A 119,728-nucleotide genomic window follows, 5' to 3' on the forward strand; every position below is an offset into this window, starting at 1 on the left:
CAAAGCATTAAAAAACACTCCCTGTATGGGACCCTTTCAACACCCCCAAGAAGTGCTGGCTGGACCCTGAACAGGTGTAAGGATACACTGTAGTTCATAGAATCATTAGGCACGCCATTGTATTCCCACTGGCCTTTGGATAGTGTTCTTGAAGCTACCAGCATGGGTTTGACCAAACTGTGGGAGGCAGTGGAAGACAGGAGTGCCTGGCGTGCTCTGGTCCAGGGGGTCACGAAGAGTCGGACACAGTGGCGTAGCGTGGGGGGTGCAGGGGAGGGCCGGCCGCACCGGGCGCAACATCTGGGGGTTAGGGGGCGCAAATCCACGGGTTTGGGGGCGCAAATTACTTGCCTTGCCCCGGGTGCTGACAACCCATGCTACGCCACTGGTCGGACACGACTAAACGACCAACAACAACGTGTGAGGCTATAAAATGCCTGCAGCAGGGATGGGGAACCTCTGGGCCCCCAAACATTCATGGGAGTCTCAACAACCCTCAGCCTCATCCAGCATGGCCAGTGATGAGGGCTGGAAGCCAACAACATCTTGAGGATCACAGATTCCCCACCCCTGCTTTATTAGTGCAGTTAGAAGTCATATAATAAATGGAAAGCAACAACAATTATTTGTTGTTTATTATTAATGATAATCATAATAGAATGGATTTGGTCACACAGAGCATATAGCTGTCTATTGTTTTACATGGCTGCAAAGAGATCTCGTTAGACAATTTTTCAGCAACCTGGTGCCTTCCAGACAGTCTGTGAGCGCTAACTGGGACTGGTGGAAGCTGTAATTGAAAATGTCTGGAAGTGGAAGGCACCAGGGCTGCTGAAGGAGAAGCATGGACGGCTGCTGCTAGTGCTGGTGTTGTTCATTGCTCCATGCAGATTTAAAGTGAAGAGGTAATTAGAATCATAGAATCATAGAGTTGGAAGAGACCACAAGGGCCATCGAGTCCAACCCCCTGCCAAGCAGGAAACACCATCAGAGCACTCCTGACATATGGTTGTCAAGCCTCTGCTTAAAGACCTCCAAAGAAGGAGACTCCACCACACTCCTTGGCAGCAAATTCCACTGTCGAACAGCTCTTACTGTCAGGAAGTTCCAGTTTGTCAGTGTCCTTCTTGAACTGTGGTGCCCAGAACTGGACACAGTACTCCAGGTGAGGTCTGACCAGAGCAGAATACAGTGGCACTATTACTTCCCTTGATCTAGATGCTATACTCCTATTGATGAGGCCCAGAATTGCATTGGCTATTTTAGCTGCCGCGTCACACTGTTGGCTTATGTCAAGTTTGTGGTCAACCAAGACTCCTAGATCCTTTTCACATGTACTGCTCTCAAGCCAGGTGTCACCCATCTTGTATTTGTGCCTCTCATTTTTTTTGCCCAAGTGCAATACTTTACATTTCTCCCTGTTAAAATTCATCTTGTTTGTTTTTGCCCAGTTCTCTAATCTGTCAAGGTCATTTTGAAGTGTGATCCTGTCCTCTGGGGTGTTAGCCACCCCTCCCAGTTTGGTGTCATCTGCAAATTTGGTCAGGATGCCCTTGAGTCCATCATCCAAGTCGTTGATAAAGATGTTGAATAAGACCGGGCCCAAGACAGAACCCTGTGGCACCCCACTAGTCACTCTTCTCCAGGATGAAGAGGAACCATTGATGAGCACCCTTTGGGTTCGGTCAGTCAGCCAGTTACAAATCCACTGAGTGATAGCATAGTCAAGACCGCATTTTACCAGCTTCTTTACAAGAATATCATGGGGCACCTTGTCAAATGCCTTGCTGAAATCAAGGTAGGCTACATCCACTGCGTTCCCTTCATCTACCAGGCTTGTAATTCTGTCAAAAAACGAGATCAGGTTAGTCTGACATGACTTATTTTTCAGAAATCCATGCTGACTATTGGTGATCACAGCATTCCTTTCTAGGTGCTCACAGACTGTTTGCTTAATGATCTGCTCCAGAATCTTCCCTGGTATTGATGTCAGACTGACTGGGCGATAATTATTTGGGTCCTCTCTTTTCCCCTTTTTGAAAATAGGGACAACATTTGCCCTCCTCCAGTCTGCCGGGACTTCGCCTGTTCTCCAGGAATTCTCAAAGATGACTGCCAGTGGTTCTGAGATCACATCTGCCAGTTCTTTTAATACTCTTGGATGCAGTTCATCTGGCCCTGGAGACTTGAATACATCTAAACTAGCCAAGTATTCTTGTACTATCTCCTTAGTTATTCTGGGCCGTGTTTCCTTTGCTGAATCATTTGCTCCAACTTTTTCAGGTCGGGCATTGTTTTCTTTATCGGAGAAGACTGAGGCAAAGAAGGCATTGAGGAGTTCAGCCCTTTCTGTGTCCCCTGTTTGCATTTCACCATCTCCTCTGAGTGACCCCACTGTTTCTTTGTTCTTCCTTTTGCTACGAACATACCCATAAAAGCCTTTTTTGTTGCTTTTAACCTCTCTAGCAAGCCTGAGTTCATTCTGTGCTTTAGCTTTTCTGACTTTGTGTCTACTTGTGCTGGCTATTTGTTTGAATTCCTCTTTGGTGGTTTCCCCCCTTTTCCATTTTTTGTACACATCCTTTTTAATCTTAACTCAGTTAAAAGTTCTTTAGATAGCCACCCTGGCTTCTTTAGGCACCTTCCATGTTTCCGTCTCATTGGTATTGCCTGACGTTGTGCTTTTACTATCTCCCTCTTAACAAACTCCCAGCCATCATGAACTCCCTTTCCTTTTAGTATTACTGTCCATGGGATCTCACCCCGCACTTCCCTAAGTTTTATGAAGTCGGCTTTCTTAAAGTCAAGAAATTGAGTCCTAGTATGCTTGGCTGCTCCTTTCCTCTGTATAGTAAACTTCAGAAGAGCATGATCACTCGCGCCTAATGATCCTTCCACTTCTACCCCACTAACCAGGTCATCAACATTGGTTAGGACCAGATCTAAAATGGCTGTTCCTCTTGTTGCTTCTCCCATAATTAATAAATATGGTGAAGGTTACACACACACACTATAGCTTTCAAGCTATTCTTTCCCTCAAAGAATTAAGCCTGGTTCCTCTCGACCCATATCTCAGCTCAGCACACTAGAGGCAAAACCACCCCAAGGAACAGCAGGCAGCATCTGTCATGGGCCTCAGAATTGCCTTGTTTTACGCTTTTCACCTGCCTTTTTTACTAGGTCAGACTGTTTGGATGTTTACATCATACTTATTCCCTCAAAGACTTACGGGCTCCTATAGTTTTCCCACTCATAGAGATACAGTTCCCAGCAACTCTTAATAAACTGCAGTGCCAGGAGTCTTTGAGGGAAAGAATATGCTCCGAATCTGCTCTAAAGGTGCAGCGTGTGCTCACCTAAAGAAATAAGGGTAGTGGGGAGGAATTGGGCCCACAGATTTGCTTATCCCTCCTTCAACAAAGAAAAAAAGTGGTTGGGGAGGGAAGGCCTCCCTTATATTGCTCAGATTTGGTGGGGGATCCAGTCCTGAGGGGGTCTCATCTATCCCTGCCTCAAGTTCAGGGCTGCTGGTAAAGTCCAGAGAGGGGAGGTTTCTTGTTGGTTTGTGCAGCCGCAGGGAGGGCCACTTAGCCAGACTTCCTTTTGTTCCCACTGCTTTCCCCTGGCAAAAACTGCTCTTTAGCACTCAATTGGAGGAAACGGCAATTCGGGATTGCCATTTGTTCCGATCTATTGCTAAAGAATGGGCTTTCCCTTGGAAATACGGTACCTCTGGGTCCTGTGCTTTCTAGGCACGGCACACGCAGAAGTGTGGACAAGCCCTCAGGCTTCAAAGAGATGTGTACATCTGAAACCCAGAGGCTGGAACAAATGCTTGCTTCCTGCTCTGCTGCCTCATTGCTGTTGGAAGAGGAAGATGCCAGCAAGACATTGTGATGGCTGAGGCAAAGGAAAAGGAGAACACTTTGAAAAGGGCTTCTGAAGACTGACAGCAAGTGGCTTGCCAGGTGCTTTCCTGCCCAGCATATTGCAGAAGGCTTTGCAGGCACCATGGATCAGGTGGCTGGCAGGGCCTGCAAATCCCTTTTTTGGCTGAGCCAAGGCTTTTGCTCCACATCTGATGAAATGGGCATAGCCTGGGGGGAGGAGCTGCCCACCCTAAATCAAAATAAAAATCAATACAAAAGTGAGGTTCTGCTCTCCCTAACAAAAGCCTGCCCCTCCCCTAACAAAAATCCTGGCTATGCCCATGTCTGATGACATTTATAATTGTTGATGATGATTTAATTTATACCCCACCTTTCCTCCCAAAGAGCCCAGGGTGACAAACACATCCATAACAAAACTTTTTTATTATGATTTAAACACTCTAGAAACAGTTAAAATAGTCTAAAACAAGCTACAGTTCAAACATTCAAACTTTCCCTCATCCAGGGTTGCCAGGAAGCAGCCATCAAATGCCTGGGTACACAGGAATGTTTTCAAATTCTTCCTGAAAGTCAGTAGGCAGGGACACCAGGCATAGACCTTAGTCAAAATGGACTTGTAGGGCAAAATGGGGCCTAATTTTGCTGTAAAGAGAAGTTAACAGGACTGTCATTCATAGAATCATAGAATCATAGAATCATAGAGTTGGAAGAGACCACAAGGGCCATCGAGTCCAACCCCCTGCTAAGCAGGAAATACCACCAGAGCACTCCTGACATATGGTTGTCAAGCCTCTGCTTAAAGACCTCCAAAGTAGGAGACTCCACCACACTCCTTGGCAGCAAATTCCACTGTCGAACAGCTCTTACTGTCAGGAAGTTCTTCCTAATGTTTAGGTGGAATCTTCTTTCTTGTAGTTTGGATCCATTGCTCCGTGTCCGCTTCTCTGGAGCAGCAGAAAACAACCTTTCTCCCTCCTCTATGTGACATCCTTTTATATATTTGAACATGGCTATCATATCACCCCTTAACCTCCTCTTCTCCAGGCTAAACATGCCCAACTTCTGCACTAGCAAAGGGGCAGTGTCTTCCACCACAACTGGTGACCACAGGCTCACTAATGAGGCACATCACAGCCTGATTTCTGCCCACTAAGGTAGACTGCTGCCACGCAGCCCTGTCTTCTAACGCCTTGGCACTGTTCTCCACCTTCCCCCTGAGGTAGCTTCCTCACCCTGCCTTCTGGTAGGGCTGGCTTCACATGCTCAACAAGATGGATATGTTCCAGCAAGGCTCTTCTTACATGCCCACCTCTTCTCTAGATATAATCCTACTAATGCCTGCACTGTTTGCCTGCAATTCACAACTTATTTCCTGGCCCTGATTCTGTGAGCACCCCGCTTCCTGGTCCTTTTCTTAAGGCTGTCCTCTGAGCACATATGATGGCAGAGAATCCAGATCCCACCACTGATTACAGCAGCCATTTTCCAAATGCTGCCCCTGTGCTTTCCATGCAGGTGTTTAGCAAGTGAAGCCGTTGCTCATATTTTGCCTCCTTGTCTGGGAAAGCTGCACTGGCTCAATGCCTGTGGGCTAGCAAAATGCCTCCCCTTTGGGCTGCCATTGGGCACAGGCAGAAGGGCAGAGGGCAGAAAGTGGGCAAATGTGCCTCTGTGCATTTGGCCAAAGTGAAGCCATTGACCTGCTGGGAACGGAAGTCCCCCATCCCAGCACCCCTCCCTCATCCCCAGAGCTATCAAGCTGGCCAAACAGATTGTGAGTGCATTAGCCTGCGGCTGGCTGGCTAAGTGGCTCTGAGCAGTGGGCTTGCCATTGCTTAGACACACTTTGCCAGGCAGTGCCTGGGGAGGATGGATGAATTATTCAGACTGCATCCTTCCCGCTCCCCCCCCCCCCAGCACCACTTCTGCTCTGGGTCTGAGATACTCCCCATATTTTGAGATCCTCTAACCTCCCTCAGGGCATCCCTGGGCACATGTCCAGCCTCTTAGGGAAGGAGAAGTGGTTGGGTGTGTCGGAGTGTGCGTATGGGTGGGGTGAACGGGGGGATGGGGAGCGTTGGGGTGGGCAGAGGGGGGTGAGGTGGCTCCTTCTCTGTCCCCTTGCCTTTCACAAGCCAGTGACTCTAGAGCGGTGAAATCAGTCGTGAATGTGCAAAATCACACCCACTCTCAGCGTGTGGTGGGGACAGAAGAGAATTAATGCCTGTAGCTGTCAAGGATGCAGAGCCAGGAAGGTGGCGGGTGGCGAAGGCAAGGGTGTGTGGTCTGGAGGAAAAGATGGCAACAGATGGCAACAGAGAAAAGGCCACCAGAAGAGGTAGGCAAAGGGGTCTCCGAAGAAGGGGGCACCTTTTTATACAGCTCATATTTCTATGGCTGCTTCTCATAGGGAAATGTATCATACTCTGGAACATTTCTTCGATGAAAATAGGGACATTCTATTCCATAATAGGGACGCGGGTGGCACTGTGGGTTAAACCACAGAGCCAAGGACTTGCTGATCAGAAGGTCGGTGGTTCAAATCCCCGTGATGGGGTGAGCTCCCATTGCTCGGTCCCTGCTCCTGCCCACCTAGCAGTTCGAAAGCACGTCAAAGTGCAAGTAGATAAATAGGTACCGTTCCAGCGGGAAGGTAAACAGCGTTTCTGTGTGCTGCTCTGGTTCGCCATAAGCGGCTTAGTCATGCTGGCCACAGGACCCGGAAGCTGTATGCCAGCTCCCTCAGCCAATAAAGCGAGATGAGCACCGCAACCACAGAGTTGGCCACGACTGGACCTGATGGTCAGGGGTCCCTTTACCTTTATTCCATAACAACAACAACAACAACAACAACAATGATACCCCACCCTTCTGTCTGGGTGGCCCCAGCTACTCTGGGTGGCTTCCAACATATATGAAAACATAATGAAATATTAAACGTTTAAAAACTTCCCTAAACAGGACTGCCTTGTAGCAGGTGGAGAGTTTTTGCCCAAATCTGCATCATGCTGGGGCAACCTTCCCCTGCATGACTGGCTTGAAGCTAGAGGCACAGGAGCAAGTACTGTATGAGAACAAGGGAACCCCAGGATGGTAGACAAAACCTAAAAGAGAGTTGGGTGGAATGGTCTTATGTCTCCCCCTTTACCCACAATAAACAGATTCCACTGATTCTCAAGGAGATCGTTGTTCATCCAGTCACACTCTCAGCATATTCTTTCTCCGTATTTCTTCAAACTCTTCCCATCTCCCTGCTCTTCTGCTGGGCCCTGCCCAGGACAGGCAACAAAGTACAACAAATGGGCATCTGCAGCAGATGGTAGGTGGGGGTGGGGGTGGGTGGCTGTGCCTCTGTGGAACTTCCTTCCCCACTCAATGCAAGTGTTAAGGACATCCTGTGTGTGTCCTCCTTCGCCATTTGGTCAGTCGTTCCAGGTAAGGTAGAGAAGTTCTAATGGAGGGGGAGAGGCTGGCGGAGAGGCTCTGGGGATGGAATGATTCTTCACATCAATGGGAGCAGCCAAGGGAAGTGGCAGATTCTCTCTACTTTGGAGGTGACTTGGAACAACTCCCAGACCCATGCTTATAAAGGTACAGGCAACAGCAGGTCTCTAGAGAAATCCTTGGACTGGAGGCAACATCTCACGGAGGACACTTTTCCTGGAGGGTGTGTGGGTGTTATCATTGATGTTGGCCCAGAGCTTCACACCCTCCCAGTCCCTTATTTGTAATTGTTGTCTGGGGTCTGCAAACACGAGGGTTATGCAAGACCAAGAGCCTTGGTTGGAGAAAATGATTGTAGTTCTCAAAGGAGACAGTCCTCCCATCGTGGAATATTGTGATATGTGGGGAAAAGGAACAGGTGAGATGCCACAGATTCTGTCCTGGGCCTGTTGCTGTTCATAATCTTTATAAATGACTTGGATGAAGAATCTATTGAGGGCATGCTCATCTAATTAGCAGATGGCACCAAACTGGGAGGGGTAGCTAAGGCTGCAGAAGACAGAATCAGGTTTCAAGAGGACCTTAACAGATTGGAGAAATAGGCCCAAACTAACAAAATGCATCTCAGCAGAGACAAATGTAAAGTTCTACACATAGGTGGCAAGAACCAGCTGCACAAATATACGATAGGAATCAAAGGCTGTCACAATGCAAATATCTGAAAAGCACACCGGCCTTTTAAAAACACACCAGTCATGCAGGCAGTTTTATTTTCAGTTCCTTTCCTAATTATCCCTAGCATGGAATTTGCCTCTTTCAAAGCTAGTTCACTTTGGGTTAATTATCTTGGTCAAGCGATCTACTATGATTCCAAGGTATCTTTCCTGGTCAGTCACTGCTCTATGAGCATATATGTAAATTAAGTTTTTTTGCCCCATCATGCATCACTTTACAGTGGCAAGTAATTTCTGGAGTGTCTCACCTTCAGCACAGGTGTGACTGAGGATATTCAGTGTCTGGGCATCTTTACCAGATGTTGCTCATAAATTCTGGCACAAAAACTTCTGGTCACAGTTGCAACTCTCTCACCACACTCAAGGCACACTGCATCATCTTATAGTGAACACACAAACAAGAATGACAAGACGGACAGGTAGCACATAGCTAAATATAGTTCTGAATGGGACAGATTCAGCCCATTATGGTCTCTGACTTGTTATTGTCCTATTTCTTTCAACCAAAGACAGAAGACAACGTCAGCCTGTTTCAGAGATTTATGCTGAGTGGGATATTTTTACAAAAATATTTTGGAATTCTGGACATTTTCCATTTAAGGTTCAATGCCAAGTTTCTTTAAATTCCAATTATTTGCTATTAAAATGCCTGTTTCATGATTTTTCTTCTTTAGAAATAAATGTGTCCTAAAATGAAGATTTAAAAAACCCCTTTCTCATTATTTTTAAGTGCTCTTTTGCATTCCTTCTCCATCAGTGAAAATCCCCTTTTTTATATAGAAAAGTTCTGCTTCCAGCCTCAGGGACCTGGGATCAGCACAGGGCTGGGAGTGAAGGAGGAAGGAGGTTGGGTCTCTCTGTCTTTCCTTTTCTACCTACAGCTGAGATCTGTTCTTCACCTGCCCTTCACCAGGCAGGCAGCCGAAGGGGGTGGGGAGCACTATGCAGGCTGCTCATGGAGCTGTCAGCTGCTCCCATTCCCTGATGAAGATGCTCAGAGACGAGCAAGTGGCACCAGCTGCATCATGTGTCCTCGTCTCACAGTGTGAAGCACCCCCTCTTCCCCTCCAGCTACTCCCAGCCATCTCTCTCCTGGCACATGCTATCACTTCAGTGCCTCATCCTTGTGCCACTACAACTGGGCAGCTATGATTGCCCCCTACTGAGTACCCAGGAGCGGGGGCAGACTTTGGTGATATGGTGCCCAGAGCAGGGACAAAATTTAGCACATGCCCAAATACATGGGAGTAGCCAAGGTGGGGCAGGGGGGGTTCTGGACCCCTAACAAAAGCCTGCCCCCCTAGCAAAAATCTTGACTATGCCCATGCCTAAATATTTCCACAATAATTCTTTTTGGCACAAGTGTTGTTCTTGTGGATCTTCTCAATATGATGATGATGATTTATTTCTAGTGGGGAGGGTGGTCAGCGTTTTATACTGCCTTCCTTGCCTTTAACTGCTTTTAGCTCAGTATAAGGTAAGCTGCTTAGAAGCCTGTTTTGGCACTAAGGGGTACAGGCAGCCCCTGCTTTGTGTTCCGGGTCATCGTGCGCGATGGCGAAGCACGCCTAAGCCTGTTTGACCCTGTTCTGCCTCCCCCCCCGCGTTCTGCCCCTTTTCCCTGCCACTTTGTTGCGATCCACACGGTCGCATGTCAATTGGATGCATGTAAATCAGTTGTTGCCTGTATTTCTGTTCATAAATAACAATGACAACATGATGAGGGAAGGGCCAGAGCTCACTGGGAACACCATCGGCCTTGCATGCCAAAAGCCACAGTTTCAGTCTCTACGGGGTGGTGAATGCTTCCCGCAATCTGTTAGCCGCCATCCATCCTCCAACTGCCTCCAGACACTCACACAGGACCTTCACTGCCTTCACTCGTTCTGATTTGAAAGAGGTAGAGCTGGGTATCATCCGCATATTGATGGACACCCAGTCCAAACCCCCTGATGATCTCTCCCAGTGGCTACATGTAGATGTTAAAAAGCATGGGGGAGAGGACAGAACCCTGTGGCACCCCACAAGTGAGGGCCCAGGGGTCTGAACACTCATCCCCCAACACCACTTTCTGGACACGGCCCAGGAGGAAGGAGCGGAACCACTGTATAACACTGCCCCCAGCTCCTCTAGACAGTCCAGAAGGATGTTATGGTCAATTGTATCAAAAGCCGCTGAGAGATCCAGCAGAACTAGGAAACAGCTCTCACCTTTGTCCCTAGCCCACCGGAGATCATCATCCAGCGCGACCAAGGCAGTTTCAGTCCCATGATGAAGCCTGAATCCCGATTGGAAGGGATCCAAATGGTCCACATCCTCCAGGCGTGCCTGGAGTTGTTCAGCAACCACTCGCTCAATCACCTTGCCCAAGAATGGAAGATTTTAGACTGGGTGATAGTTGGCCGTACTGGCCGGGTCTAAATATTTTTTTAAAGAAGCAGTTTAATGACCGCCTCTTTCAGCGGTTCTGGGAATGCTCCATCGCAGAGAGAAGCATTCACCACCCCGCAGAGCCCATTGCCCAGACCTTCCCGGCTTGCTTTTATTAGCCAAAGGATGGGCAAGGATCAAGGAGACAGGTGGTTGGTTTCACGCGTCCAAGCAGCCTGTCCACATCCACTTCAGCAAGCCCTTCACATATAGCCAAATACAACATCAATCTGTCAAAAGAGCTTGTTGGTAAGTCAGTACGTAGAGTGGAAATTTAACAGTGGAATTTTGCAACAAATCAACGAATAAGTTCAAAGTATTAAACAACATTTCAATAACAGTAACAGCATGTCACAGTAACACAGAGCTTTCCAAACTCTGTGTTGCGACGTGTTAGTATGTCAGTTGCAGTGTGTAGATGTGTCGCACAAACGCTCCCTGTGCTCCTCCCAGGGCCGGAAAGGGGTTATTTTAACTTCTGGTTTGCTAGTAAAACTGAATTACTATGTTGCGAAATGATGCATGTCCAAATGTGTGTCATCAACATGAAAAGTTTGGAAAGCTCTGCAATAGCATCTCATAAAAGACAAGGAGGTTGTTTTTAAAGAGAGTTGCGCTTCTGCGGGAGGCAGGAGACATAGATCTGCACTCACTCTGGACAACTGAAGCCATACCTTTGGTGGCAGATGTGGGTTGGGGAACCTAGATCATTGCAGTGTGGCAGCGGAGAAGCAACAGGGTCCAGAGCAGTACTTAACTCGCTCCCCTCCCACTCTTTCTCCCTGAAGCTCCCTCTCAGCTGCTTTTACCTAGACAGGGTTTCAAACACATGCTAGCCTCACAAACATAGGCCTGGAACCCTATCATCATCACCATCACCATCATCATTATCAGCATCATCTTATATGCCTAAGTTCAGCATTTTCTTGTATCAGAAACCAGGTTTTTAGTAGAAAGGATATTTTACAGGACTGAGCGGGATGGGGAGTTCCTAGCTCTTAGGACATTCTAGGAATCAGAAGGAGCTGGTTAAAAACCACATGTCCAGGAGAACAAGAAGATATAGAAAATGGATTGTCTCATCTTGCTCCACACAAGGTGCCTTTAATGCTATTATTGCTTTACCAAATCTGGCTGCAGTGCTGGCTCCCCATAAAATCCAGCAATGCCTGTCCCTGTGGGCAATTTTTTTCTATACTTTATGAGAATAAATAATGTTTGGTTTCCTTCTGCACCTGGCCTTTTACACAGTGGCTGCATATCTGCCTCTTCCTCTAAAAGCAACCGTACACCTTTAATCAAGTGTTTCCTGTTCACATATAGAATTTCTGAATTGTCCCTTAAGCTGTAGTGCTGTACACACTTACCTGGGAGTACTATTTTTCTAAAATAAAGAGGTGCCAGAACTCACCATGAGTGCCTCCCTTGTTCTCTTATCATGGCAATGTCACCCACCTGAGAGGTGCCAGAACTGAGTTCCTGTGAGTTCCCCCTGCCTGGGAGTAAGACCCATGGAAGTCAGGGAAGGATAGTTCTAGGTGGAAATGCATAGGGGGGGGGTCAGTTTTCATTTCCTGCTTTTTCCATAGAATAAACGAAGTTATACATTAGAGAGCCAGTTCAGAGGCAACCTTCTTGGGCTGAAATGATAAGTCATGGTTTGCTGGTCTGGGAGTACTCTGAGTGTGCTTGTACACCCCCTTCCCAAACCTCCCCTCACATTATTAGTTTCAGTACCAATATTGTGACTTTAAATCTTCTTCTTCTTCTTCTTCTTCTTCTTCTTCTTCTTCTTCTTCTTCTTCTTCTTCTTCTTCTTCTTCTTCTTCTTCTTCTTCTCTTGGTTCTTGTTCTTGGTTCCAGTAAGTCAAAATTAAACACAAGTTCCCTTTTCCGGATGCAAAAGGAAGCTTTGGTTTAAAGGAGCCTTGAAATCAGCACAGAAGCTGGGCATGCAATGGAACAAGGGGGGAAATAAGTAAAAAAATTTTTTTATAATTCTCGGTTGGCTATGACATCAATGACTCACATTGAATCTACTGACATGTAGAAAGGACTCTATGAACTGAAAACCCCATCCATTTTAGAATTCCTGTGGAGAAATTGTACAGTAGTTTATATGAGCCTTCTTTTCTTTAGTTTCAATAAAGGAAGGTTTCCTGTTCAAATCCTGATTTGCATGTGTTTCACTGACTGCACCCACATGCAGGCACACCTAGACAACTGGCTGCTGTTTTTCAGCAAAATATTTTACTCCTTTCTGTCAGAAGGGTAAGGGTGCCACTTCCAGTGCTGAGGCTATGCCTGCTTTTAGACCCAGGCCAGGACTTTCAGTTGCAACCCAGAGATTCACACTGCTTTCTTTAAAACTACTAATTAAGAGTCTGTTACAAGGTCCTCTTCAACATGGGTTGCTTCTCCCATTCATTTCTTCCTTGATCCTCTTTTCTGTCCCCTTCCCACATTTGCTGGCTGGCAACTGCAGGTCTCTTTACTACAGAAGATCATAGAATTGTAGAATTATAGAGTTGGAAGAGATCCCAAGAGTCATCATCCAACCCCCTGCAATGCAGGAATCTCATCTGAAGCATCCATGAGAGATCGTACAAGTATGGGAGGGGTTGGTTTTCCCTTCACAGAGACACAATTCCCGGCACACCCCACAAACTTCAGGATTCTTTGGAAGAGAACTATGTATGTTGACTGTGCTTAAATGTATAGTCTATGTGGATCTGCCCCCAAAGGACCAGGGAGGGGAGGAAACTCTGGCAGAGGCCCAGATCCCACTTAATGGTTTGTTTCAGGGGCCACTCCATTTGAGTCAGAAGACCAAGATTGCATTTCAAATTCCCCTCGTCAGTATGTCTCAGTCCACTAGCGAGGGTTTGTTAGTTTCAGTGGAACTCAGGCAAGAAAAACTGCCTTGGGGATTGTGCCCCTTGGATCTCTGCCTTCCACCCCTCTGCCACACTTAATAGCACCCAATATCCGAAAGCTGTCTTTGAGCATTCTGACTCACTGGGGACTTTCTTACGATGTTAAAGCTGAGGAAGTGACAAACCAAAACCAGCCAGTTTCTGGAGAAGAAGTCACTGGTCTATCAGGGCCTCTTCCTTTTCTTTTACTCAGTAATTTTGATTTCTTTATTGATTAGGCACTATGAAAGACAGTTTAAATAAAATAAAAAAAATCCTTCCGGTAGCACCTTAAAGACCAACTAAGTTAGTTCTTGGTATGAGCTTTCGTGTGCATGCACACTTCTTCAGAACACTTCTTGTTCTGAAGAAGCGTGCATGCACACGAAAGCTCATACCAAGAACTAACTTAGTTGGTCTTTAAGGTGCTACCGGAAGGATTTTTTTTAATTTGGCTATGGCAGACCAACACGGCTACCTATCTGTAGTTTAAATAAAGATTAGAGTGGAATGGAAATATCACTATATGAAGATGTATGTTTTGCCTTTTAGGGTTGTCAAACTGGTCTCACTCTGATGCCTTTAATGATGTGTTCTGATATGCAGGGAAAGCTTCCTCCATCACTTCATAATCCTACCCCAAAAAGCTTAACTAGCTGTATTTTTGTGTGCCTGATGGCTGCTGTTAAAAGCAGAGGAGCAGGAACAGAGGGAGGGAAGGGAACACAGTGGTCACGCTGTTCAACAGGGCTGGTGCAGGAAGGTGCCCCAGTGAATTTTTGCCCCTTAGCCCTGTAGATCACATCCACACCATACATTTAAAGCACATTTATATCACTTCAACCATCAGGGCTTCCTGCAAAAGGCTCCAGGGAATTGTAGTTTACCCTCACAGAGCTACAGTTCCCAGCACCCTTAACAAAGTTCAGTTCCCGGGATTCTTGTGGTGAAGCTATGTGATCTAAATGGGCATTCAATGTATGGTGCAGACGTCTGTGCCTCCTGTGAAATCGCAGCGTCGCAAACTGCTCCCATGCAAACGGTTGCTGATCTGAGTTGTTTCCAAAACTTCTTTATTACAATAAGCCCTTTGAAACTGAGTGGTGAACCGAAGCCATGTGACCATCTCCTTCGTGTCAGCTATAGAGACGCCTTGGAGAAAACAGGCAGATTCCCAGGGCATTAGGAAACCAAGAAGTCTGTCAAAGGAGTCCCAGTCCAGAATCTGCAATGGTCCTGCAGAGTACGCAAATTACATGCTGGGATTTTTAAAAATATAAACCAGCAGCACCCCAGATTTTGCCTCCATTTCAGTTCCTACCATTTGTGGGGATGAAGCCAGGTCCCGTACTATTTTGCAAGATTTTTTTTTAAAAAATAGTTGCAGATTTAACAAGAAAAAAGAGGGAGGAAAGTAAAGGCATTTTAAAATTTAAAAAATAGTATATAAATAATACTAAAGAGTAACAAAAAAAGCTGACAGGTCACAATCTGAATACAATAACCACACAGTACATGCATCTTAAATTAAATATATATGTAAGCCCCTCAAATGTCCAGATAGGTATCCACACAAAACTAACTTGAAATATGTTCACAAGGTCCTCAGACCATTGTGTAATAGACTGTGGGTATTTTTGCAAAATTATATGATAGTAGCATCAAAGTGTTCATGCTGCATCATGTGACAAAACATAAAAATTCTGCCCACTTTTGAATATTACAAGCCATTTACATGTCAGCTGTTGAATATGGAGATCCAATACAATTAGATGTCAAAATGCGAAGTCAAATAAACAAAGACTTATATCAGCTGGTTACTCAACAACATTCACAGAGGAGAAATCTTAGGATAATTTTTTTTTTTTAGCAAATTAAATTTCAGTTCTGTTTTCAGGGATAAGACTTAGGAAGTGTGTGTTTCTTTGAAGCCAACTTTGATGGATTTAGGAGGACAAACAGACAAACAGTTTATACTTGGGGTAGGACTAGAATTAGATTAAAGAATACGGTTGCAGTCTTGTCCACATTTGGGGCACCTAACCTAAACCAGATGGTCTGGTTTATCTGCAAAATGTCTGGACTTTGTTGAACATCCATTCTGATTTGTTTGTGGGGCAGCTACATGAGAAGCATTCATCCTGGTTTCTTTCTGGGATGTTTATTCATCTTTCCCATTCGCCATTTGTTCATCCCACACTTTTCAGTGGATATCCCAGCTGCTTTCCTCACCACAAAAAGCTCACTTATTTATTTTTTTAAGTGGATTTGTTATATTAATAGAACTTTAAAGGTAAAGATAAAGGGACCCCTGACCATTAGGTCCAGTCATGGCCGACTCGGGTTGCGGCACTCATCTCGCTTTATTGGCCAAGGGAGCCGGCATACAGCTTCTGGGTCATGTGGCCAGCATGACTAAGCTGCTTCTGGTGAACCAGAGCAGCGCACGGAAACATCGTTTACCTTCCCGCCAGAGCAGTACCTATTTATCTACTTGCACTTTTTGTGCTTTCGAACTGCTAGGTGGGCAGGAGCAGGGACTGAGCAACGGGAGCTCACCCCGTCGCGAGGATTCAAACTACCAACCTTCTGATCCTAGGCTCTGTGGTTTAACCCACAGCACCCCTATGTCCCTTTAGAACTTTAATCCACATTAATTGCACAAACCTACATTTTTAATATGTGTTTGAATCCCTCCCACAAAATAATGATGGTCAGCAGGTACTCTTACTTGAGAGTAAGCCACACTGAGAACTTATTTTTGAATAACCACCAATGGGATTGGGCTGTATAATGCCGAGCGGCTTGTGCACTTTCCACTATGGTATTTTATTACCATAAATCGCTTTGGGACTTATTGTTGTGGGGAGCGGGACATACATCTGATCTGATTAACCCAACCCTAACCTAAACCTACATGCCACCTGCCCTCTTGGTGGCATGTTATGAAGCTGGGGGGTTGGGGAATAGGGGGGGTCCCAGGTTTGGCAAAGCCAGTCTGACTTTGCAAGCAGGCAAGAAGTATGTCTGGGGAGGAGGTTGTGAAACATCCCTGTGTTTCCCCACAAAGCCTTGTGAGGTTCAAGAGGATGCTGGCTGAGGGGCGGCATGTCTGTGTCTGTGGAGAACCTTTGGCTCAGCTTGGCACTTCCTGTCAAAAGGAACTCAGAGCGAAGGGCTGAGAAAGTGAATGTTGCTACAGAAGGTCCCAGAGAACCTCTGCCAGTTATGGAAAGCCCTTTTGGTCTAGATCTGAGCCTTGGCTGTGAGTCCCAGAAGACCTGCTCTCTGCCCTGCAGGCCTTTCCCCACCTGGCCTGGGAGGGCGGGGCCTGGACTGACTCCTGCTACAAAAGCAGAGGCCAGAGACCATCTTGGCTGCCTCTCAGGTCATCAAGCCTGAGCTTCCACTTAAACATTGAAGATAATTTGTTTTGTTAACTTGGCTGCCTTAAATGTGGATTCTGCAGTTGACATCCTCTGCAAAGTTTTATTTTGAAATATTTAAGATAATATTTAGTTTCCTGTTAATTATGTTGCTTTGAATGTATACTTTATATTCGACTTTCTTCCATAATTTATTCTTCTGGATTGTTTTATTTTATGGTTTTATGTAGGTTGTAAATTGCTTTGAGATTCTCTCCCCCCTCTAAAAATACAAATCAGTATAGAAATGAAATGAATAAAAACAAATAAAAGTGAATAAATTCCCTTCTGAAGAAACTTCCAAGGGTCCCTTTCCATTGTGGGCGTGGCCAGAACCAAAAATGGGTGGAGCAACACATGCAAATGTTTCCTTTGTAGAATGTGCTGGAACACGTTCCTCACCCCAGCTTTAGCTGTGGACCAATTGTCTGTGAAAGGAAGCCCTAAGAAAAGGGGTTGGACTAGATGGCTTCTAAGGCTCCTTCGAGCTCTGAAATGCTCTGATTCTATATTTGGCCCAGGGTTTTGGCTCGTGCTGTGCATGTAGCCACTTGTGGGAGGAAAAGGGTCTTGAGCCACTCCTAGAACTGAAACAGCTGCCTGGAATTTGATTGAAGAACCAACCAACCAACCAGCGGGGATGTGTGTGTGCTGAGGACCCGGCGCCCTTCCAGATGTTGCCAGGCTGCCACTCCCATCCCTCGCTGACTATTGGCCATGCGGGCTGGGTGCTGTAGCCCAACACCACCTGGAGGGCCAGAGCTTTCCCCGCCCCTGTTTTGGTCAATGATTCCTCAGGTGTGGACAGAACAAAGATGCCGCCACATTCCTCTGGGGTGAGCCATCCTGCGCCCACCTGCCCTGCAAGCCTCCTGCGGTGCTGTGGATCTTCACAGTTCATTTGCTTGCCCTGCGAAAGCTCCTGTCCTGGGGAGGAGCCCTTCGGCCCCGCTGCTCAGGTCGCCTCACCCAAACCCTGTGGCCAGCCCCAGAGTCTCCTGTTCATCTCTCTTCGTTTCCGATCCCAGGTGTAGCAGGTGCTGGAGTGGCCTGGCGCCACCTGTAGCTGCTGCTCCTCATCCTGGGCTTTCCTCATCTCTGTTGCTGGCGAGCTCCAGGCGCTTGCTTTTTCTGCTTCGTCTTCATCCTCCTCTCATGCCTCCTCCATCCTTCACCACGCTGCTTTGCACATCGAAAGCCTACAGGCGCCAGGATCCATTTCTCTGCCTGCTCCCTGGCCTATCAGATACAGAGGAGCCAAGCTGGCATGAGGGAGGGCAGGAAGGTGGCGCGGCTCCGTCCTTTGGCTGCGTTCCGCCACAGCCATTCGGCCCGCCGGCCACTTTGGCAGCCAGAGAAAGGCCAGACCCTTTTGGGCTTTGAAATCACAGCACCCGGCACCCCTCGAATCTGGGTCGGTTGTGGTCCCTCCAGGGAAGCCAGGGCTGCTTTATGCTAACTTGTACCCCCTTAACCACATCTCCCTTGGCACCTTCTTAATCAAGACACCCCGCTCTTAAGATTTGCCGAAAGCTCTCCCTTCGAAACTCCTCATTTCTGAGTCTTTTGGACGTTTATTAAGAAACGTTTTGCTTTTGTCAACTCTCGCACGTACACAAAGGTGGAAGCAAAAGGGTACCCTCTAAAAGTGTGTGTATGAGGGCGGATGGGGGGGGGGGAGACTGGAAGATGTGGGGCTTGTGACCTTCAAATAGCTCTTCCAAATCCCGTTTTGAGGCTCCTAAATTCCTTCCCTCTCCCAAGAGCCCAGCTAAGAAGAAGGTCTTGGCTACATTTATCTATATATCAATTAAAAACATGTCTCTGTGCGTATCCCACACTACTACTTCGTTGCTGCACCGTCTCCTCCTCCAAGATGCGAGCAGAAAGCCAAAGATTTTTGGATGCCGTTGCTGGCATCCCTGCTGCGGCTCGTTTTCCTTCCCCCCAGGCTCGGGGGTGGGGTGGGGAGGGACCCAGGCGTCCGGCGGCAGACCCTTGAGGTGCAACCCACCCGCTGGGGCACCCCCTCCCCCCGTCCAAGCGGAGGAAGAAAAGTGGCGAAGGAGAGGCTGCGCTCATTCTCCCCCCCCCCCAGTCCGCCCCACCCCAACTCTCCTTAGCGCAGGGCCGGGGAGTGGAGGGGGGCACTCCCTTCTCCCCCCCCGCCCCAGCCGATGCCTACCTTATCCCCCCCCCTCCCCGTCCAGCTTTGGGGCCCAACCAGAGCCCGGGAAGGAGGGGAGGAGGGCGGAGGGAGGGGGCAGGGCGGGGCGGGGAGGGAGGGGACTCCCGCCGCCGCCGCCGCCGCCGATTATGTCACATCGATCGGGCTCTGCAGCAGGAGCAGCAGGAGTCGGCGAGGCGGCGGCTGCGGGGCGAGCGGAGGGACGGGCGCGGCTCAGGTAGGAGGCAGGAGGGGCTGCCGCGGGGACCCCCTCCCCGGCCTCGGCAGGAGCCTCGGGGTTAGGGGAGAGGATGGGTCCCCTCGCTGGGAGGGCTGTCCCTCCTCCCGCCTTTGTCAGGATCTGGAGTGGGGGGGTGCTCTTCTAAATTTGGGGTATAAAGGAGACCTGAGGGGTTCCTTAGTGGAACACGCACAACCCGCTTAGAAGAAATAGGCTGGTGCAAACCGCCCGCCCCCTCCCCGCCCTCGATCCGCATCTGTCTCTAGGAGAAGTTGCGGGGCGTGTGGTGGCGGCTGTGGGTCAGGGCTCAGGGCTGGCTGAGTGTGTGTCCGTGGGGCTAGGATCCAGGGGAGGGAATCGGGGAAGAAGGGGCCGAGAAGGGGAGACCCTCCGGGTGCAGGGAAAGGGACCCCTCTTGCGGGGAGGGTGCATGGGAATGTAAGGGCCAAGAGATGTGCTGGAGAAGATGGCGGGGGCCGGGGGGGGGCAAAATCTCTAGGTGCAAGCCATCTTTAGCTCTTTCCTCTCAGAGGAAGATATATGGGGGTCTTTTGGGGGGCAGTAATAAGGGGTGTGTGAGAGAAGAGGCGGGAGGGAGGGAGGCAGCCAGCAGGGCCCCTTGAGTGTGAGAATGTGCCAAGGATGGGGAATGTGTCAGGGAAACAGATGTGTGCACCATTGTATGCCAGGATGAGGGCTTTGCTTGAGGAAGGGGAGTATTCCAGGAGTGGAAGCCGAGGCAAGATTGTCTTCAGAATGAGTTGTGTGCGCTAGAAGGGTTGTGCCAAGACGGTGTGTGTGTGTGTGTGAGAGAGAGGGAGGGAGCTGGGTGTGTGGGTAGGGAGGAAGGATAGCAGAATGGTGTGTGATGATGAGTCTCTCCTGTGTACATCTGCGCTAAGGAGGCTGGAGCATGTGCCTGGATGTGGGGGAAAGAGCACGCTGTGGACCTCGGTGTGTGAGAAGGGGAAGCATTGTGTGCTGGCAAGGATGCTGTGGGAATCGCGGGCAGCTTGTGGGCGAAGATGTTGAATTATGGTTGGAGAGGGAGAGGGAGGGAGAGCAGCGAAAGGGTGTGGCAGCTGGATCTGGGCCTAAAACAGAAGCCTCTACCATTCCTGTCCTCGGTGGAGGATGACCATTACGCAGTGTGAGAGGGTCTGCCTCAGGCAGCAGCTTTTGGGCAGCGGCCATTAAAGAGCAGCAAGTAGTTAATTATTTAATGTATCATATATATATTTAAATTGTTGGTGGGAGGCAGGGTACCATTTGGACTGCTGCTTCAGGCAACACATCTTTTTCAATTGTTTCTGCATCCATGGAAGGCAAGATGGGAGCTCTTTAAAACTACAGTTTGCATGTGTCTGAGAGGAGGTATCAGACTGTTGTGTGTGGGAAGTAGTTACTCGGAGCATCACTCTGTTTTGGAGGTGTTGTGCAAGGTTGTGCTATTCTGGAAGAATTTGTAAATAGCACTGGGAGGCAGGAATGAAATCATTGTGAGTGAGGACTGGAAGATGGTACTGGTTGTGTGTGTGTACAGGTTGTGGGTTGCACATGCAGAGCTTGAAATGCGTGTGTGAGTTGGCTATATGTGAATAACAGAATTTTGCAGGTGAGAAGGAATGTTGATCGCATGGGGTATGTGTGTGTGAGGGGGGGGCTGTGTTGTGTTGTGCAGAATAGGGAGGGGCACTGGGGAGAGCTTGGGGTTTTGTGTATATGGTGTTGCTGCTGTGTCTCTCTCTGGGGGGGGGGGAGTGCTGGCGATGGACATGATCCTGAGGTCCACAATCTTTTGACAGTTTATATGTCTGTGAAAATCTGCTTTGCAGGCATGTGCAACAGAGTAATGTAACAACGTGTGTGTGTGTGTGAATGTGAATGATTGGTGGGTTTCTAGGTCTTCTCAAAGGGTTTGGTGTAAGTCCGTTGATGGATTCATGGCTACTGAAACATAATACTGGTGTGCATGTGATGAGTGCATTATGCAGACCTAAGTGTGCAGTCAGTTGTGTGTGGAGGAGAGACAGGTTGTGTGTAAAGGAGAAAAGGGTTGTATGTGCCTCTCATATTATGCTGTGCAGATATGTGGGTGGTGGCATGTGCACAGCCCAGGCCTGCAGTGCTTACATGGTGCCTTTGTGGAGGTGTTTCCTAGAAGTAAAGAATTTCCAGGATGTGTTCTTGTGCCAACCTGGCACCTACTAGATGTTTTGAACTGCAACTCCCATCAGCCCCAAAACATCGGTGTGTGTGTGTGTGTGTGTGTGTGTGTGTGTGTGTTTGTGTGTGTGTGTGTGTGTGTGTGTGTGTGTGAGAGAGAGAGAGAGAGAGAGAGAGAGAGAGAGAGAATCTGCTGTGCTTTGCATGCATGGAGTGTTTGAGTGGGATCAACCGCTCTCCCAGGCTCAGCCCTAAAAGCTGAAGGGTGAGGCTGGCATCCTTCAGATGTGAGGACACCTGGAGCAATATCAAATGAAGAGAACACCTCACTGCCTGCATCTGCCTTACCCCCCCCCCCCCCGGCTGCCAGGTCAGAGGCTTCAAATGAGCCCAGACCCCTCTCTATTTAAAAGTGAAATGCTGCACACAAGAGAGAGTCGGGTGCTGGTGGTTTGCACAGGTCTGTGCCTGTGTGTGATGATTTGCTGCTAACTTCAGGCCGTATTTCCTGGGCTGGGTGGGGCTTGTTTTCCTATGCTTAGATCATAGCGGTTTTGCACACACACACACGCCACAGGTTTGCTGAGATTGATGAAGTGCCTGTGGACCTGATGGCAGGTGTGCATGGGCAAACGCAAAGGCTCCGCTTGTATCTGGCTCCTTCTTCTGCCCACCCCCAACCATACGAGCCAACTCCTTGGGGCCAAGGTCCTTTCCCCTCCCCAATAAAATATTTGAGGGGGGCAGCCTCCCCCCAAGTTGATGGGCATTGCTATTCAAATGGTGTGCTCATGCCTTGCCTTGTGGTCTGTTATGTGAGGCAGGGCTTACCTCCCCCCCCCCAATACTTTATTCAAGGAGGCACCCCTGCACCCAGTGTGGTATTGGAATCAAAGCAGAGCTATCAGCCCCAGAATCTGTTTTCAGAACCCATTAATTTGATGACAAACCAACAATTTAAAAACTGAGTGTTTTGAACATGTGCACCGAATCATTTACATTTATTTACAGAGGTAAATAAAAAAATTGCATTTAGGAGGTGCAACTGTCTAAGCAAGCTGTTGTTTAGGGAAGCAAGCACTGCTCACTCATTCAGAGAACAGGGTATTGCCAGTTCACCATCACCATCATCGTGGGGGGCGGGGGCGGCAAAACTACACCTGACCAATCCAAGCACACATCCTCTTCCTCTTGCCCCATCTAGGGGAGCAAAATCCCAGGAAGCCTTCACCAAGCTGAAGTCTTCCAGTTGCTTTGGACTACAAGTCCCACCCACCTGGGGGGCATCAGGTTGGCAAAGGCTGCTTCTGAGAGAGGAAGGCACTAAAGTTTCTCCCCTCTCAATTTGATCAACTTTTATATATAGCAAAAAAGCAGAGATCAGGAAGACTCCCCTCTCCCTCTCAAATCACCTTGAATTCTTCTTCGATTCCAATAAGGGGGAAATAATTTCTGAGCTTAAATGGGGATATGCCCTTGCCAGGGAGAAATCTCTTACTGGGAAATGCAACCCAGAATATTCACAGCAGAAGTCTAATATTTTGGGCTGAACACCTGCTGACCAAGAAATCCTCTGAGCTGGAAAACAGCATTTGTGAACACTCCAATCCTTGGATTTCTACCAGACACAGCACAACTACAGCCAATTAAACACACACACACACACACACACACACACACACACACACACACCGGACATAAATCCCTCCTGCAATCAAGTGAGTAGTTAGGAAAATGAATGAAAATCAATGGCATTTTCTGTCCTGAAAGATGAGGGCCCTGAGAACCCCCAAATGCTGGGCAGATCAGCATGAATAGGCATTGTATCATGGGAAGTTAAATAACCCCAAATCTCAGCTGGAACAAATCTGATTTTGATTTTATGGCAGTCAGAAGATGGGGAGGGAAAACATTTTGCCATCCAACCCCCCCCCCCCGTCCCTTTTTGGCAGCTTGCAATATTGTTTTGCTGTCTGGCTGGCTCCTTATTAGGGAGAGAGGCTATTTAATTATCACTTTCACCAGCCTAATAACAAGAGGGAGTATTAACATTGAAGCACATAATTCCGGTATCTGGGTAATTGGTCTTGAATTTCTGTTAAGGAAAAAACACCCTTATTTACAATATCCTGGGCATCTATGCAGGTTAAGGCCCCAAACTTCATCTAACTCCCCAGTTTCCTTTCCTTTTCCTGGCTCCAAAGCCTGATGCTAAAGCAGCCCACCCAAGGAAAGCCCAGGAGTTCCTCACATCAAGGATCAACCCCTCTCCCATGAACATAGTCCAGTTTAATAAATAACGCTGTCCTCCTCACAGCATGGCTGCGGTTTTCCACAGCACCCTCCATTCACTTCCATGGGACTTCTGCCAGAGAATATCCTCTGGGGGTGTGCACCCTACCTAGGTCAGGAGCTTGATTCCCAAGCTTTCCTTAATGATTAAAAAATCCCCCTTCCCAGAGCTATGGAAGATAACCCTGGATGCCCCCAGCCTGCCTCCCCCCCCCCCCGCCCTGACAAGGAGGTGATGGGTGGGTGGGGAGGGGGGAGAGGGGCAGCAGGTGGCAATTGATTTACGGGAGGAATCTGTCTGAGGCAGGACCTGCGTGGTGGGGAGAGAGACGGATAGCGGCATGTTGCCCAGGCAACGAGGAATTATGGTCTGGCATGTTCCTCATCAATCCACCTTGTCAATAGAGCTGGTGGCAGGATAGAGAGGAATCCCAAGGCCGGCTCTGCCCAACTGCACGGATGCCCTCGGCCCTGACCCAAAACCCTCCCTGCTGTCTGATCTGCCCCCTCCTCCCCACAGGCCTGACAAATGCCCCACACTCTTCTCCTTCTTCTTTTTCTTCTTCTCCTTCTTGCCACCCAGCTCTCTCACCTCTTCCATCCACACTAGAGCCCAACGGTCTCTCTTGCCTGCCTTTTTCATGAAAAGCTCTTTGTTCCTGGGATTCTCTCTCTGTCTCTCTCCTGCTTTGTCCCCAGCCTTCTGCTTCTCAGTGCAGCAAGAGTGGAGACCGAGAGTGGAGGCTTTAGGGCTTTGTTTGGGGTAGGGAGAGGGAAGGAGGAGGCTGGGGATCTTGGCACCTGCAGCTACCTCAGGGCCTGGGGGTTTCATCCACAACTGCTGCTGCTGCCTGGCACAGCCGCTGTACCCCCAGTTCCCTTGCCCCACCCAGGGCTGCACCTGCACGTCCATCTCTGTAACCAGACCCATAGTGACTCATCTCCCTGCATCTCTTTTTCATCTTGCTGTATTTGCCTGCCTAGAGTCTCTCTCTGTGTGTCCTGCTGCCCCCACTCAGCACCTGCAGGAATAAACTCAGAGGATGGGATGGGGAAAGAGCTGGATTCTCAGTCTCTTCCCCCTCTGCTGTTCCTCAAAGTCCTTCACTCATATTGTATATAAAAGAGATGTTTCCAAACAAGCCAATTTCTTCTGACTTACCACCACAAGGCCTTGCTAGAGGAGTGTGGACTTTTGTTCCAGCTTCCAGAGGATGGAGGACCCCAGGTGTCTGGGTGCCCAGTCCTCTCTGTAGTGTCATGATGTGGGAAGGGCCCTTTCTCCTCAAAGGCTGGACCACTGACTTGCCAGCAAACCACAAGCAGACCGAAGGGGCTTCAGAGAAGATAGCTGGAAACACAGAGCTGAAAACCCTGCCACCGTGGTAAATAGCCAGTTGCTTGGTCACCTCTGGCAATTAAGTGCTGCAATAAAGGTGATGAAGTAAGGAAGCTTAGATCATTGAAAGAGAGCTGGCTAGGCTACTCACCAGCTGCAGGTGACTCATATAGTAGGGGCAAGGGGCTAGTAAAAATGTATGTGAGGCTCTTGTCTAATTTGTAAGGCCTTGAGAAAAAGCGAGGTTTCCACATCATACAGGACAAATCCAACCCATAGGTTACAATGCACTGGGAAGGTAACACTGAAATATAGAAGATCCACAGTCTTAGCAGCTTCCATTCATGCCAGTGAACTTTACACCCCATATTAATTAGCAGAGGTGTCTAGTGTTGGTGCCATCTGGAATTAATAACTGTTGAGACACCAACATGTTTTCGACTTGCTTCTAACCCTGAGCGAAAGCCATTCAACCAAATTATCCTGAGATTTCTTACTGAATGCAACATTTGCACACCACCCTCCACATCCTGCCTCTCCTTGTGGCAATCCCCAGTCCTCCAGAGGAGGTAGGGCAGAGACTCAGGGTTAGCTCAGGTTACTTGCTGTCCTACTCAAATATCAAATTTGCCCTCAGTAAAGCTGTTAAGTGCAGACTTTGGGGCCACAATCTGGGGCCTCACAGCCAAGTGCTAGCAAGCCTCACTGGGCATTGCCCACCATCTAAAATTTCTCCAGAAATGTCTCTGAACCTTGGTGGGGCTCCAAGGTTTCTGGGCAAATAAAAATGGCCAGTGGTTGGAGCCTGGCTTTGCTTTCCAGCATGTACCACCCAAAGGGTTACAAAAAGTAAGCGGGCAGGGGCAGAGACCCAGCCCTCTAACGGGGGTTTTATAGGACAGCAATGGCAGCAGCAGGGAGGGAGTATTCAGGGCTGGGGAGGGGGAAGCTGAGCATGGGACTCTGGGTCCAGTGTTGGAAACTCAGATATATAATCTAATCGTCAAAGGGCACCTTAAGCGTAGAATACAGTCACCAGAATGGAATGTTTAGGTGCCTTTTTTGCAGTGGAATTTATTTTTATTATTAATTTCGTTTCTATACCGCTTTATATTTTAAAGGGAAAAAATCTCAAAGTGGTTCACAACACATTAAAATGTCAAATAAAACAATCCATAATAAAACAAATTCAAGCTTCAAGGAAAGTATTTCAGATCCTTCCCTAAGTGACATTTTGCTTTCCCCCGTCATCAGCCTGGCATCCCGAGATCTCCAGGTGGCCTCAGTTGGACCTGCGCCAATCACAAAATGCGCCTGGCGCCTGGCTGATTTCTAACACTGCACAGGAGGGCTGCCTCCAACCTCTTAGCACCTCTGTCACCTTCTCCCGCCTCCACAACTAGGAGTGTCAGTTGTGTTGCCTTTTGAAGCATCTTCCTGACTCGTAAGTTCCACCAAAATGAACGAAGGCAGTGCAATTGCATATGTGTGTGATGACGATGACAACACACCTTCCCTTGCTCTGAGGAGTGACAGGGTCTGGGTTTGGCAGAGACATCACACTCCCACTTTCTTTCTCTTGCTTGTTCATGGCAAATGGAGACTTTCTGAGCCATGCAAAAGGAGCGAAGGAAGGAGGCTGCAGTCTGAGAAGCTATTGCCTGCTTTTTGCTTTTGTTTCCTCTCTTGGCTTGGTTGGGCAAAAGTTCGTTGTTTTCAGCTTGCAATGGGTAACAGGGCTGCTGGTATTCCACGCACTATGTCACACTTGCTTCTTTGGGGTGGGTGTGGGTGTTGTTACATTGAAGGAGACAGGCTATTTCGGAGTCTCGGGGAGAGGGCACCTTGCAGGAGGTCTCCTTTGCTTGTCTACTGGATGTTAATTCACCTGGGGGAAGATCACCTGTCACAACCATTTAGGGTTGTTAATGAGTGTAATGAGTGAGATTGAATGCAAGTAGGCTGAGAGGAGCAAGTGTTTAACCTGAAAGGTTTTCTGGCTGGGTACATACCAAACATGTTAAAACACACGGCTCCCCCTCTCCCAAGCAGAATCCTGTGAACTGTCGTTTGCCCGTCACAGAACTGCAATTCCCAGCACCCTTAAACTACACTTAGACTCATAGAATTGTAGAATTGTAGAGCTGGAAGGGATCCCGAGCATAGCTGTCAACGTTTTCCTTTTTTAAAGGGAAATTCCCTTATTCCGAATAGGATTCCTCGCAGGAAAAGTGAAAAGTTGACAGCTATGATCCCGAGGGTCATCTAGTCCAATCCTTGCCATGCAGGAATCTCAACCAGATCAGACATGACAGATGGCCACCCAACCTCTGCATTAAAACCTCCAAGGAAGAAGAGTCCAACTCTTGTCATTGGAGTCCATTTCACTGTCAAATAGCTCTTCCTGATGTTTAGTCAGAATCTATTTTCTTGTAACTTGAAGCCATTGATTTGGGTCCTACCCTCCACGGCAGGAGAAATAACAACAGCAACAACAACAAGCTTGCTCCATCCTTCATGTGACAACCCTTTTGATATCTGAAGATGGCTATCATATTTCCGCTCATTCTCCTCTTTTACAGGCTAAATATACCCAGCTCCTTCAGCTGTTCTTCATAAGACTTGGTTTACTTTATCATTTCGGTCTCTCTCCTCTGCAAATGTTCCAGCTTGTCAATATCCTTCTTAAATTGTGATGCCCAGAACTGGACACAGTACCCCAAGTGTGGTCTTACGAGGGCAGAATAGAGCAGGGCTGTTATTTCCTTTGATCTGGATACTAGACTTGGGTTGATGCAGCCTAGAATAGCATTAGCTTTTTTTATTGCTGCATCACACTGTTGACTCATGTTCAGCTTGTGGTCTACTAAGACCCCTAGGTCTTTTTCACATTTACTACTGGCAAGCCAGGTGTCCCCCATCTTATATTTGTGCAGCTGGTTCTTGCCTAAGGATTCTTTGTGGGGAAATTGTATGCTTGAAACATGCTTTAAAAAGTAAAGTGTGTACACAGCCTCTACCGTGTCACATGTTTCTTCCTTGCCACTCTGAGCAGCCCCTCCTACCTCGGTGGGCCCAGAGCCAAGATGCGGCTGGACTGGCAAGAGAGGAAGGCCTTTGCAGTTCCCTCTCTTTGGCTTTATGCTCTGTGAAACAGACTTGTTCTGGGGGCTCTTGCAGTCACCCTGCAGCCTGAGCTGCCATCACTCCTCTGGAATCTGGGTCCCAAACAATCAGCGCCTTGTTGTGCACTTGCTGTGTGTTGTCAACAGGACGGCTCGGCCGCCCCCAAGTTTCCGCTGCCTCGCCCTCAGCCTGACCCATCCGCAGGGCATCATGGCTACAATCGGGGACTTGATTGAGGCCCCAAGCAGAGCTAGTGGGACCCATAGCATTGATGGATCATTGGGGGTGTGGTGAGCTGGGCAGGGGCAGCAGGAATGGTGGGGCACCAGCAAAGCAGGGCAACGGGGAGGTGGCGCAGGGAAGAACTCTGCCTCTGCCTCTCCAGTTCTTCCAGCTGCATGAATCAGCCTGTTCCAAGAAGGAGGAGGCCCACATGAAATCCTTTTCCCAGCAATGGGAATGACCCAGTCCAAGACTCCTGCTGGGCTGCAGCCCAATGACACCAAGCCAGAATGTTTTGCAAATGAGTTGCAAAAGCACAGGCTGGATTTCTAGAAAAGTCTCATGTCTCTCTTTGGTCTTCAGGGTCAGAGTAATGTGTGATCATTTGGACACGTGAATCTGCCCTCAGCAATCCAAGCCAAACTGTTGCTCTTGTGCGTGTAACTGGTGTGTACATGTTCACCCATGTTCACCCATGTACGCAGACCACACTTAAAAGTTTTAGTTTATTCCCACCCTGTATGTGACCCAGTTCCCTACCTGTCAATGTGCCTTTGGACCAAGAGCATCCTAACGGCTCATGAATACACTGGCTGGCATCATGAACAGGGCATAAAGGAGGAGGGCCATTTAACAGAGAGCTGCAATAATATTATTAATCATTTATATACCATACTTAACATACAAGTGCAAGAAAGCAAACCTTGAGGCTGCCTGAGGGGGCTTTAGGAAGAAGTGGAGGAGGAGGTGCCTTCATCAGAGAAGGACTCTCAGCAGGGCCATACGTGGGTGGAAAACTCTGCCATTGTACATGTTCTGGTGATTTTCCAGCAATGGAGAAAGGGGGAAACAGCGTGTGTCAGGGACGGGTGTGGATATACCCATCTCCTCAATACACCCTTTGGAATTATGCCATTCTATGGGTGGCTCTGTAGATAATTCCCTCCCATTGGAGCAAAGAAGGAATAGATGACCCCTTTGCCTCTCCTCTGGCTGCAGGGACCTCTCCCTCCTTCCTCCATTAGTGACCTTTAGGACTGTGCTGTTGTTTAATTTTAAACTTGGAACATTTTGTGGCTTCATTTTGCAGATGGAGAAGTGATGCTGGTAGATCCCTCTTGGTTTGTGGCGCCCCCTGCCCTGCCTATGCCCACCAGGTACTCTCAGTACAGGACAGCACCATCTCGACATAAGGCTGCCTTGGGTCGATTTTCCATTCTGTGGGTTTTGGTATTATTTCAGCATTTGGGGGTCATAGAGAATCCATCCTATCCACATGACATGCATTGTGGGATCCTGGGAGGCACAGATCCAGTGATGATAGATAGATAGTCTTCTTTACATCTGGTTATGGTTTGGAACTTATCCACAGACACATTTAACAATTGTGATGCGGCTGTATGAGAGCAGAAGATGCTGAAAGGGTTTCATAGGGTTCCTAAGCTGCTTTGAATACTCAAGGCCATTCAGAGTAGCTTTCAGGGCACCTGGAGTCTATTCTTAGCCCCAGAAAGAGAATGGAGTGAAGGGAGCTGGAGAGAGGCTGGAAGGCCAAACGCTCATAATTTCTGAGAAGGGTCTTGACAGGAATCCAGTAATTCCGGGGATGGTGGGAAGGGAAGTGGCCTTTGCGGGGGAAAGGGTGGCTTCCCCCCTTTTGTTTATAAAATGAGATTGCAAGATTCTAAATTAGCATTCGGTCTGGACTTAGGGGTGGAGCATTTGCACTTGCTGCCTTGTTTTGCAGTCTCTGTGCTGCTTGGAGGCTCTGAGAACCTGCCTGCGCTTATTATCCCAACAGGTTCCTTGGACCCCTCCAAGCTGCAGGCACATTATTTTAAAGAAACACAGCAAACTGCAAAAAATATCTTCTCCAGATCTTTATGCAAAGTATAGATGTTCCAGCATTTTGTAATCTCCCCCCCCCCCAACAACAAATGGCTAGAATCAGTGTATTTATGCGCAGTGACCCAAAAGAGCCGGCTGCCATGGGGGTTCCTGCTCAGTCATGGATAAGAGGGTGGGTGAGCAGACGCAAAGAATGGTGGCAGGACTAAATCTCTTGCCTTAATAGTTGTGCAGAAGAGTTCTGTGAGTCTTTCCCCGCTCAGCTCTGAGTGTGAAACTGCAGCTGCCAAAATCCCTTCTTCTACATAAGGATTAAAGGTACATGATCCCTACCTGCCGCTTTGCATCTCACCATCCTAAAGGAAAGGTGGGGAACCTCAGGCTCAGGGGTCCCAGGGGCCCCTCCAGGTGCTTTTGACCCAGCCTGGATGGAGACTGTGGGGTATGCGTGTGTGCACATGCGTGTGCACACTAACCTCTGACTTTTGCAGGGCTGCAGTGTAGTCTACTGTGCAAAGGTAAGAGTCACATTTGTTGCTCTGATCACATTTTCGCCAATGGCCGTGCCCACCACTTCATGCTGGCCTCTGGAAGGCTGCCTGCCAGGGAATGTGGCCCTTGAGCTTAAAGGTGCTTCCCTACCCCTGTCCTTCAGATTACTTGGAGGTGGTGTCAAGATACACAGGGGTGGTGGAGCCCCCCCATACCCCCCCAGCCCCTGAGAGGCAGGATGAGATTATTTTATTTATTTATTTTTTAAGTTCTACACCGCTTTGTATTTTTAATAAAAATCTCAAAGTGGTTTATAGCATATTAAATCAATAAATCAATAAAACATTAGCCGGGCGATGTTCCTCTAGCCTCATGAGGAGCCTCTTCAGTGGGGCTGGTGAGTGTGGGTCCAGCCCCCTAGGACAGGTGGAAAGGGCCTTGCAGGGAGCGGCCTCCACGCCTCAGAGCCGGGCCATGTTCCTCTGGCCTCAAATGTAATTATGTAATTATGCAAATGTAATCATCACCATCATAATCTGTGGGTTTCAGGGGTGGGCTTTTAATTTTTTTAGGCTTCCTGATGAGCCTGGAGGGTTGCTGATAGAACCTGAAGAAGGGCAGTTCTCAGGGTGGAAATATAAGGAGAGAGAGAGAGAGAGGATTTAAGGGGCTTCCTCCCCCCCCCCCCAAATCTTGGAACTGCTCCTTTCCCCGATAAATATGTTTCCCCTCATCCCTCTCCCTTGTTGGGATTTGCATGTTTTCTTTTGCAAATGAGGACAATGGAGGAGCAGAAATGGAGGTTGTTCACCCCTCAGCCGACCAGACCTTTCTTATCTCCCTGCACAGGAACCCCTGCCATGGCCAGAGAAGAGAAATGAAACTGGGACTCTGATTTCTGATTCTGGGAAAGGATCGGGGCTTAGTGGTTAGAGCAGAAGCCAATTCCCCTGGGTTGAATTCCCTGTGGACAGTTATGGATCCTGCCTCCTCCCCCTTCCCTGCCTCCCCCTCCTTTGTGTGTGTTTAGTAGGCAGAGTCCTTAAGGCTCATTAGCTTATCTTTGCCCATGGTTGCTATGGAGACCACAGAGTGGCACTGTCCTGTAGGGCAGCAGCGAGGAAGTGGAAGAGGCTGCTCTTTGCGCACAGGATGCCTGGCATGCGCCTCACCTGGGTAGTGCCTGCAAATCAACACCTGCCAAAAAATAAAGAGCAGGTGCTCGTGAGACAAACTACACCAACTGTCACCCCAAACTCCAAGGCTTCATGGTGACTGAACTGCGCACAATATGCAAACCACAGAGGGCGTGATTTGACAAGAGACCCAGGTCAGCACTAAGTACACCCACAATGCCCGTTTCTATTTTTTTTTAATGATATTTATTAAGGTTTCAAAGAAAAAAATTACATAGATAAAAAGAAAAGAAAAAAGACAGAAATAAGAATAAAAGAAAAATACAAAATACAAAAAAGATAAAAAACACTTAAAAAAATACATCAATCTTTCCACCTTGCATTCATTTCCTTGTTTCCCTGACCTCCTCACACCTCCCTTTTTTGTATTCCAATTCAGTTAGTTAATTCAGCAATTTCTTTCCCTCTTTGTTTTTATCTTAATCCTTTAACTTAATATATTATAACTTTGGATTCTCACCTGTTAATAATCCATTTTTACATACACCTTTATAACATTGCTGCTTAAACCACTTAACTTCATTCTGACATCATTCTAACATTCATTAATTTTGCAATATTTCTGTAAATAATCTTTAAATTTCTTCCAATCTTCTTCCACCGACTCTTCTCCCTGGTCTCGGATTCTGCCAGTCATTTCGGCCAATTCCATATAGTCCATCACCTTCATCTGCCATTCTTCCAGAGTGGGTAGATCTTGTGTCTTCCAATACTTTGCAATAAGTATTCTTGCTGCTGTTGTGGCATACATAAAGTTAGTTCTGTCCTTCTTTGGCCGCAATGCCCATTTCTAAGTCTGAGCACGGCCGTGCACTGAAAGCACCCAAGTGCTGTAGCTTACCCACCACAGGGCTGCCATTCCTTGGCACCCTTAACAAACTACAGTTTCTAGAATTCTTTTTCAGGGGGTGGGGGCGGGCGGAGAAATATGTCTTAAATGTTTGGTATGTATGTAGCCTAAGAGCAGTACAGGTGATGGCTGTGGCATGAAGCAAGATAAGGTGGTCCCCTCTGGCAGCAGGTGTTGGTTACGTAAATGCAGGTCCAGCCTGCCGAAATTTTTCGCCTGTGCAAGAACATTGTGCGGCTGCTATTGGGATATATATTAGACAGATCCCTTTTTTTGTGGTTGCTTCCTCTGCCACCAGGCCTTTTAAATTGAGATCTTTTCCAGGCAGCACTGCAGAGGTTTGGCCTAGATGTCTCCCTTCCAACTGTACAATTCTGTGATTCTATTCACTCCCCCAACAGTTACAGTTTATTACTTGGACCCCTTAAATCTGTAACTGCCCCACAGGCATGAAGTTCCACCAGCCCCTTTAAAACAGATTAAGGTGCCGCAAGACCCTATTGTTGCCAGTGTAGATCAGTGTCATTCAATGGCAGTGCTCCCTGCCCCCCAAATCAGAATAATAAAAAGGGAAGATCTGTTCTTTCCTGTCGCTATCTTTTTTTTTTAATGATGCTTATTGAAAAAAGAATTTTTTTAAAAAATTACAAAGAAAAAAGACAAAAACAGAAAAAGAAAAAAGAAAACCATCATTTTCAAATTCTCCACTTTCTTTACCTTCTTTCCATGACCTCCTCCTCCTCCCATCTCTTGTATCTTAATTAATAATTATCACAGCAAATCCTTTCCATAATTCATAATATTCTGTCATTACATTACCTTACTCTATTTTCATCTTATCTTATAAAAAACCTTAAAACTTAAGACTTAAATCTTATTTTTACCAACTTCTCATAACCATTACCTTTTTACCTAATTCTTTAAACATTTTTACAAGAGCCAAGTAATTTCATTTCAACATTTTTCCAACGTTCATCAATTTTATAAAACATTCCTAATGATAGAAAAAAGAAATAAAAACAATCCAATCTTCTTCCAGCGTCCCCTCCCCCCCCCCGGTCCCGGGATTGTCTGTCCTTTTTATCCCATTAGTCTGGCACATTAACCTGGTGATCTTATATCCGAGGCCTTCGAATCTCTTCTTCATATTTTCCCTTCCGCAGCTCTTCTTCATATTTTCCTTTCACTCGTGGGAACTCCAGCTTGGTAGTGTTTTTGACCCTTTTCAACAAATCAGCCCCTTTCCCATAGTCCAGACTAGACTCCATGTGGTATTTTTTCAAATTCCCTCCAAAATTGGAAGCCCCAACAACTCCAAACCTCTGACGGCCCATTGCCAGACTCGGAAAGTCCAAACATCCCTGCATAGGGGGGTCAGTCCAACCCCCCATTTCCAAATCAATCCAAACTTTGTCTTTCCAAATCTGGTTTTTTCCAAGTTCATTTGTCAAATCCAAAGGCTCATTTTCCTGCTGGGCCAAAAGTCCCTCCATCTCTGGCGCCCAAGATTCTGCAACATCCTCTTCTCTCATCTGCTCTGTCAGGACACACTCCTGTTTAAGTTCCTGGGTGGGCTCCATATAGTTTCCCACTACCTGTTCAAATGTTCTGGCCGCATTAGTCATCAAATCCGTCTTCTGACTTAACTGATCCAATAGGGCATTTATTTTACAGAAAGCACCCAACAGTGCTTCTGAAAACATTGTCCTGCAAGGTCACAAGTCCTTTCCCACGGTTGTAATCTGTGGCAGCTGCAAGCTCCCTAGAACTTGTTACAGTTTCACAGTCCCCCTCTAGAGGGAAAACTTCTGGTTGTTCTTTCTTTTAAGGACAATAGCAACACAGTTTCTTTTTAGATATTTTGTCAATATTTGTTCCTTTAAAATGTGAAAGGAAACAGTGGAATCACAATGTTACTCTTCTTTTAACTATCTGTCAAAAACATTTGTCTCTGGTCAATGAGCTTCAAAACGTCAATTCTGACACCCCGCTCCAGGGTCAGGACGGTGGAAAGTTACTTTACTTTAAACTCACTTCTGCAGGTTTAAACAGTCCAAAAAAGATCCCCCTTCTTCTCCTGCTACCGAAGGGGGGTTCAACGATTTTAAATGGTGAAAACCGATCCTTTAAAAGTAATTTTATAAGCTCTAGTGTACGTTATCTTTGCTTTCTTCTGACTACAAGAAAACGAAAGGCTGACTTCCTGTTTAGACCTTCCCGTTTCAGTACCAAATTAAGGTGAATTTTTAAGTCCAATTCCTTTCTAATCGCCAGTTCTTATTTGAAGTCCAATTGTTCAATGTTTAAGTACTCACGGGTGATTATTTTAGATGCCAAATTGTCCCAGGAAAAAGGCAGCGCTCTCCGGCAACGGCTATGCGGCTTCGCTCCACGGAAAAAGCAGTTGACTCACAGCACCGCGCCACTTCCCCCTCTTCGCTTCGGAGCCCGTTAGTGGGTTCCTTTGCGGGTTGGGGGGGTGCTAAGGGTGCCCGCCGAGTCCCACGGTCACAGGCTTCATCCGCCTGTGATTTCTAAAAGGGTCCCTGCTTCGCTGCAGCGGAAAGGACCCGTTTCTTGCGGAGCTTGTCCCTCCGGTTCAGAGGGAGTCCACCATTTCCGATGGCGCCACCCCGGAAGTCCCTGTTGCTATCTTTTAACTACATCAGGCATGTCCAAAATCTGTTTCGGGGGCCTAATCCGGTCGATTTAATCCGGCCCTCGACAACTTTGGTTTAAAATTGTAAAAAAAAGCTCAAAAACTTTGGTTGGCCCTCACGCATGATCACTTCATCAAATCTGGCCCTCTTTGAAAAAAGTTTGGGTACCCCTGAACTGCATGGAGGAGAGGTAGTGAGAATGGTGACCTCCATTAACAAGTATATTTCAATTCATTAGCTATGGAGTGCCAAGGAGCAATTTCTAGCAGAAAGTGTCAATCCACAGTATGTTCAGTGTTGGTGTTTCTAGTGCATATATCCCTAGCATATACGTAAATAGCTTGTCATTTATTCATGCAGGAAGAGATACAAATTTGCTGTTGTGGTTGTTATTACTTTATCATAGGTTGTATTCAGTGTATCACTGTCAGGTGTGGGGAACCTTTGGCCCATCTGAAGTTGCTGAACTACGACTCCCATTGTCCCTGGCCACTGCCCATCCATGCCGGGGCTGATGGGAGTTACAGTTCAGCAACATCTGGAGGACCAAAGGACCTATAGAATGGAGATAATTCTCTTGGGCAAGCAGAAATGCTGTTGCACACTCTTCTGGGAATAATAGTAACATGCTTCATGGGGCTGTTGGGAGGGCAAATGTGATATATATATATATATATATATATATATATATATATATTTAAGTCGAGTGAAAAGGGCTATTTAGACGTTTCATAATACCAGATTAGGGTTGTGTGTTTGTGTTTGTATGTGTCTGTGTATGTTTCCGGGCACATGGGGCCTGCTCAGTGGCATCACTATTATATGGACTCGGTTTTCCCTGCCAGAACAACGGGAATAACTGTGTGTGACTGCCTCTGAAGGTTGGAATGAGATAGGCAAGAAAAGGTTGAGGACCAGTAAGGTTTAGAAGCAGGGGTCCTTTTCATGGGTGAGATGTCTCCCAGCCCTGAAGCTCAGTGGAGAAGGATTTGAGGCTAGTTCTGTTTCTCAGGGTGCCTTCTTATGCAGATGTATTTGTTGTAGCAAAGTAGTGAAGACTGCAGACCTAGACACACTTTCAATGGGATAAGCCTCACTGAATGCAATAAGAATTAGAAAACCAGCTTAGGGTTGTGCTGAGCCGCAAATCAAGAAACAGCCCCCCCACCTGGTCTTGATTCTTGCCTTTGCCTCCTCACCCAAGGTGGCCTCAGGCAAGCTTCTCTCTCTCAGCCTCAGCCCCATCCAGCTGCTTCCGCAATATAAGCTAAAGGTAAAGGGACCCCTGACCATTAGGTCTAGTCGTGGCCAACTCTGGGGTTGTGGCACTCATCTCGCTTTATTGGCTGAGGGAGCCGGCGTAGAGCTTCCGGGTCATGTGGCCAGCATGACTAAGCCGCTTCTGGCGAACCAGAGCAGCGCACGGAAACGCCGTTTACCTTCCCGCCTATTTATCTACTTGCACTTTGACGTGCTTTCGAACTGCTAGGTTGGCAGGAGCAGGGACTGAGCAATGGGAGCTCACCCCGTCTCGGGGATTTGAACCGCCGACCTTCTGATCGGCAAGTCCTAGGCTCTGTGGTTTAACCCACAGCACCAAGATGTAATAATAATGGCAACTTACCTTACAGAGTTGTTGTAAGGAACACAACATGCTAGTGCCCATGAAACACTTCATTATAGCAGTAAATGTAGGATCTTTGAACACTCAAAGTACTATATCAACCTTCTCCAACCTGGTGCTCTCCACGTGTGGGTTTTCTTTGCTGCTGCATCGCACTGTTGACTTATCTTCAGCTTGTGGTCCACTAAGATCCCTAGATCCCTTTCACATGTGCTACTGGTAATCCAGGTGAGCCCCCCCATATTTATGCAGCTGGTTCTTCCTGCCTAAGTGTAGAATGTGACATTTGGCCATATTGAAATTCATTTTGTTAGTTATGACCCAGTTCCCCAATCTGTTAAGGCCGTCTTGAACCCCAATTCTGTCTTCTGTTTGCTGTCCTTGTTTGCTGAGATGGAAGTTGGCTTCTGAGCAACACCCAGGCCTTACAGGCACAGCTCCACAGGGTGCTAATGCAAGCCCAGGGTGGGGTTGTAGAGGCACACACCATCCTCTTTTGTGTGCTGACTTTGCCTAATACACTAGGCTCAATGCAGCTCACAGCTGCCAAAAGTTATGATTCTATGATTCTATGATTCTATGAAAAGTTAGAAGGCAGAGCAGCTTTTAAGCCATGAGAGATGCAGCTCCCCAGGACCCCCTTCTCCACCCAACACCCACATCTGCGAGAGGAAGAGGCCAGGCATGTGCTTCATGATGCTCTCCATCAGCAGAGGGTAGTGGTCAGCCCTTGCGTCTCAGAGGCAATGAGATCTGTGGAAAAACAGAATATTAGCTGCAAACAAGCATTTTTAAAAACAACAACAACAACAACAACTGAGGGATCCTAGTGGAGCAGGACATGATCTCTGTGAGCTGGGCAGCTTCTAATCCCTCCTAGCCTTTCACTTTCTCATTAAAGACTGAAGCCTCAGATAAATCTCCAAATGAAAGTGCAAGAGATCCAGTTAATTCCAGAGGATTGGAGGGGCTCTGTTGCAATGCTCAGTTTGTCCTGTAGAGGGCGTCAGGTCAGATGGCGGACAGGCTGCTTCTTTATTTTTAATGCTGCTTAATGCCGCGCCACAAAACTCTGCAGCCCCTTTGCTTTGTGCTGCAGCTGGTGGCAGCTCTGAGATCCCTTTCAACCGGAGATGTTGGGGCTGAACCTCAGAAGTTCCCCATCCAAATCACATGCTCAAGCAGTGAGCTATGGGCTTTCCTCCCCTGATTTGATTTTATACATTGTTCAGTCTGAGGTCTTGGCAATATTCTGGAAAATGAATTTTAGTTGCTCCATTAATTCATGCACAGCTTAAAAAAAAGACGGCTAATCAATACATTTAAAATTCTTTAATCGGTTCAATAGTCCTAGTTAAAAGGATTCTAACCCCCCCACCCCACCATGGGACATTTTAGCTCTAGTACTATCTTGAGGAAATAAAAAATCTCCTGCCCTTATATGGGGAGAGGCTGTTGCGCATGGCACACCAGTGGTGGAGGAGATGGGGAGCTGCCTTTTCTCATGCAAACATTTCCAGTTCCTTTTGATTAGGGCCTGTCATCAGATTCTCCTCTCCAGTCATTCCCCCCCATCTCCCTCCCCCCCACAAACTCTACTCCCAGCCCCTGTTAAGAGGGCTTTTGACAAGGCCTGTCACCTACTTCATTAATTCTCCTGCTTCTGTGGATGTTTGTTTTACCAAGGCAGATGAAATATGAAAAGGTTAAAAGAGGTGGGGGGGGGGTCGGGTAGCAAGCAGGGGGACAGGGCTGGGTCAAGCAGAACCAGCAAGGGGAGAGATGAGCGAGAAGGTCACCAAGGGCTTTTTGGATCGGAGACCTAGCCTGGGTAGATGGGAGGATTAAGACTGAAAGGCATTCGTGTGTGTGTGTGTGTGTGTGTGTGTGTGTGTGTGTGTGTGTTGCATTGTGTGTCTGTGTGCCAGCCCGAGACAATTTGGCTTCTGAGGCAGAAAAGCCAATTGGAGCCCCTTCTGATTAAGGCTGTGTACACACCACCCCCTTGACACACATTTAAAGCACAAGGCCAGGCCTCCTCCACAAAGAATTCTGCAAACTTTAGTTTGCTCAGGGATGTCTGGAATTGTAGCCATGTGAGGGGTAAACTACAGCAACAAGGATTCCTTGGTGAAAGTCATGTTTTTAATTTATGGTGTGAACACAGTCTAACTGACACAGGACCAATGCTACTGGAAGTTCTCCTCCATAAGCCCCACTGCAATGAGTGGGCGATGATAATGTGTATAGTAACAGCCCTTGCACAGCTCCCATTCATTTCAGCAAGAGCTGTGCAGGAGAACTTCCCAATGGGCTGTGCTTTGTGAGTCAGATTTGAATATTGTCTACTCTGCTGCCCGTCAACAGCACCCAAAACCTGCCACTCCAAGTTGCCCATCTCACTATGATAGCGCTCTATCTGTCTGTTATAGTCCCCTATGTTTTGAGCAGACTTCACATTGCAATCCAAATACCCAGAGGGTAGGAGTGTTAATGAATCTGCAGCAATTTAGGTTGAGGTGCTCAGCCCAGGTTGCTCTGTGCATGAGCATGCGTTTGTGTATATTAGCAGTCCTTTGTGTGAAGGGAGCTCTTCCTTGCTCTCTGGAACCATCTGCCACAGAACATTGTGATGGGCTCAGAGGGCAGTGACCACTGTTGATGTCCAGAATTGTGCCAAGCACAGTTTCCTGTTTGCTTTGGCAGGATTCCTGCCACCAAAGTGTCTGTCTATAGCCGGCTGCTTCCCCATGATCCTGCTGTGAATGGCTGTGGGGGTGGGGGCGAGAGTTCAGGCCACAGATCTCCCCACCCACCTCCAAGTTTTGACCCACTAGGCATAGATTGTTTCTTGTCTTAGCAATTATGAGTGCTAGAAACATCGTTGGTTCAAACCAGCTAACACTGAGGTCGGGCAGCATATTTATGGCTCCCTAGATTCCCTGGCTGTTGATCTGGTTTTTTTAGTTGTGGAAAGTTGGTGTTAAAAGTTAGTTGGCTATTATATGCTGGGCAGACGACGAAGACCACAGGGGATACTGGCCTGTTTCAGAGGGCTTGTTGCAATAATTATGGAGACAATGTACACTCTCCAAGTATTAGGTAGGATGGGGCTGCAGTTTTACATTAATGGACTTCTAAAGACCTCGTCCCCCGCCCCCCAAAAAAGTCTGAAGGATATAAAGTTACAGTAATTGAAAGTTGGGTTATACTGCTCACCCTAAGGACTCCCAGTCCCAGTGCCATTTGAACAGCATTTCTTGTAACAACTTGAATATACACCGTTGGGTGAAGACTGATACTGGGTAAATTGGAGTGGCATCATAGAGACAAATTCTTATTGACACGAAACAGAAGCTTTCAAATTTAGTGACAAAAGTTCAGAGTGGCATGCTATTCTATACTGTTTTAGCTCTATGGTCCAACCCCTTTCCCTAAGTGGAAGTGGCTTGTTCTTTCTAAAAGCTGGCTCTGATATGAGCCCCATTTCCCAACCCCACTGCAGAAGTGTGGGGGAGGGGGCTTCACTTACGTCTCACAGCTTATGTCTCTTAGGTCTTATGACTTATGTCTCTTATTCCGGATAAAGATTATTCTCTCTCTCTTATTCCCATAATACTACAATTTAGGGTCACCTAATTAAATTAAGTGGCAAAAGGTTCAGGACTGACTGTGGGAAGTTCTTCTTCACCTGACACATAGCCTGCTAATAGACAATACACTGATGGATACTAGTTTAAATGGATTTTTATATATATAAGAAAGATTAAATACAGTAATGGCCAGGTCTATCAAATGGCGATTAGCACGACAAATCAACATTTTAAAAATAGAAACTCCAGGATCAGAGGCAGTCTACCCCCATGCTTCCTAGATACAGTGGTACCTCGGGTTAAGAACTTAATTCATTCTGGAGGTCTGTTCTTAACCTGAAACTGTTCTTAACCTGAAGCACCACTTTAGCTAATGGGGCCTCCTCCTGCTGCTGCTGCGCTGCCGGAGCACGGTTTCTGTTCTCATCCTGAAGCAAAGTTCTTAACCCGAGGTACTATTTCTGGGTTCTCAGAGTCTGTAACCTGAAGCGTCTGTAACCTGAAGCGTATGTAACCTGAGGTACAACTGTTCTGGGCATAAACAATGGGTGTAGCCACACCCTGCTTGGGGTCTCCCCTGAAGCCTTGTGCTGGCTGATGTTGCAGACAGAAGGCTTGTCTATGATGCCTCTTGGCCTGATCCAATAAGGGAATCCTTGCTTCCTTAGCCATCATGTCTTATTTTTCCCCCTGTCTGACATTTTCAGAAAAAAGCCTTTGAGACTCTGTAGCTCTGTCTCCCCCGGTGCCTAATAATCTCCACTTCTTTAGGCTAAGCAAGCATACGCCATGCATTCTGCCTATTCTCCTATGATTTAAAAGGACGGATGATCAGAAACATCTCTCTTTTTCACACCCGGTGATTCCTCCTCTTTCGTCCCCTCCTTTATTTGCATTGCCTTGACCTTCCTGGGTAGCATAATCAGAATCATGGCCTGTCCCCTGTGAGCTCACCCCCCCCCCGCAGCCACAGCTGACAGGTTGCCCCCTCCCCCTTAAATTATTCAGCTCCCCATAGCTGCCCCCTTGGCTCCATCTGCATCCCGGCTGCTGTTCACTGAGCCCCCGCCGTGCTAACAATATAAGCCCCTCGCTTGGTAATTGCCAGATGAATAGAGGAAGGCAGGAGACATGGGAGGGAAATGGGGAGTTGCAGTCAGGGAATGTGGGGCCCATAAACATGCAGGCTTCCCATCACATACCCACCCACATTCTTCAGATGAAAATAGGGACATTTCTCTCTCCTGCCCAACTGACCCTCCTCAACCCCACATTTTTTGTTGTCCCTCCTCCCTGCAGAGCATTTCCACCAATGGAACATAGCACACATACAGTGGTACCTTGTGTTACATACGCTTCAGGTTACAGACTCTGCTAACCCGGAAATAGTACCTCGGGTTAAGAACTTTGCTTCAGGATGAGAACAGAAATCGCACGGCGGCAGCGGGAGGCCCCATTAGCTAAAGTAGTGCTTCAGGTTAAGAACAGTTTCAGGTTAAGAATGGACCTCCGGAACAAATTAAGTATTTAACCTGAGGTACTACTGTACCCTATACCATCCTGAGAAAACCCCTTCATCCAGATTTTATTTGGCAGATTTGCAAAAAGAAAAACACACACCATTAAATAAATTTTAGAAAGGGGCAAGAGTAGATGCAGGCTCACAAAGCATTTTTAAAAACAACAACAAGAAGAACAAGACTCCTGGTGCCCTGCTCCTCTCCACTGCCCCTTTCTTCCTGCGCAGGGTGGCCCAGCCCTCGGCCTGCCCCTCAAAGCTGGTGCATCACGGGGTGACAGCCTCTCCTCCTCCTCACCCCCTCTCCAGCAGTCACTATGAGCTGCCCAAGGGGGGAGGCTGGCAGCAATGGCCATGGAGATGCCATGGAGGGGCAACAAGATACTCTTTCACAGTTGCCCCTGCTGCTCAGGACAAGTACCAGCTCCCTGAACTTGGCACTTGCAGGGGAAATAGGGATATTCCGGGATCAAATCAGAAGCCAGGATGGCTTTCGAAATTCTGGCACTGTCCCCGGAGAATTACTTGGAGCACATGCCACCAGGCATCTAGGTGGTCACTGCAATGGGAGGACGGTGGGCCTGATGGGCCTTTGACCTGATCTAGCAGGAATCTCTTACATTCTTAAGAAATGCCAGCACCCATTTACAAACATGTGCATGTGTCTTTGCTTTGTTGTCTGCATTGTTCTGCTGGTCAGGAGGGCACTCCTACTGTCCTCTTGCACTTGATATCCATTCAGAGAGAAGCCAAGGAAGGGTACCAGGTCACATCACTCATCAGAATGTTGCAGATAAGTCAGCATAAGTTTCCTGCTTGGCAGGGGGTTGGACTCGATGGCCCTTGTGGTCTCTTCCAACTCTATGATTCTATGATTCTATGATTCTAATGGTCATTTGTCTTGGTTTCACCTTGGGTAGTTTTAGCAGTGCCTGGAACGGAAAAACTGTGCACCGCTCAAGCAGTGGATTGGATTGTAGAATCTGGAATGGGTCCCACAGTGCACTCCAGGCATATACAGGGAAGCTAAACGTGCCCAGTTGATGTCGCCAGACCATACTGTGACAATCTGCACGTTCTGAGGTCACCCCTGGAACAGGAAGAAGTTGATGTTTCATTTCTAGCTTGCTGTGCTGGAGGTCTCTGAGCGTTCAACACCCACATCTCATGTGATCTGAGGCTTCTGGCACGGCATAGTGCAAGACAGATGATAACATTGTCCTGCCCGCCATGTTGGAGGGCTCTGGACACACAATGCAGCATCTAACACAATTTTGTTTTTTCTCCTAAATTTATTTCATTTAGAAGTAAAATAAAACCAAGCACAATCTAGGGATGTCCCTGAAGCCCAATTAGGCCATTCTGCAAACTGGTTCCAGGGCTGGTTCAGATGTCATCCTACCCTAGCCAGTGCTCTAGCTTTTGGCCCAAATTCCATTTGCCAGGAAATTTGTCTCCATCCTCATATTCTGTAATCTAGATTTGCAGAAATTCAGTGCTAGATCACATATTTATGCATGCCTAAAGTCCCAGGTTCTGTCCTCGTCATCACCAACTAAAGGGTTGGAGATGCTCTGGGCTGGAAAAAGCTACTGCATCAAATCTTGAAGAGCTTCTGTGAGTACACAAGACTTGGGCCTATGCTCTGACTCATTGTGAAGCAGCTCTTTATGGCCAACAGAGAAATGAACAGCTATTCTCCTCATGTGTTATGGCAGTGTGGAAATACCACCCCAAAAACGTATTTGTGAGTCAGTGGGGTACATGCTGGAATGTATGCATTAGATTCACTGTGGCTGATCCTCTGGTTTTTGGGGTGTGGCTGTTGGTGCTGGCCTCGAAGCACCCTCCTGTATGGAGGGCTGGTTGTAAGGGTGCTGGCAGCCCACAGAGTGCTTCTGTTGTATAGATTTTATCTTCAGTGGAACCATGCCTTGTGTACATGGGCAAAGTCTGGCCTTCATGGGGGGGGGGGTTAAAATTGGGGGAAGTGGTGAAAAAAAAAGCCACAAGCACACGTCTTCTGAAAAATGTCAAGAAGTTCTGAGCTTTCTGTCACACTGGCAGCACCTATCATCCATGACCACTAGGCATGCTAAACTGGGGCTGGTGGTAGGGCCATAGTCTCCTCATCCATGCTTTAAAGTGACCAGGAAGGCTAGCTCTGGATAGCGCTAAATAGAGAGGCATAAGCCTAATATTTATTACCTGGGCAGGGAGCAAATTTAGACGCGATCTCAGTGGTGTCTCTAAATGAACCCTTTTACTTCCTTCCATATACTGTACACAAGTGGCTGCCATTCATTCATCTGGGTCATGGGGACGCAGCTGTGAAGAAGGCAAAGCCTGCCCTTCACCCCTTGATTGGCAGAACCTGCTTTCACATATATCACCTGTCAGAATTACAGGATTTTAGCTAGTAATATCAGAACAATCAGATGTGGACCTGACACATAGGACTGTTCAGTCAGTCAGTGATGTGAAGGAGCATTACAAAATGAGACGGAAGTACTAGCATTATAATTAGGAAAACTGATTGAATATTCTCCACATCTGAATGCACTCCTGGCGTCATGCTGATTAAGAGCATGAGCTGGGAAGTCTCTGTCTCAAATGTTTGCATCTCCTGTGAATCCATTAGATAACGTTAGGCTGGGCCTGCACAACTTACGTCCGACCAAACCAGATGCAAGCCATGTCTTTTGGCCTGGCGGGCTGTTTAGAAAATGTTAATGTTTATGCAACTCCAGGCAGGCAGCAAAGCCAGGTTTGTTCAGCCTACCAGTGGGGGACCATGTGTGGCTGATAAGCTCTGTGTTTGACTCAGAAGATCAGAAGTTCTACAGGCTTCTCTTAGGCAAACTCCTTCATCTGGAAGATTTTAATAGGCTTGTTATAAAAAAACAGATTCTGTAAGGTACACCCACCTGCACACCCACCATGCTCCATGGAGAGTTCAGTTTCTTGGGATTCCTTTGGTTCTCCTGGTGGTATTTGTCTGGACTTTGCCCAATGTACAATGCAAGTGATGCAGCTAAAAACCAGGAAAATCTCTATCTCTGGCACATCCATATCTTGACATCAGTAGAACCTCTGGAGCTACTGAACATGAGGTTGTAATGCATTGCACAGTTTGCTTGCTTAAAAAAAATTCTTCCATTCATCAGAAATATCTGTTAGGGGAGAAGGGCAGGAGATGTATGGAAATTGACAATCAGTGGATAAAGAGCACAGCATCAGTGTGAACTATTAGAATTCTGCCTTTCCATGTATCTATTTATCTTTCCATTTATAATAATATATTCTTATCTCTCTGCTTTCTTTCCATCCTCTGCACTCTCTCTCTCTCTCTCTCTCTCTCCCTCTGTCTCTCCCACCCTCCCTACTTTGCTATCTCCATCCATCAACCCACTATTCTTCCCCATCCACCATCGCCTCTCTCTTTCTCTTTCAGCCGCCAACCCCCATAAACCTTTCCTCACTCACCCGCCCCCCACCCGCTCTGCCTTCTCGTGACCCACCCTCCCTTCCTGAACAAAAGGGCCCCTCCCCTTTCCTTTCTGCCTCGAAAATACACGGCACCCTAGGCCAAGACCTGCTACATCTTGCCTTGACTTCGATTTCGGGATCGCCCTTCTTTCCTTCTCTCTTTAGTAATCCTGCTTTGTTGGTGGGGGCGGTCTGGGACTGGGGATGCTGGGCTGGTGGTTCACCCACTTGTACACACAGCATGCTCCTCCAACAAGTTGGAGTGAAGGCTGATGGAAATAAATAAACGCAGAAGGCATCATTAACTCCCTCTCCTCTCCAGCTCCTTTTTGCTGCGTGTGCTGTTGTCCTTGGGGGAAAGGATGTTTTGTGGGGGAGGGGGACAATGATGATTACACAGGGTTTCTTCCCTTTTTTCTTTACACTAACGGTCTCTTTCTCTCTCCCTCCCTCTTTCCTCCCACAGCCACAAGCCACAGTGGGGGGTGCATGCTGCTTGCTCCCCTTTTGCTGCGCCACTGCCCAGAGTTGGAGAGAGGCCCTGGCCAGGGGTGCCAGGTGAAATGGCTTCAATGCTGACTGGTTTGCTGATGCTCTGGCCGTTGGTTCTGCTCCTCTGTGATCCAGCAGCGTCCATCGAGTTCCCCAAAGGATGTGAGTAGTGATGGCATCAGTATCTTTCCCCCTGCGTGTGGCTTTGGAAAGTGGTAGGGTGGGGTTTACTACTGCTGCTTGTGGCATGTTTCCCGAATGTGAGAGCTTGTGATGATGGTGATGCATTCTGGCCATGTTTTGTTGTGTCAGAACATGTGGTTGGTTCTTTTCAGACAGTTTGCATTTGTATTTCTTTTACAATTCTTGTTGGTTTCTCAGAGCCCTGTTCCAGGCATTTATCTCTGATTTTATATTATCACATAAACTTGGGTAATAGTGCCTCCCAGCGCTCAGTCTGCCTGCCATCCTTTCCCTAAACCTTTGGTGCAGCAGAGAGCAATTCCATCTGGAAACTGGGAGGGAGGGGTAGGTAGGTAAGAGAGATGGGGGACCTGCATCGTGTTGCTGGTTGGAGCTCCCTAAATGCCCCGCCCCCTAGAAACTGCATAGAGAAATAGTACTACTCCTGCCTGCTTGAGGAAAGTACTAGTGCCTTGCGACACCAGCAGTCATTAATCCAATCCTCACCCTCATCTCAGACCTATTTGGATGGTTAGCACCCAACATGCTTCACACTAATGAAAGGGGCAAGTTTTGCCAATTGTAACAGGTTTGAGAATGAATGTAAGTCTATAGAGATGTGCATCACTTAAGGTGTGGATGTGCAGAGCTTGCAGAAATGGAGACAGAAAGGGAAGGAAGCATGAGCCAACGAAAAGAAAGGTGGAGCTATACCCAGCTGATGATTCTGGCACTCACCTACACCTTGCCTTTATGACCACATTTCTGTACATATTATACATTTTGTGAGTCATTAAATATATCATCTAATTTCTATAGTGCTTTCAGTGTGCAAACAACTTCACAGCGCTTCCTTCTGCCAGCCTCAGAACCTCCCTGTTGAGATGGACTGCACATACAATTCCATGATTTGGACAGAAATGTGGGCCTAAGATAGCAACTTTAGCGCAACCATCCAGGTGTCTATGGCTGTGATGGAAGTTGACCCCTGGCCTTCTAGATCCAAATCCACAAATCCTTTTACTTGATCACATTGCCATTACTGACACAGTTTCTTCAGGCATCTTTGTGCGTTGACTACAGTTTGATGAGTTTAGGAGTTATCAGCCCCTCCTCCTTGTCCCTTCCCTGCTGAGGCCAATGCTTCTTTTGACACTGGCTTGCTTGCTTGTTGCAAAACGGATTGCATGGAACTCTGCTTACCGGCAATTTCAGCACCAAGGACATCTCCTGAGGCCTGGGAGGCAGGCATAGAAGAGCTGTCCTTTCAGCACTGTTGTGCAAAGGAAGCAGGCATTAGATCAGTGATTCCCAAAGTGGGCAATACCCCCCCCCCCCGTGTGTGTGTGCTGGAACGATCCAGGGGGGCAGTAGTAGCCTCAGATGCAATTGGGGGGCATTGAATAAAAAATGGGTGGTGGTGGTGGAAGCATAAAGAAAGAAGAGAGGACAAGAAAATTTTGAAAAACCGTTCGTACATGTTTCATCTGTTGTGTAATGACGCTTACTGCCAGGTCAGTCACTGTTGTGGGACGGCAACAATGCCTCCCCTGGGTCCGGAGGTCATGCTGGAGATGAGGGGTTTTCCCAGTCATGGGTGAACCCTTTTTGGCTTCACCCAGGCTCAGGAAGTCGATTGCAGCTTGTCTGCCTATTTGGCCACTGGCAGGCAAGCTGTGGTGCTGGTCTTGCCCCTAAGCCGTCGGGGGGGGGCACTGAGTAATATTTTTTTCCTGAAAAGGGGGCAGTAGGCCAAATATGTTTGGGAGCCTCTGGGTTAGATTATCAAGAAGAGGGCAGAAGAAAGAGGACCTGTGTTTCCAATCCAGCGTCCCAGCCCCTTCCCCATCCCTAAGAGGTGGACGTCAGTAGGTCTGCAGAATTTATTTTATTTATTTCATGAAATTTATACACCACGTGATTGTAAAAGAAACCTCAAACACATAAAACAAATCAAGAAAAAATTACAATACTTTAAAACATCCTCCCCCTCCCAACCGCCCCCCCAAGTGTAGAATGGAAGCAGCGCCTTCCATCTGGCCAGGTGCATGGTGGAAGCTCTTCATATTCTTGGAGCCAAACTAGACCTGATGGTGGCAGCCCCATTTGTTCGGGTTGGGGTCTGTTCCAATCATATACATATATGCTATGAGGGCTGGGCTGGGGAGCTTTTCTTTTAGTGCAAAAGGGGGGTGCCGGTAAGAGGATGGGCAAACCTTCTCAGTGCCCCTTACTTATCTCCCTGCAGCCCACAGGTGGGGAGCTACTGGCCTGCAGGCCGAGTGTGGCCCATGGTGGTCTCCCCATTCAGCCCACAGCCTCCCTCCCCACTGCACAGTGATTAATAATAAAACCAGCTTCCAATTGGGGACAATGGAAACCTGATTTCAAGCCTGATTTCCATGCGTTTTGGGGAGAGGATCATGTCTGGGGAAGGGCTAGGGTTAACCCTTCCCTCCCTTTGCACTGGGACGCCCCATTACCAGCACCAGAAATTGTCCCTACATGGCAATGAGGCTTGAAAGCAGTCAGACAGTATCAGCCTCTCTTTCTCCCACTGAGCTGTTTTCGGGTAACTGGAATGAATTGGACAAGAAAAGAGCCTTTAAGGAAACAACCATGGACAGGTGTTCTCTTTTTGCTGCTTTTTAAAAAATAAAAAATACAGGACCCTTCAATTTTGTATTTGATTAGGGGAGACCTGGATCTAAACTAATGGCTCTCCTGCTGTCCCATTTACTTTGTCCCTTGGCTTAAGTGCTTTTGTGAGTGAAAAGGGAAGAATGGCATTTTTCTTTTCTACAGAGATGATTGTGTGGCTTATGCTGTTCTCTCAAGCCTAATTCTTACCGGGGTGGAAAACCTTGGTTTGGGCTGTAGAATGCAGGTGGGGACTCACAATGAAATCTCCGCACCCCACCCAAAAACCCAGTTGCACGTGGAAAACTAGCATGTCAGGGAGATGAGGCAGAATTCAGCTAAGTTGTTGTATGCATGGAAAAAAGGTCCACTCATGCAACTCCCTCTCTGCCCCCACCCTCTAAATCTGCTCGGGGGGGGGGGGTTGGGGAAAAACCTAGAACAAATTTAGAGGGTGCATGGAAGGAAGGAGAGCGGGGAAGTCCTGTGGTATGAGCAGACCTCATTCCACACAGGCACAAGCGTGAGTTCAAGGTTAGCATTCTCCCTGACCTACTAGTTTTCTGTGTGAGAGGATTATTTATTTTTGCATGGAGAAGCATTTAGTCCAAGAAGCCCTGGTCTGTAGTTTAAATTTCTAATGACTGAATGTTCCTTCATACAAAGAATTGAAAAATCCTCCCTCGCATGGTAGTTCACTATGTGGAATATATTTTTGTGTATGGAGGAATGTGACTTCAGCACCTGCAATATGAAGTTTGGATCTCAGACAAAGGTGCACCTCTTTGATGGCGACTGGGCCTCAGCTGCCCTGGTCTTGTGTTATGGGTAGATAGGGACAGATGAGGAACCTGCATGGGAAACGGTTTCTATGTCTTGGTTGCTGGGACTCTCAGATGTGCGCTGGATGCACAGCCACCCTTTTCAAAAGCCTTGTGAAAAGCACTGCCGTTTGAGTGAAGGTCACGAGGGTTGAGTGTGTGGAGGGGGGGGGGTGTTTCCTCTCTGTGTCCTGAGCTATGTGGTGAATTGCTTCCCAGTGTGACGGTCCCTCTGCCATCCTTTCTCCTGTAGGCTTGGTTCTGTGGCCAATGGGGCTTCTGTGGGAAAAGGAGAGGATGGCTCCAAGTGTGAGTGAGATGAAGAATCAACCCAGCAGCAGAAACACCTCTGCAGAAGACAGCCCAGCCTGAGAGATGGGTTTAGGAATGGGGAGAGTCACAGGCCCACACAGAGGGGGGAAGGCAGCTGGGTACTCTTGCCCCAGGCCACAGAGGGCTGTTATGCCAAGAATGCCCCGTGCCTCCCAGCCGACTGAGGACTTAATGGGCAAAATGACCAAGAGTGAAATGCCCATGTCTGTCCTTATGCACTGCTAGGCTTTGATAGTAAAATCTGGACTAGCGTTACTGCATACTAGCACGTAGCCTCAGTTCAGATTAGGTGCTGCTGCCATGTTGGCAAGTCTCATGAATAAGACTCCTGCTCCGGGCCTCAGAAAAGCTCTGCATGGGTTTGGTAGGCAGCATCTGTGACCAGCACGATCACCCATTGGGAAGGAGGCTACAGAGCTGGGGCTGAATTTGTCACTGAGGACAAATGCCAAGACATCCATTGTGTGTCCATTATGGGCTGCTGTTTCTGTAGAATCTACAATAACAATGTGGACTGTTAGAAGTGGTGGTGGTGGTGGTGGTGAGCTGCCCACTTGGTGGCATTTCTTATTGGGCCATATTTGGGTGAGAGAACAGGAGTGTTTTCACAAGCTCTTCTGGGGCAGAAGTCAGAATTACTTGCTCACCCTCCATTCCAGACATGGCTGAATTCGATTTCAGGGCTTCACGTTCTAGTTTACTAAGAATAGGCAGGATTTAAATTCCAACCTTTCAAAGCCTTTTGCTTCATGTGCTATGACTGGAGCTGTTCTCTTCCCTTCTCCAAGGAATTCACACAAAACTGATCTCAGTCCTATCAACACTCCTGTCTTTAGACATTCCTTTCCTGCCAGTTGTGCCTTCCATGTCAGGCGACTGCTTTTTCAGTCCAGATATTTACTTGCAGGAAAGTCAGGCTCAACTAATGCCAAACGTGTTGCTGAGTTCAAATGATCTCTCCACTGCGTTACTCATTGTCTATGAAATGAACTGCTTTGTCAAAGGCAGGAAATTATTTTTGGCTCCGCATAATTTGTTCTTTGCAAATCCACATTGGATTCTTGCATGCTTTACAAATCAATTGTTTCCTGATTTTCCTCTGACAACTTCAGAGGGAGCGGTGTTAAACTAACAGGATTTATAATTTGTTTCCCTGGCCGCTTTGCCCTCCTCTCTCCTGCCAGAGCTGTTGAGCCTCCTCAAAGGGGTTGCAAGTGTTCCTGGGATTTCTGTAACTAATTCCTTCTACACCCAAGGGTGCAGTTCCTCGGGATCCACTGACTTGCTTTCATTCACAGTTGAAAAGCTACATTACTGTGCAGCCAGATAGCAGCTTTAGAAGGAAACCTCTGCTCTAGGGACCCTTTCAGGGCAAGGAGGAACACTGTGCTTTTTCTTAGTTCTTTATCAGCTATCCCTTTTCGCATATAATAAAATGTGATGATGCTGCAAGTAGTGGGAGACAGCAATTTTTAAACAAACCAACACTGTAGGTTGAAATCACGTAAGTGCTGGCGATGGAGAGGGGAGGGAGGAAACAAAGAATTGAAAGACTGTGTTGGTGTAGATAGGTGGGGACTCATGATACCCTCTCAGTGATGTTCACAGCCTGATTCATACATAACCAGAGTTCAACAATCTGTGGTTTACCACAAGTGTGGGGAACCTGTAGCCCTCTACAGGTAGCTGATGGGAGTTATAGTTTAGCAAAAACTGGAGGGCCATAGTTTTTCCACATCCAGCTTACTGGGAATGAGCAAGTCTGCTGGTCTGCCATTCAGTTTGCTCCTGCTCCCTTTTTCTGTGCCAGGAGGAAGCAGAGCAGAGCACTGACTTTCTTGGCATTGTGTGCAAACTGGCACTTGTGGTTAATTTCTGTCCAAACAAATCATGGGATCAAGCCAAGAAGAAGCTGGTTCCTGCCGTGTGCCTCGAGAGAAACTAACCATGAGCTCTGGTTTGCACAGGGCTCTGCTCTATTTCCTCTTGGTCTGGCAAAGGAAGGAGGAGCAGGCACAAATGTGAGCAGTGGGCACCAGCTTGCTTGCTCATTTCAGTAAGACCAAGTTTGTTTCATTCTGGCTTACCATTATGTGCAAACTGGGAAACAGTATACGATTCAATGGGTTAAGAATATAAGTTATGAGCCAAGAAATTCTGAGTTTCATCTCGGTCATAAACTTACAAGGTAGCCCTAGGCAAGCTGTTCCCTCTAAGTCTCAGCCCCATCTGTAAAGAGGAGAAAGCAACAGTGGCCTACTTTACAGGGCTGTAAAGATAATGTTTGGGAACTGCTTTGAATAGTCCAGCCTGTAAGTATATGGCATTTTTGTATTATCATTATTTCCCTGCCTACTAGTATGCAACAGCTGTGATTGCTGGGGGAAACTGAACAGTGACTTGGATAAAAGATTTGATTGCTCATTATTTCACTGCATCAGAAGCACTTTCTGGACCCTTGTAATCTCTAGGGGATTCAGCAATGACTGCACGGCCCTTAAGCAGTAAACCCCAGTGTATGGAAAGTCTGTTGACATCACTTTCACAGTCCAATTCTAGGACCCAAAGTAAGTCCCACTGAAACAGCAGATGTAATAAGAACACAGGAGCATCACAGGAGCAGATCCAGGTAATCCCTGAAAAGGGCTGGGAGGATGAGAAGGTCTGAAAAGACATAAGAATAACTATCAGGTGAGCTTTCCTGGGGGCAGCATTCCAGAGACAGGGTGCCACCACCAAAAGGGCCCTGCTTTCAGCCACTGGAAGCAGCTGGAGAAGGTTAAGAAATGCATCCCTGAAAGGATGCCTGGTCAGTGCAAGATTTCCAATATATTATAAAGATGTGGTTCTTCATTAGTAGATTGGGGCAAATTCAGGTTATGCAATTAAGGTGGGTTGGGGCTCCTTCACAATAGACCTACTTCCAAAAAGAATAGCATTTTTTTTCATCATGGAAAGTGATTATTTCACATGGCATCATATATTCTCCTCAAACAAATTGAAGCGAGTGCTTAATAAACAGCATATAACCTCCCCACAAACATTGTGCAAACAAATCAGGATGACTACTCAGTAAACAGGTCACATGCAACCAACGCTAGTATAATGTTACTCCCGTGGGATGTAATTTAAAAATCTCAATCAGGGCCCCACAATGGTTGGCTGTCCGTGTTAACCAAGCCAAACATTGTGATCGCTGGTCCCTGTCCTTCCTTTGCTTGTCTGACTCCAGCTCTGCCCAAGTCCTCAGGACACCTCTACTGAGGGGCGGCCAAAGACACCTCCCCACCCGCCTGCCTTTGCTGTGGGAAGTAGAGGCATGGAGCTTCCTGGTCTGGCTCCTAAGCAGCCTCTGCCATCCTTTCCTGCTCCAGAGGAGGAAAAGGAGGGGGCTTGTGAGTATGGTCTTGAAGTCCACTGGGCATCTTGGCAATGCCTCAGGCAAATGACCTTGGGGATGGGGACCGGGGTTATGCTGCAAGGGTCTTGGTGATCCGCACCCATCTGTGCCATCTTCAGGGGTTGGGAGGAAGGCCCGGGCTCAACATGCCTTGCCAGAGATAGCAGTGACACATATTCACCATAGCAGGTGTGGTGAAAAAAAATTGGAGCTGGGCAAATCCCCACCATCTATGCAAAGCACATTTAAATATGTGACACCCACCCACCTCACCAAATCCTGGGAACTGTAGTTTGTTAAGAATGCTGAGTATTGTAGTTCTGTGACAAGAAAACTACATTTCCTGGGAATCTGCTGGAAGCCATACTTTAAAGGATCACACAGAGCTGCCCCAGGCGCTGGTTTTGTCTCACCATTTTTGTGACCTTTTCTTTTTGAATCCCAAAGGTGACCTTGCAAAAATGTACTGAATTGTTTTACGTGGGCTGCCCATTATTTTCATTGTTGCAATGACCCGCCATGCTTTCCTGGGCCAGCTCCACACTTCCCCTTCGCCAGGCAGTGCAGGCTCACCCGGTATCTGCAGCCACTCCTGGCTTTCAGATCAATGGACCCACACTTTACATTTTTGGATGCACGCCTTAACAACAAAATGTAATGTGTGAAAAGCTTTTTTGTTTTATTATTATTTTATTATTTATACCACGCCCATCTGGCTGGGTTTCCCCAGCCACTCTTGTCGGCTGCATCTGAGTACTTACTGTTTTTTGATATACAAGGTGTTGGGAGGGGACAATCATTCCATACTCATTGCAATAGCTCAATACCTGCTGTTAAGGGAAGAGTGGTATCTTCTTCCTTAGTTTGCATACTCTAACATGTCACAGTCCCAAACCGGGATGTGTGTCTTCTGGGCCATGCTCCAGAGCAAGTCATGTGACCTGTGTGAGAGTGTGGAGCTTCAAAATGCACTTCTTGGGTACCATGAAGTACTCTGGGTACTCTTGGGTACCATGAAGTACTTGGGTACTCTTGTGGATTATTGGCTACAGTGCTTTCATATGTTTTTAGACACTGTGCTCTCACATGTTTTTGGGTGCCATGGTCTCGCGTGACAGCAAGGAACCAAAAATGGGATGTCCCAATTTAACCAGCGCAGTTGAGGGGTATGAAGAGCGAGTGTGGTTAAGGCAGAAGTTGCAAGACAGAGGTTGGGGGTCTTTGGCCCTCCAGATGATGATGATGATGATGATGACCACTGGCTATGCTTTCTGGAGAGCACACAAGTCCCCTCATCTCTGTTTCAAGAGTAAGGCAGGGCTGTCCCCGCAGGGTGGATGTAGGCCTGGGTTTGATGAACTCAGTGCCTTCTGAATGGGACAGAGGAGAACAATATGTCTCTCTCAACTTTTTTTTCCAACTGAAAAGGCTGCAATTGGGGACAACAGAAATTGGGGAGTGGGGGTTGAGGGTGAAGAATATGCTTAATTCCCACTGCTTTTCTGCTCAAAATTACCTCAAGCTTCCCAGTGCTTTCCTTCTTACATTGAAAAAATATATGTACTTTTTATCGTGCTGTCATGATGATGATTTGTGGTCATGCTTGCCTCCAATGTAATTATATGTGATCCTGCTTTCAATACCCTTTGTGCCTGCAAATGTTTTTCAGTGCAGATACCGCTCCATTTCCATTTCCATGTCCTGTAACTTCTTTTTGAAATCCTGGAACTTTTAATACCAGAAATGATCCATTTTCTCTTCTGTCCTGCTTTTGTTGCTCTATAATGCAGTAACATCGTCATTATTAATTTACACCCTGCCTTTTTCCCTGATGGGACTCCAGACATCGTGGAAGCACTGCAGAGCAACTAATAAAGCAGAATGGCATGTGGACAGTCCATTCTAAATCCACTGGTAGAACACATATGCAAAACAAAAACACCTTGCACTGGGCTAGGAGGTTGACTAGTATGAACTCTAGGCTACCTGCAACTTGCTTCTTGCAGGTCTAATGTGTGAGAATGTTTGGCGCTACTTGTGTGGAGATGAGACTCTGACAACCCTGCTCTTCCTTTAATTAATTTTCTGCCCTCAAGGAAGCTCACTGCTATTGAATACAAATTAAAACAATCCAGAATTCAATTAGAATCCAAACAATAAAACGACAACAGAGAAGCAGAACTAAAAGCCCCAAGTGGCCCCAGCAGAACTAATCTGGTCTTCCTCAGAGGCCCTGTGGAATAAAAAGCTCTTGGCCAAGTGATGGAAAGCCCAAGGTGTAGCCAGCTTGATGGCCCTTTAGTGCAGGTGAGGATGCCCCTGGTCTACAACTCCCAACACCCCTCACCACTGGTCATGCCAGCAACATCTAGAGGACACCAGGTTGTGGAAGGCTGGCCTATAGCGAGGAGAAGCCCTTGAGTCATCCCTGCAGACTCTGAACCAACAGAACTCACATTCAATAGGATTTTGAATGCAGATGCCCCCCCCCTCAACTCCTGGCACCTGCAGGTTAAAAGGATTGTGGATAGCAGAGCTGGGAAATTTCTTTGCCTAAGGGGGACATTAGATGCAACTGGGGGCTTCACTGGGGCCCCAAGCAGAGCCAGTGGGACCCATAGCATTGATGGATCATTGGGGGGGCGAGGGGGCAGGGGCAGCCAGAACGGCGGGGCACCAGCAGAGCAGGGCACCTGTCTCTCCAGTTCTTCCAGCCAAGTTCTTCCCAAGTGGAATCCTTTCCCCAGCAACGGGAGACCCAGTCCAAGACTCCTGCTGGGCCGCAGCCCCATGATACCAGGCCAGTATGTTTTGCAATCATGTTTTGCAAATGAGTTGCAAAGCACAGGCTCGATTTCTAGAAAAGTCTCCTGTCTCTCTTTGGAACTGAGCAGTGGCGTAGCGTGGGGGGTGCCAGGGGTGCCGGCCGCACCGGGCGCAACATTTGGGGGGGCGCGAGTCCAGAGGGAAGGGACAAGTTCCTTCCTCTGCCGGGCTCCCCGCTGCCACCACCAGCCTTGCGCCCTAGCGCGCGCGCGCCCCCCGCCGCCGCTGCGGCTGCGCTCCACTCACTGCTCGCAGGAGGAGCAGCCGCTGCAGCAGCGCCGGCGCCGCCACCGACGCCGGGCACGGGCAGCCTCCGCACCCCGCCGCCACTGCCATCCCCTCAGCGCAGCCACAGGCGACGGCTGCTTCTGCCGACTGGGAGGGAGGAGAGCTCCGAGGAGCCTCGCCGCGCCCTGCGCTCCCCAAAACCCTCCGAGAGGAAGCCGACGGGCGGGCGAGGGTCTCCCGGCAGAAGGGGGCGCCGCTGGCTCCGGCTCTCAGCGCAAGGGGGGGGCGAGGACGGAGCACGGCTGGAAGCCCCCGGACCCGGCCGGGAGGAGGAGAGGCGCTCGCCAAGCCCGGATCTGGAGCTCTACCTACAGCCCAAGGAGAGGAGGGGGCGGGGAGGCGCCCGAGGGGAGGGGGCTTCGGCTGCGTTAGCCCACGGGGGCTCCGCAAATAATAAATTTAATAAATTCCTGCTGAGCCTTTGGGGGGGGGTCCTTGGCTCCTTCGCTCGCCCCCAGCCCCAGTGGCGTAGCGTGGGGGGGTGCAGGGGGGCCGGGCGCAACATCTGGGGGCGCTCGCTCGCACACGAGTGCTAAAATCCATGGGTTAGGGGGCGCAAATTACTTGCCTTGCCCCGGGTGCTGACAACCCACGCTACGCCACTGGAACTGAGGGTCATCAGGTTCAGAGCTATATGTGATCAATCTGTATATGGGGGTATTGTTTTTGTTTGTTATTATGGCATGTATTTTTGTGCTTTTATATTGGAAACTGCCCTGTGAATTTTGGATTTAGGGCAGTATAGAAATAACAACTCATTTTAAATAATCAAGCACCAGCCATCTGAGCTGAATGGATGTTCCTCATCTTCTTAACCAACACTCTCAGCATTTGCTTACAAATTCAGACTGCACTGATCAATAATCCATTGCACATGTAATTCAATCCTAAGAGTGTTTACTCAGTTCAGTGGGACTTGCTTTCTTGTCAATGCTTTTAGGATTGCAGGCTTAAACTATTTTGCACTAAGTGAATTTAGCAAACTTTAACGCTTTATATATGGTGATTCTTTCTGAAGCTAACCTCTTGCTGTGAAAATTTTAGCTGTTTGTAACAGATACAGTAGAATTCCTCTTGGGATCCATTTCCCAATCCCTTTAGGAACCCAGGCATCTAAGAAGGGAATAATGCCTCATGTTTTTCTAATAATATTGAACATTTCCTTCCCACTTTTTCCCCTTTGTAGAGGGAACATGTATTGCCTTTTGGAGCCAAACATTTTGAAATGAAGTTACGGTTTGCATGATTTAATTTGGAGCGCTTGTCCAGTGGCGATGAGCTCTTCTGCAGCTGCCCCAGTCTCACCACGAGGCCTCAGGGTCTCTCCCTTCCACCCTGGCTCCTTCCTGCCCCCTCCCCCTCCCCCTCTTCATGTTTGCGTCTCTCTTCTCCCACCTCCCCTTATGTCTGGATGAGCAGGCAAGTGGATCCCAAGAGACTCTATTCCTCCTCTAATTGGATTGGAGCCCCTTCCCAACCTGTCGCTGACTCAACCAGAGGCAACGCGCTTCCTCCAAGAATCAATTCAGCTTCTATTGAGGAAATTGGCAGTGGTGGGGGGGGGGGTGCAAGGAGGCAGCCAGCTAGTCAGAAGGCTAGCTGGATTTTTGGTCTGATCCATAGCATATTGGGAGGATCCCCACAGCCCTGGTCTGAACTATGATTGGATTTTTACAGAATTAGTTGTGGTTTTTTAAAACTACACAACACCCACTCACAGCACACAGTAAAATTGCCAACTTTTCCAACCATCCATGGTAGCTGCTTGATCTGTAGCCACTGGCAGGTGATTCTATGAAAAGCTTCACCTGATGTTTTCTGTGCATATAGTTGCCATTAGATATGAGAAGGTCATATGGTCAGTTGCCAATGCTAGTCACATGCCCTCCAACATTTCTCTGATGAAAATAGGGATGTTCCATTCTATAATAATAATAATTTTATTATTTATACCCCACCCATCTGACTGGGTTGCCCCAGCCACTCTGGGCGGCTTCCAACATATATAAAACATTAAACATGAAAAAATCCTTCCCTGTACTTGGCTGCCTTCATACCCTCTAACATTTCTCCAACGAAAATAGGGACGTGGGTGGCACTGTGGGTTAAACCATAGAGCCTAGGACTTGCCAATCAGAAGGTCGGCGGTTCAAATCCCTGTGACGGGGCGAGCTCCCGTTGCTCAGTCCCTGCTCCTGCCAACCTAGCAGTTCAAAAGCACGTCAAAGTGCAAGTAGATAAATAGGTACCGCTCCGGTGGGAAGGTAAACGGCTTTTCCGTGCACTGCTCTGGTTCGCCATAAGCGGCTTAGTCATGCTGGCCACATGACCCAGAAGCTGTCTGCGGACAAACGCCAGCTCCCTTGGCCAATAAAGCGAGATGAGCGCCACAACCCCAGAGTCGGCCATGACTGGACCTAATGGTCAGGGGTCCCTTTACCTTTAAAGAAAAGCAGGATATTCCAGGATCAAATCACAAACAGGGACAGCTTCTGTAAATCAGGGACTGTCCCTGGAAAATAGGGGCACTTGGAGGGTCTGCAGTCAGTGCTACAGCAGGCTAGCCACACAGCTGGGTTCTGTAGCCAAGGGGAGAAGAGGCAGCTACCACCCCCTCCAAAAGTGGGAAGCCAACTATGCAGGGAGACAGAGCAGCCAATCAGTGCTGGTTGACCACTGGGGAAGGAAAGGGAGGAGTCGTTGCTCAATGGTGGAGCCCCTGGTTTGTATGCAGAAGGTCCTGGTTTCAGTACCCAGCATCTCCAGGTAAGACGGACAAAGGTCCCTGCCTGAAACCCTGGGGAGTTGCTGCCAGTCAGTGTAGAGAGAATACGGGACAAGTTGCTCTGATTTGGTAAAAGGCAGATTTGCGTCTTCATATAATCTTAGAATTGCAAAGTTTTAAGGGGCATTTATGTCCCATCAGCCATCTGATTGGCATATCTATATCTATATCTATAGATATATAGATATATGCAGGCTGCATACACACCATACATTTTAAGTACGTAACTTCCCCTGGGAATTGTAGTTTAGCCTTCACAGAGCTACAGTTTCCAGCATCTTTAACAAGCTACAGTTCCTAATATTCTTTGGGAAAAGTGTTTTAAATGTATTTTAAATGCCTGCAGGAGTGGATGCACTATATCCAATCCCACACATGCTTTTGCTGTTCTGCATGTGCACCTTCACACATACCATCCCCCCGTCTTCTTCAAACATGATACCACCTCCTGGTTCACTCTCCATTTCCTATTTGGCTCTCCAAAATGGTTCCAGAAGGCATTCAATCTACCCATATGCCCCAAAGCAGGATCCTTTATACAACTGCTCCTGCCACCCCCACCCCACATAGCCCCTCCTACGAGTCACACTGTGTTGTGCCCCAAATGGAGAACAGAAGCCGACCACCACTGTGTCCTCAGAGCAAAGAGCTTGAGAAGTGAACTGGGTGAGCCCAGCAGCCTACTCACAGAAGAACAGAATTGTAGAGTTGGAAGGGACACTGAGGGCCCTGCAATGCAGGAATCTGTTGGTCTTTAAGGTGCTACTGGAAGGAATTTTTTTATTTTGACTATGGCAGACCAACACGGCTACCTATCTACTAAAGCATCCATGACAGATGACCATCCAACCTCCACTTAAAAACCTAGTCTAGTCTAGCTCCCGCATCCTGAAATTCCAACTCTTTCCAGATCTCTGACTGTGCCAGATCAAGATGCAAAACAAAATACAGTGGTACCTTTGTTCCCAAACTTAATCCGTTCCGGAAGTGTGTTCCAAAACCAAAGCATTCTAAAACCAAGGCGTTCTTTTCCATAGAAAGTAATGCAAAATGGATTAATCCGTTCCAGACTTTAAAAAACAACCCCTAAAACAGCAATTTAACATGAATTTTACTATCTAATGAGACCATTGATCCATAAAATGAAAGCAATAATGTACTGTACTATAAAATAAATAAGACAGTATTGTAGATTATAAAAATAAAAATTATTGTTTCTTACATGAACTGATGATAGTCATTGTTTGGATGAGGGACTTTTATCCATTTCTTCAGTCGCACAATCAATCAATCAGTAGCTGAACAGGGTTCCACACAGTCACAAAAACGAAGTCACAAGCCACAGTCACAAGTCAGCCCCATAAAACGAAGAACAAGTCACAGTCAAAAAGTGAAAAAGCCACACAATCAAAAACACAAAAAATAGCAAAAACAGAAGCTCCAAATATCACCTCTGTGTTGCATGGTGCTCGGGACTCAACAGCTGACAGACTCAACAGGAAGCCTCTGATTAGCAGCGGGGGACTCAATTTACAAACAGAGCACACTCAACAGGAAGCGGAACATGTTCCGCTTCCAAGGCAAAGTTCACAAACCGGAACACCTACTTCCGGCTTTGCAGCATTTTATTTCCAAGTTGCTCATAAACTGAGCTGTTCTAAAACCAAGGTACCACTGTACTGCTTTCATTCTGGTTGGTGGGTATGACTTGATGATGTTTGTTCACCATCAGCAAGATAGAGAGGATATTTTCTTCACATTGGACCTTATTAATCCAGCCAAGGGTCAGCAAACTTTTTCAGCAGGTGGCCGGTCCACTGTCCCTCAGACCTTGTGGGGGGCCAGACTATATTTGGGTGGGAGAATGAACAAATTCCTATGCCCCACAAGTAATCTAGAGATGTATTTTAAATAAAAGCACACATTCTACCCATGTAAAAACACGCTGTTTCCTGGACCGTCCGCAGGCCAGTTTTAGGTGATAGGGCCGGATCCGGCCCTTGGGCCTTAATTTGCCTACCCATGATCTAGCCTGTACATTTTGGGTGCCTCCAGACTCGCACTATTTCAATAGGAGGAATTCAGGCACATACTGCAAATTTAGGTTTGCATGTTTCAAACCTGAAACACCCAAGTGCAAGAAATCCACATAAAAAAAAAAGAACCTGACTTTTTGCAAGTTGGAAAGTGACAGATAAATGCTTTGGAAAGCTTGAGATGAATGCATGACTAATGAGAACACCCTGAAAGCAAATCAGGATGAATGCAGGCCGTATCCCTGCAGATCAGAACAAATGCCCAATAAAGACTGGCTATAATCTAACTGCCGCCTAAGCTTTTTGCAAGCAAATCAGGATGAATGCCGAACAACTAGGCCATCCGGAGGAGTTCTTTTGCCCCACAAATTGTCTGCCGCTCTCCTGTTCCCCATGGAGCGCCTCACTCATTCATGACTTGTGTCACACAGTTGCATACCTGCTGCTCTGCACAGCAGCTCCTCTCACACTCTCTAGCCACAAACTTCCTCACTCTCTAGGACACACAGTGGAATTTGCTGCCAAGGAGTGTGGTGGAGTCTCCTACTTTGGAGGTCTTTAAGCAGAGGCTTGACATCCATATGTCAGGAGTGCTCTGATGGTGTTTCCTGCTTTGCAGGGGGTTGGACTCGATGGCCCTTGTGGTCTCTTCCAACTCTATGATTCTATGATTCTATGATTCTAGGACACACACAAATCCAGTCAACGCACACAGTGGCGCCCCCTAATGTGCAGACTGATGGCCATTGTCCACCCCGGGCACCTGATTGTCCCATGTGTGCCTGTCCTGTCCTGAAGAATTTCATCTTGTGCACTCCCCTGTCTTGTATACTCCAATTTCACCTTGTATGCTTCCTGCCTCAAACACACTCATTTTGCATACCTATGCTCTGATTGTGCTCCCCCCCGCTTTCCCCATCTTGCACGAAAAATTGCATGTTTTATTTCCATGCTGTGCAGTGATTCTGTGAAATGGCCACTAACAAACACTTATTTCTCCCTTTCTCTCTTTCTTCTGTTGCTTCCTGGCTGGTGCAGTTGACCGGACAAACTGTGAGTCTTCATGAAATGTTGTGTGAATGTGTGTCTGGCTGCAGGGCGGGAGCAGGACAAGGTGAAGGGCCAGTCCGTGTGATTGCGTTGTTGGGGAGGGGTCTCCTACCATGTTCTGAATCTGACCGACACTGTCCTGTTATATCTTTGTGCAAGGTATAACCGTTTTATTGCAATCTGTCCAGGGCGAGGGGAGGCGGGGGGCTTCAAAGGGTGGCCCTCTCCATCTTAGGGGTCCTGGTTGCTGATTCTTGCTCCCACCTTGGTTTTCCAGTACTACAGCCACCTGAATTCACGGAGCAGCCAGATAAGAAGATTGTTATTTTCCCAAATGACGAGGCCATCCTGAAATGTGAGGCCACCGGGAATCCCCCAGTGAAGTAAGTATGACAAAAATAGCCTCCAAAATGCTTTGTCTTTAGGTTGGTGCGCTGATATCTGTACCATACATTTAAAGGGAATTGTAGTTTACTTCCTCACAGAGCTACAGTTCCCAGCACTCTTAACACACTCTAGTTCCCAGGATTCTTTGGGGGAAGCCATGCGAATTTAATGTGTTTTTCATTTATGATGTGAATGTGACCTTACCAGATAGGATGTGGAAGATATGTCACCAGATCTAATCATTTCTCTTTCTGTTTTTGAAAAGCAGTCATGGTGGGGAGAGGGGTCGGGGGTCAGATTGGACTGGTGCTGTGTTGTGTTGCTGGGGGGGGGGGAGGGAGAGCAAACCTTTTCCATCCAGGATGCTTCCCTGGTTGAAATTGCTCCCCCTTCTCAGGCAGCTCTTAGAGACAAGATAGGCACTTGTGTTGCTGTGATAATCATAGGTTCAGGGCTGAGGATTTAGCACGGGAAGAAAAGGTTAGGTCCCAGCGCTGCGTCTTCATTCTCATTTTGGCCCCCCCCCGCCCCCATCACTACCAGCACTGGTTTTAAACCAAGTCAAAGATGTCAGGAGATCTGATTTCAGATCTTCCAAGTCACTCTGAGTTTAGCTCTGAGGCACATTTTCCTCCTTTGCTTGATGCCTGCTGCATCTTACACTGGGAAGGAAACACGGTGGGGGCGTGCTAAGTGTAAGGAGCACCCACCTGCAGAGGAGCTGGCCCCAAGTCATCTCTGCCTCCAGTCGCCCAGGATACAGAGACATGGATGAACTGCTGCCCCCCCTGCCCCCTGCATTGATTTATTATAAGGAGGTAGGAGGCAAAGTAGGTAATAATTTGGGGAGCCTGCAAGCTAGATGTTTGGATTGCTTTGCAATTTTGTGTTTTTAATTTGCACCTTTTGTGTAGAGACTTCAAGATTGGATTCAGGTCTCTCTCCACTCTGCACTAAGAAGTCACTAGGTGGTCTTAGGCAAGCCACTTAGCTACTGTTTCTAGAAAGCTATCAGGGGAATTTTTTTTTGGCTAAAATTAGGGAGCAGTCAGGGGGTGGGGATTTCAATAAGAGCTCACCTACTTTCCTCTCTATTATTCACGCACTCTGTGTGTGTTTTCTTGGGGCGGGGGGATGCAGCCAGAAAGGAACCTTAGAGAATGTTTTTAATACTCAGGCGTATTCATACAGAAATAGGCAGGCTTTTGTATACCTCAGTTCTAACTAAGCTAAGAAGGGCCTTAAAGGTTTAAAATGAACACTTTTGGTTGTCCCAGAAATTGATAGGGAACCATTGCAGCTGTGTGAATACTAGCAAGATGTGGTCTCAGTGGCTAGTGCTAACCAGCAAATCTAACCATTGCATTTTGCAGCAGTCTAAGGCTGCAGTCCCATATGCATTTACTAGGGAGTAAGCCCTAGTCACCTAGTGAACTCAACAGTACTTATGTCTGAGTAGATACAGTATGTATGCATTTTGCTCTGTGTTTCTCAGTGTTCTTCAAAAGGTACAATATTTGATCTTGACTGCTGAATTGCTAGCCATGTAAACAATTATACTTTTGGTCACACGCTTGCAGATATCAGATCTTCTATACTTGCTAGGGATGGGGGTGGGGAATTCAGTTTAGTTTGCATGTTTGCAAATTTGCCAAATTTACATTTCCTGAAACAACAAATGAACTGAAATTCCTTCAAAATTCATGTGTATCTGAATTTTGAGTTGCAGTTCTCCAACAAAAAAGTGTACATATTGGGGAAAAGGTGTGCATAAAAATGGATATATAAAATAACATACAGACATGCAACATATCAGTGGAAATTGCAGAAATGTGTATTTTAGGAAAAGGAGCACTACAATGCTAATGCTGTCAAATATTCATAAGAATGTTGTTTTTTTTAAGAATACCACCCTGCTCATTTATGTGTAAATTTGGCAAGCTAAACTTAGGTTTAGAAAAAATGAGAAAATGAGAGAAAGTGTAATTGACATATCCCCTCAACCCTCTGAGCTACAGTGTTTTGAATAAAAAAACAAAATTCCAAATTTTGCCAAGACTCAAATTCCTAATAAAGAATTAAAATAGAAATGATGTATGCATAAGAGTGTATATTTGTAGAAATTCTGTTCCTAGGAATTGCATTTTTGAGCACCATACTTGGCTATTTCTAAGCCAGAACGCATTCAACCCTGGGTTTCCACCTCCCACCGTAGGATCTGGTCTCTCCAGTGCTTATGAGACTGGATATTGCACAGTGCTCCAAGTGCAGCTCCACTCTGTTCCTAATATCTCTTTTATTCCCTCTTATGCTGCTCCAGTAATGTTCCTCACCTTCCTCTGACCTTTGCTCAGCTCCTAATCTGCTTTCTTGCCTTCAGCTCAGCTCTTGTGAATATGAGAGAAATTATTGTCCCCGTGCCTTCCATTCCCATAACCATCCATTCCCACCATTGCTTCCCCAGTCTCACCTCCCCCTACTGGTGCATACTGGTTTTACATGGGCTCATCCCTGACCATCTCCTAAAAGAAACACCCTCCCTCCGACCCTGTTGCATTGCACCCCAAATTTTCTGCCTATATCTCCCTCTTTAGAAGGCTTTCCTGCCAGCCGCAAGCCTTAGAAGTGATCTTTCTGTGAAAATGATTCCAGCTCCCTCCCATGTGTATCTCCCAAATTTCTGTCTAAAGAGATGCCTGCTGCATTCCTGATCTGTGCAGCAGCCTCTTGTGTCCAGCATGGTCTCCCTTTCATTCCTGATGCACCTTCTCTACTTGGCAGGTTCCGGTGGACCAAGGATGGGCGAGAATTTGATCCTGAGCAGGTGCTGGGGATGACGCAACGGAACGGCAGAGGGACCCTGAACATCACGACAAACAATGGGAATACGGCTACCAAGTTCCATGGGAGATATCGGTGTTATGCCAGCAACATTCTGGGCACTGCCATGAGCTCCGAAAGCCAAATTATAGCTGAGAGTGAGTGCCCACCCACCCACCCACCCTCGCTCGGTGCCCCTCAGTCTCACCCAGCATGGTGTCCCTGCTTCAGCCCCACCCTACCCCCTTGCATGGGGACGTCCGCAGTCCTGCCCCACATCACACCTTCAGCTGCACACCATGCGCACCCACCCTATGCCTGGCCCAGGCTTGGCTGATGCTGCTCATTTCTGCCACACAATGACTGCGACTGCAGCTCTGCGCATACGCACACACTCATGTATGCTGCCATACACGCGCGCACACACCCCGCCAGTTATCTGAGTAATAAATTTCTCCCTTCCCCCTCACAATAAATGTATATCCCCGGTTTCTTCCCCCTCCCACCTCCCCTTTTACCTGCCTGGACTCCCTGGAGTGCAGCCAGTTGTTCTTGTTTCCATGGAAACCGTTGCCATGGATTCATGGTGTCGGGGTGATGTAATTGCCAGTCCTCTCCATCAGCACCTCTGTGGGCCCCTCCCCCACCCTCTGGCTTGGCCTCGCCCTCCCCATGCCTGCCAAGGAAGGAGTTAAAACAAAAGTGGGGGGGGAGAGGTGGGGGTGCGGTGGGGAGAGGAGACACATTATTGATCCTGACTGTAACCACAAAAGAGAACTGACACCAAAAATGGGCCTTTTTTCTTTTTAATGGTGGTGGTGACAAATTTTTAAGAGGAAGGGAAATTTTACAGTCTGTTAACATTCTCTTCTGTATTCCAGAACTGGAACCTTCTGATTGTTTTTCCTTTACCTTTACTAAAAATCCCAAAAGAAAATCCACTTGCCCTTTACTGCATATTATTATTGCTGCTTTTGTTGTCAATTCAGTGGTTTTTGAGAGTGAACTATGAGCCAGGAAGGTCAAATCACAGGTCTTACACAAGCCACAACCTCAGAGGCCAGGTAAATCCATGCTCCCCTACATTCTTCAGTGTGTCCTGGCTTCCGCCCTCATATGAAAGCCCCTCAGATTCTTGGCTTGGGAAATCCCAATAGCTTTATTGATAAAATCAGCACACAGCCTCAGCCTCAACTGATGTGCAGTATAGGAGGCACAGTTCATGGGTTCATAAGCAGAGTTCCAGGATCCATGGCTGGGCATAACCAAAGATGTTGTCCCAGCCCTTGACACCCCCCTCCCATTCTACTTTTACAGTTGCCTGGTTCTTGTCCCAAGTGAGAAGCCTGCGCTTCCCCATCACTGCCTGAACTCTCTCCCCCTCCTCTCCCGGGGCCCTCCTCCTCCTCTTCTGGCAGATTCTGCCATCCCTGCCCTCTTCTGGGGCATTGCAGCAGTGTTTCCCTCCTTTAGCTCTACTTCATTAGCTGCTACTTGTGAGTAGGCAAGGCCAAACACCATCATGCCTTGTCATGCATCTGCTTTCATAAAACACATGTTGGAGCTGTTCTGTGCATCAGTGTACAGATTGGAAAATCCCGCCCCTCCCCAATAGCACAAGAGTGAGAGACTGCAGATATTCAGGACTTGATGAATGAATCTCTGCCCACCTAATGCTGAACTTCAGCAACCAGTGCAATAAGAGGATCTGCACACATCACTGATCTAGGCAGTATAGTAGGTGGCAATCTTATTCCCTCTCCCTAGGAAAGAAGGATGGGGTTTTTTGGGGGGAGGGGGTGGTGTATTATGGATAAAGCAACCCGAGCCCATTTTGCCCTCAGACCAAGGTCCTTTTTAATAAAAGCACCTCTGCCTCTTTTGCATCACAAATCGCTTCTAGGACAGCACTTTTCCTCCAATCCTAGAAAATACTCCCTCAAGACCCTCTTTCTTTTTAATCTCTTCTGTCACTCTTATTGAATTACATTTCTCAAGGTGTCTCTGCATTTCCTCACCCTTGTTTTCACATGGATATTTTGAGGATACAGAGCAGGAACCCAGGAAACCCCCCTCCCTTTAGTGCTGTGTGCTCTGGGCTGCATATCTCCTGCCCGTTCTCAGAACTCTTGGCCCTGAGAGGCATTTCCAGTCACTGAATAATATTCAGAGGGCCAGGTTCATCTAAGTAGGTGTGCCAGCAGGAACCAGGACAAGTCCCACTAGTACAATGAGACTCTCCCTGCCTCCTACCCCCATTCACAGCACACTCCTCCAAGCAGAACCCCCCAGAGCAGCATTGGAGGGGGTAGGAGGGAGATGGCTCCATTGCACAAGCTGAAATGCTTGTTCTGATGGAACAAATGGAATAGTGTGATGCTGAATTCCTCCCAAAGACCAGTGGGATGTACGTCTTCTGTAAGAGGCAAAGAGGAACTGGATGTGTGAAGAAGTGAACCCAGAGGACTTTGCAAGCGATGCTTCTTGGTTGATCTCTTTGGAGTCTTCCCCACTTGCTGTCTCTTGCTCACCCAGTTTCCTCCTTTGCTTCCTGTCTTTGTCCAGGTGCTCCACAGTGGCCAAAGGAGAAGGTGGCACCTATTGCAGTGGAGGAAGGGACCCATACGGTCTTACCCTGCAACCCACCCGAAAGTGCTGTCCCACCCAAAATCTACTGGCTGAACAACAGTGAGTATCCCTGGTTGCCCTTCCAGGTGTGATCATGTGGCAAAGATGACCAAGGTGGGGACTACTGTCTGCCAGCAGTTGGCCTGCTGCTTAGGGTGAGCAGTTAGGCTACTCAACTCAGGAGGGAAGAGGCTTGGGTTCTAGGCTCATTGTCAGATAGTATAATGTTGGGACACATGCCTTTATATTTATGTATTTTTCTATGTCTATTTATTACAAGTGGCTTCTTAATACATACCTCTATGCAACATACAAGAGGTAAATTGAAAACAAAAATGGAGTGGGGATCACATTATACCTGCCTTGTATGTATGCAAGTCCCTGGACCAATCTGTGATTCAACCAGCCAGAACGAATCAGAGCTGGGGAGTCTGTGGCCCTCTAGATGTTGGACTCCAACTCCCATCAATCCCAGCCCTGAATTGCCAATGGCCAGGGATAAAATGGGATTTGTAGTCCCACAACTTTTGGAGGCCACAAGTTCCCTACCCGTGGAATAAGCAGTATTCGGGTAGATGGTCTGATTCTATGTAAGTCCATTCTAAGTACCCTAGGAGATGGACCTTTGTCCAGGAAAGTGTAGCTCAATGCATTAATCAAGGTGGTTTTGCTTGGAACTGATTACTGGGATTCAGATCCCATGGCCTGCTACCTGAAGGAGATCTGAGGTCTTGTGGGGGAAAAGCAGAGCACAGGACTGTCAGTATCCACTTTCACTGAGGCATATGGCAGGCTACTGTTGGAAGGGAGACCTTTGGTCTGATCCACCTAGAATCATAGCACTGTAGAGTTGGAAGGGACCCTGAGGATCATCTAGTCCAACCCCCTGCAATGCAGGAATATGCAGCTGGTCCATACAGGGATTGAACCTGCAACCTTGGTGTTATCAGCACCATGCTCTAACCAACTGAATGAATGAATGAAATGGGGTGTGATTCCTCTCTCTCCTATGATGTTGGCTGGGCCAAGAGATAAGGTGGGGTGGAAGAAGCTGTCTACTGTGCTGTGGCTTCTCACCCCACTTTGCTATTTCCACTCTCTCCTTCCCCTCCAGAGATCGAGCATATCACAAAAGATGACCGAGTCACCATGGGCCAGGACGGGAATCTCTATTTTGCCAATGTCCAGATGAAGGATAGCCGCCCTGACTATATTTGCAACGCCCATTTCCAAGGTCCTCGAATCATCATCCAGAAGGAGCCCATTGAACTAAAGGTTTTCCCCAGTAAGTCTTCAGATACCCTGCATTTCTGAAGTGCAGCTACCTTCTGGGGTGGAAAGGTACAGGGATCCATCAGTCACCTGATCTTCTGTCCACCCAGTCTAAGATACACTGAGAAAGTGTTAGTTTCTTGGTAATTAGTTTTGAGGCTAAGGAAGGGAGAAGTATACCAGGGTGAACAGTAGGCTATGGCAAGTACAGCAGAGATGGCAATCTGTGGCCCTCTAGATGTCGTTGGACTCCAATTCCAATTGGCCCCAGCCAGTTTGACCAATGGTCATGGATGATGGGAGTTGTAGTTCAATAATGTCAGGAAGGCCACAGGTTCCCTGACCTGCCTTCAATCCCTCACTTGTCAACTTCAACAGCTGTGTGAAGCTCCAGTTTAATTCTGGCTGGTCTTTGGCCCAGTTTGATGTTGTTGTTTTTATAATTACAATAAAATCGCATGGCGCCAGCAGTCACCTCCCAAAAGCCTGTTGGAGCAAGAAGATCTTCACTTGCCGGACAACAAGGAGGGGGCCAGTCTACCTTCTCTAGGGAAGGAGTTCCGAAGTCTGGGAGAAACCATCAAGAAGGCCCTCTCCCACGTCCCTACCAAGCATGCCTGTGAGTGTGGCGGGACTGAGAGAAGGGTCAATTTAAGCCAAACCATGGCTTTGTATGAACGCACAAGCATATGAGCTCCAGAAGAAAAGAGCATGGCTGCTGTGCTTCTCCTACTATGCTGCACTGCACTAAGCCATGGTTTGACTTCACACATCGTCTGAACCTGACTCATGATTTAGCTCTCGCAGACAAAACTGCAAGCTGTAAACCACAGGGCAGATATTGGTTATAGTTCATGGTTACTCTGGAGAAAGTCAAGCCAAAAGCCTTAGTTACTGCTGCAGCAGAAGAACTGGGTAGAAGCACAGTAGCCACAATCTCCTCTCTGGGAGCCTGCATGCTTATGTGATGGCACTAAGCCATGGTTTGGCTGAGTGTGATGTGCAAATGTAGATAGAAATGGAAGGTCTGTGGCTGAGTAGCGCTGTTAAAAGGGTGCAGCAAGCATGCCTGCCTTGATAGATCAGAGGGACAAATGAGATGGTCCCTATTCTGCACTCTTAAGGTGCTGCTGCTGAAGAGCAGTGCTGCTCCTGCCTCTTCAGGGTCACAGCAGGTCAGATTAGCTCAGAGTGGGCTCAGCACCCTGTTGGTTCCATGGCTGCCCAGTTGCCTTCCCTTCTTTCTCTTCCACAGCCAACAGTTTCTCGAACCAGAAGCCAATGCTAATTGTACCGGATAAGATGCCCAACACATATGAGGCGAAGCAGGGGGAGCCCTTGGTGCTGGAGTGCATTGTGGCAGGACTGTAAGTGCCTTGGGATACCTGTTGTCAAAGGGCTCAAACTCTACCCGAAAAGGACTCCAAAACGCCCATGGAGAGAGTTGGGGAGAGGAAGGTTTGAAAATCCTTGAAGGGAAAGAGTTCCATCAGAGACAGTCACCCAGTGGATCAGCTGTCGCATGATTCTGCAGCCTCTGGATATCTTGGCTTTTTTAAAAGAATCAAAATCCATTAATGTACCTTAGGATACTTCATAAATTTCTCTAAATTCACATTCATTTTACCTGAAATTAACTACCTTCACAGTATTCCTGTGGCAGTGAGTTTCACGGGGATGAATCACATGGAAGTGTAACTTCTTGGCTTTCTCAACCCAGGGATACAGAACCTGTGGCCCTCCAGATATTACTGGATTCCAGCTCTCCTCAGCCACAGCCAGTATGCCCAGTGGTCAGGGATGACGGGAACTGTAATCCAGCAGTGTCTATGTGGAGAGCCACAAGTTACCCATCCCTACATTAAACCCACCCCTTATTATCTTCTTCAAGTGTTTCCCTGGTGTTCGTCCATTACTCTGTTAGTTGAGGGCCGGGGTGGTTAATCTGACCATTGGTCATGCTGGCTGGGGCTGATGGTCAGCCCCAGCCATCAACACCTGGAGGGCCAGCTTAGCCACTCACGGTTTAGGGACTTTCACAGATCTTTCCCTTCTGATTGCCTAAAGCAGATATCTGATTCCCTCCATCCCTCCCTCTCTCTGTCTATGAGAGAGAAAGAAACATTTGATGTTTGAGACAGGGAGGTATGGATGGGTCTAAGATTGTGTGTGTGTGTGTGTGTGTGTGTGTGTGTGTGTGTGTGTGTACATATGGAATTTGAGAGACTGGGGTTCCATTCTCCTTAGTGCAGCTTCAGTAGGGGAGAAGTACCTGCAGGTGGGCAGACAGGCAAGCTCCTTTTAAATGTGTCTCCAGAGTCCCTACATGGCTAGTGGAGAAGAGGAGGGGACCCTCTTGGGATTTTAGTTTTCCCTCCCTGGTGATTTGGCAAGCAAACAGAGACCTCCAGCTCCATCCTCAGGTGTGGGCAGCCTCCTTTCTCCCCCCTGGCTGCATCCTGTGGGCTTGGAAGCAGGAAAGGCACTTAAAGGCTGGCTTACAATCCAAAGTGTTTCCTGTGTGATTAAGGAAACGTCTTCCTAGTTGGCTTCTCTGGGGACTCTCAGCTCAGCCGGCCCTTCAGCCACAGTCTGGCTGATGAGGATGAAGAAGGGGAAAGTGCCAGCCAAGGAGATCCAGGAAGCACTTTGGCAGCATTCTTAGTCATAGTTTCATGCATTGTCTGGATGATGGCAGAAAGAGTAGAGAGTACCTTCGAGAGGAAGACTAAGAGCAACCTTGCTTGGTGCGCATAGTCAGAAGGGGAGCCAGGGCGTTACGGTGGTGGCATGTTGACCTACGGGCAAAGCGGTTCAGGTTCAAGTCAATCTTACTGCATGACTGCGAAGCCAGTCACAATCCCTCAGTCTAGGCTACCTTCTAGAGTTGTTGTGAAGATGAAACGAGATGAAAGAAAAATATGTGACATTGCTAGGATTTCACAGTTATGTCTCGCTGATTGTGTTGGAAGCAAAATTGAGCTAACTGAATCTTGATGCAATCCAAAACTGCTGCAGAGTGAAATAGAGCACTTCCTGTTCTTATAACTGATGTGTTCATTGCAAAGCTTGTGCAGGCAACTGAGAAAACATACTTCCGTAATAGTTAGTAGATGGTCTCTGCTTTTAATTTTTTCCTGTGGTTTTTATTGTATATAGACATTTCCTGCTTTATTTTAATTATATAGCTGTATAAAAATATTTATAAAATAAATAGATAATATTTCATAGCAGCCATATCGTAGAAGATGAAACCTCCCCTCTTCTCGAGGCGATTTCACTACTAAGATGGCAGCTTTTATGAGTTCTTGTTTTTAAAATAAAATAATTTTTAAATTAAAAGAATACATTTAGCCAATCAATAAGTTTTTAAGCCGTTAATCTAACAAATTAATCAATTAAATGTTTGTTTTTTATTACCATTAGATCCCATCTTTTCTCCAAAAAGTTCAAGGTGACATACTTAGTTCTCCCACTCTCTGTTTTATTTCTCAACAACCCTGTGAGGCAGGTTAGGCTAAGAGAGAGTGACTGGTCCAAAGTCACTCACTGAGCTTCATGGCTGAGTGGGGATTTGAACCCTCCTTTCCCAGGTCTTAGTCCAGCACTCAGGCCACTACACCAGACTGGCTTTCAGTCATTGCGTCACTACTGCCAGTGACACGGTATGGGGCAGGGAGGGGGAGAGGATCTGGGATAGGACAGCATAGCAGGGCTCTTTCCAGCTGTGCCCAGCCTGGTGGTCCTGCAGATGCTATAGGGCTCTAGCTCTCTCTCATCAGCCCCGGTCAGCGTGGGCCAATGGAGACGATGGTAGTTGAACCCCAGCAACACCTGGAGGGTTCTTGGTCTTAGCCATAAAACTAGTTGGACCCTCAACCAGAGTCATTAGCCAATTTCTACTCTCACCCTTTCTCTCCTGTCTCTGGCAGCCCTACACCAACCGTGGAATGGATCCACATGAACAGACTGAAGCTTTCGGACCGGGTAGTCTTTGAGAACTCAAATAAAACCCTGCGCATCCCAAGTGTGGAGGAGGATGACGATGGAGAATACCAGTGCATTGCTCACAACGACCACGGCACGATCCGCCACAGCTACTACGTGACGGTCGAGGGTATGCCCACAGCCACAGGCGTAACTACACATGCGTAGCTGGTGGGATAAGAGGGGGCACCAGCTAAGCTGGGGCACTAGGACTCTGGTGGGGTGTGTGTGAGGGGGTCTCTCCTAGGAGAAGCCATTCATTTCAGATTTCAGTAGGGGCAGACATTCAGCAAAGGACCTGCCCTCCACATTACATAGGTTTTAGGTCCCATTGATTTGGGGACCAAACTAGACATGGTGCTAAACTTGACTTTGCAGTCTGTTTTGTTTGTTTTAAGTGAATAGTGGGAAGGAGATTTTGTTGTTGTTGTCAGGACTGTGAAAAAGGGGGGTAACCCCCCCCACAAAAAACTGACGGCAATCAGCTAAATGCAACCAACCATGCTCTGGTCTCTCCAACATCTCACACTGACAACAAGAACAAACAGATAAATAAAGAACCTATCCTCGCAACACTGACACAAAAACTCTGCACATACGTACACTAAGTAAAAGAGTGAAAAATCACTACCCCACATCTTTCTCCCCCCTCTCCCCGATTCTCCCTCCCACCTCTATGACAGCAGTGTCTCACACCGAATGTAGCTTACTTGTAGAAAGGACTGAGGCATTATATGCATCCTTGCTAACTATGAAAATCCTTTAATAAAGACAACAAAAAGGGTAAAAAAAGAAAGGGGGCAACTCCTTCCCTGTGGCCCCATCAAACTTCTCACCCTGAAATGACTCTTAGCCCTGGCCAGTAAGCTCCCAAGGGCATCCTGCGCTGTCCTGAGACGTCTCTTCTTCACGCCAGCCAAGGTTTCCTGGATAGGATTCTTTTCCAGAAAGGCGAGGCTGGGTCTAGATATCGCAAGGAACACAGAGCCACCTACCGCTGCATTGTGCCCCTTCCTTCCTTCCTTCTCCTTCCTGGCAATGAGCTGTCACAGTGTGCTGTACAGTGTGCCATTGCCATGCTGTGGTTTGCCCTGCCACTGACAGCCAGTTTTGTGTGGGATGGTGGGGTGGGAGGCAGCTCAATATTCTGTGCATATGTAGAGTGGAAAGCCAACAATCAGTGACATTCTGACCATTTGTAAGAAGTTAGAACTTCAGCTTGACCAGGAACACTGTAAATGTCAGAGACATGGCTGGCAGAGAGGAAGAGGCAGAAGAAAATAGGAACTTGATTCTTTCACACAACGAAAGTGAGAGAAGCTCTTCTCGCTCTGGAATGCTGCCGGTAAGTTTTTGCAGCAGCACAGAGATGAAGGAGCAGGAGGCAGGTGGTAGGAGGGAGTTGGGTTCAACTCCAGAAGAGAAGGAATTGGCTGCACCTGAGTCTCCAAGAAGTAGGAGGCGGAGCAAGCGATTAGAACAAAGGAAGACTGACAGGAAGCAGACCTGGTATATATCTGGCCTTGGGAAGGGCCAGAAGCCAGTCGAGTCAACAGACTTCAACAGTGAGGAATGAAATATATAAAAAAATTGTCCAGTAGCACCTTAGAGACTAACTAAGTTTGTTCTTGGTACAGTAAAAGCTTTCGTGTGCCTGCACACTTCTTCAGATACCATGCATGCACATGAAAGCTTATATCAAGAACAAACTTAGTTGGTCTCTAAGGTGCTACTGGACATTTTTAAATCTTTTTTTATATATTTCGACTGTGTCAGACCAACACGGCTACCTACCTGAAGTGAGTTGTGGGAAGGTCGGATTGCTGAAAGCCTGTTATTGCTAATAAACCTCAACAAGTAAAACTGCCAGCGTTCCGTGTCTTGCGTGAGAGAAGTGCTAAACCAGACAGTAAATATATTACACAAATATATTGCTCTTTGCAATAGCCACCCTAAGCAGGAACCCTAAGCAGGCATGACAGTAGCTTGAACTTTGGCTTTCCATTCGTTGTGGCTCCAGTAATTGGGGTGGGGGGGGGAGAGCTTCAAGGTCAGGAGTGGGGGAATCCTGAATTTCTTTTTAGTTTTCAGAAGTTGATATGTAGGAACTGGAGGGCGAGATTAGAGTCTGTGGAGTTAGCAGAGAGGCTGCAGATGGGGCTTGTGGGTGGGGAGGCGGCCCTTTCACTCTGCCTTCTTTTCTCAGCTGCTCCATACTGGATAAAAGAGCCCGAGAGCGAGATCTTTGCACCAGGAGAAAATGTGCGCTTGAATTGCGATGTTGATGGGCAACCCAAACCAGAGGTGTCGTGGAGGATAAATGGGATCCCGCTAGAAGGTGAGTGAATGGGCAGGAGCGGAATGTGGGTGAGGGAAAGGGATGCCATGCTTCCTCTCGTGGGCCTAAACTCTTTTGCTGGGTTTCAGAGGTGATGCCAGACCCGAGAAGGAAGGTGGTGCCAGGAGCTTTGATCCTCAACCAAGTGCAGCCCAACGACACAGCTGTGATCCAGTGTGAAGCCCATAATAAGCATGGCAGTCTCCTGGCCAATGCGTACATCCTCATTGTCCGTGAGTTTATCTGTTCCTCTTGGATGAGTGTGGGGCTAGACCAGTTCCAAAGGGCTGCAAGGTGGGGGGAGCCAACAGAGAGCACACACACAACAGTGTCACCATTCTCACATTGCAAATAATGATTGAAGGTGTTCCAGGCTCCTCTGAATTTCAGTTTTCAGGGTTTGTTTTTTTTTTTAAAAAAAAGGTAAAGACTGTAGTCGCAGGTGGTGCTGTGGGTTAAACCACAGAGCCTAGCACTTGCCAATCAGAAGGTTGGCAGTTCAAATCCCCACGACGGGGTGAGCTCCCGTTGCTTGGTCCCTGCTCCTGCCAACCTAGCAATTCGAAAGCACATCAAAGTGCAAGTAGATAAATACTCCCACCGCTCTGGTGGGAAGGTAAATGGCATTTCCGTGCGCTGCTCTGGTTTGCCAGAAGCGGCTTAGTCATGCTGGCCACATGACCCGGAAGCTGTACGCCGGCTCCCTCGGCCAATAAAGCGAGATGAGCGCCGCAACCCCAGAGTCGTCCACGACTGGACCTAATGGTCAGGGGTCCCTTTACCTTTACCTTTAAAGTCTCTAGTAGCTACTTTTCCTGGAGGGTCATTTAGTGATGTGTGTTGGGCTAGCTAGCAATCAGCCCCAGCCCACTATGCGTTTTGTTGCCACAGATGTCACTGCTTCACATCTTGCTTGCCTCTTGGGGAGGGAAGGCCAAGAGAGGATTCTCCAGGAAGAGGGAATTAGGTTCAGGGGCCTCTAGCTCCTGAGCCTAGTGAAACCCTTTTACTTATGGAGATATAAGGAAAACATGAAGGCTTACTTGACCCCATTTGTCTGTAAGAGAAGTACACTTATTCCTACCTCCGGACATTCTGGTCAACGAGTGTTAAGCCTTGACTAGCATCCGGCCAAACAGTAATATAACAAAAAAGTGTGTGTGTGTGTGTGTGTGTGTGTGTGTGTGTGTGTGTGTGTACACATATATACATATACATATACAAAACACACACACACACATATATATATATACACATACACATACACATACACATTAAAAGCCTTTACCAAAAAGATCTAATATGCTAAATGACTAAATGTGTTTAATTGTTGTTGGGGTTTTTTTGCTGTTTGACTTACAATTTCCCCAGTTTGTATCCTGTGGGAGGGGGATAGGTCATTGTTTTGTTCTGCTGTAAATGTGATGAAGGGGAGCAACACCGGGGTGAAGGTGACCAGTTAGGGTTGCCATATGTCCTCTTTTTCCAGGACACATCCTCTTTTTCATGGACACATCCTATTTTTTAAAAGTAGAAGTCGGCAAATGTGTCCTCTTTTTTGCTCTTCAAAACCCTCCCTGTGCTAGTTTAAGCTTGTTGGTTAACTTTTCTCAAAGGGCGGCTTCCCATAAATTTCTGTATGGCTAACTTGACCCAACCCCAACCCCCCTGTCCCTGCTCACACATACATACAAACCAACCAACCACACAGAAACCAAGCAAGCTCTGCACTCTCTAAACTCTTGCAATGCCAACAAAAATATATAAATAAAGGTCCAGCCCACGTGATGCTGACACAAAAACACCACACAAACACTATGCACTAGAGCAAAAGATCTATCTCTATCTCCCTCCTCTCTCTTTTACCCCAACCACACAATATCTTTAACAATAAAGTCTGACTGTAAACGAAATGTGAAAAATACTCTATGAATTGAAAGTGGAGACACTATATGTACTTCCCCCTGTTTATTTGTTTGTTTTGTGACACAATAAAATATTTAATACAAACTAATTGTAAAAAACAACAACCATGCCCTCAACACACACACCCGGCCCTCACTTTAAAAAACCCTGATTATGAGGCTGGTCTGATATACTTGCAAAACCCTAGATGGGTTTCGTTGAGGAGACAGAACTGGTTGTTTGTTTAGAGGGTGCCATGCCCCAAACGTATCTATCTACTTGATTTAATTCAGGTCTGCCAGCAGAGATCCTGACCCCGGATGGGTTAGTATACAATGTGGTGGAGAACCAGACAGCCACCCTGCACTGTGAGACTTTTGGGGCACCTCGGCCCACTGTCAACTGGTGAGTTCTCTGCTATGGCTGATGTATTTCATAGAACCATAGAGTTGGAAGGGACCCGAGGGTCATCTAGTCCAACCCCCTGGAATGCAGGAATCTCAACTGAAGCATCCATGGCAGATGGCCATCCAGCCACTGCTTAGAAACCTCCAAGGACGGAGAGTCCACCACCTTCTGAGGAAGTCCTTTCCACTGTTGAACAGCTCTTCCCCTTCCTGATGTTTAGTTGGAATTTCCTTTCTTGTAACTTGAATCCTTTGGATCCATCGAATCCATTTTCTTGCTAACTTTGTCCTAAGCAGCTATGGCACCATTTGCATATATCTCATATTCTCTGTGCCAAAGTTCTGGCGCTTGGGGTTGAGTGCCACTGAGTAAGTGTAGTAACTTTTATTTGTAAATGGAAAATGATGCCTTATTTGTGTGGAGACAGTGAATATATGTTGTGAGGTCTTTATTATTAGCATCCATCTGTCATATCAAACTTTAATTGCTCAAAACTGAAGTTCCAGTATGCACTGAAATCTCTCCTGCAAAACACTGACACTCTGGAGGAACCCTCTGCTTATGGTGTAGATCTTAAAATCATAGGAATCCCTCTGGAATTTTTTTGTTTTTAAGTGACAGCAACACTAACCATATTGACAACAGAGCATTTTCTCTTTCATGCGCTTGATGTGCCCCCTCTTGCTCTTACTTCCAGGCTTACAGAAGGCATGTACTCCATCATGGAAGATTACCGGAGCTTTCTATTCACAAACGGAACCCTGCAGCTTGAGAAAGTCCAGCGTGAGGATGCAGGGAACTTCACATGCTTTGCTGAGAATGATCAGAACAATGTCTCCATCGTTGCCCACCTTTTTGTCAAAGGTGGGAGCAGATTTCCCAGAATGCACCACACCTCTCAAACGGGTTATGAATCTGAAGAGAAGTTGGATAGGAAATAGTCAGTAAGGCATAATAGTAAGGCACAATGAGGCTTGATGGGAAGATAGCAGTCATAGGTCACTGCGGTATGATGAAATTGAAAAATAGGTGTTCCACTTTCCTGCTTTCTCCAGCCTGAGCAGTCACACTAAAGGTAAACAGAGAGAAAGGCCAAAGGGATCAGATCTTACTTCATGAGGTAGACAGTTTGGTGTCAGATGTTGGACTACAATTTCCATCCTCCCCCTGACCACAGACCACATTGGCTTCAGCTCGCATTGCCCAGCAACCAGGCCCAGCCCGCCCATGAGGCAGACTGAGACAACTGCCTTGGGCAGCTGAATCCTGCAGGATGGAGCCCAGTGACCATCAGAAAAGTGGGGAGAAGTAGTGGCAGTGGCTTCTGACAAGTTCTTGTGAGAGTTCCATGAGATGCTGCCAGAAGCTGCACTGTGCGTCCCTCGTAAGCAAAGATTTGACAGAAGCAGCACCCTTCCTGTTTTGCTTCAGGTGTCAAAATGGGAGGGGATGCCCCTGCCAACAACATATGGAGGGCACCTCATGGACTACATTCTGCCCACTCTGAACTGTCAGCCACAGCCTCTAAGGCCCTTAGTTGAACATCTCCATCCTCCTGTACAGCCAGCTCCACAGATGGGTTTTATAGATAATACTGAAGTTTTGGATGCTTCCCCAATGAAATTAGGAGATGATTCAGGTTCTCCTGAGTCTCCTGCCCTCTTCTGAGAAGTGGAAAGAGGATCCTGTCTTGGTAACCTCACAGTAAGAATGATAGCTCTCCTGGGGTGGCAGCAAATCTTGTTTTTCCCCCTCATGCTCACATTTTAGATTTGCCTTTTGTCTTGTATGTTGAGGTCTGCCCAAAATTAACATATTCAGGCCACTGCCAAGGTAATTTAAATCAGAGCAGCTTTAGGAATACTCGGTTTGGGGTGCCATTCAAGGTAAAAGTGTGGGAAACAGGTCAAAAGTGGTCACCTGGTTCATTTCAGTGAGGTGTGTGCAGGAGAACTTCTTAAGAGGTTGCATTGCCTGAGAATTTGTTGCCTGTCCCTGCCTGCAATGGGAGGTGCTCAAGTCACACTGTGGAATGATAGGGAAAGAGCAGCCATGAGGGCTATTGAGATCTCATCCCTCCAACCACAGCAAGGCATGGTGGGGAGAGAGGCCACGACTCCACATTCTGTCCCTGTTCCAGGAGCCACACAGTTTGAAGTGGAGCCTACAAACACAGAAGGGGAGAAGGGTGGCCATGTGACGTTCCATTGCAAAGTGGTGTTCGATGACACCATCCCAGGCCCTGGTCTTGAGTGGCACCGAAAAGGGCAGCTGATTAAGGAGTCCGCTGACAATGACAAGTGAGTGGTGTGGGCAGGGCAGGGTTGTGGGGGGGGCGTGGACTGAGGGAAACCACAAAGCACTCTTATTTTATCCACCTGCTAGGTATTTCATCAATGACACATCCTTGACCATCACTGACCTGGACTATTCTGACCAAGGAATATACACCTGCCGGGCTTGGACAGCTCTTGACTCTGTGGAGAAAAGTGCCAAGCTTTGGGTATATGGCAAGTACCAAAAAAGGAGAAATCAGATATGGGTTCTTTTACCTCTTGTAAAATGGTTGTCTTGGGTTCTTTAGACTCCAAAGTTACTGAGAGAGCAAAGTGATGGTAAGTGAGGTAGTGGCTGCAGCTGGTAGATTTGGGGCACATGTTTTTGGTTTTTGATGTTTTGAGGTGAATCTGGTGTTACTATAAAAGGGAACTCAAGGTGGGGGAGGGAGGGACAGAGCGAGAGAGAGAAAGAAGTGATGCTTCTTTTGACCGGGAGATGTACATAAACATTGCACATCCTTCAACATGCCTCCAAAGGCATCTGTGAAGCAAGTTTTATTTGAGTCTGGGTTGTGAGGAAATTGATATATGTGTGCATGGGAGAGAGAGAGACATGTTTAAAAGACAACTATTTATTAACTAAAACTACTTCCATTTCTAGATAGCCCTATCAGTTAGTGAAATAATAACAACATTAATTATACCATGGGGTGGGGTGGGGAGAGAGAGAGCTGTCATTTGGAATTTTAATCTCAGGATCCAAAATGTTTTGGGTCAGCTCTGGGAAAACTGCTAAAGGAGATACAAAGAAGATTTGGGGCTTTCATCCTGCGATCGCTCCCTCATCATGGCTCGCATGATGGTCTCTCTTTCAGGCAGTCCTGGCCCTGTGTCAAATCTGGAACTGTCGGAGCAGCAAGATTGGCAGGTGAAGCTGACGTGGACACCAGGAGATGATCACAACAGGCCTATCAAGGGTACGAAATGGGGCTGAGTGTACTGTGGTGCTTAGAGCCAGCGTTGCCATGTTACCAGTTTGGAATCCTCACTCAAAGCCTCCAAATTCTTGGCTTTTCTTCAGAACTCTCACACGTAGGATGTGTTTGGGTGGGAGGGCAGGATCCAGTCATACCATGGGCAATGGCAGGATGGGGAGGCATGGGGGGCAGCTATTCCCCCCACCAAATAAATCATAACCCTCAGATTTCAAGATTTCATTTTTTTAAAAAACCTGTAGAACCTGATATGATGCAAAATGTGCACACACTATTATCTCTTTGTTTTGCAAAACTAGCCTGATACCCCTTTCAGTGTTTTACTATGCCCTCTCCCAATTCCTGCCCATAAACTTTATCTTCCTCCTGTACCCCTATTTCTTCCTTTCTCAGCAGCTCCTGAAATCACCTCAGCAGAACAACCATATTCCCCGGTGGTTTATCCACAGGTCCTCCACACCTAGCTGCATTTAAAACAAAGACAGGATAAATACTAGAGTTATCTGCAACCTGAACTTGTTTTACAAATTGAAAGGCATCTTTGGCCACCATTCTCTGTGGATGCAGAATGGCATCTCTCTGTGGTTTCCCTGTGGCGAAGGCCCTATTATTATTATTTGCAGTAGAAGGCAGGGTAGAAAACGAGATCACCCTGAAGCCAGGTGGGCCTAAGGACCATGGCTGTAAATGCATCATAGCACTTTCCTGCCACTACCAATGTATTTTGGCATTTAAACTGAGGTGCTTTTTGTACCTGGGTCGTTTGTAAAGAATCTCATTAGTACGCGCTTTCGACTCACAGCTCATTTTTGTAAGTATAGACAAACAACTGTTAGAAAGTGCTTTTCTCCTGCAGGTGTTCTTGTCAGAAAGCCATAAGGGGTTGGTTCTGACTCCCTGCTGGGTTTGTTGCTGTATTATGTGTGAAGCAATGCAGTGCTTCATTTGAGATATACTTGGAACTGGAAGCTCTGTTTAAGTCACACATTTGCTCCAATGTTATTTTCGTTGGTGTGTTCAGACTGGCTGCAGGAAAACGAACGCTTCTGAGCATGTGCAGAGAATGCATCTCTTTCCCAGTTGGTTGTGGTGGGGCTTCCCAGTCAAAGGCTGTGATGACCTTGATTCTTTCTGGGAGGGGCTTAGTCTGTCAAAAATGTTGACATGGCCTTTACTCTCCCCACAGAGTATACTGTATTTTGTGACGAAAGCAACTTTGGGCAAGGAAAAATGGAAAAGTTAACCACTGTGCCAGGAAACCAGCCGTGGGCCACGCTTCACCTTTCTCCATTCAGGAAATACAACTTCTATGTGAAGGCCAGAAATGATCATGGGGACAGTCCGCTAAATTCCCACCCTGTCAGCTATGTCACAAATCCTGCAGGTAAGGAGGCCGGCAATGCCAAGGAGAAGCATGTTTGGGGCTTAGGTGTCATCGTTCCCTGTAGCAGGGCCTGCCCACCCATGAGGCAAGGTGAGGCGATTGCCTCGAGCAGCAGGGTCCACAGGGATAGCAGATCCAGGCTCCAAGGAGTGCATTGCCCACTGCTGCCATGGTGGCAGCAGCAGGTGCTGCATGATCTTTGGAGGCCGAATCCGCTGCTTCCTTGGCGGCGCCACCCCCCATGCCACCTCTACAGCGGCCTCTTGGTGAATAGGAGGAGCTGCTACTCTCCTCCCGCCCTTGTTCCCAATGTAGACCTTTAAATCCCTAAACGGCCTCGGTCCAGTATATCTGAAGGAGCATCTCCACCCCCATCATTCTGCCCGGACACTGAGGTCCAGCTCCGAGGGCCTTCTGGCGGTTCCCTCCCTGCGAGAAACCGAGTTACAGGGAACCAGGCAGGGGGCCTTCTTGGTAGTGGTGCCCTCCCTGTGAAACGAACTCCCATCAGATGTCAAGGAAATAAACCACCATCTAACTTTTAGAAGACATCTGAAGGCAGCCCTGTTTAGGGAAGTTTTTAATGTTTGATTCATTACTGTATTTTAATATTTTGTTGGAAGCCGCCCAGCCAGATGGGCGGGGTATAAATTATTATTATTATTATTATTATTATTATTATTATTATTATTATTATTATTATTCCTTGCTCCTGATGCAGACCTTCATTTGGCCCTTCTTCCCTGGCAGTGGCAGTGGGGGGTGGGGGTGGCATTTTGTGTTTCGCCTCAGTTGCCAAAGTTTACTGAGCCAGCCCTGCCCTGTAAGAATCAACAGTGCTTGTGATACACAGACAAATGGGGCCCTACAACAAAATGTTACAGCTCAGAGTGCTTCTGTTCAAGGCTCCAGCCCCACTATTCCAATCCTCCCCACACCAGGCTTTCCTCTCCCCACCCCCCACCGGCCTGCAACAGGCAGAATTTCATAGCCATTGAGCATGCACAGATCTTAATTGGACTGTTTTAAGGTTTTTCCTCTGTTAAGTCTCCTGTCTCCTAAATATTTTTTGTATTTCTGAAAACCTTGGGATTTCCCCCCAAGCCTGCTGTTACCTCCCTCATGTGTGATAGTGTTTTGGCTACTCACAGCCCAAACGTAAGAAAGAGAGGGAACAAGTGGCTTGGCATAAGAAAATGCCATTACCTGCCTCTTAGTCATGGTGGGTGATTTGTCTGAGCTGATATATAAACAAACCTAACTGTGATCCATTACTTTCTAGCCCCTAAGCGGAATCCATCTGATGTCAAAGGAAAGGGGAACGAGACTACTAATATGATCATCACCTGGACGGTAAAATATAAATACTCTTGCAGCCCTAGTCTTGGTATCCCTGCGTCACCTCCTCCTCCTCCACAGTTTTAGTGGCATGGCTGACTTAGCAGCATGTTGAGCAGATGCAAGAGTTGCTGTTGGATTTTGCCTAAACCTAAATTCTGAGGTGAATTTGAGTATTTCTGCAAGGCACACAAGCAATATGCTCCTGGAGGCTAGTTGCTTTGTATGTGTGTTGCTTTGTGTGGTCCAACTGAGCCACACATATTGTCTTCTTGTAATCTTAACAATAACCTTGTAAGGTTGGTCAGTATTATTATCTCCCTGCCTCACATCACATATTCAGCACTTTGCTCTTGCACCTCTGCTGCAGCATCTGTCAATGTGTCTGCTAAACAATTCAGAACACAAAGAGCCGCTCACAGCATGGGCTGGACCTAACACAATGCATAGCGTGTCCCTAGCGGAAGCCACCGGTGGAACGAAATCAAGCAGACGTTAAGGTCTGAACAAAAGTCACTCAAGGATTTGTTTGTTTGTTTGTTTGTTTTGCTTGCATGCAGGCTTTATGCCACTTTCCCCAAAACTGAGTGTACAAACAAAAAAGTCAGGGCTTCATAATACTACATATAAAAGCCCTTTTAAACAAAGTCCATCTGAAAGCAATCTAACATAACGAATCAACCACAGGCCATCCCGATTAAATTTATCCCAGCTGATACAAAACAAACATTTTTTAAAAAACATTCAGAGCATTTCACATACATGATCTCAGTATTCCTTACAACAACCCTGTAAAGTAGGCCAAGCATTCTTAACCCTTTATTACAGGTGTCAGGGGCACTGAAATGGAGGTGGTATTTGAACCGGCTCTGTCCATCTCACACTCATTTCACTTTCAGCCACTATATTTAGGATTCTGGGAATAATCTTCCCCTGAGTGAGACGGGCCAACGACCCTCTTGGTTCTGGGGGATTCCCGCCACCCTCTTCTCCTTTCTTGGCACACATTTTGACTAATGGCGCTGCTTCTTCTTTCTCACTTCCTGTGTCCTCTGCAGCCCAAATTACATGAGGGAGGGCCTGCACCCATGTCTCTCTTTTGTGTCTGCTATTCCAGCCCTGCAGAGCAAGTGTGTGTGAAAGAGAGAGAGAGTGAGAGACTGGCCTCTTCCCTGAGGTGGCACGTGGAGTGTGCTGACACAGGGGGCCAGAGTGGGGTGTTTCTATTGAGGCAACACAGTGCGCACACGCCACTTGGGCCGTTTATTATCTTCGCTCTGTTTGGGTTTGCTGTGTTGTTTGCATTCCCATGCAAAGGGGCGGCATGTTCGCACTGCACTGTGTTTGCTGCCGACATTGTCCCCAAATGCTTGCGCTTGCCATAATGATGAGAACTGTGGGCTGCGTTCCCAGGAGGGAGCTGGTGCCAGACGCTTCCGTTTGGGGAGGCATATACCAAGTTCAGCTAGACAAATGTTATCACAATACAGGCGGTGGAGTGGACACTCTGTGTTAACCACAGCTGGCCTGGCACTGGTTGCCCCTCGCAGTTCAGTCTTGGCCCTGAGGGAGGGTTGCCATGTGGCTCCCATTTCCTGTTTAACCCAGGATGGTGGCTGCTGTCAAGAGCAATTATCTTCCTGATGATGACTTTTGTTTGGGACACCAGAGGGTATGGATTAGCATTCCCTCCCCATCAGAGGGCAAAGTTGCAACCTGTGGTGTATCACTTCAGCCTCTTTAGGGGAACTTAATGCGCCTGAATGCTCCCTCAAGTTAAATAAAGAAATTGCTGAATGAAGGAAATAAGCATGTAAGTTTAGAAACATTTTCAGCATAAACCTCTCTGTGATGTTCTAGGGAGAGTTTTTTCCTCTCTCTTCTTTTTAAGTGGAAAGGACAGAAAAACGCATGTGTGTCATCATCCCTGTAGCCTGAAGGGGGTGCAGTCCAGGACTCCAGCCCCACAGTTTGCCACATGCACCCACCTCTGGATACAGGGATGATGGCGGGTATCAGGTTTGTACCATGGTCAAGCTAAGTTCATGATGGAGAATCTCATGTCATATGTAAGTTATGTCAGTCTTTATACTTATGATATGGGATAAATCATAGAAATAAGTTCAGATTCACACACCTGTTCACACCAGCATCTAGAGGGAGAAGCAGCATCTGTTGAGCTTCTGCCTGCTGTATGACTCTCAAAAGGTGGGTGGCATCCTGCACCCACATCTACCTGAAAACTATGGCAACTACCCATCTAGTGAAGGAGTGGGAAGCAGCTTCTTATTCTTATTATTCTATTATTCTATTATTATTATTATTATTATTATTATTATTATTATTATTATTATTATTATTATTAATTTATATACTGCCCATCATCTGACGATCACAGGGTGATTCACAACATAAAAATACAAAATGAAAACACAAGATACATTATAAAACGAGAGCAAAAACAGACCATTAACTCCTCCTCCACAAACACATTTAAAAGGCCATCGGATTTTCAATCAGCCAAAGGCCTGGTTCTAGAGAAACATTTTTGCCTGGTGCCTGAAGATGTGTGGTGAGGATGCCAGATGAGCCTCTCAGGGAGAGCCTTCCACAGATGGGAAGCCACCACAGAAAAGATCCATTCTCATGTTGCCACCCTCTGGGCCTCTCATGGAAGAGGCACGTGAAGAAGGGCCTCGGCTGATGATTGCAGGGTCTGGGTTGGTTCATATGGTCTTTGAGGTATTGCAGTCCTGAGCCATTTAAGGCTTTATTGGTCAAAGCCAGCATTTTGAATTGTGCCCAGAAAGCAATGGGCAGCCAATGCAGTTGGGCCAGGATCAGCGTAATATGCTCAAACCATCTTGCCCCGGTGAGCAACCTGGACACCAAATTCTGCACCAGCCAAAGTTTCTGAACCCTCTTCAGCAGTATAACGTATTGCAGTAAAAAGCCTGGTCTTCACTTGGCTATGAAAAGATCACAAGGATGGTACCTGGCAAATGTCCCTATAAAAGAACAGGAATTTACTTTCCATTCAGGTCATGTGTACATCAGTATTTACTCCAGCTCCAGTGCGCCCTCCCCACTGTTGTTTGAAGCGAAGTACCCCTGACATTAGCCACACTCCATTGTATTCTGCAGCTTTTTGAGGAATACTATTGAATTCACATTCCCTCAAACCAGGTTCCATTCAATTAGAAAATGAAAGGAGTGGTTAAGTTGAGGTGTGCATGCTGGAGACAGCTGTTGTGCATGCGCAGATGACACCACATGCACAGCTGAGAGCTCCAGTGATTGGAGTTCAGCGTGGGGAAGCAAATCAGGGCATGGGCATGGGGTGAAAATATCCCCACCCCCAACTTGGTGTGTACACAAGTGTAAGAAATGAGCTTGAAACACAGCAGGGATCGGGGGTGGGCCGGATAACAACCTTGCAGTGTTTTAAGTGACTAATTTTTACATAGCCTCAGTTCTGGGTTGCCTTGCTTCAACAGCAGCCTAAAAGGCACAGTAGATTGAAATTTACAGGTGAAGCATATCCTAGCATAGAAATTTTAAGTGGTGAAGTGGGGAGATGAAAAAGGAAGGACAGCACCTGTTCCAGACCCCAACAGGAACAAAGAAGTGAAGATCACAAGGTGCTGAACGGCTTTGCATGGTTTATTTTCCAAAGCATTCCAGTTTTCTGCTGTTCCATGTTTCAGGTGTAAGAATGCTTTATGCAGGGCAGTAAATTACTTTTTGCATCTCAAACGAGACATTCTCTTATTTTGTAGTGGGTAAAGAAAAAAGCCAACTCTGTTGTATTTGTTTCAGCTTAGAGGGACTTCCCAGAGTGAGATCTTTAACCCAGGGTAAAACTGGGAAAGAAGCCCAGAAGCGTTGAAAGTTCCATAGCCTCGTAAGAAGTTTTGTGAACAGAAGCATTTAGCTGGGAAGTTCTCCTTTGCTTTGCTCAGCAGGTGATAGCAAGTGGACCAGTCTCTTGTTAGTAGTGAGGGAGTAAAAAAGTGATGGGGAGTTTTACTCATTGGCATCTCGTAGCTTAAATTTCAGCCTGTGTGGGATTTTTCGCACAGGGTAGAACTGGGCACATAAAGCCCATTTTATCACACAGAAAGACAAAGGGTAGAATTCAGTGTTGCGCTGCAGAGATTGTTCTATTGTAGCACCCTGCTTGTGGTTAACGCTTAGCTGGAATGAAATATTCAACGCAGCAATAGAGAAATTAAAATAATTATTTATTTGTCAGACAAATAAATGAGAGGCACAGTGGTATATGGTTACCAAGCTCTGGCCTGGCTCCTGCCATTATGGCCAGCCCTTATATTCCCTTAATCCAGCCCCCTTTGCTCCTCCTGTGGCTGCCTCTGTCCAATCAGCCTAGTTGGATTTCCTATTGGCTGATTGCTATATCCAATCCTAAAAGATACACCCATATCCTCCTGTCCTTATATGGAACACAAACAGCTATATATTGTTACATCTATAAATGACAAATAAGTAGTAATATATCTTACATGTGTCTCAACAAGGAATCTTAATTACCAGCTCACCTCTTGCCCTCCCTGCCCTATTGCCTTCTAAAACAAATGGTTAATCTTAAATTTTTATCTTAAACATATGTCAAGGATCTTGAGTTTCACATCAACATTGAAAGATATCCTTCATTTGAAGGTTTCTAAACAAATGTCTGACAGCTAATATATCAGGACAGCATTTGATGGCGTCTTCCTGTCTGGCAGGGGGGCTAAACTGCTGGCTGACTTAATTCCAGGATAAATACAACTCTTCTAGCATTTGTTAAATCCTTTGCATAATTACATTTAAGCCAATATATTTAAGCTAATATATTTCATACATTATCATAGGTAACCTTTTAAAAGAATAAAGCTTCTCAAAGTAGAAAGGAAGGAACTCAGTAAAAAAAACAGTTTTTAAAGAAGGCTCTTCAGTTTACATTCCCCCCCCTTCAGCAAGCTGCTTCAGCCAGCTGCTTTGTTTCCATTAGCTCTTCCCAACATTTATTGAAACTCTCTCAGTTTAAGAAAGAAACAGTTTTAAAAAGACTTCCCAAAAAAGCCTCTCTTTCTCTGTCAGCTAGATGCTTCTCCCCATTTGCCTCTGGCCTTAGAAAATACAGCTCAAGGTTTAAGAGAGGCCCATGGTATCATTTTACTATTTGCCCATTCCTAATTATATTTATCTCTGCCTTTGTTATCTTCTGTAACATGTAGGGTCAGTGTCATTACTCAGTCTGTAATTTCAGCTTTTACGACTTTGAGAATTGCTTTCTGCTATCAATCAAAAGGGGCCCCTTGTCTAAGAGGAAGAAAACACTGTTTTCTTAAGCAGCTAGCCTTCTTGCCTGGCATGAAACATTTGAAAATCTACTTTTGAAAATCTAAGCCCTCTTTAATATACAAGTCCTGATCAAACATTAATAAAATGCAGGCTTATGCCTGATGCCTCACTATCAGCCCAAGCATTTCGACGTCCACAGGAAAACAGTCTCCGTGTTCCTTCCTTCTGTGGGTTCTCCTGACCCTCCAGAGTAGAATTGGGGAAGTGGGGGCACATGGGGAGGAGAGCAGGGAAAGCCCCACTGTGCTAGTGGGAGTCCTTGTGTTACTTCTGCTAAATGAACCCTGTTCTTGAATCCAGCCCAAGGAAATCTGTTATTCAGGAGGCAAAAAGTTCATATTGTTTCTGATGAAGAGTTCTTACACTTGACACCCACTAAGGCATAACAACAGCAAAAATGGAGTGCTCTTGAAAACAAACCAAATTGTTTCCTTCTGCGCCTTGTGAGGTTTGCCTCCTTGTGTGGGAAGTCTTGGAGGAAGAAAGCATTGCCTTTTCAATTTCTGCTTTAGGCAGTGATTAAAATCGCAAGAGCCAAAGGTCAGTGAAGAAAGGTGTCAGGCCCCATAATTGTTCAGAGCTTAGCAGGGCCGGATTTAGGTTTGATGAGGCCCTAAGCTCCTGAAGGTCATGGGGCCCTTTATATGTCCAGCTGTCCTTTGTCAAGAACAAATTGTCGCTGTTTTTTGTGTTGAATATATGCTATGGTAATTTATGGACCTAATAGGTATCTAAAGCCATTTTCCACTGTTACTGTATGTAGGTTTTATTTTATTTGTTTTTTATCTTAGATTTTGGAAATGTACATCCAGTTTCCCCCCATTAATTTTTTTGGGGGCTCCCAAGAGAGTGGGACCCTAAGCTATAGCCTGTTTAGCTTATACATAAATCTGACCATGGAGCCTAGCATGGAGTGGGGAAGATAGAGCCTTTCCTCAGGTGGGGCCCCCTTGGTCTTCTAAGCTACTGCCTCCCCCTGCTGGACCCTTGGAAAAGTGTGGCACTTCGGACGCAATGTTTCTCTGGGGCCATGTCCGACTTTTGGAGCTAAGACCACGCATCAGGAGTTAGAAAGATCTGCTTCCAGTGTTTGGGCTGCTGGTCAAGCCCTTTCTCCTGACCCCAATGCTCATACATCCCTTGGACCAGGAGGGGTGGGCGGGCGTGGGAAGAGGATGCAGCAGTTTCCCTTCTTCTCCGGGTGGGGCAGCCAAGCTCATACCCAGACATCCATTTACCGGTAACTCAGTTCCTCCTGTGATCCTTCTGCTGGCTTCTCTCTTGTATGCACATGCAAGGTGGAGAAAAGGTCTGGGGTGGGCATGAACAGGAGCTCCTTGTTCTGTGCATTTGAAAGTAAACCACTGGTTCTCCAGCTGCTGTCCTGGCAGGCCTACAAGGAATTCCCTTATATATTTCAAGCATCCCCACTGCAGGATTGGGGCCTGTCGTGCTGTGGCCTCAGGGCTGAAGGAGAGACAGCAGCTAAAATGGCAGACCTAGGCCAAGGCAATCTGAATTCAAATCTCATTGGGTGCTTCTTGAGTAGGTCACTGAAGCTTTCCCTGCAAAAACCTGCTCTTTAAACTGAATTGGAGCAAAAGGCAATCCACAGATTGTGGTTGTGATTCAGCTTTAAAGAGCGGGTTTTCCTGGGAAAGCGCTTGGACTACTGCGCCTGGGCGGAAGGGGGTTACAGGTAAGGGTGGATAAGTCCAGAGTGAAAGGGGGAATGCTTTTCCATTTTCTCCCAACACCAGGTTTGCCAAAATAAAGGAAAGAAAAGTACTTCATCACTTAACCATAACTAGTACAGAACTCACTATCATCAGATGAGGTGATTGTAATCTGTTTTGGTATTTTAATTTTGTTTTCGTATGTTTTAAAGTATGGTTGTGAATTTCCCTCCATTTTATTGTTTTGTCTTTTTTTGTAGACTATTTGAAGTTTTCTTTACAATCAAACAGTGTATAAATTTTATTAAATAAATAAATGAAATGAAAACAGCCTGTAAGGTTAGGTGGCTTCCCCCTGATCCCTCCCCCAAGGATCACACGATCTCACGCAGGATACATCTTAGCCAAAGAGCTTAGCCATGATGGTTTAAAGTGGCAGCTGCATGAACAGAGGCAAAAAGAGCTGGGAGAAGCCGCAAGGGAAGCTCCATGTGTTTATTGCTCTGCTTCTGAGCACTAAGAGACACCTGGCTGGTTGCTTTTGGAGTAGACGGGCCTCTGGCCTGACCCAGCGCAGGTGCTCTGATGCTCAGCATTGCTATTCCCCATTCCTTTACCTTCTCTGACCCCACCCTCCCCCTTCCCTTTCAGCCCTTGCCTCGCAGGGAGTGGAACGCCCCAGTGCTGAAATACCTTGTGCAGTGGCGACCACGGAACCACGAGCAATGGAACACGGTGGAGGTGGAGCGCCCCCCTGTGGTGGTGACGGACACCCCTGTCTTCTCGCCCTACGAGATTAAAGTGCAGGCGCAGAATGGCTTTGGCAAAGGACCTGAACCGCACACCACTCTTGGCTACTCTGGGGAGGGAGGTGAGATGGGAGTGGGGGAGCTGCTATTGTGGAAGGGGGAGATGTAGTGACAAGCGTGGATTTTTACCCATCGAGGCCACCTCAGGTAGGAACACCTCAAACAAAGCCAGGTTAAAGCCAGCAGAACACCTTTTCAAAAAGGCATATTTCATCATGGGTGTCTTACTAGGATCAGAAAAAGTGTGGCTCTGCTGTTGCTAGGTTTGGGGGAGAAGCTCACTTCCATTCAGATTTTAATGTGAACCTACCTAATTCAGGGTTGTGGCCAGCCAAGCTCTACTCCGAGCAGACATATTGAAATCAACACGATTGTGGGTGAGATCCTGCCCATTTTGGGTCTTGTGTGAAATTGGCATGAATGGCAGTGTTACTTCTTCAGCTGTGGCAGACATGGCAAGGCACACAGTGATGGCACAGCGGGACATGTGGGTAGCGGTGGCAGCAACAGATATCATGGTAGCAGCAGTGTACTTTCCGAAACAATATGCAGTATGCAAATTGAAAGGCAGCTGTCATTTGCATTCGTCATGTCTCTGTATTTTGTGCTACAGTTCTCCAAGGAGGAAGTGTGCATAAAACATCATATATTAGTGAAAATAACATGCATTGTATTAGGCATAATCACTTGCAAACCTTTGTATATTAGGCAAAATTGCATAGCAAAATATATGTATCAGGAGAAATTTGCACTAAAATGCTGACACATTTTTGAGGACTTGAGGAAAACAGTGGGTTTTCCCAGGGAAAGCGGGGGGAGAAACAACACCCCCCCTTGCACCCTTGACTAGAAATCATGGGACAAACAGAAGTGTGGATGAGCCCTTAATGTGATTTTTTGGGTGCCTTCTGGGACCTTTGGGCCACAGGTGAGCCACTGCTGCATATGGTGAGGTGTCTGCCCAAGGCAGCCTCTTCAGCCTAGTCGACACCCCTCAGGCGCAGCCGAGGGCACTGTCCCTGTGCCAGCCTTGATGTAAGAGCCACCTGCCAGTCCAGCCAGTTTGGTCTCAGGTAGAGAAATGTTTTGGGCCTGCTCAAGTTCTCAGGCCCTCTCTTCATCTTGCGTGGCCACATCTGAATGGGATTAATTGCTCTCCCGATAGTACCCGAAGCCGTCCCTGAGAATATGGGAATTATGGTGATCAACAGCACAACCATCAAGATTTCCTGGACCCTGCTGCACAGACAGAAAATTTTCGGCCACCTCAGGGGATTTAAGGTAAGGGCAAAATCTCACCTCACTAGCAGGGCGGGGGCAGCATCTGCAGAGGTCTGTTCATTTTTACTTGTTTGTTTTCAGAACTTACATCCCACTCTTCAAATAAATTTCCCTGGACCCATTACAATGCTGCTCTGTCACTAGCAAAACCAAAATAATAGCACAGCACAGTCCTGGACATATCGACCATAAAGGAAGTCCCACTGAGATCAATAAGACCTGGTTCCCAGTCAGGTGGTATAGGATTGCAGCCTAAATTATTCAAAATAGTAAGCCGTTGCAGACTAAATCAGAGCAAAATAAGAGAAATTTATGGAAGCAAATTGTGGTGCAGAATTTGGAATACAGTACTTTGCTGCAGAATTATTGTTGTGTGTGTTTTTTTTAAAAAAATTAGTTGAGTGTACACACACCCGACTGGCCTAAAGGATTTCAGTACAATGCAAAACAGCTCTGCCAACTCACAATAATTTTACTGTCCCAGCCAGAATTTCATCCTTCTGCCCAGCTGCCACATTCACTGCACTGAACGCCAGGATAAAATGTTGCATCCTTGCTTTTTTTTAAAAAAGGCCCTTTGAGAAAGAGTGAAGATGTGCTCAGAAACATTCTGGGCCCCTATAGATTAAACTGTTCTTATTTTATCTATAAGCTGCCTTGAGTCCCTGTCAGGAGAAAAGGTGGGGAATAATAATAAGAATATTTTTTTTTAATCTATGTATCATTAAAAGGGCAAAATCACTCTTTACATGATCAAAGGTACATCCCATCAGGTTTTTTAAAAAACCTTCTTCTTGGAGCAGGGAGGCAGTCTGCACATGGCAAGAGGCACTTTGCACAAAGGGTGCCAGAACCAAACAACTGTGAGTGCATGTGTGGCTAACAGAACTGGGGGTAAAATCTCTGTTCCTCTCTCTCCCCCTTCCCCAGATTTATTATTCAAACTTTGGGACCATGGCAGAGCACAGCCATCGCCAGGTCTACCTTCACCCCCACCCCCATGGGGACCTGGAGATTGAAGGGGATGTGTCTCAAGTCACCCTGGGGGGCTTCAGGCCCTGGAGCCGGTACCGACTTCAGATGAGTGTGCTGAATGGGCAGGCCGAGGGACCCCGCAATGAGGCCCTGGAGTTCAACACCCCGGAGGGAGGTAAGTGCCTGAAGCCCATCACCCTCAAACCCTCCACATTTGATCTTCCCCTCAACGCATATGGCTAACCTGCTGCTAACTTTATGCTCCTCTTGCTTCTAGGGGCTGAGCCCTCCCACCGCATTCTCTGTCCTTGTTTTGTTAGATGCAAGTACCAAAGCATACAGAAATTATAACAGTAATAACAACAAAAATTCCAGCAAACCTCAGCGTAACACGTTGGGTAACCTCATTTTATCCTGCAGCAGTCCTCTGTAGTAGGTTGTTGTTGTTTAAAAGGAAAAAGAAGGATACATTGCAACGTTTTTAAAAACTGAGGAAAACTGCAATAACAAAATAACCATAAAATATAATTAAGGTTACAGAACTATATTGTATATGTGTAGTTGCATAAACTAATTGTTTCCCTTAAGTTACTGTATTCATGTGTCACTATGGTTTTGACAAATACTTTCCAAATGTCATTAAATTTCCCCAAGCAATAATCTTCATCTGAAAGCAATCTGTTCATGAGTTGCCATCTCATCTATCCACTGACTGAAGAGGGCTGGACGTTGGTCCTCCCAATGTATCAATATCAATGTTTTTGCAGATTCAAGGGCACAGAGAATCCATTTATTTTGACTGATTGTCAAGCCCCATATATTAGGGTTAAACTATAGTTTAAGCTGATGTTATCTTCTGAAATTTTTAATTCTTTCCCCACAATGATATTTATTCATCCTAATACTTTCCCCCAAAAAACTTTTCCAAAACTGAACACTGTATAAACATATGTTTCAAGGAAGCAGTTTCCTTATTGCATCTGCAAGATCATGTTGTTGTTGATAGACCATGTTTATGTAATTGTGTATGAGATAATCTAATGATACTTTAGAAAGGAAGCTGAAACACTATCCCATTGTTTAACTAAGATGGAGCTTGTTAATCCTCTGTGAAAGGTTGTGCTGAGAGATAATAACTTGTTCAAGGTAATCCAGTGAACTTTGAGCCTGAGCTGGGATATGAACCTGGGCTTCCCACATCCAGGGGTAGCAGTCTGGTCTCTTGGTGCTCACTTTCAGCTTTTTAGCCCCAAGAAACTTCTGAAATGGGAGTGTTTCTTTTCACCACATGTGGCCCACTTCTTCCCAAATGCTTCCTCTCACTATCTTCACTCTCCTTTTCTCTCTCTGCCTCCACACACAGTGCCCAGTCCCCCAGCATCCTTCCACTTGGACTGCATCTCGGATACGGCACTGAAACTGGAGTGGACGCCCCCCAAATTCCCCAATGGGAAATTGCTGAGATACAAGTTGGCCTTCCAGCAAGGTGAGTCCGTGGAAGGGTTTGTCTGGCCGCTTGCAGTGAGGTTGGTCTGTGGAATACTAGGGGGCTTGAGAGGCATTTGAGTGGGCATTTGTCCAGAAAAACAGCCCAAAATATTCTTAGTAAAAATAAAGCATACTGTACTTTGGATGTGGGAGTATAGATTGTGTTTTTAAGCATACTGCTGCTACTGTTACTTGTAATACTGCCAGTAGTGACAACTAATAGTGACAACCCTAATTGTTAATGCCTTCTCTCTGCCTTCTTGCGCCTAGCCAACCAGACAGCCAACCAGACGGCGCTGGAATCCACCTCCTACAGCATCAGTGCTGAACACAATGACTTTAATCTCACCGACCTTGCCCCCCATACTCCCTACAAGTTGTACTTATGGGCAGAAACCAGTGTGGGGCCAGGGGAGCCATTTGTTCTGGAAGAGCATGCAATGCGCGAGTCAGGTAAGTGAAGCCTTATGGATACGCCCTCCAGGGGGAACTTATGGCCCTCCAGATATTGTTGAACAACTCCTGTCATCCCAGATCACTGGCTATGTTTTCTGGTGCTGATGGGAGTTGAGTTCAAGAGCATCCAGAGGGCCACACAGGCTCCTCCATCCCTGTCAAACCCAGGGAGAGAAAGAGAAGATGTTTCCTGTGGAGGTTGCACAAACTCCCTGCTTAGGACGAGGAGCACAAAACTGGGGCAGGGCCACCCCCCCCACCCCCCTGCCATAGCCTGGCCCTTGGGCACTGCTCCCATGGCCACCCATAGTTTGCCGTTTTTGGTTTTTGTAAGTTAAAGTAGGTGCCTTTGAAAAGAATAAGAACAGGTCGTGAGGAGGACTTTTGAATAATCCTTGATGTATTTGTTTGCTGGATTGGTGATAGTGTGTGTGCTCCTTTTTTAAAAAAAAAAATACTCTTGAAATTCAAATAGAAATTGTATTCACACTCAGAGATTATAGGATACGGCTGTATGTTCTGGGTCAGAGATGGGGAACCTTTGGCCCTCCAGGTTTTGCTAAATGTACTCAAGGTTTCTCACTGACCTTCTTTTATGTTGTTGGTAATAAGGTTCAAAGTCCCTGGCACAGCTTTTAGACAAAGGTTCCCAGACAAAGGCTTTCGTGGGGGACTCAGTAGGCATACTTGATGTCCATACGCCACATGCAAAGAGAGTGATTCCTGTGTTGATCCCAACATGAAGGTCAGGGACTTGCAGGATCAAGGGCCAATAGATAATTATGACTTGTTTCAGAAGTGACATCAAGTGTTCACTATGTGAACAAGTCCTGCATGCGCTCTCGTCCCCTCATGTGCCCTGTATCAGTTAGTTTCTCCCTCTTCAGCAACAGAGTGCTTTGTCATTTCATCCTAACCAACATGCTTTGGTTTGTGCATGATAAACCATGATTTGAAGCTGATTTGCAATTTCGATTTGGAAGGGGAAGTGCAAGCCATAGTTTCCTGTTTCTGACATAGTGGTAAACTATGGTTTGCCCCCATGAAAGAAGTAACTAAATAAAGGGGCCGCATGGGGGTAAACATGTAAGCCTGAGCCTCGTTCATGTGTGAATAAGCTGAGTACTTGAGGCAGAAGATCCAAGGTGTAACATTGCTTTCTCACTGATGAATATAGGAAATATTCTTCCATTGCTTCAGCATTCCAATGGAGAATTTTCTAGCAGGTTTGTACTCTGCTAGTCAGAATGATATGTTTCATGGCATCCATGATCCATTGCCTGGAGGTAATGCATTGCTTTGCAACAAGGCTGCCTCTATGATCAACAACAAGTATTAAGACTTGAATCCCCCCTGGGTCTTGAACTGGTGTCCTGAGGGATGTCAGACAAAGACTCACTCTGCATGCTCCCACCAAACTGCAGGAACCCTCCATGTCAACCAAGGAAACCTTCTTGCACCAAGAGAACATAATTGGTCAGGTGATACTTCAAGACCAGGCTTTCTTTCTTGATTTCTTGTCTGAGGAACTAGGAGATCTTCTCCTGTTGTGTGAAGATTGCCTCTGCCTTTCTCCACAATTGGCAGACTTTTCTTTGACAGACAATTCATGTGAATGAGGTGGTGACAAAGCTTTCAAGTTGAACTATTGTTTGTACTACTAGTCTAGAGGAAGTCAGAAAATGAGGCCAGCTCAGTAATTCTATGATGGTCAGTTCATTCTAAAAAGGGGGTATTGTGCTATCTGGTGCTGTTCTTGTGCGGTGTGTGTGTGTGTGTGTGTGTGTGTGTAATGCATCAGCACAGCAACGTGCATTTTGGACTCACCTTGGTGGTTCAGTTATGGGGGTTGTCATGACAAGTTCCTGCAGTTCAGAATTTACCACTGGCTTAGTAGCAGTGGTCAGTAAGAGAGGGGAGACAGGGAGCAAGGCAGAAGACTGGGCAAAATTGTTTGGATCCAGAGATCTGTGGATTCCAAGGGAAGAGCAATGGTTCCGAGATGTTAAGAATGGGCAGGCATCTGAGGGGTGGGCAGAAGACCAATGGGGTAGGAGGATGATCCAGGGGAAGGAACCAGTGACTTATGGGGTTCTGCGCCGCTCGTGAGGCAGGAGCTGTCAGGGACTGGGCAGAGGAGGAATGGTGGAGACCGCCTCCCCAGCCTGACCCTTCCAGGGAGGAGGGAGAAGAAGACAGCTTAGATTTACAACAGGGGTTTGAGGGAGGTCGCAGCTCAGAGGCAGATGAGGGAAAAGTTGGGAAATAATGGGAGAGGAGGAGGAAGCAGCAGCAGCAGCAGCAGGGGGGCAACAGCTGACAGACACAGTGTCTTTAGAAAGCATTCCAGACCCCACCTCCCAGAAGCCGGCGAACCTTGAAAGTAGGAGAGCAAAGGGCTCAAAAGCAGAGGGCATGGAACAGCACCCGTAGAAGTGATGAATGGGGAGGTGGAAGGGATGAGGGATGGAGATTCACTAGGGACAACACCGTTATCCAGAGGCTGGGTTCTATAGCCTCTCTCTGTAAGTACTGAATAAAAAGAGAAACATTCCCTTGTCTTTGTATGTTTCTGGCAACTGGCTGGGAGTCACCGACAGCTGCCTGACAGGAGCTGGGGGTGGAGGAAGAGGAAGAGGGAAGAGTCTGGGAGAAGGAGGCAGGGGCAGAGTTGTAGCAAGGCGCAGAGGCCAAAGAGACAGTCCCAGAGAAAGTCAGGCCCATTAGAATCTCCATCCTCTCCCACCCTGTCTCCAAGTGTGGAGGACAAGGAGGGGCTTAAAGCGACAGGAGCAGCTGGAGCCGCCACCAGTGTGGTTGCATTGTTGCTGCAAATTAGTCTGAAGAAGTAGCTTCCTAGCTAGCTAAGTAGCAGGAGTAGTGTGTATATTTGTTGCACCTTAGAAACTGATGCGATCGAGTGCTTTGCCAATAAAGAACTACATTTCTGATTGCTTGTCATCGTTGGGGCCGGACTGCTTGGAACACGAGAGCAAGCAGTGGTGGCTCATGCAGCAAGATCTCTGCTGGGTGACAAGCTTTCTACCATGGAGTGGGATTGCCTAAGGGGAGAGGGCCCTTACTAAACGGTGCTTTTGAGGTGCAGGAAGAAGTGCTACTTTCATTTCATGTGGCTGCATTGCAACATGGGTTCTGGTGAGAACCAGCAATGCCAATAGAGGCTGCTGGTGCCATCACTTGTGCCGCAACCTGCTCACAACCAAGTGAGTGCTTGCTGCAAAAGCAACAGTCCGCCACATTCTCCACATCTGACTCACAACCTGCTCCAGTAAGGGCGGCAGGTCCCCTTTGCTCTGCCATATGAGCTTAAAAAGCTCCACCTTAGTTCTTGGAGGACCCCCAGTTTCAGACTTCCACAGCCAGAAGTATCTATCACTCTTGGAAGCAGAAACAAAGGAAAGCACCACTTTATCTTGGTTACATTCCCCACTCCCTTCAGAATCAATGATTCTCAGAAAACAAAAATCTATGCCATGTTCCAGATTTATCTGTGGTTTTTTTCATGCAGAATTTCAGGATGATGGGCAGAGAAGATCAATCCATGCATGGGATCATAGGGTATCACTTCCAGATGCTTTTTCTGCCTTGATTATGTTGTTTTTCTCTATGGAGGGCTCTGTAGCAAGGCTGGGGGGGGGGGCTGTGGCCCTACAGATGCCCTTGGGCTTCAACTCCCACTGGTCCCCAGCCAGTAAGGCTAATCATGTTGGGAGCTGCCATCCAGCAAGGTCTAGAGAGCCATAGATTCCTCGCCCCTGCTCCATGGAGTTAATCAGGCATTACTTTCTGTTGTCTTCTTAAGGAAGGCATTGAAATGTTAATAAATTCCTCTGCAACCTTGTTTTTCTTTCTGCCTCCATGCCCAGTGAACCTGAGCTTTATGAATATCAGTTTGGGTGAAACAGGGAAGAACTACACCACCATCGTCTGGACCCCACGTCCCAACCAGCGAGATGTGGAAATCAAAGTCCATCTTATGAGCAAGACTGGTAAGAGCAAGCAAAGGTGGGCTGTGGCCCTTTGGAGAAGGAGGTGGGTGGTGGGTGGGAGGGGAAACCACAGCAACCTTCCCTTCTCTCATGGTCTTCGTGCCACCAGAGAAACTGAGATGCTACTTACTGTAATTTTACAGGTGTGGTAATTGAGAAGGAAGGATAGAGGCTTTCTCATAGCCACCAGATGACTCCATCGGTCAACCAAGTCCATAAATATCCTGCACATTTAGCAGTGTGCACTGGTTTTAATCTTCCCTGCCAACAGAAAATGGACTGTGTTGCTAGAACCTGGAAAAAGTGGCAGGCATGGACACTTGTTGTTGAAAATGTGGATTCTCTTTGCTACTGAAACAAAAAGAGCACAGGGCAGGGCTGGAGAACTTTGGTGACCTTCCATATGTTTTTGGACTCCAACTCCCATGAGCTCCAGGCAGCTTGGCCAGTGGGTTAGGGACGAAGGGTGTTTGTAGACAACAGCATCTGGAGGACCACAGGTACAGCACAGATCTTCCCATCTCAGCATTCTTGATGATTAGAATTCAGTGTTCAACCTCTAAAAGGTGAATAGTTTAGTGAATAGATTTTGGACATACTTATCATCCTTCTTCATCAAGTTAGGCAAATGGCATAAATGTTAGTCATTTATACACTGAAGTGAAATATTCGCATTACCGGGTATTGATAAACAGCAATATTTGCAAAGGAGGATTTTGAAGAGAAAGCTGCTTGAGTGAGTGGGAGCTAATTAATTGCTGCTCTGACACACAATGCCCTTTCTGCAGGCAGGGATGGGATGGAGCAGAAGACTATCCTCCATTCCTCTTCTGCTAGTGTGATGATGGATATTTCCCAATAATTTTGCTCTTGGCATGAACAGATTCTTCTCGCAAAAATCCTCCAAAGCCAGCAACAGATGTCATGAGCCCGTCTGAGCATCTGAGAACAGAATAATATTGATGGCATTTAGTAACAATACTGACAGTGTCTTAGTCAACAACTTGGGAGAGTGGAGGTTGGTCCTTAAATTCTGAAATAACATAGTTATATACACTTTTTAAGGAGAGGAAAGGCAGCATACAAATCAGCCTGTGCTGCTAGTGTCTGCTGGGCAGCATCAGCAGGCCAGTTTCTAGCTCAGGCATAGGCAAACTCAGCCCTCCAGATGTTTTGGGACTACAACTCCCATCATCCCTGACCACTGGTCCTGTCAGCTAGGGATGATGGGAGTTGTAGTCCCAAAACATCTGGAGGGCCGAGTTTGGCCATGGCTGTTCTAGCTAGAGATAGGGGAGAAGTACAATTAAGTTTGCATTTAAAGGAAAGTCTACTGAATTCACACTGTCCAAAAAACACTGCACAAGCCAAAACACAACCACCCTTTGACATTCACATTCACTGAAAATTGCAAGGAAGTATTCCAGCCAAGCAATGTGTAAAGGTGCAGGGATCCCTGACTGTTAGGTTCAGTCGTGAACAACTCTGGGGTTGCGGTGCTCATCTTGCTTTACTGGCCGAGGGAGCTGGCATACAGCTTCCGGGTCATGTGGCCAGCATGACTAAGCCGCTTCTGGTGAACCAGAGCAGCACACGGAAATGCTGTTTACCTTCCTGCCAGAGCGGTACCCATTTATCTACTTGCACTTTGATGTGCTTTTGAACTGCTAGGTTGGCAGGAAGTAATGTGTATAAGAGGTTTATTATAAGAGGCTTATTATCAAGGTGCATGCAATGCATATATTAGTGAAAATAACATACAAAAATGCATTCCTTTAGGGAAAGTGTTAATATTAGGGAAAACATGCTTTGCAAAAAATGTGTATATTCAGCAATATTGCTTATAAAATGTTCACACTAAACCACTGGTGAATCTTACAAGCATTAAAAAAAATAAAACAAACAATTATGTGGAAACATGGAGAACTGAACTTAAGCTTGGGGAAATGAAAGGCTGAAAAGGTCAGGTTTGCTCACGCTGACTTCACCTAACCCAGATTCGGGTAAAAGGGTGTGGCTGCCCAGGGGACTGAATGCACAGTCTGGTTTCCCCCTGTCTCTCCCTTTTTTGCAAGCAGATAAAGAATCGTGGCGAACCGTAGGGGATGCCAGCTCCAGCCAGGGATCCTTCAGCATCGCAGACTTGCAGCCAGGCAAGCAGTATCGGGTCCGGCTTGTGAAAGCGCACCGCACTGGGGAGGATCAGACCATCTGGGAGACAGAGGTTGAAACTAGTGGTGTAGGTAAGTGGTATTTCGGACCAAGGGGTTGCATTGCTAAGAAGAGTGGTTCTTTTGCTGGGTCAGTGAGCAATAACAAGACCAAAAGGTGAGGAACGATATCAAAGAGATTTATTGCAGCTTGGTTACTACAAAGAAAAAGATGGATGTTTTAAACAAAAAAAATTAGGAAATCTTTATTAATTTTCATATACACGAGATACATAACATACATTACATAACATATAATACAGAAAATAATACAAATGAATAAAAACAATGAAATAAGAAAAGATAGAAAAACAAACATAAACAAATACAATATATTACACTTACATGACAAATTAAAATATATAACTTCCAATAATTCTCATTATACCACTTATAATATCTGTATTCTTTGCACAGATTCATATTACTTTGTTTTGTATATAGACATATAATTCACTATTGTATTTCAAGTAATTCTTGGTTACCAGTATCACTCTATTTCTGCAAGTATCTTATCATTCGTAGAGTACATTTTTAAGTATTCTTTAGATACTTTCCATTCCCTAAATACCTTCTGGTTTGACATTCCTCTAATTTTTCCAGTTAATTTTGCTAGTTGCAGGTATCATAAGGATTTGCCACTCTGTAATCGTTGGTAAGATTTCATTCTTCCAATTTCTTGCCACTGTTATTAGAATAGTAGAATAATAGAAAAAGATGGACTAAGGCAGAGTGAGGGATCCTGTGCCCTTGAGTCACCAGGAACCCTACTTGATGGGTGAAGTGAGAGTCGAAGGCTGTCACGGGAAGGGGCCTACTCTGAATCATGCCAGGTGGACGCAGAACTCAGAAGATCTCAGAGGGTGGCCCCATCCATTTCCTCCCTAGGGGTGGGAGGAGAAGACCAGCCTTGCCAGCTGTTTTCTGAGCGGCCACTGCAGAGGCAGCATGGTGGGGAGCTACTGAGGAGGAGGCAAATATGGCCTTCAAGGAGCATTGCTGCAGATATCGCTGCCGCTGCAGCAGCAGCAGTGAGCAATGTGTTCCTTGGAGGCTGGGTCTGCTGCCCTGCAGATTCTGCCACCCCAGGTGGCCACCTTGCCTCATGGGTGGGCCAGCCCTGCTCAATGGAGGTTTTTAAGCAGAAGTTGGGTGGCCATCTGTCAGGGATGCTTCAGTTGTGATTCCTGCATTGCAGGGGGTTTCACGGTCCCTTTCAACTCTACAGTTTTATGATTCTATGAAGTAGCTGCCTTGGAGGAGAGAGCAACTTTAGCCTGCCTTTTAAAAGGGAAGGGTCTTCCTCCACTGGCAATTTTTTAATGGAGAAAAAACCACATTAGGATCAGACCTGATACTTTCAAACTGAAGGGCTCTTCTCCAGTCTTCATTAAACTGTTCCTGAAGATGATGTTACAGGAGCTTGTGTGTGTGTGTGTGTGTGTGTGTGTGTGTGTGTGTGTGTGGAGTCAATTCACAGCTAGTGGTTCACAATCTATCAATTATATTTTCAAAGACTTTGATTGTATTGCCCTCTTGCATTTATCTTTTGAGCATTGCCTCCCTCCTGGTTTCTCAGGCTTTTTATTAGGCGTTGTAATGTATTATTTATGGTTGTCACTATTAAATGTGACATCTTTTAAGTGGAGGAAGGGCCTTCTGTGATCTGACAAAAATGTCAGATTCATACTCGTGGAGACTTGGGAAGTGATGCTGAAAGGAGCTGGTTGTGTCTCTAGGCTTGGGAAAGATGGGGAAGGTGGAGATTTGATTGCTGTCTTGAAATATTTTTAAAGCCACAGCAAAGAAGATAAGAGAGTCATTGTTCCCTCTTGCCATGTAGACAAAGGGACAAGAGGCTGCTGGTTTATATGGCAGGAGAGTGAATTTTAGGAAGACAATCCTACTTCTGAGAGCAATGGCTATATTTAGATTCGTACTGACTTAGATCAGGAGAGATTTTTGGAGGGGGGAGTAGGAGATTTTATAAGAGAAATCTTCATTATTTGTTATTATATTGCTTGCTTTCCGCTGCCTTTTCCCCAAGCTGTGGGAATGGGATAGCACAGATGCATTTGTCTGGTGCTTGCTTAAACATCTTGGTATGTGTGCTGGTGAAAACCATTCTGTTCTCTCAAGCTGTTAGCTAATGTGTAAGCCCCCCATGTTTGGGGTTTCTGAGTAGACCCATGGATGCAGGAAATGGCTGTAGCTCAATGGTAGACACACACTTTGCACATGGAGGGTTCCAGTTTCAATTCCTCATAAATCCAGAGGGGGCTGGATAAAGACCCCTCTGCAGAGCTACTGTCAGTCAGCTTAGAGTAGTGGCAAGGATTCTGTGGCTCTCAAGATGTTGTTGAACTCCAGATCACACAAGCCCCACCCACCATGCCCAACAGTCACTGGAGTGGGCTCCAGCCAAGGTCTACAAGTTCCCCAACCCTGGCGTAGACAGCACTGAATGGACTAATCCCTTTACTCCATATAAGGCAGCTTCCTACGTATCTTTGAATTGCCTGTATGTGGAGGGTTGCAGGCAGCCTCTTGAGTCATTAGCAGCCAGCTGATTTTTCTCAATGTGGGGCTGCAAAGGCCCATCTGCTCATATAGAGATGGTGCTTGGTTAGGGAGGACTCCAGGCTGCTGTTCTAACCATGCTGCTCTTTCCTGAATTCGTGAGTAAATGCCCCTATCTGCCACACATGGGCAGAGAGCCCTTCCCAACCAGCTGGTCCACTCACGATACTGCTGAGAACATTGCAGAAAAGTGATGTTTCTCTTTTGAGAGAAACTAGTGACCCAGCCCACTGTTAGGTGCAAATGGCTCCAGCATTTCTGAGGAAGTATTCTAGCAGGAGCCAATGAACCCTTAACCCCAGACGCGTGGAGCAGATTTTGTAAATTTTGGGATGTAGAGGGGTATGTGCCTGTGTTTGTGTGTGTTTAATAAGACAAGCTCCTCCATTTAAGAACCAGCATAATATGGGTGGCATTTCCTAGAATGACCTGCTCCATGTATGAACAGAATGTACTTTCCTATACGCTGCTGCATGAAGATGGGTCTAATCCCCCAGTCTGAAAACACACACACACAATCAGCTGGTGTGTGTGTGTGTGTGTGTGTGTGTGTGTGTGTGTGTATCAGCAGGTGCTATTTGAACCCAGGTTGTTCAGGGGTATATGGTAAGAACCTAGGTCTTCTCTAGGAGTTAGTGCGGCTCTGCCAAGATAACAGTAAGTTGTTCACTCTGCAGTCTGATGTTGACATACTTACTTGGTGGATTTCCACCATCATGGGGAAATTCCACATTCCAGTCAGATGTTTTCTGGAGGAACGTCTCTCAAGAGTCAAAATTTAGAGATGGGCAAAGCATTAAAGCATTGAATATAACAGGTGGGCCCCAGCCCAGCACTTCGTGTTGTAAAATAGTAACTTGTAGATAGACTTGTATGTTTACTGCTGTGTATAATAAACTACAAGAATCAAGTTACTAGTAGTCGTCAGTCTTTGTTCCTGATCGTCTTCCTGCCTGGGCAATCTCAAGTGTTGCCTAAGAAACGCTGCAGTACTCTGCTATACTCTGCTAAGCTGTGCAACAGGCGAAAGCACTTCAGTTATAACATTAATTTCCTCTCTGTGCTCTTTGCAGTTGCTGAGGATTTCCAGAAGAGCTTTGCTGCGGAAGGTTGGTTCATCGGCTTTGTCAGCGCCATCGTTCTCCTTATCCTGGTTCTGGTGCTTCTCTGCTTCATCAAGCGCAGCAAGGGCGGCAAGTACTCGGGTGAGGTGCCCCCAGCCCCACCCTAGCACCTCGCAGCAGACCCCCGTGGGCCACCCCCCAGGCTATTATCACTTTTCAGTTACATAGCACTTTTAGTGTGCCTGGTGGCGTTCGTCCTCACAACACTCCTGTGAGGTAGGTTGTTATCGTTCCCATTTTACAGACAAGGATGCTGAGCTTGAGAGATGGGGGAGTTGATGGAGTTCACGGAGTGAAGTCCATAGTTGAGCTAGGAGTTGAACTCATGCGATCCAAGTTCAAGTCCCCTATTTAACCCACTGGGCTGGGTAAGTCCAAAACAGGGCGGGGAAACAGGACACCCTCCAGATGTTGCTGGACTCCATCGGCCCCAGCCAGCATTGCCAATGGTCAGAGATTAGGGGTGCTGCAGACCAGTAACATCTTGAGAGCCAGAGGTTCCCCATCTTTGCATTACGTACTGGAGAGACAGATTTTAGGTTAGGACACGGACGTGTTACCGGCATAAACTGTTTTCATGGTAACTGCTTCCTTAAGGTAGCCTGGGAATTGCACTTTGTGAGAATGCCTCTTCCAGCTTCTCAGCATGCTCTCCTATCTGCAGCTCCCAGGCTCCTTGCAGAGAAGCCAAAACAGTTGAGGCTTTTGAAAACTGGCGTTACCTTTGTGTTGTTCATATGCTATTTTGCTGTCCCCTGAGCAGGCGTGGGGGGCCACAGGCTCAGGGGCCGAATGCAGCTTTCCGGGCTTCTCTACCTGCCCCTTGGAATTCTCCCCAGCCCCACCCTCTTGCACCCCTCACTGACCCTGCTTTGCACTCTCTCCTTGTGTGCTCTGACTGGACTGTGCTCTTGAAGTCTCATAATGCCACTTACATGCCTGGATGGAGGCTAGAGAGGGGTGTGTGAGTGTGTGCACAAACTAGGCACTACTGTAGAAAGGTAAATTTTTCCTTGTTGCTCTGCCCATGGTTTCCTCTGGCCCTCTGCCTCAGATGGGTTCTCTTGTCTGCCCTTGGGCGTTGGAAGCCCCAGGCGGGGGGGGGGGACTGAACAGTTACTCTAGCAGGAGCCAACACAGTGATTCCTGCTAGTGCAATGGGATTCCCCCTCCCACATAGCATGGGGGGGGGTTGGGAGAACCCTGAGAATACTGCGTGGGGGAGGGAGAGGGGAGATGGTTTCATCTGGCAAACTGAAATGCTTGGGCCGATGGAACATTTGTAAGAGCACTATGTTGAATAACTGCCCCAAATAACTTCCCCACCCCCTAAAAAAAAAAAGCATGTTGTTATCTAGAGATGCTTCCACTCATCTCTGATCCAAGAGCTTTGGCAGCATTCATAATGCTTCAAAGCTTATTTGCCTTGAGATGGCTGTGGGACAAAAGAAATGAATTTATAGAGACCCCTGGACAATAATATTTCCATAGTGCACATCTCAGTGCTCTGGCAGGGACGGGCATGTTTTCCATCTCCAGTCCACATGGCTAAGCCCTCATTCAGATAACCACTCAGCCCCAAGAGCTGTGGGGCAGCTCTCTAACAACCGTCTGTCACAGGTCCCCCCCCCAACCTGCAGTTTTCCCATAGTTCCCATCCCAACACCTCAGTGAGGCAGAGGAGAGGCATAGTCTTTCAGAATGAGAGGCAGGGCTGCTCCTCTCCTCCTTTTTAATAACATCTCCCTGCCTGCTTGGCCACCTTCTGCACTAACCTCACCCACCCCAGACCCTAATTCCAAACCTCTGCTCTGCTCTGGTTGGTTGGTTGGTCCCCTGCCCATCAAGGCTTTCACCTCATTTGACATGTTTTCTCTTCTTCTCTAGTGAAAGACAAAGAAGACACTCAGGTGGATTCCGAGGCCAGGCCTATGAAGGACGAGACCTTTGGGGAGTACAGGTACAAGGCAGGCGAGTGGAGATGGCGGCCGGGGCTCAGGAGGGAGGGTGGGGTGGGAAAGACATGCAGGGCCAAGGCAGCCACTCTCCATGGCCACAAGGTTTATCCATGTGGTTTCTATAGGTCTGAACCCCAGGAACTTAAGTGGCCTCATGTGCCTGGGAAAGTGTGGGGTTTAGTGGGCTGCACTTCTTTGTGGCCAAAGAAACAGACTCTGGGGTTTATTTTGCATCCAAGAGCAGTGATGGCATTAAAGACGGAACAAATTCATGCAGGATAAGGCCATCCATGGCCACCAGTCCTGATGGTTGTGTTGTGCCTTCGCTGTTGGAGGCAGTGATGCTTCTGAAGAGAGCAGAGAGCTGTTGCGCCCATGGCCTGCGTGCGGGCTTCCCGTGGGCATCTGGTTGGTGCCTGTGAGAACAGGATCCTGAACTAGATGGGTCCCCCGTGGCCTCATCCAGGAGGGCTCCTCTTCTTATGCTCTTCCTTTATCCTCCCATCCGAGATGTAAACAAGCCTGGGTGTTTGGATAGGTAGTGCCCCTTCTCAACACTTCAAGATATTTACTGAAGTGAGCCTGCTTCTGATGCTGCCATGCACCTAGTCTACAACACCACACCTTGACCAATCCAGCCTGTGCTTGGAATCCCAGTGACCAAACCTTGTGAGATATTAGCAGGGCTGTGTAGTTTTGCAGAAATGTGGAAAAGCAGTAGAATGTGATATTGGCCACAGAACTCAGCTTCCTTAAGAATCTCAAGCTTTCTTTTTTCCTTTTTTTAAAGGAAGCAAGTTTCTAGCCCTTATTGTTGCAAACACCGTATTTTTCGCTCTATAAGACACACTTTTTCCCTCCTAAAAAGTAAGGGGAAATGTGTGTGCGCCTTATGGAGCAAATGCAGGGTGCACAGCTATCCCAGAAGCCAGAACAGCAAGAGGGATCACTGCACAGCTGTTCTAGCTTCTGGCTTAGCTGCATGCACCCTCTTCAGGGCAGCGGGGAGCCTTCATTCCGCTGCCCTGAAGAGGCTGCGCAGCTATCCCAGAAGCCAGAAGAGCGAGAGGGATCGGTGCGCACTGATCCTTCTTGCTCTTCTGGCTTCGGGGATAGCCATGCAAAGCCTCTTGAGCGCAGCGGGAGTGCTCCTGCGCTCTTCGCTCAAGAGGCTTTGCGTTGTTTTCTTGTTTCTTGTTTTCCTCCTCTGAAAACTAGGTGCGTCTTATAGGGTGAAAAATACAGTATATACTTCTGTGGGTTGTGCCTCACTTCAGTGCCCTGAATAGTTCTTTCTCCCTCTCCATGACTATCAAAAGAAAAATAAACTAAGTAAGATGTCATGCAAATTTGCATAATGTATACAGGTTGTAGAAATCCCACTTATATTGGCAGAGGATTTGGATTACCTTCATGTAAATCAATTGCTGGGGTTTTTATTTGGACACCCAGTCTTGAGTATGAGTCCCTCTTCCTTGGTGGTAGGTTCAGGGAGTGACCAAGCAGGAGGAGAGAGTAAGGGTGACGGTGGTGGCCGGTGAGTGATCTTCTGCAGAGTCTTGTACAAAACACCATCATCTGCCAAATGATGGTTGGTGCTGCCTAGTTAATAAGTAATCCAGTTTAGTAAGTGTGAGATTGAGATTATGATGGTGCTACACATCAGGGCAGCCAGGAGATCTTGTGAGTTGGCACCTGAGTTACTACACCAAGTATTTCCATTGATATAGCGTTAGTGGGATGCTGGGGGTTTTTACAGATTGACAAAGTTGTGCTTCTGTGTTTCTGCATAGGGTTGGTAATCTACAATAGACAAGATAGGGAAGCAGTCAAAGACTGACAGGGAGCAGTGAGGAGAGGGAGGGGGAGGTCAGTGGAGGAATCAGTTGAGTAGCCTTTCCCAGCCTTGTGTCCCCAGAGGTTGTTGGACTGCAACCATCATCACCCTCGGCCAATAATCAGAGATGATGGGGGCTCAACAGCATCTGGAGGGCACTAGGTTGGGGAAGGATGCAATAAAAGGTTGGTGAGGCTTCTTGAAAGGCTTGACTGAAGAAGGGAGTCCCTGGGTAAGTTAGGGGGTGAGAGGTTGGCAGAAGTGAGGGGTCATAAATAGGATTCCTGATGTTTAACATGCTGCTCACTCCTCTTAGGCCATGCCTAGAAAGCATGGGTCCAAGCGGTTTCCCCTTGACCCACACTTTCTGGGCACAGATCTGAGCAGTTATCCCCTTGCCCCACTTTTCCCAGAGAAAACCTGCTCTTTAGCCAGGGGAGGACTTTGGGCTTTCAACTTCCTGCAGCACCCTGTGCAAGCCCAAAATTTAGCACCCCCACCTTCACCTTCCGTTCTGCGCATGCTCTATGCCATAGTTGCAACACCCTGTGATCTCTCTCCCCCCCCCCCCCAGTTCAGCACTCAGTGCTGAGGAACTGGCCGTGCTGCCCTAAATCCACCTCAACTTTAGTTCTTAATTGGAATGAAGAGATTGCCATTTGCTTCAATTGAGCTCTGAAGAGCAGTTTTCCCTTGGGGTGGGGTGGGGGGACAACGGAACAAGAGGAAGTGTGGATAAGCTCTTAGTATATTTACACCCCCCCCCCTTATTGCAGTCCATAGAACCAAATCACACAGTACAACATTGCCTTAGTATCTGCATTTCTGCCCTTAGTCCCCTCAGGAAACTCTCAAAATATGACGCTGGTTTTCTCTCTTTTCTCCCCCATCTCTTGCTTCATTAATGGAGGTCCCTGGAGAGGTAAGAGGGATATCCGGGGACTGCATATTGCCTGAGGAAGGTGGGGCTGGACAAGGACACTCACCCCCTTGCTTCCTCCCTCCCTTTTTCACTGTCTTTATCCACAAATGACCCTTAAATAGCTTTGTGCTTTCCTTATCTTTTGCAAATCCAAATGAAAAATAGATGTCAAGGCAGATTACATTTTAAATGCTGTTCTCTTCTACTGTCTGCCTTGCATTAGCATTCCAGTGATGAGTTCCAGACTAACAGGCAGTCTTATTAGTGTTAGCTTGTGAAAATGGCTTTTAATTTCTTGGTAGATCTCCCCTGAAATGCTACATGCCTGATCTTTCCACCCTGAGGATATATATATGCAGATTATGCGATAAATGTCTGGAATACTGCAGGGATGAAGGCTTCACAATGCCATAGCATGTTTACTTCGAAGTAAATCCAACTGGGTTGGGGGGTATTCCCTGGTAAGCATGCATAGGATTGCAACCTTCACGTGTTCAAAAAAGTACATATATTGTCTTTGCGTGTCTGCAACTGCTCTGGCAGATAGGCCAGTGTTATTTTCCCTAGTGGGAGCTTTGAGGAAATGCTGGTTTGCCTAACAAGGGCCTGCGAATGTGTTGCTGAAGCAAGGCTCAAATGACAGATGCTCTGATTTGTAGGGAATGGACAGTACTATCCACACCAACCCATCTAAACCACACAGAACACAGTGGGCATAACTACTGAGCAAGCATGCATAGGATCATGTGGCACGTCTGTGAGCCACTGTAATATCCACTTCCTGAGGATCATTTGTTTCTGCCCCCCCCCCCCCCCCGTTGTTGGGTTGTGGTTTTTTGCTGGGGATGGTGGCTGAGTGAAGACTTGGCTTTTTCAAAAGGCATTCTCCATTAGCTAACTGCAGGCCTTTTTGAACTGTGGTTGTTTTAACTTGATTTTATCTTATCTGCCTTCCTACTTTGGTTTTATTGATTGTTTTTAGACAGACAGATAGGGTTTTGATCACCAAAACAAGAAAACACTCAAGAATATAAAATCACTATTCAGTAATCATCAAAACTGATGACCACATGTGTGGGGGTGGAGCACAAAATCCCGTATATTTTCAGCTGCACATTTTTCATTCATTTTTTTCTTTGTTGCCAAGCAACAATTCAGCATTTTCCAAATTCAGCCAATAATCCTTTTCGGCTAACAAGCGGCTGAAGTTCCTAGAGCTTTGAACAATGAACAATGAACATAGGAAATGCAGCAGATGTTCAACGAGCCCATATGCCCGTCTCAAAGCTCCCCCACCCTCCAATGTTTTCTATTTTGATAATAAGTGAATATTTATTGTTAGCCTCTTTGGGCACAGCTTATAAATAAATTCAGTCAATCAGTTGAAGCATGCAGTACTCTTCCATAATGAACTGCAATGGGCAGTCAGTGGTATATATTTAGGAAAGAGCAGGTGTGTGCTACTGGAGCAGTGCAACGTTCACACAATTCAACATTAACATCTCAGATTGTATAAAAACATTCTTCATTGCATTTGTAAATTTGACTTTTGCTACTGCTGCCTCAGTACTACAAAATTGCTCATAAGAGAAACTGTATGAATGAATGAAATCAAGCATTCCAAGAGGTCCCGTTAGAAGTACAATTTAAAGCTTGTTGTAAAAGGCAAAGTTTGGACAACTTGTTACCCATTTTTAGCTAATTATAAACAATGCAACTTTGAGCTCCCATTTAACAAAGGGTGCTTTGCTTTAATTATTATTTTACTGATGTTGTTTTTATGAATTTGGAGAATTGATTTTAGAGTGTTTGGCAGTCCCTTCTCCCAAAGCCCTTTTCTTTAAAATAATTTTTGAACAATGTTGGGATTCCAGATACTGTGCACATGGAAAAAGTGGATCATAGAATTTAGCTTTACAGTCATACCTTGGGTTGAATATGCTTCGAGTTGCGCTCCTCGGCAACCCGGAAGTAACGGAGTGACGTCACACGCATGCGCAGAAGTGGCGAAAAGCAATGTGCGCGTGCACAGACGTGCCATCGCTGTTCACGTTTACTTCTAGATGCGAAGAGGGCTCCGGAACGGATCCCGTTCGTATCTGGAGGTACCACTGTATCCAAAAGCAAGAACCTTCAGCATTTTCATACTCAGGACCCACTTGTAACCAAAACATGAATTTTTACCATATATTTGCATGGTGGTAGTGCTCCTGTTGCGACCCACAAGTTGAAGACCAGTGTCCTAAAGGAAACAGTTACCTGTGGACAAATGCAGTCCATCTCCTATTGAAACCAATGGCAAAACTTGAACAGGAACTGAGACAGTTGTACAGGGGAGAGAGGAAGTGTGTGCGTATATATAATGCCATCAGGATAAAAGTGACCCAAGAGCTAATTGTGCATGATTTGACCTCTTTCTCTCTTGTTGTCTTCCTTCCTTGAAGTTCATCAATGCTTAGAATTAGGTAACGATCTCCCCCTTGCCCTCCAGCCCTTGCACTTTTGTCCTGATCTGCTTTCCTGGAGCACCAAAGCAGCATCGTCTCAGCTACCTGCCATCTAAGCCTTGCAGAAGGCGCCCTGGGGTTCCCCGCTTCCTCCCTTTGGGAGATACTGAATAGATGCTTTTTCCTAGTGCTGCAGCCTGCATGCTTTCCTCTTTGCGGTGTGCAGTGGGCATGGGCCTTCGTAGCTTTGTCAGAATTGATGACAACAGAGATTCACTTTGGTCCCTGCCTCATTAGTTCATGGGCATGTTTGCACACTTCTACAGCCAGGGCTTTGCTCAGCCCCTCTAGGGTTCACTTGACTGAGTATGCCTGCTTCTTTCTAACAGATGTCACCCCTGCAGTACAATTGGACTTTCCTTTGAACCTGATTTCTCTGTGCAGCAATCTGCAATTCTGTACAAGTTCAGAAAAACTGCAGAACTTGGTACTAGCTACATAGCGTCTTGAGAATCTCAACTTCTGTTTAAATGGGGTGTGGGTTGGGGAGCTTGTTTCTGGGCCTTATGGTTGTGAAGACAGAGCAGCCATTTAGTGAAACTGGCAAACCCCAAAGGAGTATTGACAGGATTTCATGAGACCAGAAAGTGAGGCATTCAGTGATCCACGGTGCTCATTGCCCCTTCCTACAGCAAGCAAAGTCAGAATAAATACTATGAGCTAAGGAAATAGATGCAGATTTGCTTAGTTTGCATGATGCATACAGGTTGCAGGATCTGGCATTTCCTGATATAACGTTTGGGGTTTCTTGCTGCATTTTTAAAGCACACATAGCCTTATCTCCATTACACACCCACACTTTCTTCCCAGTCATGCCTGTCAGGAGCTGTCCTACTGTCGAGTAGGACCCTGGCAGAGACCCATGCCCGACTGGCATGTTCTCTCCCTCCTGGTCAATCGTTTGGGAGCTTCAAAAGCTTTCTTCTGCCCAAACATCACAGCGACTGATGCCAACAGACATCAGCACACTTATGGATCCACAGAGTCTTCGTAGCTTACATAACAGAACTCAGTAGCTCAGCATTTTGGCTAATCTACTTTATTTACATATAATACACTCGGAGCATTTTGACTTAGCTCTTTCCTCTTTCTCATCAGACAGCAAAGAGAAAGAACAAAGGACAATAGTCCCACTTCACAGAACACAGTAACACAAACATCCTGTCTCCGTCACTTCCCACTCTGTGGGGTCAAAACATATACAGTGATGTGAAAGACAACAATCCCATGACTGCAATCATGGAGCAGGAATCTTAACATTGCCATCTCTGGCTCACTTACAGCCCATGTTTCGCAGCCATAAAACAAACTTCTTACATGTCCTTTATGTGCATTTTTGCTCCTGCCACTTTCCACATCCACTCCTCTGCTTGGGTTTTAGTCATGCATGCATGCCTGAAAAGTGTTTCCTGCTGTGTGTTTCATCTTTGCACGCTTACACATTGCCCTTTGGGGCATATCCCTGGCCTGCCCCTTTTTGGTGTGTTTATTGCCGACACTGTCTGTCTGTATCTGTCTCTCTCTCGCCATGCTTTGTATTGCAAATTGGGATCACTTCTCACAATAAGAGGAAAGACAGACCCACACCATACATTTAAAGCTCATGACTTCCCCTAAACTGCAGCTCCCAGAATTCTTTGGTGGAAGGTGTTTGCTCTAAATGTACATTGGATGTATTTAGGTGTGTGGTGTTGATCTACCTGAAGATGTGGGACATGGGGGGGGGGCAGGGGAGAGATTGTGCATGTTTAGGGAAGTTTTTTGATGACTGGTGTTTTAATGTATTTTTAATCTCCTGTTGGAAGCTGCCCAGAGTGGCTGGGGAAACCCAGCCAGATGGGCGGGGTATAACTAATAAATGATGATGATGATGTCTGCAAACATATCCCTGAGATCCTAAGCCAATTGCATCTCTCAGGCATATGTTGACCGCCTGCCCACAGTCTCCTCTTCAAATGTTAAAATGTGTCCCTTTGGGCCAGTTTCAAACATTTGTTTTCTCTTACGTGCAGCGATCCTCAAGGGTGTAATCCTGGAAGCACAGACTTCAGCAGGTCCTCTCCCTGTCCCGCAGGAGAGCACTCAACCTTGGGCTTCCCAATTTGCATTTCCGTTTGCACTTTCCTTTGTTGTAGGCTCACAACCAGCATTCGATGCTCTTGGGAGCACAGGACTTTTATGATGACATTTGTAAGGGCCAACCTAGACACTTACAGGCATCTTAAGCACATGTTTGCCTGTTTGCATACAAAGCAGGGTGTGTGTGAAACCGACTCCCTCCCCACCTTACCTCACTGAGCTCTGGTGCTTTAAACAGTACTTGATTTTGGGCATTCTCATCCCCCTTATGGCACTTCACACATTCAAAAGAGGCTCTGAGGGACATGTTTGTGAGGGCTTTGTACACACCTCACATTTAAAACACATTGCTTCCCCTGAAGAATACTGCAGCGCTATAATTCCCAGGATTCTTTGGGGGAAGGGTATAGTGTGTACAGAGCCAGAGAGTGATCCTGTGGATTACTGTGGCTGAGCATGTTAGTGCCTGAAGTGCATAATCAAAAGTGCATTCTCCTTCTACCCACTGAGATGGGGCACAATCCACCAAGAACTTCTCTTACACAAGACCCACTGAAACAAACAGTGCTACTTCTCAGTGACTTAAGCCCCAGGGGACAGGTCTGTCTGTCTTCCGCTCTGCTGCACTTAAATGACAGCCCAGACCTGTTGCCTAAGGGCTTCTTGATGCTAACCTTTTGCCCTCCTCTACCCATGCTTTAAAGCTCCATCTTTTGCCCCAGAGCTTTCCCTGTGAAAACCCACTCTTTAAAGTTGAAGCACAATGAAGAGCAATGCTCCAATTCCGTGGTAAAGAGCCACTGTTTAGTAAAGAGCCACTGGGGAACTCTCCAGAGGAAAGGTTAACTGCGGATAAGCCCTAAGATGACTTATCATCCCCCTCATCCTCCTCCACCTGCTTGTTGTTGTTGTTGTTGTTGTTGTTGTTGTTGTTGTTGTTGTACCCCGCCCATCTGTCTGGGTTGCCCAGACACTCTGGGCTGCTTCCAACACATTATAAACCACAGAAAACATCAAACATTAAAAACCTCCCTAAACAGGGCTGCCTTCGGATGTCTTCTAAAAGTCAGGTAGTTGTTTATTCCCTTGGCATCTGGTGGGAGAGCGTTCCACAGGGAGGACACCACTACCAAGAACGGTTCCCTGTAACTTCCCTTCTTGCAATGAGGGAACCTTGGAGCTGGACCTCAGTGTCTGGGCTGAATGATGGGGGCAGGGCTACAAGTGCGCTGCAGATGCAGTTTCTCTCACAGCCGTTCCCACAGTGTGTGAAGCCATATTTGTAATGTGTGGACTGGTCCTCTGGCACACAGTTGTATGCATGCACTTGACTTCTCCCCACCCCCAAAGATTCAAGTCTTGCAGTTTTGCATGCTGCCTTATATTCCTTCAGGTGTTGGGACTCCAACTCCCATCAGCCCCACCCAATGTAAGAAATGGTCGGGAATGATGGGAGTTGGAGTTCAATGGCACCTTGGGGGCCACAGGTTCCTGCACCCATGATTTGTATGCTTCCCTTTGAGGTCTGCCTTGCCTAGTGGAATGTAGAGCACACCAGTTGCTGCTCTTGCCCTTTCTCATCCCTCTTCTTTCCTCCCTGCAGTGATAATGAGGAGAAGCCCTTCACAAGCAGCCAGCCCTCCCTGAATGGCGAAATCAAAGCCCTGGGAAGCGACGACAGCTTGGCTGACTATGGGGGCAGCGTGGATGTCCAGTTCAATGAGGACGGCTCCTTCATCGGCCAGTACAGTGGTCAAAAGAGCAAAGAAGGAGGGGGAAATGACAGCTCAGGGGCTACAAGCCCCACCAATGTGGTCACTGCCCTGGAATAAAAGAGGGGGCACTTCCCCAAAGGATACCCCCAACCCTGGGGGAAGAGGATTTCCCTGTGGATTATTGGGTTGAGGACACAGGGATAACCCCCTCCTCACCAAGGGAAACAAACAAAGAAATAATAATTGCTCAAGCAGAAGTGGTAATTGGGGGAATTCACCCCTTTGTTTACTAGCTGACCCCCCCCCACCCCATCAGGGAGGGTTAGAAAATCAGGGGATTCCCATAATTATTCACCAGCCCTGAGCAAAGTCATATCTCTCTTTTCTGCACCCCTCTCCCAAAACCCAGTTATCCTTCAGCCAAATTGGGTGTGTGTGTGTGTTTGTGGTGGGGAGGGCAGGGCAGTGACAAGCTTAGAGGGGCTTAGTGGGGCTCAGGGTTCAAAATTGCCAAAAGAACAGATGACCCCCTTCCCAAGCCTCAGAAATGTTCCTTCTTCGTAGGTGTTTAGGAAGCAGGTGCTAACTGGTACTGCAAAGTCCCATCTCCACTCTGCCCCCCAAGACATGGGAAGCAGACAGAACAGCTGGTGGAATAATAGGGGCCGGGAGTCCATGGGGGTCTTCTGCCTGCCCCTGTGGAAAGAAGGAAGGAAGGCTTGTGGGACAGCTGAAAAGATGGCTGTGGGAAAGGAATGAGTATCAGTGGGCTGGAAAGTTCAAAAGCTGTGGGTCTCTTGATTCTGCTATGCACCCCCTTTTCATGGATTAAGCCAACTGAAGTTTCCTAACATTTGCACCTAGCAAGGGGAGGTGTGCCCCAGCTGCACCCCAGCTGCACCCCCAAACCCCACTGCATAGATTTGTCAATCCTTCCCTCCTTGCTTGCTTGGTTTCCCAACCCATGCCTTGTTCGGGGGGCAGTTCCCTTTGACCAGTGGCTTTCAAACTTTCTGTCTCGGGGCTTGTCTGCTGAGGCATTCTTGCACATCTGCCGTGGAGGTCTGAGTTGCCAAGCATTCTGGGACATGGTCCAGGGTCCACACTAAGCATCGCAGTGGAAGATTGGTGGTCATAAGGAAGGGGTTCTTCAGGAGAAACTTAGCTGCCATGACTCACTGAGGAATCCCCAAATTAGTTTCCAAGAGGCCCCAGCTTACACCCCTGGGAACAAAGTTTGAAACCCATCGCCAGAACTTAGTCCCCTTCTGGTGCTGAATTTCCCACTTAGGGTGTGTGTGTGTGTGTGTGTGTGTGCGCGCGCGCGCATCTCTCTTGTTCCTTTTTCTTCCTCTTTGGGTGCCACATTAATTCATGTCCCTCTTTTTCTGATGACCAAAACCCACAGTTTCTTCCACTGGGCCAAATACCTTACCATTTCACAGACACCCCCCTCCTCTTTCTCTGTTCCCCACTCCCAGCCTCCCCACAAACAATAGAGAAAAGAAAAAAACCCAAGAACCTCTGTGCTTCTTGAATGCATCTCACGCAGCTGCCTTGCGACACGTTCTGTCTTTTGAAAGTGGCCTCTTCACCGAATCAACCCCCACCCCCATCTCCAGCCTCTGTCTGATGTAATTTTTTTCCCTCTTGCTTGTTGGGGATGAAGCAAACCCTTGCTTTTTTGCATAAAACGTTTTTTAAAATAATAATAAAAAATAATAACAAAAGTACTCTGATGTTTTGAGCAACCCTACGCAAAATAAACCCCATCTTTCCCCTGGTCTGTAAATATTTCAAACCATTGTGCTTGAGTTTGTTTTAGGTATCTTAGGACTGGTGTTTTGAAGTCTTCTAGTTGGTCTATTTAGGTGGCTTGGAATTTAAAAAACAAAAAAGGAAAAAACATTTGAAAAGTCCCTTTCCTCCTACTCTGTGATTCCTTCTCCCCCCCCCCCCCGCCCAGCTCCAAGCCCCCCTGCCCTGTGTATCCTTCTCTTTTGTCAGGTCTGTTGCTATCTACCTTTCTCTCTCAATGGCTTTTTTAATATATATATATATATGTATATATAAACAGAATTATAAAATGGTAAATAAATGCTGGAATTGGAGCTTGCTTGGAGTGATGATGGGGAAACGTGGGTCACGGCAGGCGTGTTCTCTTGGGGTCCCTAAAGCCAAACCGGTTTTCCTCTTGCCAATCCGAAGCACACTCTTTACCTCTCTCAGTGACAGTTGCCCAGAACTGAGGTGGCATCGTGCTGTGGGAGGGGCCATAGCTGAGTGGTGGGCCACATACCTTTCATGCCTAAGATCCCAGGTTCCCCTCTGCCATCGCCAATTAAAAAGGGACCTGGGAGCAGGTGATGGGGAAGGACTTTCCCCCGAGAATCTGGGAGCTGCTGCCAGCCAGTGTAGACCAGGGATGGGGAACTGGAGGCATGTGCCCACAGTGGCAGAATTAGAGGCAAAAGTGG

General features: G+C 47.0%; 1 protein-coding gene across 9 annotated transcripts; it reads left to right on the forward strand.

The window, feature by feature from the left end:
* Window positions 1–19,144: 19,144 nt before the first annotated feature.
* L1CAM (L1 cell adhesion molecule) lies at window positions 19,145–119,362 on the forward strand. 9 transcript variants are annotated; one of them, XM_081177185.1, is made up of 29 exons: window positions 19,145–19,243; window positions 46,129–46,316; window positions 62,505–62,519; window positions 62,794–62,899; window positions 65,685–65,881; window positions 68,289–68,411; window positions 69,466–69,636; window positions 70,879–70,990; window positions 73,556–73,740; window positions 75,817–75,948; window positions 76,038–76,181; window positions 78,147–78,258; window positions 78,959–79,125; window positions 80,402–80,561; window positions 80,647–80,775; window positions 81,420–81,517; window positions 82,722–82,919; window positions 84,202–84,272; window positions 91,952–92,171; window positions 93,275–93,390; window positions 94,321–94,540; window positions 95,729–95,851; window positions 96,124–96,306; window positions 100,197–100,319; window positions 102,395–102,562; window positions 106,183–106,314; window positions 108,121–108,193; window positions 110,939–110,950; window positions 117,140–119,362. In XM_081177185.1, the coding sequence occupies exons 1-29, from the start codon at window positions 19,155–19,157 to the stop codon at window positions 117,366–117,368; spliced, it is 3,996 nt and encodes a 1,331-aa protein (XP_081033311.1). In that variant the 5' UTR covers window positions 19,145–19,154; the 3' UTR covers window positions 117,369–119,362. The 9 variants fall into 9 exon arrangements, with proteins under 9 accessions (XP_081033311.1, XP_081033314.1, XP_081033318.1 ...); XM_081177188.1 differs by having other exon boundaries at window positions 106,183–106,302; XM_081177192.1 differs by having other exon boundaries at window positions 106,183–106,218.
* Window positions 119,363–119,728: the final 366 nt, after the last annotated feature.

This window comes from Podarcis bocagei, assembly GCF_964188305.1.
Source record: "Podarcis bocagei genome assembly, chromosome: 17".
Classification (NCBI taxonomy): Eukaryota; Metazoa; Chordata; class Lepidosauria; order Squamata; family Lacertidae; genus Podarcis; species Podarcis bocagei.

What these genes read in the sequence shown, in the direction of transcription:
- L1CAM (XM_081177185.1), top strand. Translation starts at nt 19,155, where the DNA reads ATGTCACATCGATCGGGCTCTGCAGCAGGAGCAGCAGGAGTCGGCGAG. An exon ending in TGGCTACTCTGGGGAGGGAG is followed by an intron (nt 92,172 to 93,274) that starts GTGAGATGGGAG and finishes CTCTCCCGATAG; the next exon opens with TACCCGAAGCCGTCCCTGAG. An exon ending in CAAGTTGGCCTTCCAGCAAG is followed by an intron (nt 95,852 to 96,123) that starts GTGAGTCCGTGG and finishes TCTTGCGCCTAG; the next exon opens with CCAACCAGACAGCCAACCAG.